Genomic DNA, 144179 nt, shown 5'->3' on the forward strand with positions numbered 1-144179 from the left:
GACTTACCTCCCTGGGCAACAAATATTTATCCTCGGAGCTGCCAACGTGCATTAAGCTTTAGCCGTTACAAGGGCACGGCAAACGCCAACCTCGAACTCAGCTACAAGAACGACTCCTAACGCCAATCTTGAACTCAGCTCCAAAAACAACTCGAAATTTAGGCCAATAGGTCAGCAGCAATTCCTCTTCGGGTTAAATGTACCAAATTTATACGAATAATTATAATTTGAACACTCGATCAAAAATCCGAATCATAGATCAGAATGGTTTATATTCAGAATAAACTTGTAACCGCCACTGGATAAACAAATAAGCGGCTCTCGCGTAACAGGTCTTGCTCAATCATAAGACAAAACATTACAAATGTTAATTTGGTCCAAACTAACCAACTTGGCAATTCAAAAACTAGTCTGTAATAGATCGTAAATCATATTCCATTATTAGAATTTGAGTTAAAATGTTCACTCATTCACTTCTATCGAACAAACACACCTTATTACATTTAAGATTATTAACTCAGATAATAATTTTTTTTTTAAATACACAAGTATCCAAACAATTCAAATTATAAGCAATCTTCAAAATTCAGGTGTGTAACTAAACAGTGACGTCACCGATCCAGTCAAAAGAAACCAATCTCTGATATTTAAGTGCATTCAGGTAATTGCGTAAGATTTAATCAATTACAAAATTGTATCACTCTTTAATCCTTTATAAAATATATGTGACCTTCACTGGCGGATGCTGAATGAGAACTGAAAAAAAAACTATTCCAGACTAGTACGTTGCGATGTTTTGTTTTCTGTCAAGGCACTGAAAAGATTCATATGACCATGGTTAATAAGTGTATATAGATTTGTCGGTCTTTAAAAAGACATTTGGGTAGTCATGGGGGTTACGGGTGTTATAAAAATTCATCATCGTTCATCATCCACTTGGTGTGATCCCAAACTATATCACGGATATTGTTGTTCTTATTCTTCCTGGGATATCTTATACATATATTCCGAGAAGGAATATTTATCGGCACCCATGTGCTAAAAACTCGAACCTCGTCCTCTGGGTTGTGTATTTTACTCGAAAATACCTCACAATTCAAATCTTCCAAGTTGAATATTGGTATATCGGATTTGCATTTGTCGATTAAAAGTTTATCGGTGGGTACATTCCATTTCGTGTATAGTGCTGTTACACCAGAAAAACTACATATTTCTTTAACTTTCTCTTGTACCATGGATAGATCCATCCCTCCATCATAGAATGGGGGTATCACTCTATCATATAAACCTAGTTTGTTTATAACACATAATGTATTGCGCCACATGTCTCTATTGTAAGCATACATATTGTAGTTGATATGCCAGTGATAACAAGAGACTTCTCTACGATCTGCAGTCAGCAATAAAACGCACATTCAAAATTCACCCCACATGATGACTTCTTCAAGCCAATGAATTCATAATCGAAAACACCATACATCCTTGAAGTTAGATTTTCAAACTATACAAAATTGTAATTTGAACCTGTATTTTATACTCAAAGACTGAATATATTAACCTCTAACCCGGAGATCTCAATCTCGCATATCCATATCGAGTACGATTGGTATAGCCGTAGGCATTTTTCATGTCATTTTAAGATATGTAAAAAAAAGTTGAATAATTTCGAAGTCCCAAAAAAAAATAATTCAATTAAAAAAAAGTGCTACTACAAACATTATTTTTCCAATAGTAAAAGTCACGACTAACATTTCTTTATTATTCTCATTTTGAATTTTGATAATATTAAATTTGATTTTTTATGTTTTAAGTATGTTCCATGTCATTCCAAGAGATGTAAAAAAAGGGTTGAAAAAATACCATGTTAAAAAAAAAGTTAAAAAAAAATCTTCAAAAAAAAGTAAAAAATGGAGGTAGGAGGCCAAAAAGTTGGGGGAGGGGCCCCTTGGAGGTTGGGGGTATGGGGAGGCTTCTGAAGTTGAGGTCCTTGGTTGTTAGGGTTAATGGTGCTTACGGACCATAATGGTTCATACTCATAATCACCTCACTACTTGATTTCCAAGAATTTCTAAGGATTGTTCTGAATTTCTTTATTAAAATTCTTTTCTTGGCATCTACACCTCTACTAGCATAAACTTTTTAGTATACTATAATGTTAGAGCATATTTTATATTGACAACACTGTTCAAACGGTAATTTTGTATTATACTGAACACATCGGAGAAGTAAAGCTAGGTCAACTCACAAGGTCATCTTGTCATCGTTGACTATTTCCATAGATTGATGCTATAGCTTTTTCGCAAATTGAGTTAGTTATGTAAGTGCTATACCTTTTTTCGCAAATTGAGTTAATTTACGCGAATCTTACAACTTTCAACTTAAATTAATTCTGAGTGTAGCATCCTATTCTTTAATTAGCATTGACGTATTCTTAAGCAAATTGAGTTAGTTTACGCAAATGCTATAATTTTCAACTTAACCAATTCTGAGTGTAGTATAACATTCTTTAATTAGCAGCGACGCATTCCTAAGCAAACCAGTCTTGACTAAAGGCAATTATCCAGAAAATAGGTGTTGCCTTAGAAACCAGTCTAGTTGCATCACACAATTTCGCCCTTAGTTCCAAATATAACGTGTTTGATCACTTTATAGCTCCAAAATATGGAGGGATTGGTCGCTTTATACCATCTAGTTTTTTATCTTTATATAGATTACTACTGGCGCCTATAAGCTGGATTCCAGGGGGGGCAAATCTGGTCTAATAGGCACTTTTAATGCTGTATAATAGAAATCTCAGAACAAAAATATAAAAATAAGGTAGCATCATTCCGCCAGGGGGGCGGGAGCCCCCCTTCCCCCCCCCCCATATGGGCGCCCATATTTGCCAGTTTTAAAACACTAATTGGGTGGTCTTTAAATAAAGGATAAGCTGCTTACAAAGAATTCTGGCAAATTTTAAAGCAATTAATTTAGGATTTTTTAAAACTAATTTTTTCTGAATTTTCTCTCGTTCGTATTCAAGGGAATCCAAAACCAATACAATCTATGTCACTTCAAAACAGAAATGACGTAATCGGCCACCGGTTTAGTGGTAGAATTATGTAAATTAAAAAGTGCACCTCAAATTGGACGAGGGCTACCAAGAAAAAGAAAACTTATATAACATACGATAATTAGTTTACATAAAAATAATATTGTGTCAGTAGTCTTCATGTCAGGCAAATTATACAAACTGAAAAATAAGAAGAAAAATATGTAGTCACAATTATAAAAAAGTCACACTTAATAGGCTTTAATCGTTCTTGGCCCCATTCGAATTTAAAGTGTCAACTAGTGTCGAATTCTGACTGAAAGGATCTACATGTTTCCATGTCTTGATAGCCCGAGTCAAATCGCAAGGGATCACCCAGTCATGTTCTCGACATGACGACCTGAGAATAAGTTGCTTCGTTTTTATCAGGGACGAAACATTCGAGACCTTTAGCCTATTCCAGTTTTTAGTTTTGATGACCGAAAAAATCAAGAACTGTCTCTTTGCTCCAGCTCTTGAATGGGACAAGCTGCAGATAGTCAGAAAGAACTTGGGCATGCACGGAAAAAGTTCGTTTCCAGCAGCGTCTTGAAAAAGAGACAAGGCTAACTAACAAACGTAGCAGCTGTTATGAAAGTCTGGGAAAATTTTCTGAGAAACCTAACCTAACCAGTCCTGATTTTAAATAGTTTGCGTTTCAAATTAAGTATCAAGAAGAAGCCTAGAGAAAAGTAAAGATTTTTTTGCGCTAGGGTTGACGTGAAATCGCAAAAATGAGAGCAATAGTAGCAATAATATCTAACATAATTGAAATCAGATTTTGTAATGAATAAACCCTAATTTTTTTTCCCTGGAATTCATGGAAAATAACAAAAGTTTTTGTTGACTACAAATCATGACTTTTTACTAGATTTCGGGAAATTTACTAGATCCTCTAAATTAACTAGATTTTTTTATTTATTTTACTAGATCTAGTAAAATCTTACCGACCGTGGCAACCCTGCCAGTGACTAAAGAAGAAAAGCCGAGTTTGTACTTTCTGATACTGATTTCTCACTTGTCGTATCCACTGTTAAAATGAATACAATCAATTTGGTGGTTTTCTTTGAATTTTAATACAATTAGTTTTTTTGTTTCTAGAATTTATCAGGATGCAATTATGGGTATATATTAGCACATTAGGGGGTGGGGGTATATACTCTGTTAGTAGGCTATATAGGTTCTAAGAAATTCACGAATTTCTTAGAAAAAAACAGGGAAAGAAGTGAAGATACAGGTCTCTGCCTGAAAAATATGTTAACTAGGATTATTCTGCATTTTTTGAAGTAAGAATTGTTTTCTTAACATGTTTCCCTATGTAGAGAACCAGTAAATTTTTACCAAATCATATTATTCACTTACAACTAAAGTGAACATACCACTCATAATGTTTTGGAATTATTTAGCTCCAATCCAAGAAGATTAATGGGTATTTATTTAGCCTTGTGACACCTGATAAGGAGACATGTCAAGAAAACAATTCTTACTTTAAAATATGTATAATGATCCTAGTTCTTATATTATCCAATGGGAGAACCTTTATCATCAACTCTTTCCTCTAAAAATCCTTCTTTTTCCAGCTTAAAAGAAAATGTTTCCAAAACCCATGCTAAAAGTACCATGTTGCTTAAGTCTTTTTAAATTGCCCCTATAAATTGCCACCAAATAAGTTGTTTTATAGAGAGCATTTATGCCGGTCTTAAGCGTTCATATTTTGATTTTGGCCCATCGCCACTGCTCTTTAAAAAAAAAATTTTTAAAAAGACTGGCATGAATACTCTCTATAAAATAACTTATTAGGTGGCAATTTAAAAAGACTTAAGCAACCTGGTACTTTTAACGTGAGTTTTGGAAACATTTTCTTTTAAGCTTGAAAAAGAAGGATTTTTAGAGGAAAGACTTGGTGATAAAGGTTCTCCCATTGGATAATATAAGAACTAGGATCATTATGCATATTTTAAAGTAAGAATTGTTTTCTTAGCATGTCTCCTTATCAGGTGTCACAAGGCTAAACAAATACCAATTAATGCTGAAGCTTATTGATGATTTATGATTTTTGGTGATTGCTTATTAATTATGATTTCATGGGTATGATAGAACTTGCTGGGGTAAAATTCTACTTTAGCTACTTTTGGCTATCTTGGAAAGGAGTTTGGTTAGGAAAATGAAACTTTCAGGGATAGATCTAAAGGCTAAAGTAGGCTATGTCCTGGGAAGGTATTTTGAAGGGTCAATATATACCAAATCATATTATTGAGTTTCAAATAAAGTGAATACACCATTTGATGCCATTTTTTATGCTGATTACGAATATAAAAAGCATTTCTATTGGAAATGAATTTCAGCCCCCCCCCCCTATCGGCTATACCTAACCTACCCCTGAATTGACATATATAGGGGGGGGGGGCTGAAATTCATCTCCAATAGAAATGCTTATTATATTCGTAATCAGCATAAAAAAAGGCATCAAATGGTGTATTCACTTTAGTCCTAACTCAATAATATGATTTGGTATATATTGACCAATTTGGCTACATGACAGGTCTATACCCATTGAAATTGTGACAAAACAACATTTTACCTTAATTTTCAGTTATCAGTTTCTTTTTCTCTGGCTTTAGCTCTGAAAATGCAATTTCAGTTATTTGAGCAGAATTTTAAGACATATAAATAGTTTATTTCCAAAATTTAAGAAATGTATTTGCATATCTTTAAAACCTTATAAATTGGAATTGAGCAAAGTAGTGCAGCAATTTTGAATACAATTTTGTTGTACTTCATTTAAGCAGAAGATCTATTTTGCAAGGTTTCACTTTTATAACTCACATATTTTTAAAGGTCAGGACCCTCTAGAGGGAGAAGGAGTAGAGATGGGTACTTCAAAATATCTTTTCAGGACATACTTTAGCCTGTAGACCCATCCCTGAAAGTTTCATTTTCTTAACCTAACCCCTTTCCAAGATAGTCCAAAGTAGCTAAAGTAGAATTTTACTGCTGTTTTTTTACAAAGGCAGCTGGTGCTCTATTTGGATGGTCCCCTGTGGATTTGCACATGACCATGGGAAAAAGAGTTCACCAGCAGATTGAAAGAATCCTGAGTGGCCTGAGTGGACCTATGCTATAATTGTGTTAAAACTGTGGAAATAAATCTGGTCCTTAATCTATAAAACAGTGGGGATCACAGAATTTTGTCTGCAAAAAGTCAGAGTTTACACCAACATCAGTATGTGTTACCTGTGATATCTGTCTCAAAGATTATTAGCATTAGCACCAAAGTGAATGTTGATACAGGCAGGATACAGGGGGGTGACCTAGGCCGATGGGTGAAAGGGCAACAACTGTATTTTTTCAAAGCTAAAATTTTCTTTTAGTGTTATAAATTCCCTTCTATGATTGTACACTCCAGTTAGAGCACATCTGACCTCTTTATGAGTAAAAAAGAAAAAGTAATTATGCTACCAAAAATGGATATTCTTATTGATTTTGTGACTACAACAATTTTAAACAGGTCAGAAGGGCTTCAATTTAATTAGGAAATAAGAAAATATGATTTAAACCATGAAAATACAATTTTCAACTTGATAAATGGCAGGCAATGATGTTTTGTCCTGACACAAAATGGAACTCTTGATTGCTTAGCTCAAAAACCAAGGCAGGAAATGACATACCAATAGATAGACCTGGACTCCAGCTATGTTCTGATCACAGAAGCAAGTACACAAAACATTTACGGAAGTTGAAAGACTTGTTTCTAGCAAGTACAGTCCTGAATGATGCTAAACTAAGGTCACCCTCCTGTACAGCATGTGGCTTCTGTGCCAAAAGTTAGGGACAGATGCTGGTGCAAACTCGGCTGCTGTCAATAAAAAAGGGATATCTGACATAAACTTGATTTTATAGGAGAACGAAAAAACAAAAAAAAGTTTGAAGCCTTAGAAAACATGATAGGAGGTGCCTGTTTTGCAAAATAATACATCAAATCTAGGTTTCAGAGGAAGACAAATTTGTTTGTTAAGGAAAAACTAGACAATTCTTTTTTGTTCTCGAGATGAGTGCAGATATTGCCTTTTAACCTACTTTTGTGTCAACAAAAGGTGGTATCTGCAAGAGCGCCACAGTAAAATTCCATAAGAAAAACAAGATTACCGTTTTACAAAACAACTTTAAATCAAAGCAAAACACAGTTTCCAATGAGTGCATTTGCTTGCCAGCAACATCAGCTATGTCATGATGTAGAATGACCTTGTTTTCAGGCTGTAGTTTGGTCTTGGTCTTCAATGGTTTCTACTGCAGGAAAAAGTGCATCTCAGAGGAATACGTCAAGATCAAGTCAAACTACAGCACAAGTGTTTCCACAACAATAAATTTGTTTATTTTATGAAGATAACAAAGATGATATTCATTTAAGTTATAAAAAAAGAAAAAAAGTCTATGTGTTTTTACTCGTCTTCTGGTTCACAGCACTCAAATTCGTCAACCAAGTCTTGCAGGTTAGCTGTATGAATGTTCTTCCAGAAAGACCTTTTCTATGTGTCTGCAATGTGGGGTACAAGTTTCATCAGGATGTTTTTTTTGCCCCTTGAAATCCCCCTTGGGACCGACAGCTTCTTAGGCAAACCTTTGCCTAGATCACTTTTGGCTTTCACTGTCAGAAAATCTACAGCTTTCAGTTCGTCGTCAAAATCATATTGATAATATAGTTTTGAGTCTTTCTTCATGAAACTTGCCTGTATGATCATTCCAAGTTGAATATCAACTGACTTTTTCCCAGACTTCTCATTCTTCCATTTGTAGAAAGCCCTTAATTGGAGCTTTTTAATTCTGGTATTTTGTCTGGAGTGCTGCATAACCTTTTTCAACTCGGGAAAGTCCTCAACAACCTGCTTTGCGGGGATTTTCTTCTCTATCACGCCATGCAAGCTGTCAGTTGCCATGTGTGTGTGTCCCTTTGTCAGGAACTTGATGGAGATCTTCTCTGGACCCCATACTTCGTTTACAATGCGCACAAATATGGAAAAGATTATCCAGTTCTTGTTCTGTGATGAGTAGTTATCGGCCCAGAATGTAAATTCTTCTGCATCCCGTAACTCATCCACAAGACCAAAAAAGCAGAGGGGACAGCACCCCCGGTTCTACCATATGTTGCTTTGTGCCATACTACACAGTATGCCACTTCTGGTGACGAGCCGGTGCGAGCACTAGAAACTGGTGGAACAAAAGTTTCATTGAACCACACTAGCCTGCTTGTGAAATGTGATTCTTTAACTGCTGGCTGTATTGGAAGAATTAGGACTTTTTGTATATCAACTGTAAACACTGCCTTCTCCTTGCAGTGTGGGTGCTCAGTATCTTTGTCAAGTTCTCGCCTAGCTTTTTCTGCCTGGTTTCTATGCTCCTGTACTTTTCCCTTTCTTTGTCTGACACACCTTGCCTGGATTCCTTTATTTTGAACAAGTCACAGATTTCACATACATGTGACCTTTGCTTGATATGTTATCTTGTTTGATATGTTCATTTCTTGCAAAACTCAAAGGTAAGAACTCTGACTACAACACTGCTCGGGAAACTTTTCTTGAAAGTCAGCAAACATAGCTTCAAACGTAATATCTCTTGGGATATATCTCACATATGGACTGTTATACCTCCTGTAGTGGAGCTGACATGGCTTGAACGATTCTATATGCATATGTATAGCTTCGCGGTCCACATCCACCTTTCTAGCCCCTCCTCTTTTTTCTGAAGGGGAAAATCCAACGCCCTCGGTCCTTATCTTTCTTGATATTACCTTGATGACTTTCGGACTGGTGTAACCCAAAGTTGAAAGAAACGTCTTTTGGCACACTACCAACGTGAGTTCTCCAGCAGCTACAGGTAGGCAATACACGAAACTGTAGTCTCTACATTTTGTATGTTTCAAATCTCTCATGGTTATTCTTTTTTTGCATGTCACTAACAAAAACGACTTGATTGTCTATGAATGGATGTTTTTGCTTTTTCTTTTCAATCTGCTTTCTCCTTTTTTCTAAGACTTTTGTCTTCTATTTTGTCACAAAAGCAGGTTCTTCAACATCTAGTATTTCTTGTCATTCAACACTGGCAATAGAGACTGCACTCACAGGTAATAATGAGATAAGCTTGCCTTGTACATCAGTACTTTGTCTTGCTACTCTTCAAACACTAGCACCTGTAGAATCAAAATCTTCTGATTCTTCATCTGGGTGATACTCACTTACTGAGTTGGTCTCCAATTCTTTGTCTGAATCAAGTAAATTTTTATGTAGGCTTTGTCTGATATCTTTGTTACTAGCTGCATGATGGTTAGATTGGGTGGACAAGTCTAAAACTATTTCACCGTCTCTGTCACTAAACTCACTCATATCCGCATACATATCTTCTGTAGTGGTCTCATTGTTTTCTGCATGCATTTCTGTCCCCATGTCATAGTTTACTCCAATGTTCTCAGTCTCAACTTTTTCCAGCCAGTATTTGATAAACTGTATGCTCTCTAATTCAGGTGGAGCATCTGTTTGGTTCACTGAAACTTTTTGTGGTGATGGATGGCTTGAGAATATTCCACTGATGTGTATTTCTTTTGGTGTCACTGTTTCTTTGGGAACAATTCTGATGATTCTTTGTTTTTGGGACACAACAACAGGAGCTGCCTGCCTGTTATCCGCATGAATATCTGCTGTCACCATTTCACTGCTGTAAGCATGCATCTTTGTTGCCATCTCATTGTTTGTGTCTGTTTTGAGCTAATTTGAGCATTGTTTTGAGCTATTTCCCTGAAAAAAAAGACAAGGTTATCAGCAGAAAATACAAAGAATAAACAGCATAAAGCAGAGGGGTCCCGAAACCTTTTGGACCATGGGTCGGATTTCGGAAGGGAAGGGATTGCATACCGGATTAATGCCTAGTCGAGCAACCATCAGCCAGATCTCAGCACAGCCATGGAACCGCGAGAGCTTCTTGAAGGTACAAATTGCAAAAACGGTGGATTCGAATGGCTCTCCCAACTGAAGGCTAGTTTTGTCTGGTTTCTAATGATTCAATTATTTGACCTGGATGGATACAATGTCAGATTTTATTTGCGAGTGCAGAGTTCTGACAGGAGACAGATCATCAAATATATAGATACTGCCTGAGTACTGCAGACATGCATTGATTGCTTCTAGTGTGGACAGGGGTTGGCAATGTAAAAAAAAATGTAACATAACGTTTACATGTAAAAAATGATTTTTATATATGTGAAAAAAACATTTTTTACATTAAAATTTTACCTTTAAAGTAGATACCTCAGTCATAAATGTTTTCGAGGCCAAAACTGGATAAAGCGCTTTTGTTATTTGTTACATTTTAACACGTAAAAGAAAAAAAAAGTCAATTTAAAGTGCCAACCCTGACTGTGGGCATGCACAGAACATGCATCCCTGGAGTACCCCAAAATAGTGGGTACTCTACCCCATAAACAGATAGTGGCCCTGACTGTCCTAATACACAGTCCTAATAAGCCAATTACCCTTACCCTTCTCTCGCCATCTTAAGGGCCTCTTTCAACAAGAAATTGCCATGGCTCATGATTCTGCTCTTCAGTTTTACGGAATCTTTTCTTCTACATAACCTTGAATGTGATGAAAGGTTGGTCTTATTTGGCGATATCTGCTCTTTGCACTGGAAGTAAAAGCAAAGATCTAAAAGGCGATATCTGCATGTGTAGGTATCGCATTTTGAGTCACAAGAGAATGAAAGTTTTCAAGATAACGCCAAATAAAACTACCATATACTTTGGCGATTTATGCAGATATGGCGTTTTTGACTCGACCAATTGATAGAGCAAGTGTCTTTACTTGGATCAAAACCAGTCTATTTCTATAATTACTTGTACAAGGATAAAAAATAACTAGATCTTGCTAAACTATGCTCACAGGCATTAACGTACATATCCTCAATTAACTTAAATTACCTCATGCATAATTTGGGTTTGCAGTATAGAGGGCCGAAAGTTTGCAATGGGTGCATTGCAAAAGTTTGCAAAATCAAAACGAAGTATGCCTAGCTTGATGAATGATAATCCTCAGATTTGGAATGCCACTTTAGTCTGGCAGTGGCAGCATTGAAAAACTTCTGACTGTAGGCAGTCATTCCAAAGAAATTGAACAGCGGATCTGTATATTTTTGGCAGAACATAATCTGCCATTACATCTTGCAGACAGCTTGATCCCTCTCCTGAGAAATTTATTTCCCAAAGACCAGGCCCTGACAGGGGTCACTTTGGGTAAACAGAAAGCTACAAATATTTTGGGACAGAATTTTTCGTTGGTGTTACAGAACCAGTTAGTCAAGATGCTCAAAACCACTTTTTTCTCTGTGATAATTGACAAAACCACTGATCGTACTGTTGATAAGCAGCTAGCTTTCATTGTAGTATTTTTTTTTAGCGAGAAAGATCTAAAACTTCATGTTGAAGTATTGGACATGGTTAAGTGTAGTGATGGATCAGCTGAGGGTCTGACTAACCTCATCAAACAAGTCATTGAAAAAACTCGATTCCCTGGCAAATATTGTTGGATTTTGTGCAGATACAACTAACGTCATGTTTGGAGCCAACAGATCTGCTTCAACACTTATGAAAGCCATATCTTGAATGTGAAATGCTCATGCGATCTTATTCACTTATGTTCATCCTATGCTTGCTTGTTACTTCCCAAGACACTAGAAGACTTGGCACGAAATATCTATGCCCACTTTTCCAGAAGCGCTTCCAGGCGAGATAAGTATGCCGAATTTCAGGAATTCTTTCTATGCAAAGCACACTGAATTCTTGCTCTGGGACAGACCCGTTGGTTATCCCTTCAGGCCTGTGTAAAGAGGCTTATTGAGCAATGGGTTGCTCTTATTCAGTATTTCGTGGAAACCACGTTTGATGACCCAACTTCAACAAATGACCTTATGTTGTCAACATTACAAAGCAAGTTGACAAAGCCATGCCTTGAATTCATGGACTATTCTCTTGGCCTCTCCAACGAATTCAATACAATTTTTCAATCTGAGCTCCCACTTCTTCACTCCCTAAAGGCAAGTGTCAGCAAACTTGTGAATGATGTTGCGTCTAACTTCATGAAACTGGACTATATTCGCAGTGTCGAAGATGTCGCAAGAACTCAAAGATGCTCAAGACCCAAGTGATAACATTGATCTCTTTTACCAGTTGTGTCGAAAATACTATATCGTCCTAATCAAGCAGATCAAAGACCAGTTCAAGTTTGAAGACAAAATTTATGACATTTTGGCTTTAGTTGAACCAAGGAATGCAAGAAATTTGAAGCCAAAATCTCGTAGAGCCACTATTTGTGAGATTTCCTATTCTAACAGAAAAGTGTTCACTCCAGAAAACGGACGTAGAATGGAGGTCACAAGCAATGACTGATGTCACTGAACTTCATTTGGGAGATGCCCAAGTTGAAGACCTGTCAGTTGAGCAGTACTGGAAGAAGATACTTGGTCTGAAGACTTGAAGTGGCGAAATCAGGCACCTGGAACTGCGGAAGTGCATATTGCTGATCTTCTCGTTACCTTTTAGCAAAGTTCCAGCTGAACATTTGTTCAGGCTCCTGAAATTGATCAAAACATCCGAAATAGTCTCCATCCAACATCCTAAATAGTCTCCCAAATAGTCTCGATAATGTCACCCTAGTCTCACTTATTCGAGTCAATTACTGGTTGAAAAACGAAGATAAAACTTCTTCAACTGTCAGCATACCGAAAGCTGTTGCTAGCTTCAAGACCAAGGCAAACGGTACGTGCGATGAAGTGCTGGAGATGACACTTATTTGAAGTGTAAAAGATGTTACACTTCAAAGATGTTATACTTCACTTCTTATCATTATCTGTAGTAAAAAATAACAATTTGATGCTGTGCTGTTTGTTTTGTGTAAATTCGTAGGAAATCTAGGGCAAAATATACTTTTTTTAGGGAGAAATTAGACCTAAACACAAGGAATTTTAGGGAAAGTTGGTATGAAAATAGGGAAAATTGAAAAGTGGAAGCACTGTTTCTCAACCTCTTCTCAAAGGGAGGATCAACCAGGCAGTGTAGGGTTGCCAACTGCCGACGTCAAAAGAGTGCAAAGGTTTTCCAAATGACAGAAATGTTTGTAGATCTTTAGTTTATCCAGTCTTTTTGGGCTATTTGCCACATATGCAATCTTAGCTACATATGCAGAACAGAGAGCAAGGGAACGGCTAGTGCAGCCTAGCACAAACAAGTCTGGCACATATTCTTTTACCAGTAAACCAAGACCTTTTTGATGTTCAGTGTTAGCACTGGCATTGTCAAAGCCAATCATCGTGAAATTTTGCAATGGTATTCATAGGCTTTCCGAATTTTCTAGCATTAAACGTTTTTGCTCTTCTGAACTAGAATCACCTACTGTGAAAATCCTCAGAAAGCCTTCTCACACTTCATCTTTAAAGTCTGTACTTTGCGATAGGGATCAAGAGCTTCTGGCAAGATTTATCGGAAGATTTGCCAAGTATTAAAGATATATAAACTTTTTTCAGTTCAAATCTCTTTCTGCTGGGGCAATGACGTATAATTAGTACTATCAAAATTTTTTTATTTCTTTCAAGTTACTAAAAAAAATTCTATTTGTTCATGCTATGTAGGAAAAGAAGTATGAAATGTTTTTTGTGCAGTATGTTTTGTTACAACCTAATTATATACGTATTTCTAATTGTGTAGGGTATTTTGTTTGTCTCCCTTCACTGTTCAATTTTTGTGTACTAGAATAAATTATTTTAGCACAATTTTATTAGCCCTCTTTAAATTTTGTGTTGAAATGATGAAATTCTTGGCAATTTTCAATAGAAATTTCTGAAACGCAATATAAGGAAAGAGCAATAAGGTTTCAATTTATTAATCATTTTGGGCAAGGAAGGAGTTGTTGTAGACACTTTGGAAGGTGCTCATTCAGCTGAAAATTGAAAGTTATAGTGCTTTTTATAAGAGTTAAAGGGATTGATGCCAACCAGATTCCCTTCCAAGCCCTTTTTCGCTACAATTCTTCTAAAGACATATGATCAAAATTAGCCATTTTGTTCAAAATGGTCAAAACGTCATGAAGTTTCACTGTAATATCCTCATCTGTTTTTTTGCTATTTTTTTTATAAAAATTCTTGAATTCCTTTACAAAAAATTGCCCTGGTTGAAACATACCAACGACCAAAAATATTAAGAAAGGAGACATGGCTCTCAAATTACTCATAAAAAGGAGAGTTATGTTGTGGATATTCTTATCAATTCTTCAACTCTAAATTATGGAAACCGTAAGTACTGAGATGTAAGAATGATTACTTCTCTGGAAAATATGAAGTACAAATTCTTTAGTAAAATGACTAATATGGCGATTTATTTTCAGGCCTTCAAGACTGCCTTAATACAGCCTCATACTTGACAACTGCCTCAAAAACATACTGCTTGAATATTGCCTCAAAAACGAGATGTTGAATGACGTCATTGCAAATGAGTCTTCCCTGACTGTAAACCAGGCAGAATAAATGACGTCACATCATGCACATAAATGACGTCGCTGAATATATATAATGAGGGTTCCAAGGGATTATTACCATTCATATTTTAGTTATCAAGAAGAACCAATATACAATTTCAACTGAAGTTCTATTAAAAATGGACAACTTTGTGAAAACTGAAGACATGCTATTTTACGAAGGAATTTGTACAGCAGTGAATACACTGGAAAATCAACTGAAGCTTGATTCAACATCCGTGACCCATCTTGCCGTTGTAAAACTTATCAAGGATACAACCAATATTTTAGATTCTGAAAGGTTATCGTGGAAAAGGTACAGAAGTTTTGAAGAACATCAAATAGCACAATATCAGATTCGTCCAGCTCAAATAATAAAAAAGATCATTCAGCTGTTTTTCGAATGCTGTTGAATCTGTAGTTGTGATACGAAGGCGATTAATGCCAATCCAGACCATAACATAATTCTCTATAGAGACATCGTATAGTTTAAGTATGCTCCCCTGATAATTAGTGTCCTCAATGTCTTCATTGAGGTTTTTGAAGGACAATATGGATATTATGAACAAGTAATTGAAAAATTTATTGAAGCCAAGGACAATTCCATTTTTGCTTCATTTTTAACGATTGGATTCACAGACCCAGAAGAACCAATGATCCAGAGATCTGAAGACCCAGAAAACCCAGAGAGATGGCCTTGGATCTTTCGATTGAATTTTCTATCCAGGGCTACAAGATTTCTCAACGTTTTACATGATCAGAAGGGAGAAAAGGCCACTGAATGGATTTTTAGTGCCATAGAACCCAATATAATGATGGTAGCACTGTAAAGAGCCTTTATTGCTTCCACTAAACCTGAAGGCACTGGCATGAAAGATTCATTAAGTCTGCTGATAAAAAGCTCCAAGCATAGGAAAAACTTCATTAAGTATCGTAAAATGATGAACCTATATTGCGACGATTTAAATGAATTGATAAGCAAACTATCGAAATTTAACAAAACTTGGATATTGAGTTCAAAGATCAGCATAAAGAAAAACAATTTATAACGAAATTGGCTTCTCGTAAAGCAGAGATTTCAGTTAAAATGAAGGACGGCCCACAAAAAAATCTCGTGTTCTTGTTGCCAAGAGAAAACAGCAACCATTTTCCAAAGAAGAGGAAAAGTGCTACAGTAAAAACGTATTTTGATGGTAATGCCGAAAAAGGAGAGAAACTTTTGGGTTTCATTGGTTATGCTAAGAAATTCCAGGATGAAGCAAGAGCACAAAAAGGCTTCCCGACTTGGGCGAAATACTCAGAAGATGTTGCTCTAGCATTGACAGTTTTAATTTTTGTTTTGTCTCTTATAATTAACTTAATAATTTTCTTTACAAGCCCATTGACTAATACTTCTGCATCTGAAACACTTGCTCCATCAACTTCAGATTGCTACTATTATTACTATTACGATTATCAAGGAGGCACACTTGTGCCTCTATAAAGAGGCGACCCACCACAATGTTAAGCGATTTCCGGTCCTAGCGGTCGCAGAGCGACAGCGGTAATCGAATTTTGTAGCCCAAGCTCAAACTAAGAAACGAGCAAAATTTCACCCCCCTCCGACTTTATCTTCATGGGTAAAAGTGGGCCGAAAGTTTTGACCCTCCGACCACAGCCCCCCTTTAACGTCGTCCGATTGGGTTGAAATTTAGAGGTTAAGCTTTCCTAGGGCCCGGGAGCTTATCCTCGAAATTTCAGCTCAATCCGATCACTCCTTCCCTGTTTTCCAAAAACCAAATATAGCCACTTAAAATTCATTTCTCTTTTTTTTTGTTATAGACGCCTGCAGGCCACAGTTGGCAACTGATCCGGGTGAATGAGGACTCATTCCAAGCAGAATTCGACCTGTTAGGGCCTTTTGATATTTTCAGACCGAAAAAATTATCCCCCGAATTTACATTTACGAAAAACCTCGTTTTCCTATAAGAGCCCATGTTAATTTTTTCCACCACAGCCCCCCTTTAAAGTTGTCTGATCGGGCTGAAATTTAGAGGATAAGCTTTCCTGGGGCCTGGGAGCTTATCCTCGTAATTTCAGCTCAATCTGATCACTCCTTTCCTGTTTTCCAAAAACCAAATATCCAGTTGTGTGGGGATTTTCTTGCATCAAAAATAGAGTCCACTTACTTAAAAAAAGAGTATGATTTTGCCCCTTTAGTAAACTAATCGATAATCCAGACTGGCAGGTGAAAGATCGGGGTTCGATTCACAGTCAAAACAAATTTTTTATGTACTGAATTTAAAGTTTAAAAAAGAAACTCAGTTTCTTTTTTAAATTATTTGAAAAAAAATACGTTTTCTAAAGAGTTAAGGAGGCTGAGTTACAAGGTCGACCCTTAAAACTTGCAGGGATTAGGAGGCACAGTTGGGGGGCTGTTAAAGAGGCTGAGTCACAAGTTCGAACCTTAAAACGTACAGGGATTAGGAGGTGCAGTTGGGGGGCTGCCGCCCCCCAAACTCCCGCTTCTGTATATGAAAGGGGCTGTGCCCTCCACCACGCCTCGCTCTTTACGCTAAAGTTTGAGTTTCTCACAACTCTTTTTTTTAAAAAGTAAAAACTTTAGCGTAAAGAGTTAGGCTTTGAGTTTATATTGAATTTAAAGTTTGTACGTTTTAAGGTTCGACCTTGTAACTCAGCCTCTTTACCTCTTTAGAAAACATAGTTTCTTTAAAATAATACTTACAAAATAATAAGCGTCTGATTGCACAAACTAAACGCCATCTAGGTTTCTTAGAAAAAAACAAAAACAAATCAGTGTAGACAGAGTTCTGACTGCAAATCCTGAAGACAAAGCTCCCAGAGAGAACACTGAGAAGACAATAGTCTTGAAGCTAAGTTTAGGCTAGACTAACACAAGCACTTTTCTTTAGTTGTGATACTTACAAAAGAATAAACAAATGAAATAACAGGTCTTTTCCCAAATAATCTGACACAGCTCTCTCTTCAAAGAGAAGATTTGGAAGGACTTCTGAAGCTCAGTATCTGACTTGGCCAACACAATAAGTTGTAACACGTTTTTTCCCAAATAATCTGGAATACAAACCTCTCTCTTGAGAGAGAAGATTTAGAGGTAGCCTACTTTTGAAACTAAGTTTCTGAATAGTTTTGACATAGGCTAGAAAGTTTTAACAGGTCTTTCTAAAAATACCAGGTAAAGCCAAACTAATAAGGCAAAAGAAGAAAAGCAGGTATGAGGAGAATGTGGAACAAAATAGAGAAGAACGAAGGAGGTACTACAAAAAAAGAGAGACAAGAAAGGAGGATATTAACAAAAAATTTCAGGAGGATAAGTTGGCAAAGGAACGAAATCGTACTAAAGCATACTTGCGTATGTCTCAGAAATTTGCATCAGATGAAAGTTTTCGGCAAAAGAATTTACAGGCTGTGAAATCTCGTTATCATGCCAATGAGTCAGTAAAGCAAAAAGATAAAAAGATGAAGATGGAAATGTACAAGACATCACAAGAATATTGCTCCAAAAAAATTAAGCACTATTATAATCATCGGGACAAGTTTGCAAAATTGTTTGGAGACTACTACAAACGAAAACAGGATATTTTGACTGCCAAATTGTGGGTGAGAAGGCAAATGAACAGTGGTACACCATCCTCTCAGTTGAAACGGAAAAATGGAAAGAAGAGTAACCATGCACCAAAGGAAGCAAAAGCTGATAGCCTCTCAACATCCTCATGCCACTGCCCATATACCAGCCCATATTCAGGAGCATTCAAGAAAGCAGTACAACATATAATGACAAATGATGCAAATTTGTCACAGAGAATGCGCACAAAGAAAAAGCGACACAGAGAGTTTTACATTGCAAAATAGAGGAAAGTTCAGAAAATGCAAGTTGACTTAGAGGAGCTAAAACAAGTACTGGATATATACTATCGAAACCCAGAAGAGTCAAAAGAAGATATCAAACTGGAATTTGCACGTGCAAACAATGTCATAGAAATGGCAACAAATTCTCTTGCAAAGCGACATGCACTCAATGCAACCAAATGCGAAAAGTTTCTCGACCACTTGCCAGAAAGTGAGCCAGCAACACTTGAAGACTTTACGTCAGCCATGGGAAATTTAAGACAACACAGCAAGTACACCGAAGCATATTTTTTTAGACAGCCTACACCAACTATGGAACTAATACTTGTCGTATTTGTAAATCTTTTTCAGATGATGTTTACACCACCATACCCATCGATGCAGAAGGATGTGCAAGATTTTTCCAGCACAGTGAACACGAAGATCAAGTACAACTCAAACAAAAATGTTCATGCTCTCCCAAAAGTTTTACCCCAAACCCCGTTTCTCAAGATCAACCAGCTCCAGTTAATGATGACTGGCACCAATTTCCCACTTCTACCTTAGATTCCCAGTTCCAAAAGGCTTCCCAGACCTACAGTTTGCCAGACTTGAATCTGCTGCCCTCTTTTCTCTTACACGACAGTCAGCATTCCGGACCACATGAACAAGACAATGACTCCACAAGTGATGAAAATAGTGACGGATATCAATGCTCACCTAAACAAAAGAAAATGGCAGCTAGTTAAGAGGATCAAGGACCTACTGAAAAAAATATTAGATGGGAATGTCACAACCAGTTATGTAAGTTCAATTTAGATGATATTCATGCATGTCAACATTTCTTTTCCAGAATGGAGCAGACTAAGAAAGACCCACTTCACACTAATTCATTAATCCCCTTTTATTTAGAGTCTCTAGATGCATGCAAGAACCCGCTGCGTCGCACAGATAAACTCGGTCACTCCCCCTTTTGTTCCCTCGAAACAGGTTGCTACAGCTTTTTCAGACCGATGAGGGCACGTAAACCACACTTCCCTGTTCTAACGCGTTTTGTTAACGACGTTTACAAGGCAGTGGTAAAATGCAAGATCATTGTTCAACTAAACACACTCAAACGCGAAGCCTCTCTGAAGCAACTGAAAAACGCTATAAAAAAAGCAATCAAAAGCCTACACGAAGTTGGCAAAGCCAATGAGTTTATGTTCGAACCCCAACAACGCTTGCCCATTGATGATAAATCGATTAAAGAGGTGTATGGTTTAAATATCCAAAAAGTAGCTACACTTCGCGACGAATACCCCACTGTACCCTGCGACTGTTGTGAAATGCTTAAAATGAATAAGGATTTGAAAACACTTCGTACGTACGCAAATCGTAAGGGATTCGAAAATATGCTGACTTTGGTGCTTGAGAAATATCAGCAGGATCTACCAGTAGAGGAAAGAGAATTTGCAAATGACCCAGGATGGGTAAACGACATTAAAGACAACTTTCAAGTTTGCACCTATTGCGCCGGGAAAATGACAGAGAGTAAAGAGAATGCTCGATGTGTGTTCAATAACCTCCAGGCAAAACCCACTCCCGATTGTATAAAGGTGCTCAACCGCTTTGAACTAGCCATGATAAAATTTGTAATGAATTGTGTGACCATTGTTCGCTTAGGACAAGTAACTGCATTCAAAAGACCAAGGAACGAGTTAACAGATGCACTGAAAGGACGAATTGTATATCTGCCTGTAGACGTTCAAGCTAATGCAGAAGTCTTGCCTGAAAATTTGCTCAATGTAGACAGCTTCGTAATTCTCGTTGGAGGTCAGTCAACGTACAGTAAGATCGTCTGGACCACTATGATAGACTTGAGAAAGGTCCATGAGGCACTACTCTGGCTCCGGGAAAACAATAGACTCTATGCCAACATACAAGCGTACACACTTCAAGAGTTGGAGGAAATTCTCGACAGTCGATTGGCAGAAAAAGAGAAAGGTATAGAAAATCCCCAACCCATCCCTGAAGAAGCAATTCTCAAACGCTTGACAGACAACGCAAAATCAGAGCTCCTCGAGCATTTCTCGGTTCAAGCAATAGATTCGACAGTTCCAAAAGACTTTATCGAAGACTTTAAAAACAACAAACAGAGTGACGTTGACGAATTTCAGTTTAAAAAAATTCAAGGAGACGCGGAAAACATTTTCGACAAAGATTTAGATCTGAAAGCATTTCCACACTTGTTCCCCGACGGTACCAACGGCCTACAGGAGACTGTCCGTACATTTAAAATGAGAAATGCAGAATACATCAAATGTCGCCTTCTCAGTCGACATCCTCAGTTCCGACTTGACAAGAACTATTTGTTCCACAATTTCCAGTTTCAGGAGGTGGCACACATGTGTAATAGCGTCTGTCACATGCTTCGAACCGTCAAACCCCAGAAAAATATTGGTGTTTTTTTGCAGAGACTGCAACAACGAGACGGAGAAATGGAGGGAAGCCTGTTCTCAGTTCAGTCATAGCTAAGGGGCTCGTGTCAATACTTCCAAGCCCTATCGTCAAAAGTAAAATCCATGATCCAACAAGACGGTCCTCCAGCTCTTTTTGTAACGCTCTCTTGCGCTGAGTGGTACTCAACTGAATTCAGAGACTGTCTGAGAACAATAAATAGACATGTACCTGGTGTTGAAAAAATGACACCTGCCGAGCTCACAGCAATGGATCCCGTAAGTGTCTCGAATCATTTTCATAAAAAATGGCATGCAATATTCAACGAACTCATCAACGCCAAAGAAAAACCAATTTTTGGAAAACTTGCGAACCACTTTTGGCGCATAGAATATCAGACCCGCGGAGCACCACATGTACACTGCCTATTATGGATCGAGGGAGCACCAATTATCGGCAAAGATTCTCCTGAAAAAGTCGTAGAGTATATCAACACGATTGCCACGTGCGAGATGCCAGATAAGCTAAAGAGTCCCGTGCTACACAAGCTCGTGAACGATCATCAGAAACATCGGTGCAACACCTACTGCCGCCGAAAGTACAAGAAAGGCCAGAATTGGGTAACCTATTGTCGATTTGGTTTTACAATACCGAAACACCATCGCACTATTATCCACGACATACATGACTGTCTTGCAACAGGACGCGACAAAAAAAAAACACGCCGACCAAACTATGATATGAGACGCGAAGAACACGAACGATACATTAATGACTATCACCCTGCACTTCTCTTGACAAATCTCTCTAACGTTGACGTCCAGTACATTGGCCACCTGGGCTCTAAATTGCCGTACTATGTCACTGACTATATGACAAAAGCAGAGTCTGCAGAAGTTGACGCAATGTGGGAAGAAGTGAACAATGCATTCGCAAGTCTTGGCCAAATGGCAATGTCATTTCTTCTCAAACCGGTCAAAACTCGACAAGTTGGCACTGTAGAGTCAGCAGATCGACTCCTAGGCACAAAAATCTACAGCATATCACGACAGTTTCGTTTCGTTGACCTCTCACGACACAGTGAGCTAAAGAGAACTTTAAAAAAATACTAAGAGCTAGAAGAACTCGCCAAAAACACTCCAAACAGTGAAGACTTATATATGGCACATTGGGTGGCAGATGTCTATCCCAACAGACCTGACAACATGGAAGACACAAGTTTATTCGACCTGCTAGCCTGGTATGAACGCGAGCGAAAAGGCACAGACGACAAGCTTATGCTAAGAGATGGGTCATTTTTTTGCGTAAACGCAAGGAAAAGCCCTACGTCATCCAGCACAAACGTGTAAATCCAGTTGAATCAGACGAAAAACGCAAAGAATACTATGGCATGCTTCTGAAACTTTTCAAACCCTGGCGCGAAGAGGCGGACATTTGTTTGAACGGTAAATCAAACTGAAACATATTGCATCGAGAGCGAAAAATATTCTACCATGGTCGCGTATCACGAACGTTCAGTAGCGAAAGCAAAGGAAGAAGAAGAGTTTGAAAGAAAAGTACGAGAACGACCTAAAGAACTCCAAGAGAAAGAGGTAGAAAAAGCACGAGAACAGAATATGGATGACCCACAGAATGCAATGCAAGGCGCCGCCATAGATAGAGCAGCAGACGCAATGGAAGACCTTATAAATGCAAATAGAAAGCTGCTCGATGCAAACACGGAACAACAAGTAGCAAAGGACTATTCGTCTCTGAATATCGACCAAAACGTGTTGTTGACAAAGTCACGAGTACATTAAAATCCAACTCTAAAACGCCACCACTCCGTATGCTTGTGTCCGGGTTCGGCGGAACAGGCAAATCAGTTGTAATCAAAGTAATTCGCAATATTATCTGCCGCTATTTCAGCAAGGATGCATGCCCTGTCATTGTGATGGCACCCACAGGACTTTCAGCCCATAGCATCAAAGGAGAAATAATACACAGGTGCTTTAGTTTGCCGGTTGATCAAGCAGGGACCGCCAAGTACTCAGAACTCCACACAGAGCAGCTGCTTACCCTCAGGGCAACTCTACAAAGAACGCGTCTCTTCATCATCGATGAAATAAGTATGGTTTCCGCCCTTACCTTCATGTACATTCATCTCAGACTTACGGAGATCATAAGCATAAATTCTGTAATGGGAAACGCAAACATGCTAGTCTTTGGAGACTTTTTACAGCTCAGGCCAGTCTCTGCTAATCCACCGTTTAAGCAGCTAACCCGAATGGAAATAAAGAACCGTATTGGCTCAATGGGAACATTTGATCTGTGGGGCCACTTTGATTACGATGAGCTAACAATTAACATGCGTCAAAAAACGGACACAAACACACACTATGCCGATCTTCTGGCCAACATTCGCATAGGAATTTGCACAGATGACAATTATTTACAGTTACAGCAGCGCAAAATCGCATCGAATCGAAGAGCAACAAACGAGGAGATTGCCGACAAGTACATAGAACTATCAGCATTGGGAAAAACTCCAGTCATTTTAATGCCCCGCAACGTAGACTGTAGATTAGTGAATGAAACGCTTCTTACCAAAACTTCCGACAATATTGCTACCTTTACTGCCATCGATCGACTATCTACCGTCCTCCGTGACAAGCGCATTGAATCAGAGGCAGCTGAAAACGTAAAGAACTTTGAAAACGACAGCAAACGTACGGCTGGCTCTATTTCTCACCTCAGACTGGCTCTTGGCGTCTGCGTCATACTACAAAGAAATTTAAACGTAAAACAAGGTCTTGTCAATTACTCCATGGGGTATGTCAAAGGTTTCAAGATGTCAGCAGCCAATATGGCTGTCTGCGTTCAAGCGCAATTTGATGGTCAAGACAGAATAGTAGAGATTGATCACAAAATATTTAGATTTAAAGCACTGGTAGAAGTGTACTACACTAGTCAACAATCTCCTCTCAATCTGGCCTACGCCATCACCATCCACAAATCCCAAGGGCTAAGTCTCCGAACTGCACTAGTTGACGCAGGCGATCGCTGCTTTGGACCAGGCATGATCTATGTAGCTCTCGCGAGTCACAATGAGCGAAGGTCTTCACCTGATCGATCTTGACAAAACCAAAATTTGTGCAGACACAGAAGCTCTAGTCGAGTACAATAGACTTCGACAAAAATACCGTCCCCATCTTCCTCAATTCACAATTGTTGAACCCTTCAAAGTTCCCAAAGTTCCCGAGGCAAAAAAGCAACCATTAAAATGGGATCCGACCACAACTATTGGCAAAGATAAAACGCCTAAAAAGTCCAAATCATCTGCACCCAAAAATAATTGAAGGTCTGGCTCAGCTTCCGGTGTGAAAGCGGAACCCACAAACGCTGACAGTAAGAAAAAAGCCAACACCAAGAGACTAAACACTGAAAAAGTCAAAAGCTTGATACCCCCCCCAAAAAACACGTATTGAAACAGCTGTCAATCAAGAATATCGCAGTGGCAATAGGCCCAGGTCGACGAGGCCTCATAAACACAGACGGCTCAGCGTGTTATGCAAATGCAGCAATGCAGTGCCTTTTTGCCATACAACACAATCCTTTGGACGTATTCTATTTAATGCATAGTCCCCTTGCAGAAGAACTGAAACTCTTGGCACCCAGTTCACTGAGAACGTACGAAACAATAAACGCTGTTCCTGGACTCCTACAGCCGCCCTACAACTACCAAAGCAGAGATCAACAATCATTGTGCGAATTTTGGTTTCATCTATTCCAACAGCTTGATGCAGAAAATCGATCCAATGACGCGAGTGCCTTGCAATGTCTCTACCAATACAAAATCCATCGATTCAGTGTATGTACCACATGTCACTGGTCTAGAACCTCAGTACATCTCGAAGGCACTCCCGACTGTCCCTTCCTAATCCCAGGTGTACTCAATCCAAACGAGCTCGCAATCAACGAAGTTATTGACAACAATGATATATCTTTCCATTCGGTTCTAATCCCAGAATAGCTGGGTGAAACAAGTCCCAACGGTCATATCACCAAACTGAGAACATTTTTCACTCAAACTCCCGAATTTTTAGCTCTAAATTTGGACAGGCGAAAACTCAGACACAAGATCACGCGCCGCGTTGTTGACTTTGATCCGGAAAAAATTATTCTGCATCGAACAGAAGACGTGGGCCTCACGCATGACAACATCTACAACCTCGGTACAATGTCGTAAATACATTATCGTGCATTCGCGGTTAATATAAATTCCGGCGCCTGATTTGGAAATCACGCCCACTGATAGGTGTCCCACATATACGAGTAAGGTGATTGGTTTAATTGCAACGACTCTGAAGATTGAGTAATTGAAAATGCTTCGGAAATACACTTTTCAGGTATATCATTCATGGTGCTCAAAAAATTATATTTCAGTAATTAACGTCACTTTTAGTCTCGTTTAAGGCTCTATTGGTCTCCAAAAGCAACAAACTTGTAAAACAATCTGTTTTTCTGAAAACAATTGCCCACATTTGTTTTTCTAAAGACAACAAAAACAATCGTCCATGATCTGCCGCGGTTAGGCAGGGAGACTACCATTTCTTCCCCGTATTCTGTTGTCTGTCGTCGGTCATATATTCCATATTTAAAAACCAGACTCAACCTAGAAAGAGCAGTTAGCCAAAAAACGGTCCAAACACACAACAGAGTACAAACAGTGGCGCCTCAACGTGGCGGGGAAGTGGCAACGGGTTGCAATTACGCTAAATATAATCGTAAATGCAAGCCGGCTAAGATCACTGTTTCCATATTCCTTTCCTAGTTTTACAGATTGGTAAGACACACCCAGATAAGGGACATCTTGCGTGTTGCACTTGAAACTGATTGTGCACCACGTTTTGGAAGTCTTCTCTTCATGCATAAATTATTTGAAAAAAACTACGTTTTCTAAAGAGTTAAAGAGGCTGAGTTACAAAGTCGACCCTTAAAACGTACAGGGATTAGGAGGCACTGTTGGGGGGCTGTTAAAGAGGCTGAGTCACAAGTTCGAACCTTAAAACGTACAGGGATTAGGAGGCACCCTGTACGACGTGATTTGAGTATTCAGGAATTAAAAGCCTTAACACAAGAATGTTCAAGAGCGGGGGGTTGGGGGGCGGCAGCCCCCCAACTTTAACTCCTGAAACGATCAGCTAACAGTTAGTCGAGCAATAATAAGTAATAAACTGTACAAAAATGTCAGAAATTATTTGAAAAAAACTACGTTTTCTAAAGAGTTAAAGAGGCTGAGTACCCTGTACCTTAAAACGTACAGGGATTAGGAGGCACAGTTGGGGGCTGCCGCCCCCAAACCCCCCGCTTTCGCAGCCTTTAAATAAAAAAAAGTTTTAAACTGAAAGTAAGGAGCGACATTAAATCTTAAAACAAACAGAAATTATTCCGTATATGAAAGGGGCTGTGCCCTCCTCAACGCCTCGCTCTTTACGCTAAAGTTTTTATTGTTAAAAAAAAGAGTTGTGAGAAAGTCAAACTTTAGCGTAAAGAGCGAGGCGTTGAGGAGGGCACAGCCCCTTTCATATAAGGAATAATTTCTGTTTGTTTTAAGTTTTAATGTCGCTCCTTAATTCCAGTTTAAAAAACTTTTTTTTTTATTTAAAGGCTGCGAAAGCGGGGGGTTTGGGGGGCGGCAGCCCCCCAACTGTGCCTCCTAATCCCTGTATGTTTTAAGGTTCAACCTTGTAACTCAGCCTCTTTAACTCTTTAGAAAACGTAGTTTTTTTTTCAAATAATTACTATTAAGGTCAAATTTCAGGGAATATATAGAGGATCTAAATCAAAACGCAATATGTGCATTAGGGTTCTCAAAACAGCTTATTAGCCACAATCCCAGCTAAACCTTTAGTAAAAGCTGGTAAAAATCTAAAACTTTTAAGGTTACTACTTCTACTGTTGCTACAATTACTGCTACTACTACTACAGCTACTATTGAACTACGACCAGTCACAATACATGCAAGTAGGTTGTCAAAAGAGTGAATCAGCAATATGTCAGAGCCAGTTAAGGATATTAAATTTGGAAATCTCGGCTACTACAACAGCTACTATTGCGACTACAACTATTTCTATTTATGCCCCTACTGCTACTGTGCTACGACTACTTATGACGGCAACTGTGACTATTTACAATCGTGGCTTCTTGTGACTATGACTAATTGCGGCTGCGACTACTCAGAACTGCAACTGCGACTACATGTGACTGCAATAACTACTTTCATCTTCAGGTACTTACGACTGTAACGGCATCTACTAGTGACTATGACTATTTGTCACTGTAACCGTGACTGCAAATACTTGTGACTGCGACTGCAAATATTTGTGACTGCAACTACTTTGAACTGTGACTAAATGCAAATGCGACTACTTTCAACTGCAACTGGGACTAATTGTAACTACTGCTACTGTAACTATGACTATCTCTACTACAACTGAATTAAATCAAAAGACTTTAAGTCCGTCCTGGTTGTCAAATTAACATAGATGCAATATCCCATGAACGCAATATCGTTTTAAGTTAAAATTTTAATTAGAAGTCGAGGGCGATGTAAATCTAAATTCAAAGGCATTATGTGTATCCATGTTGTCAAAAGGATGGATATGCAATATCTCAGGAAAAGCTAAGGTTATTACGCTGTGAGTTTAAGGGACTGTTGCTGGGATTCTTGAACTAAATCAAAAGAAACTATGGGCATTCACTGTTGTCTAAAGGGCGTACCTGCGATATTTCAGTAAAAGTGAAGAGGATTTAGTGTAGACTTGTTGATTAATATTCGCCTTTACCATGATGGGGATCAGAATTCAGTCAGTCCAATAGAACCCAGAAAGTTATGTAGATTTTGTAGCCCATTTATTTGAACATTATTCTCCTTAATCCAAAAACTGTAGTAAAACTATTGTTAAAATTTATCTAGCATATAAAAATTAAGCCAAATCTCGATTCTTGATTCCCATGGAAGAAAACCGAAAAGATTTAAAAACATTCTTTTATGAACCAATAAAAAAGACCGTGTCAATGACACACGAACAGAGATTAATTAAATTACTTTTGCCAAAAAAAACTTTTTTTCAAATAAAAGTAAAGAGCTACCGCACATTAAACCAAAGCCAAGCAGTGTTAAGTAAAACAATCTTGCAAGCGTAAAATGACCATAAATAACTATCAATAACTAAATGAAACTCAAATTATCAGAAATTACAATAAATAGCCAAGACAAAGTTTAAACGAGTACAAGCTACTACAAAAGGAGTACGGTTCTTGTGTCCTTTAAAGACCTGAACGTAACTTTCACTTTAATGAAAACAAAGTACATTTTGAATGTTATCTCTTTTAAATTAAAAAAATACAAAATTATTTAGACTTGCAGGATTGAATATCACTATATTCAACTTTCAATTCAGATTCATTTGTTTGCAGGCACAGGGGCGTTAGCCCTACTCCTGTTTGTGGTAGTATTTCTTGTTTTAAGTTTGACTTGAAATATTATTTGAATTTATTTCTGCTCGTGTGTGGTTTAATCAAGCTCTTTCCCTTATATCGAAAAACTTCTTATGTAGGCAACAGATACATATTTCAGAACAAAATTAGTGAAAAGTCAATGTTCTTATCTCGATGGTAAAGCCAATTATAATCATTTTTAATAGCCATATGCTTCCTTAATCATATCTAACTAGTTACCAATTTTCAAGCTGATCCTAGTACTTTTATGGAAGGTGCACGGAGTTTAGAAGTGGCTAGGAGACAGTGGTGATGTAAACAGGGTATCGGGTGGGCTATGGGCAAATTTAATGCCTCCAATCAAACAGATTGGCTCTCCACGTTTGTTTGTAATTTAAAGAACCTGTGATTCATTCCCTGAAAATATGATTTGAGTGGTCCTCCCTAGATGAAACTCCAAAATCTTAATATAATATATTTAAATCTCAATATATTGAGATTTTCCAAGCAAAAGCCTCCTATATTAATCCCGAAATGACGGCCTGAAAGCATAACACGCAGGTTTTTTTTATGCCATTCAGAGTATTACCCGATGCCACTCGATCGATAAATCCCATAAATAATAATATTTACGGAATATTTGACTGGAACTTAAAACGCTTTTATACAGCCTCACCCATTAAGTCAAAGCTCAAGTCTTTTAACCAACATTTCCTCGATTTGCCATAATTCGATATGACTGAAAATTTGCACACGTTTTGATTAAAGATGACTATGTATGATTCAATTATACCCAATTAATAATTATTTTAGTTTACACTATTTATACAGGCTAACACTCTATTTAGAAGTTACTGCATTAGCTCTGATTATCTGTTTATGCCAATGAAATGACCATATTTTATTTGAAGGAGGTAATGGCGGGGTTTCATTGTGTCATAAAGGGATTTATTGAACAAAAAGTGTTGGAGTTGAATGGTTTAATGTCTTGAAATTACATGAAAATCAGTAAAATTGTATGATAAATTCGTATAAGGGACTTCCGTTGTTTTTAACGATTTAAATCAAGAGCTCTTGAGAATATCAAATGCCATCTATTATTTCTTCAAAAAGCGTTGCTGATTCATTATATACTTGAGTCCTAAGTTTGAACGAAGCAAACGAACTTTTACGAAAACTGCTCGGATTTAAATGACAAAAAATTTATTTGCTTATTTTCGAGCAACCTTGCGTCTTAACAAAATTTAGTTATGCCTGGACTGGAATACTTCAGAGACTTTTTGGCTAGTCTCCATTAGAGGATTGAAACAAATATAAAATGAAAGCTATAAAAACCCATATAAAAGTTATGACCGTAATAGTATAGGACACTCTTCAAAGCTCATGGGAATCCGACTTAGGTTTTCTTCTCCATATTTTGTGTAAATTTCCTCTTCAGTTCGTTTCATTGTTTGGATGTCGTCTTCCAATTTCTTGTTGAAAACCAAGTTGACAAAATCAACATATCGCCAAATGTCATATTCTTGGTTGACGTGGCGCTTAAATTCTGTTTTACTGCACCTTGTTTTCTTCAATCCACAAAAAAAGCAAGAAGAGATTTTTTTTTGTCTCTTGCCTTTTTTCCCCATAGACGGCGGATAGCCCTCCATAGACGGCGGAGCCAATGACACTGAAGCTTAACATTGTGGTGAAAAATCGCAGGCCTACGTCAAATGCTACATACCAGTAGTATTTGGGATTATTTTTACTAATAGGCATAAAAATTGCCAAGGATCCATCTCCATTTCCAAGGAGCTGATGGAATACCCCAATGAAACAATCAGGAATTGAATTACATCTATATTCCCAACTTTGGGCACTTGCCTCTTGATATATTTCTCTTTGGAAATGTTCTTTAAAAAAAGAAAATGCTGCTACAGCAAAAAAGTTTAAAGATGCCACTCCAAAAGAACATAGGGAGAATACCGCAACACTAACCGAATATCTTTTTATAAATAGTAGTTTAGAAGTTCGTAAATGTAGAAGACCTCCGGTCCAACAAAAATGATTATATATTCCAAGTAAAGAGATGATGATACTGGCTAAACTCACTAGTATCTTGCTCAACTACTTCCTCAATAACGATAGATGGCATATAATTTCCAGAACGAGTAGAATCAAGATTACATTGGCAAAGCCAAAAATCAATTTCCCTACAATATACTGTTCGTCACGGGGCTCTGACACACTTGATGCAAGAGTAGAACTTTCTGATGTAGGAGCTTCAGTGGAATTACTGAAAGACAATCTTGGACCACAGGTTAAACCTGAAGTTGATGGAGCAAGTGTTTCAGATGCAGAAGTATTAGTCAATGGGCTTGTAAAGAAGATTATTAAGTTAATTATAAGAGACAAAACAAAAATTAAAACTGTCAATGCTAGAGCAACATTTTCTGAGTATTTCGCCCAAGTCGGGAAGCTCTTTTGTGCTCTTGCTTCATCCTGAAATTTCTTAGCATAACCAATGAAACCCAAAAGTTTCTCTCCTTTTTCGGCATTACCATCAAAATACGTTTTTACTGTAGCACTTTTCCTCTTCTTTGGAAAATCGTTGCTGTTTTCTTTTGGCAACAAGAACACGAGATTTTTTTGTGGGCCGTCAACAGCAACCTTATAAGAAAATCAAAATATATTTTCTTGTGAATTATTATCGCTTCTAATCAGCAGTTGTACCAAACCAATCCTGCTCAACTCATCCTCAGGGCTATACTGTGGTGTTTATCCTCCCCATAGTATAGTGCAGACGGTTTGATATCATTCTATTTTCCCTTCTTGTTTTAGTTTTATTTTTGTGATTAAAGCTTTTTCCAATAGGCAATGTTTTGAAGTCCTCCAAAAAAAAAAGTCCCCAGATCCCAAATCAAATTCCAGTGAAAGTACCATAGTGAAAGATACCCATCCTGGCTGGTCAAGCACACTATCTCAAAGTTCTAATGATAGCTCCAATTTGAAGAATAGGACAATGATAAGTGTAGGGGCTAATGTAACCATAAATGATGATAATGTGTTTCAAGAGGTCCTCTCTAGAAGCTCTAAAAAAAGGAAAAAAAACTCCCCAATTAAAAGCATTTCCCCTCTCCCTGCCCAAAATCCTCCCTCCAAAAACTTAGGAACTTACCTTAAAATTATTCCCACTACCTTTGAAATAAAAATGATCACTGCAATAAGAGTTGCAATTTTTAAATTGCTAAAATCAATGTTCCCTCTTAACATTAACCGTGATGGATCTCTGCTAATAGCTGTAAAAGATCAGAAATCAGCAGATACAATAATTAACCTAAAATTCCTTCTGAATACCCCAATTACTGCATCTAATTGGAACCCAAAACAATCACAAAAAAAATATTAGTTTATAATGTTCCCACAGAGATATCTACTCAGGAGTTAAAAGAAGGCCTCTCAGATAGGGCTGGAAACACAATCCCAGTTGAGGATGTTACCCAGCTTGCAAAACCTAACTCTAATGGCCTAAAAACTAGTAGATCCTTCTTATTCACACTGAAGGATAAAATTGATATCCCAGAAAAATTATTCCTATTTGGGCAAATCAAACCACACATGGAATACAAACCTAAGCCTATCCAGTGTCAGAAGTGTTTCAAACTGGGACACACGACAAACAAATGCAATGAAATTCTCCAAGAGTGTAGTAATTGTAAATCTTTCCATCCTAAAGAGCTGACAACTTGCAACAACACTCAGCCTACATGCATCAATTGCAAAGGCCCACATGAATCTACAAATAAATCATTATGCCCTGCATACAAGAAAAGAGCTCTAACACTCCAAATATCAACAGAGAAGGCCAGCCCATACCCTTTTGCAGCAATGGAAGCAAATGCTGCCCAACAATACCAAATAAAGCCTGTAATGAAACCAACCAAAACCCCCAAGTCAAATGCCCCCAATGCATCAAGCACCCCATATAAAACACCATCTTCTAAGCCCCCTAGCTCAAATCCCTATCAGAAGGAATCATCAAGCCAACAAGCCTCCTTGTCCGGTGAGATGAGGTCAGCCTGGCCCCCCCTCCAAAGAAGAAACAAACCGGAAACACTACCAGGAATCAATCCCTTAACCAACAAACAGGGTAGACAACCAAAAATGCAATCCCCAAATATATGCTTATTCATTCTAAACTGTAATGCAGTTCAGGCCATGAAGATCTATCAAATACAGAAAACAAAAATCATTGCAGACTTGGCAAAAATCTACATCCCAGATGATATGCTCATTCAAACAAAAAAAGATCTTGCTTTACTTTTAATAAAGCTGAACATTGATACAGAGCCATATGAAGAATAAATCAACAACACAACATATATCAATACTCCAATGGAATTTAAGATCACTCACAGAAAATAAGCTAAATAAACTAATATCATTTATGAATAATATTTCCATTAATATTGCTTGCCTCCAGGAAACTCATTTAACCCAAAATCAACAAATTAAGTCTCCGGGATATACTGCCCACAGCCCACAGCCTTTTGTGGGGGAATAAACCAGCAAATAAAGCTGGTAAATTCATTGAGCATATGACTTCAAATAATAATGAATTAGCTGTTGCTACCCCTCCAAACCTGAACACATATTTCAACCCCAAAAGTGGCAGATTCTCCACAATTGACCTACAAATTGTGTAATTAAATTTTTTGAATGAAATTTACATAAATAAAATAGATAGTCTATGTACAGACCACTTTGCTATAGTTTGCTCCCTAAATAAACCTGCTGAAACTTTATCTCACACTTCCAAATATATCAACACTAAAGCAAATTGGTCTATGTTCTAAAATAAGCTAAATGATGAAATTACAAGTTTCACCCAAAGTTCATGCATTTCTAACACAACAGTTGACACACCTGCTGAAGCCTTGACATCTTTACTAATAAATTCAGCTAATCATGCTATCCCCAAGACAACACCTAAGAAAACATTCCCTAAAAAAATTCCTAAAGCATGGTGGACAAATGAGTGCCTAAATAAATGGAGGATAAAAAAGGCAGCTAGGACAGAATTCATAAAAAAACCATCACCTACTACATCTTTTAAAAAATTACAAGCAGAATCTAATCTAAAAAGGACTATAATAGAGGCTAAATATAAATACTGGAATAATTTTGCAAATAATCTCTCCAGAGAAACGAATGAGCCAATTATACTTAAAGTCATAAGCCACATCTGTTGGAAAAAGACTCCCCCCAACCCACTCCTGTATGAGCTTATACATAATAATACCAATTATGACAATGATAATGGAAAAGCTAACCTATTTGCAACTCTTTTTGTTAATAAGCTAACATCAAATAATCAAAGAAAACTGTCCACAAATCCTATGAACCCAAGTTACCAACCACGCCCAGGATCCGAGTACATAACCAATCCATTTTCAATCCAGGAATTGAATAATGCAATACATCATATTAGGACCAAAACTAGCAGCAGCTATGACAATATACACCCTACATGGATAAAGAATCTCACACCTTCATACAAACAAGAACTGCTAAATTGTTATAATCACGCTTGGGCAGCTTCTAGGTTCCCCAATATATGGAAATGTTCGTCCCTCCTACCAATCCTAAAGAAAAATAAACCAAAAGATAACCTTGAGTCTTATAGGCCCATAATGATTACTCCTGTGATGGGGAAAATAATGGAGAAAATGATCGATCAAAGACTCTTCTGGTTTGTTGAAAAAAAATAATATGATCCCACACACTCAAACTGGATTCAGGAAACACCACTCCTGAACAGATGCTTTCATTTTGCTAACAAATGCAATAAATGAATCTTTCTCAAAAAATAATGTCCTAGTGGCAGCTTTCCTATATTTTGAAGGGGCATATGACAATTTGAACCAACAAATCCTTTTTAAATAAACTTGCAAACCTGGGAGTACCCCCTAAGTTAGTATCCTTTATTAAATCCTTCATACAAGTGCAGAGTGTCATCGTTTGTGTTGGTTCAGCCTCTTCATCCCAAAAGACAATAACCAAAGGCCTTCCTCAGGGAGCAATCCTCAGTTGCCTCCTATTTGCCCTATATCTCTGGGACATGAACCTACCCCACACGAATCTACAATATGCTGATGATCTGGTGCTATGGTCATCTGGCAACACCTTTTAGATAGCACAGTCAAATCTGCAAAAGTCACTTTTCCAGTTTGAAAAATTATCTCAACATTCAGATTTACCCATTGCACCAACCAAGTCAAAAATAATCCAATTCCACCGGAAGCGAAACCATGTTAATGCAAAACTAACTCTAAATAAAACAACTATTCCAGAAGATAATCATATTAATTACCTAGGTCTCATGCTTGACCAAAAACTTAATATCCACCTCCACATTTCAAACACAATAAAAAATGCTATAGAAAAACAAATATACTAAAAAGACTTCTTTCTACACCATGGGGTTGTAAGGAGAAAACCTTACTCCAGTTTTATAAATCACATATAAGACCCCATATTGACTATGGACTCATCGTCTATGGTGGATGTGCAAAGACCCAGATGCAAAAAATTGAAACACGACAAAATGATATGATACGCCTCATACTTGGTCCTAGGAAACAAACAAGCACCAAGTTTATGCTTATGGATAGTGGATTAACAACAATAAGGGAGAGACGTAGTTTTCTCTTGAAAAAACATCTCACGAAAATTGAATCAAATTGCTCACACACACTACATAATTGGCTAAGAAATCCAGCCATGTATAGAGGTATTGCAGATGAGTATGCCAATATTCAAAAGAAGTTCCCTGTACCAGCAAAGTCTATTGCACCTACTTTCCCCCAATCCCCTCCATGGAATTGGTCATTTCCCATAATAAATACTGAATTTTCAAAATGGAATAAAGATTTAACCCCCATTGCTTTTGCCCAGAAAAAAATTTGCAGAACTTAATACAATTACCTCTAAAAATCACTTCCAAATATTTGTTGATGGGTCAATAATGAATGAGAAGGTTGCAAGTGGTGTTTTCCTTCCTCAGCTGAAAATTGCAATGGGCGAGAGATTATTTAATAATTTATCTATAATGTTTGCTGAGAATCATGGCATTAGAACACCTTAAGCAAAACCAACCTTTGATTGCAAATTCGAATAATATTATCATCTATTCTGACTCTTTATCAAGCCTTGTGTTGCTGGCTTCAGCTCCTCAATATAAGTTGGACATTGACACTTATCATTGTCTCAGTATTATTGATAATCTTGCTTCAAGTGGCATAAAAACTTATTTTCAGTACATTCCTAGCCACTCTGGCATAAGTGGTAATTATCAGGTTGATGAAATAGCTAAAAATGCTATAAATATTGACCAGCCAAGTGGGAGACCAATTCCAATTAGAGATATTTACCGATGGAGGCTATCAGATATTAATTTTAATAAGATTAATCCTATCCTTTCCCCCTTTCCCAATAAGCATCTTTCTAAAATTTATCATAGAATTCGTTCTGGAAAAAATGGACTAAATTTTCTTGCATTTTCATATAAGCTTTCTAATTCAAGTGGTTCAATTCCCCTGTCCCCTCTTTGCAGGCATTCTAATATGAATAATGAAACAATTGACCTTTGCCTATTTGAATGTAATATGATGACGTCTGCACAACATACCATGCTTTGTAAACTGTTAAAATACTTCAAACACCACAAAATCTCACTATCAGCCAAGAGCCTAGCCAACTATACCTGCACACAGAGCACAGAAATCGATAACTATCATCTTATATCTGAACTCCTTGAGTCAAAAGATCTACTGAAAGATATCTGAGAATATCTAATAAATAAGAGACAACCAAGACAGTAGCTCTGTAGCCCACAGAGTGAAGCAAAAAGAAGAGGGCTAAATAGTACCAACTGAATACCGCCTGCTGTGAATTAGAAGAAGAAGGTTCATCATTTTACGACAATTAATGAAGTCTTTCTTATACTTGGAGCTTTTTATCAGCAGTCTTAAAGAATCTTTCATGCCAGTGCCTTCAGTTTTAGTGGAAGCAATAAAGGCTCTTTGCAGTGCTACCATCATGGGTTCTATGGCACTAAAAATCCATTCAGTGGCCTTTTCTCCCTTCTGATCTTGTAAAACGTTGAGAAATCTTGTAGCCCTGGATAGAAAATTCAATCGAAAGATCCAAGGGCATCTCTCTGGGTGTTCTGGGTCTTCGGATCTTTGGATCATTGGTTCTTCTGGGTCTATGAATCCAATCGTTAAAAATGAAGCAAAAATGGAATTGTCCTTGGCTTCAATAAATTTTTCAATTACTTGTTCATAATATCCATATCGTCCTTCAAAAACCTCAATGAAGACATTGAGGACACTAATTATCAGGGGAGCATACTTAAACTATACGATGTCTCTATAGAGAATTATGTTATGGTCTGGATTGGCATTAATTGCCTTCGTATCACAACTACAGATTCTACAGCATTCGAAAAACAGCTGAATGATCTTTTTTATTATTTGACCTGGACGAATCTGATGTTGTGCTATTTGATGTTCTTCAAAACTTCTGCACCTTTTCCACGATAACCTTTCAGAATCTAAAATATTGGTTGTATTCTTGATAAGTTTTACAACGGCAGGATGGGTCACGGATGTTGAATCAAGCTTCAGTTGATTTTCCAGTGTATTCGCTGCTGTACAAATTCCTTCGTAAAATTGCATGTCTTCAGTTTTCTCAAAGTTTCTCACAGTTGAAATTGTATATTGGTTCTTCTTGATAACTAAAATATGAATGGTAATAATCCCTTGGAACCCTCATTATATGTATTCAGCGACGTCATTTATGTGCATGATGTGACGTTATTTATTCTGCCTGGTTTACAGTCAGGGAAGACTCATTTGCAATGACGTCATTCAACATCTCGTTTTTGAGGCAATATTCAAGCAGTATGTTTTTGAGGCAGTTGTCAAGTATGAGGCTGTATTAAGGCAGTCTTGAAGGCCTGAAAATAAATCGCCATTTTAGTCATTTTGCTAAAGAATTTGTACTTCATATTTTCCAGAGAAATAATCATTCTTACATCTCAGTACTTGCGGTTTCCATAATTTAGAGTTGAAGAATTGATAAGAATATCCACAACATAACTCTCCTTTTTATGAGTAATTTGAGAGCCATGTCTCCTTTCTTAATATTTTTGGTCGTTGGTATGTTTCAACCGGGGCAATTTTTTATAAAGGAATTCAAGAATTTTTATAAAAGAATAGCAAAAAAACAGATGAGGATATTACAGTGAAACTTCATGACGTTTTGACCATTTTGAACAAAATGGCTAATTTTGATCAAATGTCTTTAGAAGAAGGGTAGCGATAAAGGGCTTGGAAGGGAATATGGTTGGTATCAATCTCTTTAACTCTTATAAAAAGCACTATAACTTTCAATTTTCAGCTGAATGAGCACCTTCCAAAGTGTCTACAACAACTCCTTCCTTGCCCAAAATGATTAATAAATTGAAACCTTATTGCTCTTTCCTTATATTGCGTTTCAGAAATTTCTATTGAAAATTGCCACGAATTTCATCATTTCAACACAAAATTTAAAGAGGGTTAGTTAAATTGTGATAAAATAATTTATTCTAGTACATAAAAATTTAACAGTGAAGGGAGACAAACAAAACACCCTACACAATTAGAAATACGTATATAATTAGGTTGTAACAAAACATACTGCACAAAACACATTTCATACTTCTTTTCCTACATAGCATGAACAAATAGAATTTTTTTTAGTAACTTGAAAGAAATAAAAATATTTTGATAGTACTAATTATACGTCATTGCCCCTGCAGAAAGAGATGTGAACTGAAGAAAGTTCATATCTCTTTAATAGTTGGCAAATCTACCGATAAATCTTGGCAGAAGCTCTTGATCCCAAGGGTAAAGTACAGACTCCAAAGATACAGTTTAAGACGACTTTCTGAAGCTTTTCCCATTAGGTGATTCCAGTTCCGAAGAGAAAAAACGTGTAGTATTTAAACATTCGGTAAAACTATGAATACCATTACAAAATTTAATGTTGATTGGTTTTGACAATGCCAATGCTAACACAGGACATCAAAAAGGTCTTGTTCTACTGTTAAAAGAATATGTGCCAGACTTGTTTTTGCTAGGCAGCACTAGCCGTTCCCTTGCTCTCTGTTCTGCACATGCAGCTAAGTAGTCCAAAAAGACAGGATGAACTAAAGATCTACAAACATTTCTGTCATTTGGAAAACCTTTGCACTCTTTTGACGTCGGCAGTTGGCAACCCTACACTGCCTGGTTGATCCTCCCTTTGAGAAGAGGTTGAGAAACAGTGCTTCCACTTTTTGATTTCAATTTTCCATATTTTCATACCAATTTTCCCTAAAATTCCTTGTCTTTAGGTCTAATTTCTCCCTATTTTTCTCCCTAAAAAAAAATATATTTTGCCCTAGATTTCCAACGAAATTAAACAAAACGAACAGCACAGCATCAAATTGTGATTTTTTACTACAGATAATGATAAGAAGTGAAGTATAACATCTTTGAAGTGTAACATTTTTAACACTTCAAATAAGTGTCATCTCCAGCACTTCATCGCATGTACCGTTTGCCTTGGTCTTGAAGCCAGCGACAGCTTTCGGTATGCTGACAGTTGAAGAAATTTTATCTTCGTTTTTCAACCAGTAATTGACTCGAATAAGTGAGACTAGGGTGACATTATCGAGACTATTTAGGATGTCGGATGGAGACTAATTCGGATGTTTTGATCAATTTCAAGAGGCTGAACAAATGTTCAGCTGGAACTTTGCTAAAAGGTAACGAGAAGATCAGCAATATGCACTTCCGCAGTTCCGGGTACCTGATTTCGCCACTACAAGTCTTCAGACCAAGTATCTCCTTCCAGTACTGCTCAACTGACAGGTCTTCAACTTGGGCATCTCCAAAATGAAGTTCAGTAACATCAGTCATTGCTTGTGACCTCCATTCTACATCCGTTTTCTGGAGCGAACACTTTTCTGTTAGAATAGGAAATCTTACAAATAGTGGCCTTAGAGATTTTGGCTTCAAATTTCTTGCATTCCTTGGTTCAACTAAAGCCAAAATGTCATAAATTTTGTCTTCAAACTTGAACTGGTCTTTGATCTGCTTGATAAGGACAATATAGTATTTTCAACACGACTGGTAAAAGACATCAATGTTATCACTTGGCTCTTGAGCATCTTCGAGTTCTTGCGACATCTTCGACACTGCGAATATAGTCCAGTTTCTTGAAGTTAGACGCAACATCATTCACAAGTTTGCTGACACTTGCCTTTAGGAAGTGAAGAAGTGAGAGCTCGTATTGAAAAACTGTATTGAATTCGTTGGAGAGGCCAAGAGAGTAGTCCATGAATTCAAGGTATTGCTTTGTCAACTTGCTTTGTAATGTTGACAAGATAAGGTCATTTGTTGCAGTTGGGTCATCAAACGTGGTTTCCACGAAATACTGAATAAGAGCAACCCGTTGCTCAATAAGCCTCTTTACACAGGCCTGGAGGGATAAACAACGGGTTTGTCCCAGAGCAAGAATTCGGTGTGCTTTGCATCGAAAGAATTCCTGAAATTCGGCATACTTATCTCGCCTGGAAGCGCTTCTGGAAAAGTGGGCATAGATATTTCGCGCCAAGTCTTCTAGTGTCTTAGGAAGTGACAAGCAAGCATATGATGAACATAAGTGAATAAGATGGCATGAGCATTTCACATTCAAGATATGGGGCACCATGGCTTTCATAAGTGTTGAAGCAGATCTGTTGGCTCCAAACATGACGTTAGTTGTATCTGCACAAAATCCAACAATATTTGCCAGGGAATCGAGTTTTTTCAATGACTTGTTTGATGAGGTTAGTCAAACCCTCAGCCGATCCATCACTACACTTAACCATGTCCAATACTTCAACATGAAGTTTTAGATCTTTCACGCTAAAAAAAAATACTACAATGATAGCTAGCTGCTTATCAACAGTACGATCAGTGGTTTTGTCAATTATCACAGAGAAAAAAGTGGTTTTGAGCATCTCGACTAACTGGTTCTGTAGCACCAACGAAAAATTCTGTCCCAAAATATTTGTAGCTTTCTGTTTACCCAAAGTGACCCCTGTCAGGGCCTGGTCTTTGGGAAATAATTTTCTCAGGAGAGGGATCAAGCTGTCTGCAAGATGTAATGGCAGATTATGTTCTGCCAAAAATATGCAGATGCGGTGTTCAATTTCTTTGGAATGACTGCCTACAGTCAGAAGTTTTTCAATGCTGCCACTGCCAGACTAAAGTGGCATTCCAAATCTGAAGATTATCATTTATCAAGCTAGGCATACTTCGTTTTGATTTTGCAAACTTTTGCAATGCAACCATTGCAAACTTTCGGTCCTCCATACTGCAAACCCAAATTATTCATGAGGTAATTTAAGTTAATTGAGGATATGTACGTTAATGCCCATGAGCATAGTTTAGCATGATCTACTTATTTTTTATCCTTGTACAAGTAATTATAGAAATAGACTGGTTTTGATCCAAGTAAAGACACTCGCTCTATCGATTGGTCGAGTCAAAAACGCCATATCTGCAAAAATTGCCAAAGTATATGGTAGTTTTATTTGGCGTTATCTTGAAAACTTTCATTCTCTTGTGACTCAAAATGCGATATCTAGGCTACACATACAGATATCGCGTTTTAGACCTTTGCTTTTACTTCCAGTGCAAAGAGCATATATCGCTAAATAAGACCAACCTTTCATCACATTCATGGTTATGTAGAAGAAAAGATTCTGTAAAACCGAAAAGCTGAATCATGAGCCATGGCAATTTCTTGTTGAAAGAGGCCCTTAAGATGGCAAGAGAAGGGTAAGGGTAATTGGCTTGTTAGGACTGTGTACCTGCAAAGGAAATTCTTTTGAAATTTGCAGAGATTTGAGCCCAGCAAGGGAATCAGCTAGTAGGATAAGTCATTTTAAGTTTCAAGTTTGCAATTCTGATGCAGGTTGTTCGTCACAGCTGTTCAGGGGGTTCGTTTTGCAGATGGTTTGCTGTTGTCAGACCACATTATTGCTTGTTTGGCAAATATTTTGGTTCTTTTTATTTCTTCAGCAGTGTAAGGTACCACACATTTTGAGGCTATTTAAGAAAAACCTGAACTCTGTTAAAATCTGACGAAAACAGGATCTTTCCCAGTCAGGGCCACTAGCTTTTTATGGGGTAGAGTACCCACTATTTTGGGGTACTCCAGGGATGCATGTTCTGTGCATGTCCACAGTCAGGGTTGGCACTTTAAATTGATTTTTTTTTTTTTACGTGTTAAAATGTAACAAATAACAAAAGCGCTTTATCCAGTTTTGGCCTCGAAAACATTTATGACTGAGGTATCTACTTTACATGTAAAAATTTAATGTAAAAAATATTTTTTCCACTGATATAAAAAATCATATTTTACATGTAAACTTTACGTTACATTTTTTTTACATTGCCAACCCCTGTCCACACTAGAAGCAATCAATGCATGTCTACAGTACTCAGGCAGTATCTATATATTTGAGGATCTGTCTCCTGTCAGAACTCTGCACTCTCAAATAAAATCTGACATTGTATCCATCCGGGTCAAACAATTGAATCGTTAGAAACCAGACAAAACTAGCCTTCAGTCGGGAAAGCCATTCGAATCCACCGTTTTTGCAATTTGTACCTTCATAAGCTCTCGCGGTTCCATGGCTGAGCTGAGATCTGGCTGATGGTTGCTCGACTAGGTATTAATCTGGTATGCAATCCCTTCCCTTCCAAAATCTGACCCGTGGTCCAAAAGGTTTCGGGACCCCTCTGCTCTACGCTGTTTATTCTTTTTTTTTTCTGTTGATAACCTTGTCTCTTTTTTCAAGAAAACAGCTCAAAACAATGCTCAGATTAGCTCAAAACAGACACAAACACTAAGATGGCATCAAAGATGCATGCTTATAGTAGTGAAATGGTGACAGCAGATATTCATGCGGATAACAGGGAAGCAGCTCCTGTTGTTGTGTCCCAAAAACAAAGAATCATCAGAATTGTTCCCAAAGAAACAGTGACACCAAAAAAAATACACATCAGTGGAATATTCTCAAGCCATCCATCACCACAAAAAGTTTCAGTGGACCAAACAGATGCTCCACCTGAATTAGAGAGCATACAGTTTATCAAATACTGGCTGGAAAAAGTCGAGACTGAGAACATTGGAGTAAACTATGACATGGGGACAGAAATGCGTGCAGAAAACAATGAGACCACTACAGAAGATATGTATGCGGATACGAGTGAGTTTAGTGACAGAGACGGTGAAATAGTTTTAGACTTGTCCACCCAATCTAACCGTCATGCAGCTAGTAACAAAGATACCAGACAAAGCCTACATCAAAATTTACTTGATTCAGACAAAGAATTGGAGACCAACTCAGTAAGTGAGTATCATCCAGATGGAGAATCAGAAGATTTTGATTCTACTGGTGCTAGTGTTTGAAGAGTAGCAAGACAAAGTACTGATGTACAAGGCGAGCTTATCTCATTATTAACTGTGAGTGAAGTCTCTATCGCCAGTGTTGAACGCCAAGAAATACTAGATGTTGAAGAACCTGCTTTTGTGACAAAATAGAAGACAAAAGTCTTAGAAAAAAGGAGAAAGCAGATTGAAAAGAAAAAGCAAAAACATCCATTCATAGACAATGGGTGCAACCTCGAAAAGTGTAAGAAAAAGTGCAAAGAACTTGCAATTGGTCAGAAGAGACAGATCTATGACAAGTTCCAAAAATTAAGCCAGGGATAAAGCCAGGGAGGAGGTGCTAGAAAGGTGGATGTGGACCGCGAAGCTATACGTATGCATATAGAATCGTTCAAGCCATGTCAGCTCCACTACAGGAGGTATAACAGTCCGTATGTGAGATATATCCCAAGAGATATTACGTTTGAAGCTATGTTTGCTGACTTTCAAGAAAAGTTTCCTGAGCAGTGTTGTAGTTGGAGTTCTTACCTTTGAGTTTTGCAAAAAATGAACATATCAAACAAGATGCGAAGGTCAGATGTATGTGAAATCTGTGACTTGTTCAAAATAAAGGAATCCAGGCAGGGTGTGTCAGACAAAGAAAGGGAAAAGTACAGGAGCATAGAAACCAGGCAGAAAAAGCTAGGCGAGAACTTGACAAAGATACTGAGCACCCACACGGTGAGGAGAAGGCAGTGTTTACAGTTGATATACAAAAAGTCCTAATTCTTCCAATACAGCCCGCAGTTAAAGAATCACATTACACAAGCAGGCTAGTGTGTTTCAATGAAACTGTTGTTCCACCAGTTTCTAGTGCTCGCACCGACTTGTCACCAGAAGTGGCATACTGTGTAGTATGGCACAAAGCAACATATGGTAGAACCGGGGATGCTGTCCCCTCTGCTTTTTTGGTCTTGTGGATGAGTTACGGGATGCAAAAGAATTTACATTCTGGGCCGATAACTGCTTGTCACACAACAAGAACTGGATTATCTTTTCCATATTTGTGCGCATTGTAAACAAAGTATGGGGTCCAGAGAAGATCTCCATCAAGTTCCTGACAAAGGGACACACACACATGGCAACTGACAGCTTGCATGGCTTGATAGAGAAGAAAATCCCCGCAAAGCAGGTTGTTGAGGACTTTCCCAAGTTAAAAAAGGTTATGCAGGATTCAAGACAAAATACCCGAATTAAAGAGCTCCAATTAAGGGCTTTCTACAAATGGAAGAATGAGAAGTCTGGGAAAAAGTCAGTTGATATTCAACTTGGAAAGATTGTACAGGCAAGTTTCATGAAGAAAGACTCAAAACTATATTATCAATATGATTTTGATGATGAACTGAAAGCTGTAGATTTTCTGACAGTGAAAGCCAAAACTGCTCTAGGCGAAGGTTTGCCTAAGAAGCTGTCGGTCCCAAGGGGGATTACAAGGGACAAAAAAAAACATCCTGATGAAACTTGTACCCCACATTGCAGACACAAGGAAAAGGTCTTTCTGGAAGAACATTCATACAGCCAACGTGCAAGACTTGGTTGACGAATTTGAGTGCTGTGAACCAGAAGACGAGTAAAAACACATAGACTTTTTTCTTTTTTTATAACTTAAATGAATATCATCTTTGTTACCTTCATAAAATAAACGAATTTAATGTTGTGGAAACACTTGTGCTGTAGTTTACTTGATCTTGACGTATTCCTCTGAGATGCACTTTTTCCCACAGTAGAAACCATTGAAGACCAAGACCAAACTACAGCCTGAAAACAAGGTTATTCTACATCATGACATAGCTGACGTTGCTGGCAAGCAAATGCGCTCATTAGAAACTGTGTTTTGCTTTGATTTAAAGTCGTTTTGTAAAACGGTAATCTTGTTTTCTTATGGAATTTTACTGTGGCGCTCTTGCAGATACCACCTTTTGCTGACACAAAAGTAGGTTAAAAGGCAATATCTGCATTCATCTCGAGAACGAAAAAGAATTGTCTAATTTTACCTTAACAAACAAATTTGTCTTGCTCTGAAACCTAGATTTGATGTATTTTTTTGCAAAACAGGCACCTCCTATCATGTTTTCTAAGGCTTCAAACTTTTTTTTGTTCTTCTATAAAATCAAGTTTATGTCAGATATTCCTTTTTGATTGACAGCAGCCGAGATTGCACCAGCATCTGTCCCTAACTTTTGGCACAGAAGCCACATGCTGTACAGGAGGGTGACCTTAGTTTAGCATCATTCAGGACTGTACTTGCTAGAAATGAAGTCTTTCAACTTCTGTAAATGTTTTGTGTACTTGCTTCTGTGATCAGAACATAGCTGGAGTCCAGGTCTATCTATTGGTATGTCATTTCCTGCCTTGGTTTTTGAGCTAAGCAATCAAGAGTTCCATTTTGTGTCAGGACAAAACATCACTGCCTGCCATTTATCAAATTGAAAATTGTATTTTCATGGTTTAAATCATATTTTCTTATTTCCTAATTAAATTGAAGCCCTTCTGACCTGTTTAAAATTGCTGCAGTCACAAAATCAATAAGAATATCCATTTTTTGTAGCATAATTACTTATTCTTTTTTACTCCTAAAGAGGTCAGATGTGCTCTAACTGGAGTGCACAATCATAGAAGGGAATTTATAACACTGAAACAAAATTTTAGCATTGAAAAATTACAGTTGTTGCCCTTTCACCCATCGACCTAGGTCACCCCTCTGTATCCTGCCTGTATCAACATCCACTTTGGTGCTAATGTTAATAATCTTTGAGACAGATATCACAGGTAACACATACTGATGTTGGTGTAAACTCTGACTTTTTGCAGACAAAATTCTGTGATCCCCACTGTTTTATAGATTAAGGTCCAGATTTATTTCCACAGTTTTAACACAATTATAGCATAGGTCCACTCAGGCCATTCAGGATTCTTTCAATCTGCTGGTGACCTCTTTTTCCCATGGTCATGTGCAAATCCACAGGGGACCATCCAAATAGAGCACCAGCTGCCTTTGTAAAAAAACAGCAGTAAAATTCTACTTTGGCTACTTTTGACTATCTTGGAAAGGGGTTAGATTAGGAAAATGACACTTTCAGGGATGGGTCTACAGGCTAAAGTATGTCCTAGGAAGCTATTCTAAAGTATCCACCTCCACTCCTACTCCCTCTAGAGGGTCCTGACCTTTAAAAATATATGGGTTATAGAAGTGAAACCTTGCAAAACAGATCTTCTGCTCAAATGAAGTACAACAAAATTATTTTTAGCTTCATAACTTTGTTCAATCACAATTTATAAGGTTTTAAAGATATGCAAATACATTTCCTAAATTTTGGAAATAAACTATTTATATGTCTTAAAATTCTGTTCAAATAACTGAAATTGCATTTTCAGAGCTAAAGCCAGAGAAAAAGAAACTGATAACTGAAAATTAAGGTAAAATGTTGTTTTGTCAAAATTTCAATGGGTATAGACCTGTCATGTAGGCAAATTTCATGACCCTCTAGAGGGAGAAGAAGTGGAGTAGGTACTTCAAAATACCTTCCACGGGACATGCTTTAGCCAGTAGACCCATCCCTGAAAGTCTCATTTTCCTAACCTAACCCCTTCCCAAGATAGCCAAAAGTAGCTAAAGTAGAATTTAACCAAAACAGCTCATCATGGAACACATTTAGCCTACTGGTGACCCCACTCCGGTCCAGCTCAGGTCAATGCAAGACCCCACTCAGGTCACCAGTGAATGAATTACATGAGCTGTTTTTTACAAAGGCAGCTGGAGCTCTATTTGGATAGTCCCCTGCGGATTTGCAGATGAACACAGGAGAAAGAGATCACCAGCAGATTGAAAGAATCCCTAATGGTAAGTACATAGGTTGCATGCTCCTATTCTACAATTGCTGCATAGCCTAACCAATACTCCCTTATGTCGGCAGTTTACACCAATCAAAGACAGTGCTAAAAAATAATCTAAATACTATGCTACTGCTACCTAAACTACTAAATACCTAATGAGTAATGAATATCAGCAGCAGCAGCAGCAGCAGGATTTCGGACCTTTCTTGACAGTAAATGTCACTTAGGTCCTCATTCAATGGTTTCTCAAAATATCACTTTATAAAGTTGAAAAGGGAAGTAAGGGGTGAATTGTCACTATAATTTTACACTGCACTTATATTCAAGATGCACCAAATTTAAGTAACAAACTGGACTATATCTTCTTATCTGCTCCTATGTCTTGTAAAAACTGCACTACAAGTCTACAAATTTGCATATTAAATTTGTTCATCAAAATTGTCATCCACATTCTTATATGTGGTTGTAGCCAAGTTTCCTGGATACAGGTTATATCAATAGTATTTTCCTGGCAGTGGTCAAGAATAATATGACATTATTTTAGGGACAATGATGCATATCTAATGAAGCATTATTAAGCAGACAAACACTTGAAATCTTTTGTTGATTAAGGGAGCCTATATTTAATTCTTCTACCAACTTACAGAGCTTTTCAATACGAACTGGTAGGCTTAGGCTTGATAAATTCATAAGATCTGGGCTGCATAATAGGCCAATTACTAACTTTTCAGCTGCTTCTATTTTGGATGATTTTACAAGTCTGTCAGTGATCTGGCATTGCGAGGTCTGATTGATCTGATTGTGATGTAGCCTCCTCTTGTTTAGCACATCAGCGTAGCTTTTATAAGCTACCTGTGCCATACGGAACCCAATTTGATATTTTTCAGCTACTTGGAGGATTCCTTGGTTTTGCTGCCTTACTGGGCACCAATTGGATGTTGATGAGTGACTTCCATTACAATTAGCACACATGTATGCTTTTGGTCTGATTTCAGGGTCTATTGTTTTAAGTGGGCACTGGTTTGACAGGTGTTTCTCTGAGCACCTCAAACATATTGACTCTTTAGCTCTACATTCTTTTTGAGTGTGTCCATATTTCTGGCACTTGTGACACTGGAGGACTCTTCGATAATATTGGTATACCTCCTTTTTTCTTCCAAAGCACCGGATATTTGGTGGTAGGGTCCTACCCTCAAAAATAATTAATACTGCAAGGCTATCTTCAAGTTTTTTAGATTCCTTATTGTATCTTTTCTGTCTTATAGCATCTTTCACAGTAGTTGGGGTTTGTAAGCTCTCCTTGATTTCCTCTATGGATAAGTTAAGAGGGATACCTTTAATTATTCCTCTTACTATAGGTTTAATTCTTTTTGTCTTTACGGTGATGTTGCAGAGTGTGCTGGTAGATAAAATCTTTTCAGCCTCATCTTCACCTTGTAGATATAAAAGCATGTTCCTTCTGTCTTTCTTAACTTCAAGCTCAAATTTGGAATTCTTCAATATTGTTTGGATTGATTTTGCAATTTCATAATCAGGAGGGAAGTTTTTTCCACTTTCCTCTATGATAATTTCTAATAACACTTTATAATGTTCTTGTTCTGGGATGATGCTCTGTGTATCTTTGTTGATGTAATTTGCTTGAGGTGTTGCAGATTTCCTTTGCTTACACTTTGCAGCTAGACCTGTTTCACTGTCTGGGGACAAGTCTCTCCTTTTTGTGCCAATGTTGGGATTCTGCCCTAGTCATGGTAATACTAATCTATTTTCGTGCACAGCAATTTCTTATATTTCTAATGGATTTCCAGCTGTTCTGAGCTCTTCATCACTGTCATAAGAGGGTAAAGCTGGATAGCACTCTTCATTGAGCACAGAATATTTGTTTGTTGTTGGGATGGTGTAGTTAGGATAACTATGAGGGGCAGAGCTAGGGATATGACTTGTACTTACACTTGTTTGAGTTGAGCTCCATTGAACATCAGCTGGATTAAAAATTCTTATTCTTTGTCCATCGAGGAGGATACCAATTGTAGGTTGAGTGTAAGGGGGGTGGAAATTTTGGGTGGGACCAGGTAAAACCTGGTCAGGTAGCTGAAACATTCAGCTAAAATCACAAATGTCAATTTTTATTTATTAAATAGTCAAAAATTTTTTAAGAAAATCCAAACAATCACCAATACTCACAATAAAATTGTAACTTGAAGAACAAGATCTTTTATCCAACCTGGTTAATCTTTTCTTCCGTAATGAATATCATTTCAAGCTTTTAGCTTTGTTTGAAATTTCCCGCTGATCTCCGCAACATACACCAGTGTTGCGACATAAGAATTTTCAAAAAGACTGAGCATATGCAATCTATGAGAATGTTTCAGCCTTCACTTGAAAAAATACAGCTTTCCCTGAATATCCCTAAGAACCCTTAATTTACCCCAGATTCCCCTGAATCCCAGATTCAAAATAAGTGTCCCTAAAAGAAGTGATTTCCTCCTAAAATAGGGTAATCTCCCTAGAAGTGGAAGCCCTGATTACAACTACGCCTAAGGGCAGGAAGGTAAAATTTTCCAGAAATTTTGAGTGGAGAAGATGAACTGAATCAGAACACACCCATTCTATGCAGGTTGTCAAAAGGATGTAACAGCACCCTTAGTAGCAGTTTGGTGTGTAAAGTTGAAACTAACAGGGCTTGTTGTAACGGATATTGAACTAATCAAAAGAAAATATTTGCATCCTAATGCTACTGCTTTTACTCATACTACTGTTAATGTTACTATTATTATTGCTTCTATTACTTCTATTGCCACTAAAGCTTAGGATACTACAATTAATTCTACAGCTACTACTATTACTACTTCTATTAAAACTAAGGAGTTTGAATTAAAGAAAAAAAAACTGTATGCATGCAGGTTTTCAGAAGAGCATATAAGCACCACTCTATAATAGCTAGAAATATCATTGAAACTTTTAAAGGAGCTAATTCAATTCAAAATTAGAAGTCCCGTTGCCTGTTTAAGAGTAACAAGAGATTGGAGGGCAAGCAGCCCTTATCTCAAGCCTATTCATTTTCCAAGCGCATCCAGTCAAAATTTTTAGACATCCATTTTGTCTAGCATAGTAGAATTGTCATGCAACTATGTCATTAGGTAGATAAGACATGTCAACCCCCCACAACTATGGAATTGGTTCATTATGCTTTAAAACTAAATGCTGCTTTAAAATAAGTCAAAAGGAATTGAATTTATGGTTGCCAATAAAACACGTTATTAATATATCAACCACGACTGGGGTTACTAAGTTAAATCTTTCGGGGATACTTCTATTACTATTTCTGTTCTTACAAGTTGAAGGGATGATCGTATCTACCCAGTGGTCCTACGATATCGCACGAGGGCTCGTTTGAACGGAAATTAAAAGTTATGGTGCCCTTTTTAAGTGACCAAAAAAAGACGGGCAACTAGGCCACCTTCCAAGCTGATTTGTTTCCCAAAGTCACCCAATCAAAATTTTTAGATAGCCATTTTGTTCAACATAGTCAAAAAATTTAATAACTATGTCTTTGAGGATGACTCAATCCCCCAAACTCCCAGGAGGAAGGGCTGCAAGTTAACTTTACCCATTGTTTAGACTGCATATATGCTAGTATTGGTTATTGGGAAGTATACTTACGTTTTCAGGGGGATTTTTTCCTATGGGGAGGGTCGAGAGTTACGTGGGAGGATCTTCCATGAATTTTTCATGGTGGAAGGGAATTTTCCATGAAGGGGCGCAAGATTTCCCAGCATTACTTTAAAAACGAGCAGAAATTAAATAAAAAAACAAAGTTTCTTCATTTAAAAGTAAAGAGCAACATTAAAACTTAAAACCAACAGAAATAATTACGTATATGAGGGGTGTCACCCCATCGCCAATACTTCACTGAAATTACAGTGAAAGTACTTTTTAGTACTTTCAACTGAGATATTTGTATTGTTTTACTAATTAAGCGGCCTTTGTCATTCAGGGGTTATTCTTAAAGAATTGGATCAAAATTTGAACTTTAGTTTAAAGAGCAAGGTATTGACGAGAGTGAGAGCCCCCTCATATATGTATTAATTTCTTTTCGTTTTATGTTTTATTGTTGCTCCTTACTATCAGTTGAAAAAACTTGTTTCTTTTATTTAATTTTAACAAAATGGCTATCCCAAAAATTCGATCGGATGGATTTGCGGTAAAAATGGCAGGGTGGCTAATTACCCTCCGGTCCCGTATAACTCTTAAAAGGGATCTATAACTTTCAATTGCCAATGGAATGAGCACCTTCCGAAGTTTATACAATCATTCCTTCCAAAAGAACCTTATATGCCCCCGGGCACAGTTTACAACACTTGCCCCCGGGTGCTGGGTGGTTGTGTAATCCCGGAAGTTATTAGTATATGACCTTTGGTCTATTTAGGACAAAATTTTACCAGACACATTTTGGGAAAAGACTATTGGTGAGGGGGGGGGGGGGAGGGTTAGTTGCCATCACATCACTTTTGACTTTCGAAAAGGGAACTGGAACTTTCAATTTATAGTCATTTGAATTCTCTCCAAAGTTTACCCCTTCCATGAAAACCTTATATGTCCCCAGGCAAAGTTCAAACCATTCCAGTGGGCGCTACGGCGGGGGGGGTATGTTGACCCCAAAGGTTTGTTATCTGATCACTGGAATTTTTAAAACAAAATGGTTATCGCAAAATTTTGATTGAATGAGTTTGGGAAAAAGAGGGTTTGTGTAGGAGGAAGGGGGGGGGTAGATGCCCACCGTTCAGTCTGAACTCTTAAAAAGATAACAAGAACTTTCAATCTCCAATCAAATGAGCCGCTTCTGAAGTTTATATGACCATCCCTTACATAAAAACGTTATATGTCCCGGGTGAATAACTTAAAACACTTACCCCCAGGCTCTGGGAGGGGTGCCAACCCCGGAGTTTTTGCTATTTTATCTTGAAATTATTTTGACAAAAATGGCTATATCAAAATTTCGTTTGAATGCCTTTGGGGACAAAGGGCCTTTGGGGGGGGGGGGGGCTAGTTGCCCGTATATCAGTTTTGACTCTAAAAAGGGCACTAGAAATTCTGATTTACAATGGAATTATCCCTTTCCAAAGTTTATGCTACCATCTCTTCCATAAGAAAGTTATACACCTTGGGGGCACAATTTAAAACACTTGACCCCGGGTTCTGTGAGCAGTGTTATCCCTGGTGTTTTGTTCTATGATTTTTGGTCTATTTGAACAAAACACCTATATAAAAAATTGGATCAGATGCCCTTGGAGAAAAGAGGGTTAGTGGAGGGAAGCTAGTTGCCATCAGATCACTTATGACTCTTAAAAAGGGGTTGGAACTTTGAATTTCTAACTTGATTAAAGTAAAGTCTGATGTGTGGTTCAGCTGCCGTCCTAACCTAAACTATAGCAACAATTTGGACTTTTCATAAAAAATAAAATTCTGACAAAAGTAAAGCAAAAAGTTGAAAATAAAAAGCAACAAAAATTACTGTTCCGCAGTTTATGCAACATTTATCTGGAAATATTAGTTCAGATAATCCGGCTTGTGATATTTCCGTATATTCGTAGTTCTGAAAAACTGGCGCTTTTCTGAAAACAAAAAAAAAACGAGTAAACAAAACAGGATATGGAGCCAAAAAATTCTTAAGTGGCCTACAGAAAATATAAAAATAATTTATAAAGCTATTAATAACTTTAACGGGATATGAAACAATAGATATTACTAAACAATTTAAATTTTTCATATAGTACAGGCAAATGGAGGTTTGACCCGAAATAAATTGCAACAGAAATGATTCTTACACCATCTTGTAGAAAAAAAAACTGAACAATATATCCATTTTCGCAAAATATCCAGTCGACGCAAAATAAACGTTTTTTGGCTTTTAATGCGATTTTTTTTACGTTTTCCGAAAAAAAATATAATTTTAGTATCCGACCTTTTTTCTTAAAATAAAGTAGGAATCTGATGCAGAATGACAAGCTGAGACAGAAAATGAAGTCAGATTGGGTGTCTGGTGCAAAACAAAAAAGTTTCACTACCATCAATATGCGTTGCGGTAATTTTTGTAAAGACAATCAATCGGCACTTGTTGTTCAACAAGTTCGTAAAAATACCTGAACTTGGCACTAGTATAAGACGCTTCGAAGGCTACGTAATGCAATAACAATGAAAATCGTCACATTCATCAGTCAGTGTTTTAAAGATTTCAAAGTTTATTCCCAAGATTTGACTGAGAAATCAATTAGACGAAGACCTCAAGTAATGCCAGAATGTCGAGTAGAAAACTAGTTCCGGTCAGTGATAGTCATATTCTTGATTTAAATTCGCCTTCTACCCCGAGAAAAAATTGTATTCGAAATTCCGCCATCTAACAGTCGAGTAATACTTTCCAGTGAATCTGCTAGCGTTCTGATGAATGATTAGCGCAGGTAAGAAGTCGGTTTTTATAATGGTGGTTCGGAACTGAATACTTTAAAAGATTAAAGGATAAATTATTGTACTTTACTGCTTTGCGTCAAATTCTTTGACGTTTCATGTCAGTTTAAGTTTTTTGTTTTTTTGTTTTGCTTTACAAAGAAATCTATTGAGAAGACAATCGTCCCCTGAAATACACCTTGTACCAACAGGTGACCTCATCATCACGACAGGTTACCTTGTATTATGAGCCTGTGGTATTCTTCAGAGCTGTGAGGGACCAAACGATTGACGGATTAGGTACATAGGGCTGCCACAAAGTCCCTAAAGTCTCTAAAATCAAGTGAAGGTCCCTATCGGTCCCTTAAATTGATAAAGGTCCCTAAAGTCCCTTTTCTTGCTTTGGTTAAAGCTCCGTATCCTTCCTGTTGGGAACCTCTAGTTACCGTACCCTAATCTCTTTCATCATATTTATGTATCTGATTTTTTTTTCGAAAGTAAAGCATTCAGGAAAAAGAAGATAAAAGCTCCTCCCACGACATGATCATTCTCAGGTGGTCTGTTTCTTAAATATCACTTGGTCTCTGATCATGGAGAGATGTCTGCAAATGATCATTTCCATTTTTTTCCTTTGTCAAGCTTTATTTGTTTTTGTGTCACTGCTTTTTCTTTCAAAGATTTCTGAAATCCGAGCTTTAGGGTCCATTTTGCATCCGGTTTAGTCCCCAGAGAAGTCGATCTTTTAACTAAAATGTATACCCAAGTCCCTAATTTTTATCAATTGATCTTGTGGCAGTTCCGGGCACGGTACTCGATTGAACTCTTTTTTTTTATAGCGAGATGTCTACTCAGTTGGAGCACTGCCGAATATGCAAAAGAAATGTCGAAGACGACTCAAACTGAAAACTGAAGACGTAAAACTGAAAAAGGACTTTTATTGTTAAGTTGGACCTTTCAACGTAAGTTGTGGCGGATTTTGAACTAGGCAGAAGGCACTATGGGATGAGTTTTCTATTAATGCTAATGCTACGAATGCTGTAACTAATGACGCTAAGGGTATTAAGGTTAATCTTTTAAGAAAGATTTAGCGGGAGCTTTCATTAAACAAAAATAAACTGTTGGCATGCTGGTTTTAAAAAGGGTATATATGCAATATTAAATACTACACAGCGCTATCATAGATAAGAATAACATAAAAACTTATAAGGAAATTAATCTGATTGGGAATAAAAAGTTCTAGTGCCCTTTTTAAGGATCAAAAGTGATTGGAGGGTAAGCACCACCATTCCTAAGCCCATTAGCTTTTCAAACACATTCAATCAAAATTGTGAGATTGGCATTTTGTTCAGCATAGTTGAAAGGACGAGCAACAGAATTTCTAGGGATATTGGCAATTTTAACGCCACCTACAGTTAAATTATTTACCTATTATGCCTTAGAACTAAATGTTACTTTAAAATTTAATCAAAAGGAACTGAGTGTAGAATAGTAGGTAATGAGGCATCTGAGTATTTAGTTGAAACTTTCAGGGTTAGTAATGTTCTGTTATAGCTATAACACTCAAGTTCTTCATCTAAGTAAAACCGGCTTCTCTGACAATCAATCCTAATGAAATGAAAAATACCGAAAACATGATGAAAATAATTAGGTTTGGCAGGTTAAGTTAATTGCCTCTATTTTAGCCCTTGGCAAATCCCATATTTTCATTTTAAGATACCTAAACAAAATCTAACCTTTTGAAGTAAACATCACAAGAGACAAAAAAAAAAACACTAAGTCAAACAAACCAGAATAAATGGAAGATCAATCACCAAATGGATTTTGCAAAAATCTTTGCTTAGTTATAGATTTAGCTTGTCTACAGACTCGATTTTCATCAAAAATGCAGACAGGTGGTTTTACTTAAAACTGAGGAAAAATTTTATTTGAATCTTTTAATATTAAGTTATTATAAATTTTACTCAAAGAAATATCTCCAGTATCTCTATATATAGCAAGGTCTCTATTTATATATCTTTTAATCTAATTTGCCTCTCTTAAAATCTTTGCTTAGTTATAGATTTAGCTTGTCTACAGACTCGATTTTCTGTGGTAAGCCATTTAAGTTAGATATTAAAATTATCTCATCAAGAAGAACTTAATGATATGGATTTTCAAAAATGTGGAGGGCCTAAGCACAATAAAAATTTTCATTTTTATTTTTATTTTCACATCTCAGGGATTTGTCTATTGAAACCTTGTATTTTGCACAATCCAATTCGTGAATTATCTTTCATTTATTCAAGTTTGTTTGATACAGTGTGTATTTATCTTCAATGGAAAAAGTTGAAAATTGATAGCTCTAGTTCTCTTTAAAGAGTCGAAAAGCTATCAAAGGACAAATATGCCCTCCCCCACATACGCCCTATTTTCTGTAAATGCATCCGATCGAAATTTTGAGACAGTGTTTGTTTTGTTTTAAAGATCCAAAGATAATATAACAGTGCCTCCAGGGTTGACACAACCCCCCATATCCCATGGGCAAGGGTTGTATGTTATACCCCGTGGGTATATAAGATTCTTATGGAAGGGTTTGCGGTATAAACTTTGGAGGAGGGTTGTTTAATTGGAAATTGAAAGTTCTAGTTCCTTTTTTAAGAATCCAAAGTGATCAGAGGGTAACTAGAAACCCCTATACCCCCTTTTTTCCCCAAATGCATCCGATCGAAATTTTTATATTGCCATTTTGTTTAAAAGACTTCAAAGATCATATAACAATGCCTCCAAAGTTGAAAAAATCCCCTAGAGCCCGTGGGCAACCTCTAGAGGGTTGTAAGTTATGCCCCAGGCGAATATAATTTTTGTACGAAAGGGGTGGCCATAAAGACTTCGGAGGAGGCTCATTTAATTAGAAGTTAAAATTTAAAGTCCCTTCTTTAAGAGTCAAAAGTGGTCAGAGGGCAACTAGCCCTTCCTCAACGACCGCCTTCCCAAATGCAGCCGATCGAAATTTAAGATAATAATTTTGTGCAAAATAGTCCAAAGATCATATAACAATGCTTCCTGGTATGACAAAACCCCCCTGAATCCGAGGACAAGGGTTTTAAGCTATGCCTTGGGGCATAGATGGTTTTTAAGGAAGGGGTGTTGGTATAAAATTTGAAGGAGGCTCATTCGATTGGAAATCCAATGCCCCACAGCCCCCGGGGCAAGGATTATAATTTATCCAACTTTTCCATTTTTAACGTGCAGGATTTATCATAAAGAAAGGAGGAAATATTTGATCATGGGTGCTTCCGAAAACTCTAAGAGTATTAAGATGAAGTTTCGTAAAATATTGAGGGGTTTAGTTAGCTAAATAAAAAGATACTGTCTTCATCCACGTTATCAAAAACGCATATTTTCAATATTTCTGGAACAGTTTAGGTATTAACTTAAAATTTTCAGGGCCACTACTGCTTCTACTATGGCTGCAAATGCGACTAGTTGTGACTGCAACAGTGACTAATTCGGAACGCGACAACTTGTGACTGTGACTGTGACTGCTTGTACCTGGTACAAAATTTAACTGTGACTACATTCAGAGAATGTTAGGGCATGCCGATTGTCATAACGGCGCATTAGCAATAGATTAGGAACGGTTGTGGCATCAAGGCCTCAGTTTCAAGGATCAAGTTTAAACTTTCAGGGTATATTGAATAGTAATTGAACCTTCAGGGAATTCGTAGGGGGTTTTAAACAAAAAAAGGTACTCCGTGAATCAATGTTATCAACAGTGTATATCCGCAATATCTTAGGAGCAGCTAAGGGTCAGAATTTTCGATCAAAAGATAGCATGCACATCTAGGTTGTCAGAAGAGTGTATATGAAATATCCAGAAAAGGCTTATGCCATTTATCTAAAGCTTGCAGGAAATGTTAAGGTGGTATAGAAATAAATAACTTTGTCAATCAAAAAGTAACAAAAATTACTTTTTAAAAAACTTTCCGAAAAAAAAAATTTTCAAATAAAAGAAAAAACCATATTAAACTTAATATTTGAAATTGATTCCTATAATAATACAAAAACAAAACGACCCTAACATACTTTTAAAGAATAAATGGAGCCAAAAACTAACAAAAATTAAATAAACAATCATAGCAAACAAACATACAACAGGTACTAATATAAATGAATAAATAAATCTTAAAACGGGTAAAACTTAAATTGAATATGAAAATCAAGCTTAGAACAAACAAAGATCACAATAAACAAGAGTTTGGCTAGTGTCCCCTTTCCTAACTTTAATAGTCTGAAGCCTACTGCGTCATTTGCGCTTTACTGAAAACGGAATATATCACAAATATCTTCTTTTGTACTTACAATATTGAAAATAAAAATAAAAATCATATTTGAATAAAATCTTGAACAGCTGAGCTCTTAGCAATTACTTTCACTATATATCAAATATTCAGTTTCATTATATAAGTTGTTTCAGCGGACTGTACAAGACACATACAGTTTTCAAACATATTTTATCACAAAAAATCTTTTGTACTTAATAAAATATTAAAATTAAAATAAAAATTTCATTGAAATAAAATGTTTAACTAATGAGCTTTCCGCAATTAATATAATTATACATCAAATATTCAGTTTAATTCATTAGTTATTTCCAAGACTGTTCAAAACAGGTATGGTTTTCTGTAAAGCACCAATGATAGTCAGAGCGCCAGATTCTGTATCTCACTTATTTCTATTAGTACCCATACCGGAAGGTACAAAAATATTACGGGTAGAACCTAGGTTAGTTGACCATTCTAAAACGAATATCGTAGGGCGCATGTTCACCGTTGGGGCGTTTCTGAGATATAGGTAAAAAACACCAAATTTGGCCTATAATGGGGTTCGACGATTCTAAATTTTGTTTACAAAAAAGATTAATCAAATCCAACTTACTTTTTCATCAATCGTAAGAAGAGACTTGAGGCTACACGAATATGATTTTTGTTTGTAAAAAACAAAAAAAACAGTACATTTATCACTGCAGTTTAAAAAGTAAAATTTTTGTCAACAAATTTCTAACAGAAAAGTTAAAAACACGAAATATTTTCAAGATAAAGTAATTTTGTACTAAAAAAGAAATCCAGTTTAATTCCGAACACATTGAGCTGAGAAAAAAAAGTTTAAATTATTGTGTCTGAGGTGTCTGCAACTTTTTTAGCGAGTGGACCCGATAATGGGAATTTTCTTTAGGAACATGCTACCTGGCGGGAAGTCTTTTTTTTCATCACATGACAGCAAGAAGAATTAATCATTCCTGGACAGATAGAAAGTCATTGTCCCTGAAGTGATGATGTAATACTGTCAAAGTAAAGGTAAAAACCAGCTAATTAGCGTTATTTAGGCAGATAAACAGTTATTTTATGGGACATGATCGGAACTTTTCTTTACCTGGTTTCAGTTATGCTTGTTTAACCTGGGCATACGTAGCATTTTTTATATAAATATATTCTTTCATTTTGATAGATTTTATTAAAAAACCAGCAACGAACCGTGTCCTGCTGTCCCTTAGTTGTGAAATACCTTGAAAACAGTAGAGTTTTTTGCAATTTTGTTTGATTAGTTGCTATTTGCATTGGTGAACATTAGTCACAAAGGACATTATTCATATGTGAGTTCTTTTTACTTTTCGTTTGTGTTTTTTTTTTAATTTATTTACATGTTCCGAAGAATTTAGTTCCATTTTTTGTTTGTATTTTTTTCTGTAGATATAGAATTCCGGACGTTAAGTTCAGAACGATGTACATAGTGTGTTTTGGTATAGTACAACATCACTGTCAATGTTTCCGTAAGTGTTTTAACTTTATATTGTATGACATGATCTTTATTTGCTTAAAATAACCAAGCCGGCAAATGGGAAACAGCATTAGTAGAATATAATTTTCCAAAAGCCAAACAAACCACCCCTTATCACCTTTCTTCTGCACCAAGCATTTGCAATCAGCCAAAATATTGAATGAATCCTTATCATTCTCTCGACACATCAGACAAAAATAATGACAATCTTTAACCCCACCCTCTACAAATACTTTCGTCTACCGCCAAGCGGCAAAAATTCTCCTTAATGAAATTATCTCCTTAATATCCAATGCCCCCAAACCCACTTTTAAATATAATTAATTAAAAGAAACTCTCAAAAAAAGAAGTTTTTAAAGAAAAGTAAAGGCCATATTAAACTTAAGATCAGCAGAAATAAATTTGTATAATAATTCGCACTCAAACGAACAGAAATTACTATTAAAGGCTAAATAAAACCCAAAAGGAACAGAAACTGAATAAACGATCATAGCAAACAAACATACAACAGGTACAAATATAAATCAATGAATAAATCTTAAAAAGAGCGAAACTGAAATTGAATATGCAAATCAAGCTTAGAACTAACAAAGATTACTAAAAACAAAAGTTTGGCTACTGTCCCCTTCCCTAACTGTAAAAGCCGAAAACCTACTGCGTCATAGAGCGCCAGATTCTGTATCGTGCACCCACCCATTCCGGAAGGTACAAAAATGCTGAGGATAGATCTTAAGGTAGTCGACCATGCTGAAAACGAATATCGTAGGGTGCATGTTTGCTGTTGGGTGTTTCTGAGATATAGGCCAAAAATGCCAAATTTAGTCTATATCTAAGTGTGACGATTCAGGATTTTTTTGCGAGTTATTGGGTTGAAGAATCCTGCGTAATGTTATGTCAATCGAAAAATAAGATCTGGATCTACAAAAATATGATTTTTAAACTGAAAAAAAAAACACAATTTTTTTCTCTATTTACTGCAGTTTCAAAATGAACACTGTAAAAGAATCGACCAATATCTCAAAGAAAAGGCTAAAAACTCGAAATTTCGTCATCTCAAAAACTAATATCTCAAAGAAAAGGCTAAAAACTCGAAATTTCGTCGAGGTAAAAAACTTTTTTTTCACATTAGAAAAGAAAGTTCATTCAATTCCGTACAAATTGAGCTAAAAAAATATAAACTATTATTATTTTTAAAAGGTCTGCGATTTTTTTTTGTAGTGTCGCTGAAATGATCACTAGCGGTATCGTGAAAATGGGCATAGTTTATTTTTTCTTCAAAGAGTAGGAATACTTCAAATTTTCTAACTGATTAAAAATTTTAACTTTTACTTAAAAATAAAAACAGATTAAAAAAAATGTTGACTAAAAAAAGTGTTTTTTAGGAAGGACGAACATGTTTTCTGGTGCATTAAGGGGTCTGCAATTATCTTTTTCGGACCTGATTTGCCACTGATACGACTGAAATATTTACTACATGAGAGAATTCTGTTTCACAGATGGATTCAGTTGGCGCACTGGAGTCGTCTTACTTGACTGGCCAGTAAAATTGGGTACTAGTAACTGATTAGGGACCTTTTGTAATTAAAAGTAAAAGGTATCAAATAAAACTTTCAAAAATATTCCTTGTTCAGTAATCTTTTATTGACAAAAAACATGACAAATAAATTTCTAAACTGGTCGACGGAGAGCAGGGCTCGATGTGTCGTCCATAAACAAATATAAGAAAATGCCGAAATCACAAATACAGGATATATAAAAAACATACAAGGTGAGAGATAACAGAGGAGACCACCCCAGCGCCAAAACACTACAACACAAATCATACTAATATCAATTATTCATCAATCCCAACATCCAGACAAAGAACCATTTTTGAAATATGTTTTTTCAAAGAAGATCTGATCTTGAAACTTAGGAACATTTCTACTAAATTAAGTTTATTTACAATATGAGGAATCTGATATCTGATTGATAATCTAGCTCTTTTTTATTTAATTGGAGGAAGGTGATACTTCGTGGAGCGGACGTGGTGGGCAGGAGAAATCAGAGTCTCAATTATACCCAAATTATGGAAATAATTTGTGGAAGATTGAATATCATAATACCACATTCCTGTATGCAGGTCCTTCAGTTCTTTAAGATTAAGAATATTGAGAAAAACATGTAAAGATTGGGTTTCCGAAAGATTTGGAAGCCTCATTGAGCGAGAAACAAAAGTAACCAGAATTATAAATGCCTTATTTTTAATTATCTGAAGAGGTTGCAGATCGACCATAATTGTGTTGAGATAGATTATAGGGCAATAATTTAGATATGATTCAATTAGAGAGTGGCATAAAATTTTAAGGATGGAAAAAGGAAACACATGTTTCAATCTATGAAGACAACCAAAGTTATGGTCAAGTTTCATACTCAGTTAACTAGAATGTCTGTGCAAGGATAAAAGCTCATCCAGAGTGATCCCAAAGTAACGAAATAAATTTACTCTTTTGGACCTTCTTTGTTTTACAATTAACCCTTATGTGGTAATTATACCCATTCCCCGCCGCGATCACATAAACACCACGAATTCTGTTTTAGAAAAATTTTGAGCTAGGTAGTTACAAGCAAACCATTTATTCAAAGATTTCATTGCTATCACCATTTTCTCAACAAATAAAGATGGGATTTTAGCTTTTACTGTTACCACAGTATCATCTGCAAAAATTACTACGAAGCTACTATCTTGGGGTAAGCACCTCAGAAGATCCTTTATGTAAATATAAAATAATAATAGGTCAAATATTAACGCCCGGAGTACTCCAATACCATCAATAGCAATCAATATCATCAATAGCAATATGGCTTGACAGGTTCCCATTTATTTCTACCTAAATTTTTCGACCATGCAGGTAAGATTTTATCTAGATTTTATCTAAGATTTTAGATCTAGGCCTTTACCTCTAATACCTGTGTTATAAATTTTCTCCACCAACATTTCTTGGTTTAGCGTATCAAATGCCTATTTTATATCATAGAAAAGAGTAGACACATGATTATCATCATTTAGTGAATCATTAATCTCTAATATTAGTGCAGCAATAGCTTGTTCAGTAGAATGACCCGACCTGAATCTAAACTGATTTTTAGTAAATAAATTCCTTTTATCAAAATACAAAACAATTCTTTTTTGAATAATTTTTTCTAGAACCTTAGATATTGGAGGAAGAATAGCTATTGGTCAATAGTTGCCTATAGCTGTCTTATCACCTTTCTTATGAATTGGAATAACTCGTGCAGATTTCCAAACTTCTGGAAAGATCTCTGATGATATAGATGCACTTAAAATGTGAAGCAATGGAACATGTATTACAGAAGCAATTTCTTTAAGAATATTTGTGGAGAGTCCATCTAGACGTAGGGAATTATCACTTTTTAAATTTGTAATCACTTTCTGGAACTCACTGAAAGTAACAGGGGCCAGGAACATACTAGAATTTTCAGATGGCGGGAGATAATCTTTATATGAATAAAACGGAGATTCCGGGGAATTCGGTTCAACATTAGTGTTAATATGAGAAAAATAATTACAAAAATAATCTGCAACAATATCCTTCCCTGTCAATTCAACTCTATTTTCATTTATGATCACTTCAGGGTGTGGCGTCTTAGTATTATTTCCAATTTTTTCCTTGATTAAATTCCATGTAGTCCGAGGTGAATCAGATTTTTTAAATGAATTTTCATAATAAATTTGTTCACTTGTTCTAAGAATTTTAACCACCAAGTTCTTATAATTTTTAAATCGTTGTACATTATGAGCCGAAGGGTATTTCATTTTATCTTATACAGTCGGTTTTTTTCCTTGATAGATTTTAAAATTGATACACTTATCCAAGGTTTTTTGGGCGAGGTTCTTTTCCAATATGTAGTTTTAAATGGGCAGTGAACGTCCAGTTTTCCATTCAAGATTCGATAAAACATATCTAGGGAATTATTTGGGTCATTCTCATTAGTAACTTCACTCCAATCTAAATTGCTAAGATTAAATTTCAGTTCCTTCATATTTACTTGTGAGAAGTTTCTCCTCTTCATAGGATTTTCTTTATTGAGTATCTTTTGCGCTTTGAAATCAGACACTAAAATACAGTTATCAGATGTATCTTCCATAACCACGAATGTAGCCTCACATGGATAAGATGCAAAAATGTTATCAATCAGAGAAAAAGAAGAATTTATTATTCGTGTTGGAATAAAACATACTGGGTTCATACAATCAGAAAGGTTACACTCTTAAAATTGAAAGAAATGTCGATCAATTCCTTGCTGGCTTGATGGGAGACATCCCATCAAGTCAATTTTGAAGTCCCCAAGGATGAAAAATGGCATTCGAAGATTTGATATAACGCTTAACATATCTTCAAATTTATCAATAAAGTCTGCCATGCTAAACGAGGGAGGGCGATAAATTACAGCAATTAAAAATTTTTCATTATTTGGTCAAAAACATTCAACAATACAGCTGTCAAAAATCCTCTCAGTATTTGGATATAGAAATTCTTCTTTCATCTGTGTCGGAATATAATTTTTAACCAGTATTGCTAAGCCACCTTGCTTTTTTCGATTCCTGCTTACATGAAAAGATTGGAAATCGCTAATATTAGTTTTATTTGCCGAACTTTCATCTAAAAATCTTTTGCAAACTCCAAGAATATCTGTACTCGATTCAAATAAAAAAATTTCAATTGCACCTTGCCCGCTCTTCCATCCACAACAGTTCCAAAAAGATATTCTCCTCATTTTTGGTTTTTTATGAACTATTTCATGAGAAAACAAGTATTTATTAGGGCGAACTAAAAAAGAGTTTCAAATTTCATTACTATCATGGGCTAGGGGTCTTCGTGACAATCAGTCGACGACGACGCGATTACAACTTTTGTGAGATAGAGTTCGAGACATTTTCACTACATGTGGCAATCCGTTCAGCAGAGTGTACTTTGACTTAGTGAATATTGTGACGTCAGAAGTTGTGGACGATGAGAAGGTTCTTTCTGATATTACTTGCGTAGCCTCAAAAGGAAAAGAGGTGGTTGAGGACTTTCTGTGCAACAGGAAAGTCTGTAGACAAGCTAAATCTATAACTAAGCAAAGATTTTTGCACAATCCATTTGGTGATTGATCTTCCATTTATTCTGGTTTGTTTGACTTAGTGTTTTTTTTATCTCTTGTGATGTTTACTTCAAAAGGTTAGATTTTGTTTAGGTATCTTAAAATGAAAATATGGGATTTGCCAAGGGCTAAAATAGAGGCAATTAACTTAACCTGCCAAACCTAATTATTTTCATCATGTTTTCGGTATTTTTCATTTCATTAGGATTGATTGTCAGAGAAGACGGTTTTACTTAGATGAAGAACTTGAGTGTTATAGCTATAACAGATATGTATCTTTGTTTCTTATTTATTTTGTCTTAGCACTGAGGATGACTTGGCGTCCTTGTCGAACTAATTGCTTATTTTTGCTTCATATTGTTCCATTGGCCGACACTAGCCTCGTTTTCTCGTCTATTTGATTTGATTATTTTTTCTTCTTTTTTTTATAAATCATGCATAGCCAATTTGGCCTTAGAATTTAAAAACCTTAAGGCAAAACGCTTTCAATAAAACCTTACATGCCCCAGGTTAGTAGTAAGCAAGTACGCAATACTAATCCTACGCCTGAGGCATGGATATGTGTGCAGTTTCACACCTAAACACCTTACCAGAGGCAGTCGCCTATTACTACAGACGGTACATGTCTTACCAGACGGGTTTCTGAGGTAACACCCAATTTTTGAGGGCCAATAAGAGAGAGCGAAGGCTACTCGATATACAATAACTCAATTACTAATTGGATTCAAATAAAAGGAGTGATTTTTATTGTAGTTCATATTAGTAAGAGAATTGAATTCAGAGAATAGTTTATTTGAGACGATATTAGTAAAGAAAATGAGTGGAAAATTTGCACTATTGGAGCTTGATGGTGGAGCAGGTAGCAGCAGCAATGATACAAGAGTACCAAACGTGGCTGTGGAAATAACACGAGGATGTAGACTAAGCCTTGAATGGGATGATATGTACGCAAGATACCTGATATCATTGAGTCAATTTAAAATGGAGGAGCAATTATGCTTTGCTGCGAAACTGAACATTGTGCATATAAATCAACATTTATATGCACAATGTTCACAAATGAACATGGACTTCAGGCAGCATTAGATGCACTAGTGAAATATATTGATGAAAACAAATTGAATCAGTGAATATTATTCTTGTAATTATACTCAATAAAACTGTTTCTAAATCAGATATTTTTTCTTTCTATAGCAGACTAGCGTATATTTTTTAGAGTAGAAAAAAGAATCCTTGTCAGTCTGTAATTGGTTGTGAGAGTGTTAGGACTCTAAAAAATGTATAGATTTGAGAAAGAATGAATCATGAGGAATCTTGTGCTTATGGAAAAACGTTTGATTCTAGATGATGATTTTCTAGAGTTATCTATTCAAAGGAAGATATTTTCTCAGGGAATGCTTGTCGATATAATGAAAACTGATTCTCCATCATTAGACTATTGCATGAAGTTTTTACGTCGTGGTCCAAAGGCATTTACATAATTTATTGACATATTAATCACGAAACAGCGAAATAATATTGTGGATATACTTTTTAACACTAGCTTATAAATTTAGGACTTTTTTCACGAGAAAAATGCTGTTCAAGTATGATTTACTCCTCTCTTTCTCTCTCTCTATCCCACTCAATTTGTTGTTGGTAGCTCAGTTTTATTTTGGCGGTGAGAGTGTCAACACATGAAAAAACGTTCAATACATGTCCATTATGCATGTAAACACTGGGCAGCTGGTCATCATGTGAGAATTGTACAATGATTGATGAGTATGATGAAAAGTGCAGATTATGCAACCCGTGTAAATTGCATAGAGGATATGCGGTACAAATTAAAGGTTGTAATTCTAGTCTTGAAGGGGTGTGTGACTCTCATCCTAGAGGACACCTATGCTCTAATTGCTACAACGATAAATGTAATCAGTGGGAGACTACATATCCTGGTATGATTTGAAATCATCCTAAGCATGATTTTAGTTTATTGCTAAGAGATTGGTATCTTCGTGGCTTTAGATTGTTCTGGGAGGAGGAACCAGGCCAGCGATTCAACTGTTGGAGCAGTAAAAGAATTTGGTTTCTACGTCATCGTTGTGAAGACAATAGCTACTATGAATATAAGCCCACTTATTTTTATTTGGCGGTGACGGAATGGGATTTGCCACTTGAGGACACTGTTTGTGACATTTCTTCAAATAAGCAAATTGAAACATGTGAATTCTGCAAAATGAATGAGAATAGTATCATTGACAATACAACGAGATATGATAAGAGTGAAGTTACACTCTACTGTAGAAAATGTGACCCTGACATTGCAGCACATCAGGATCAGTATACAGTGAATTAAGATGATCTACCTGCTTTAGTTGTTCTCGACAAATACCTATACTTAGTAAAGAAGAAATCAAAAGAGTAGAAAAGTCGTTTTGATCATGTATATCCATTATCTTTATTAATAAACAATTTCACATACATTCTTAGAACATTTTATTCGTAGGGCACTTAAATCAATATTAGACACGATTGTAAGTATATTTTCCACTAGAAAGTCGTTCAATCGAGGAAAGTCAACGTAAATGTTGCGAAACTGCTTGTAGGTATAGCCACGACATCTGAACATGGAAAAGAGTAGAGCATGAAAGCCACATGTTTTAGACATTAAATCCTGTACTTTTCCGTCATCTTATATAATAGATTTCCCGCATATCTCAATAAAGTTGCTGTTGTGTGGAGTGTAGAATTTATATGAGAGGCCAAGAGGATCAAAAAATTTAATATTGTTCATAGCTTGAAAGATGCACAGTTTTCGTAGGAAAGACCATCGGCAGCAGTTGGAGTTGTATTATCTGACTTTTTCTTCAACGCAACATTTAAATCAATAAATGTTGATGACAAATCAATGAAATAGTTTTCATTGGAAAATATTTGAAAGTGTATATTTTTCGAGAGGGGTTGCTGGGGGTGAAATTGTTCATAGTAGCCATACTTGACACTGACATCAACATTTTCAGCATTGAACAGATTCAATGAGGAACTGATTGATGGATGTGATTCCTTGTGGAGGAGATAAGTCATCTTAATAGAAGAAATCCTTCTTTGATCTAACAATATTTTTCTTTTTCTACTTATTGGTCTTCTTCGTTTTATTCCTCAAAGTCCTTGTTGATGTCCTTCGCTTCCTGCCTGGATAGAGACTGATGAGTGAATGACACGCACGCATCCTTTTCAATCCCTTCCCATTTTGCTGAGATTTTAATTGCTCACCAACGGCTGTTGCTGAAGATCTAATACTTTCCTTAACACTCTCATTGAAATTTTACCCTACCCCAGTCCTGTAGTGTTGAGGCAGTCAAACTCGATTCAGCAGGTACAAGATATTTTCTGGCAAGGGGTAGTGCAGAACGAAATAACCTAGCAAACCAGCTACCAAGACCATAGCCAAACATTGTAGTGCGCCCCTTGTAGTAGTCTAATCCATGACCTATTTGACGTGGACTCAGAGCACCAACATAGCAATTGATATCGGGACAGACAATTGGAAATCTTCCATTGTTAATTTTAGGTGGTGCTGTCGACGTCGATGGGTCTAAAATGACATGTAATCACTGCTAAACCTTTTGCTATTGTTAGAGGATCACCCGATTCACTTCTAAGTGTTAACTGACAGAGTTCCAAATATGAAATGTTTACAGGAAAATACTGAAGATGCTTTATATTATAGTGATGAACAAGTTCATGAGATGTTTTTCGTTCAAGAACACTTAGGAGCGGGACATTTGAATTACCAACTCTCGATGTTTCCACAGAGGATGCATACAGAAATATGCAAGAGTCCGAGGTGAAACCAGGCGGATAATCAGCAAAAATAACTTGATCCATCCCGTTAACAGTGTCAGCGTTTTTTCCATTGATCATATTCTGTTTAAAACCAAGAACGTCTCTCAGATTATCATTGAGATGAATCATTTCAGTGTCAACAGGTCAAGTAATGTAAATTCTATCGTGTTCCTTAGCATATTAAAAATGGAATTCACCGATCGCAAGATATAAGATTTTTCTTTTGATTATGCAGCACAAACCCGTATTACTCTCATTTTCCATATATCTCAATGTGACATGTAGATATTTAGTGGATTAAAGTACTTCAATCCATTCACAAACAAAAAAGAGTGACGAATCGAATGGTATAACTTTTATATCATACACACGATCCTTTCTCAGGATGTCGTAGGTATTTTTGAAAATACAGTCGATAAAAGCCACTTCATAGTTTCTGTCATAGAATTTAATGGCGGGGGAGAGTTTCGTCCAAAAATCACTTGTTTTAATGAACTCAGTGTGTAGACGATCAGACACGTTGGAAATAAATTTTACATAGTAATCATTGGGCATTGTCAATATCTTCAACACCGATCCAAGAATCAAAATCAGAGTTGTATCCTAGCCACCGAACAAGTAACTGTTTCTTACCCCTGCGAGTACGAGTCTTTAATATCTTTTCAATTTGGTAGATTTCACTATTATTTTTAACTTTTGTAGTTCAAAGTCATAAAAGCCGCCGAGAATTTCTTCATCTTTGGTATCGCGCAATCGATAAGTTATGGGTTTGGTGTCTAGGATTTTTGCCACTTTGAAAAGTTCACTGGACCACAAGTAATTACTCTTTTCAAATACATTAGTTGTTATATTAATTCGAACAGTATCACCATCATTGAATTTTTTCTTCTTCCTGACAATCATTTCATTGTAATATTGTTTAAGAAAAGTATCCATTGTATCATGATCCGAATGATGAACTTCCATTGGGGTTGAGTTAGACAATGATCAATGAGGTTGTTGATTATAAATCAACATGATTTTATCTAAATAATGAATAAAAGCATATGTATTTTTCAATGTAAAATATCGTGAAATTAAAAGTCGAATAGCTCTTATCAATCGTTCGGCTATTGCAGCCTTTATAGGACTATGACTATGATAGAACAGTGTATTATATTTCATTAGTACATTTGCAACATAAGGATTAACAAATTCACTACCGCGATCCATTTAAACTCTTTTTTTTATACGAATCCTGTTTGAGAATACTTTCAATAGCCTGAGCGACTTCAACACCTCTCTTTGACAGCAATGGAATGGCAGTTGCATAACGACTATAAATACTGATTGCAAATAGAATGTACTTGGACGGTGTATTGTGAAGTCTTTGAATCTGATCTAGAGTTAAGAGATCTGCTTGCATTATATACAGGGGGAAAAAGGCATTAGTTTTCGATAATGATTAACACGAAGCCTATGATTTCTGTGTAGAGTGTATCTTGTTTCATTCTGTAGATAGTCTTGTTCATTTTTAGTGTGAACACCAGTGACTTTGTAAAGAGTGGTGGGGGAACTTAAACTTCCCACTTCACCAATATTTTCATAAACACGTTTCAGAACTTCAACCATTTTGAACGTAAACACGTAGTGTAATATTCGCTATCCTTTGATATACTAGTGGTTGATGATGGTGGTGGTGACGCTGACTTGATACGTCTTCGTTTTTGTCTAGCTATCAGTGGTGTGCTCATCCTCCTCCGCATTGTCAAATCAATGTTCCCACTAGGTTTGCTCTTCGTAATTCCTTTCAAAAAACTGCATCGCTTTTATGAAAGCATCCGTTTTCACCTTGTCCTCTGGTCTGCCTGACCTTCTTCTCTTTTTCTCAGGCTCACATTTCATGTTCTCGTATTTGAATGGAATCCCTCGGCTTGTCCGAAAGTTATTGCTGCAAAGCTGATGGTACACGGCATCAGTGGCATGAAGGTCTGGGACGGTGCATATCCTTTGGAAAACACTAACTGCCCAGTCATCATTTCTCAGTTCGCATGTTTCTTTAATTGTTTTGTCAAAGTCTATGGTCCGAACGCAGAAAACATCTGAGCCTTTCCGATGTGAAGCGGAAAGGTCAACAGGGCAGCCACAAAACAAGCAACACTCGTTAAACCTGAACTGTGAAGTACTCGACCGCAACTCGTACTTGGCAGTGGAAATTTTAGCTAGCCACTCATCCTTTCACCTTTGAGTGTCATTGTCAAGTTTACGCCTGTGTGTACAATTTTTTCTGCATAGCTCATGGACCTTTTGACTGGCAGTGACCACAACGGTATCCCTTCGCATCTGACTAGATTGGTTAATTCCGGCAGCTCCTTTCAGTGTAATAATCGTGTAATGTGAGTCGTCTTCGACATTTCTTTTGCAGATTCGGCAGTGCTCCAACTGAGTAGACATCTCGCTATAAAAAAAAGAGTTCAATAGAGTACTGTACCCAGGGCTGCCACAGGTTCAAGTGGTAAAAATAAGGACTTAGGGACCTCTTTTCAGTCGAAAAAGGGACCTCTCTAGGGACCAATCCGGACGCAAAATGGACCCCAAAACTCAGTTTTCAGAAAGTTTTTGAAAGAAAAAGCAGTTACACAACAGCAAATGACACTTGACAAAGGAAAAAAAAATGGAAATGACTATTTGCAGACATCTCTCCATGATCAGAGACCAAGTGATATTTAAGAAACAGACCACCTGAGAATCATCATGTCATGGGAGGAGCCTTTATCTTTCTTTTTCTGAACGCTTTACTTTCGAATAAAAAAATCAGATACATAAATATGATGAAAGAGATTAGGGTACGGTAACTAGAGGTTCCCAACAGGAAGGATACGGAGCTTTAATCAAAGCAAGAAAAGGGAATTTAGGGACCTTTATCAATTTAAGGGCCCAATAGGGACCTTCACTTGATTTTAGGGACTTTTAGGGACTTTGTGGCAGCCCTGTGTACCTAATCCGTCAATCGTTTGGTCCCTCACAGCTCTGAAGAATACCAAAGGCTCATAATACAAGGTAACCTGTCGTGATGATGAGGTCACCTGTTGGTACAAGGTGTATTTCAGGGGACGATTGTCTTCTCAATAGATTTCTTTGTAAAGCAAAACAAAAAAACAAAAAACTTAAACTGACATGAAACGTCAAAGAATTTGACGCAAAGCAGTAAAGTACAATAATTTATCCTTTAATCTTTAAAAAGTATTCAGTTCCGAACCACCATTATAAAAACTGACTTCTTACCTGCGCTAATCATTCATCAGAACACTAGCAGATTCACCGGAAAGTATTACTCGACTGTTAGATGGCGGAATTTCGAATACAATTTTTTCTCGGGGTAGATGGCGAATTTAAATCAAGAATATGACTGTCACTGACCGGAACTTGTTTTCTACTCGACATTCTGGCATTACTTGAGGTCTTCGTCTAATTAAATTCTCAGTCAAATTTTGGGAATAAACTTTGGAATCTTTAAAAAACTGAGTGAGGAATGTGACGATTTTAATTTTATTGCATTACGTAGCCTTCGAAACGCCTTATACTAGTGCCTAGTTCAGGTATTTTTACGAACTTGTTGAACAACAAGTGCCGATTGATTATCTTCACAAAAATTACCGCAACGCATATTGATGGTAGTGAAACTTTTTTGTTTTGCACCAGACACCCAATCTGACTTCATTTTCTGTCTCAGCTTGTCATTCTGCATCAGAATCATACTTCATTTTAAGAAAAAAGGTCGGATACTAAAATTATATTTTTTTTCGGAAAACGTAAAAAAAAGTCGCATTAAAAGCCAAAAAACGGTTATTTTGCGTCGACTGGATATTTTGCGAAAATGAATATATTGTTCAGTTTTTTTTCTCTACAAGATGGTGTAAGAATCATATCTGTTGCAATTTTTTCGGGTCAAACCTCCATTTGCCTGTACTATATGAAGAATTTAAATTGTATAGTAATATCTATTGTTTCATATCCCGTTAAAGTTATTAATAGCTTTATAAATTATTTTTATATTTTCTGTAGGCCACTTAAGAATTTTTGGCTCCATATCCTGTTTTGTTTACTCGTTTTTTTTTTGTTTTCAGAAAAGCGCCAGTTTTTCAGAACTCTACGAATATACGGAAATATCACAAGCCGGATTATCTGAACCAATATTTCCAGATAAATATTGCATAAACTGCGGAACAGTAATTTTGTTGCTTTTTATTTTCAACTTTTTGCTTTACTTTTGTCAGAATTTTTTTTTATAATTTATATGAAAAGTCCAAATTGTTGCTATAATTTAGGTTAGGAGTCCTAACCTAAATTATAGCAACAATTTGGACTTTTCATACCAATTTTCCATAAAATTCCTCGTGTTTAGGTCTAATTTATCCCTATTTTTCTCCCTAAAAAAAGTACATTTTGCACTAGATTTCCAACGAATTTACACGAAACAAACAGCACAGCGTCAAATTGTTATTTTTTACTACAGATAATGATAAGAAGTGAAGTATAACATCTTTGAAGTATAACATCTTTTACACTTCAAATAAGTGCCATCTCCAGCACTTCATCGCACGTACCGTTTGCCTTGGTCTTGAAGCCAGTAACAGCTTGTGGTGTTCTGACAGTTGTTGAAGTTTTATCTTCGTTTTTCAGCCAGTAATTGACTTGAATAAGTGAGACTAGGGTGACATTATCGAGACTATTTGGGAGACTATTTAGGATGTCGGATGGAGACTATTTCGGATGTTTTCATCAATTTCAGGAGGCTGAACAAATTTTCAGCTGGAACTTTGCTAAAAGGTAACGAGAAGATCAGCAATATGCACTTCCGCAGTTCCGGGTACCTGATTTCGCCACTACAAGTCTTCAGACCAAGTATCTTCTTCCAGTACTGCTCAACTGACAGGTCTTTAACTTGGGCATCTCCCAAATGAAGTTCAGTAACATCAGTCATTGCTTGTGACCTCCACTCTACGTCCGTTTTCTGGAGCGAACACTTTTCTGTTAGAATTAGAAATCTCACAGATAGTGGCCTTAGAGATTTTGGCTTCAAATTTCTTGCATTCGTTGGTTCAACTATAGCCAAAATGTCATAAATTTTGTCTTCAAACTTGAACTGGTCTTTCATCTGCTTGATAAGGACAATATAGTATTTTCGACACGACTGGTAAAAGAGATCAATGTTATCACTTGGCTCTTGAGCATCTTCGAGTTCTTGCGACATCTTCGACACTGCGGATATAGTCCAGTTTCATGAAGTTAGACGCAACATCATTCACAAGTTTGCTGGAACTTGCCTTTAGGGAGTGAAGAAGTGGGAGCTCGGATTGAAAAACATTATTGAATTCGTTGGAGAGGCCAAGAGAGTAGTCCATAAATTCAAGGTATGGCTTTGTCAACTTGCTTTGTAATGTCGACAAGATAAGGTCATTTGTTGCAGTTGGGTCGTCAAACGTGGTTTCCACGAAATACTGAATAAGAGCAACCCGTTGCTCAATAAGCCTCTTTGCACAGGCCTGAAGGATAACCAACGGGTCTGTCCCAGAGCAAGAATTCGGTGTGCTTTGCATCGAAAGAATTCCTGAAATTCGGCATACTTATCTCGCCTGGAAGCGCTTCTGGAAAAGTGGGCATATATATTTCGCGCCAAGTCTTCTGGTGTCTTGGGAAGTGACAAGCAAGCATAGGATGAACATAAGTGAATAAGATGGAATGAGCATTTCACATTCAAGATATGGGGCACCATGGCTTTCATAAGTGTTGAAGCAGATCTGTTGGCTCCAAACATGACGTTAGTTGTATCTGCACAAAATCCAACAATATTTGCCAGGGAATCGAGTTTTTTCAATGACTTGTTTGATGAGGTTAGTCAGACCCTCAGTCGATCCATCACTACACTTAACCATGTCCAATACTTCAAACTTCAACATGAAGTTTTAGATCTTTCTCGCTAAAAAAAAATACTACAATGATAGCTAGCTGCTTATCAACAGTACGACCAGTGGTTTTGTCAATTTTAACAGAGAAAAAAGCGGTTTTGAGCATTTCGACTAACTGGTTCGGTAGCACCAACGAAAAATTCTGTCCCAAAATATTTGTAGCTTTCTGTTTACCCAAAGTGACCCTTGTCAGGGCCTGGTCTTTGGGAAATAATTTTCTCAGGAGAGGGATCAAGCTGTCTGCAAGATGTATTGGCAGATTATGTTCTGCCAAAAATATGCAGATGCGCTGTTCAATTTCTTTGGAATGACTGGGTGGAATGTCAGAAGTTTTTCAATGTTGCCACTGCCAGACTAAAGTGGCATTCCAAATCTGAAGATTATCATTTATCAAGCTAGGCATACTTCGTTTTGATTTTGCAAACTTTTGCAATGCAACCATTGCAAATTTTCGGTCCTCCATACTGCAAACCCAAATTATACATGAGGTAATTAAAGTTAATTGAGGATATGTACGTTAATGCCCGTGAGCATAGTTTAGCATGATCTAGTTATTTTTTATCCTTGTACAAGTAATTATAGAAATAGACTGGTTTTGATCCAAGTAAAGACACTCCGCTCTATCGATTGGTCGAGTCAAAAACGCCATATCTGCAAAAATCTCCAAAGTATATGGTAGTTTTATTTGGGGTTATCTTGAAAACTTTCATTCTGTTGTGACTCAAAATGCGATATCTACACATGCAGATATCGCCTTTTAGATCTTTGCTTTTACTTCCAGTGCAAAGAGCAGATATAGCCAAATAAGACCAATCTTTCATCACATTCATGGTTATGTAGAAGGAAAGATTCCGTAAAACCGAAGAGCAGAATCATGAGCCGTGGCAATTTCTTGTTGAAACAGGCCCTTAAGATGGCGAGAGAAGGGTAAGGGTAATTGGCTTGTTAGGACTGTGTACCTGTAAAAGAAATTCTTTTGAAATTTGCAGAGATTTGACCCCAGCAAGGGAATCAGCTAGTAGGATAAGTCAGTTTAAGTTTCTAGTTTGCAATTCTGATGCAGGTTTTTCGTCATAGCTGTTCTGGGGGTTGGTTTTGCAGATGGTTTTCTGTTGTCAGACCACATTATTGCTTGTTTGGCAAATGTTTTGTTTATTTTTATTTTTTCAGCAGTGTAAGGTACCATACATTTTGAGGCTATTTAAGAAAAACCTGAACTCTGTTAAAATCTGACGAAAACAGGATCTTTCCCAGTCAGGGCCACTATCTGTTTATGGGGTAGAGTACCCACTATTTTGGGCTACTCTAGGTATGCATGTTCTGTGCATGCCCACAGTCAGGGTTGGCACTTTAAATTGACTTTTTTTTTCTTTTACGTGTTAAAATGTAACAAATAACAAAAGCGCTTTATCCAGTTTTGGCCTCGAAAACATTTATGACTGAGGTATCTACTTTACATGTAAAAATTTAATGTAAAAAATGTTTTTTTCACAGATGTAAAAAATCATATTTTACATGTAAACGTTACGTTACATTTTTTTTACATTGCCAACCCCTGTCCACACTAGAAGCAATCAATGCATGTCTGCAGTACTCAGGCAGTATCTATATATTTGAGGATCTATCTCCTGTCAGAACTTTGCACTCTCAAATAAAGTATGATATTGTATCCGTCCGGGTCAAATAATTGAATCATTAGAAACCAGACAAAACTAGCCTTCAGTCGGGAAAGCCATTCCGAATCAACTGTTTTTGCAATTTGTACCTTCAAAAGCTCTCGCGGTTCCATGGCTATGCTGAGATCTGGCTGATGGTTGCTCGACTAGGTATTAATCCGGTATGCAATCCCTTCCCTTCCGAAATCCGACCCATGGTCCAAAAAGTTTCGGGACCCCTCTGCTTTACAATGTTTATTCTTTGTATTTTCTGCTGATAACCTTGTCTTTTTTTTCAGGGAAATAGCTCAAAACAATGCTCAAATTAGCTCAAAACAGACACAAACAATGAGATGGCAACAAAGATGCATGCTTACAGCAGTGAAATGGTGACAGCAGATATTCATGCGGATAACAGGGAAGCAGCTCCTGTTGTTGTGTCCCAAAAACAAAGAATCATCAGAATTGTTCCCAAAGAAACAGTGACACCAAAAGAAATACCCATCAGTGGAATATTCTCAAGCCATCCATCACCACAAAAAGTTTCAGTGGACCAAACACATGCTCCACCTGAATTAGAGAGCATACAGTTTATCAAATACTGGATGGAAAAAGTTGAGACTGGGAACATTGGAGTAAACTATGACATGGGGACAGAAATGCGCGCAGAAATCAATGAGACCGCTACAGAAGATATGTATGCGGATACGAGTGAGTTTAGTGACAGAGCCGGTGAAATAGTTTTAGACTTTTCCACCCAATCTAACCGTCATGCAGCTAGTAACAAAGATACCAGACAAAGCCTACATCAAAATTTACTTGATTCAGACTAAGAATTGGAGACCAACTCAGCAAGTGAGTATCATCCAGATGTAGAATCAGAAGATTTTGATTCTACAGGTGCTAGTGTTTGAAGAGTAGCAAGACAAAGTACTGATGTACAAGGCGAGCTTATCTTATTATTACCTATGAGTGAAGTCTCTTTCGCCAGTGTTGAACCACAAGAAATACTAGATGTTGAAGAACCTGCTTTTGTGACAAAATAGAAGACAAAAGTCTTAGAAAAAAGGAGAAAGCAGATTGAATAGAAAAAGCAAAAACATCCATTCATAGACAATGGGTGCAACATCGAAAAGTGTAAGAAAAAGTGCAAAGAACTTGCAATTGATCAGAAGAGACAGATCTATGACAAGTTCCAAAAATTAAGCCAGGGATAAAGAATTGCATACATCAAGTCGTTTTTGTTAGTGACACGCAAAAAAAGAATCACCGTGAAAGATTCGAAACATACAAAATCTAGAGACTACAGTTTAGTGTATTGCCTACCTGTAGCTGCTGGAGAACTCACGTTGGTAGTGTGCCAAAAGACGTTTCTTTCAACTTTGGGTTACACCAGTCCGAAAGTCATCGAGGTAATATCGAGAAAGCTAAAGACCGAGGGCGTTGGATTTTTCCCTTCAGAAAAAAGAGGAAGTGCTAGAAAAGTGGATGTGGACCGCGAAGCTATACGTATGCATATAGAATCGTTCAAGCCATGTCAGCTCCCCTACAGGAGGTATAACAGTCCGTATGTGAGATATATCCCAAGAGATATTACGTTTGAAGCTATGTTTGCTGACTTTCAAGAAAAGTTTCCCGAGCAGTGTTGTAGTCAGAGTTCTTACCTTTGAGTTTTGCCAGAAATGAACATATCAAACAAGATGCCAAGGTCAGATGTATGTGAAATCTGTGACTTGTTCAAAATAAAGGAATCAAGGCAAGGTGTGTCAGACAAAGAAAGGGAAAAGTACAGGAGCATAGAAACCAGGCAGAAAAAGCTAGGCGAGAACTTGACAAAGATACTGAGCACCCACACGGCGAGGAGAAGGCAGTGTTTACAGTTGATATACAAAAAGTCCTAATTCTTCCGATACAGCCCGCAGTTAAAGAATCGCATTTCACAAGCAGGCTAGTGTGTTTCAATGAAACTTTTGTTCCACTAGTTTCTAGTGCTCGCACCGGCTCGTCACCAGAAGTGGCATACTGTGTAGTATGGCACAAAGCAACGTATGGTAGAACCGGGAAAGCTGTCCCCTCTGCTTTTTTGGTCTTGTGGATAGGTTACGGGATACAAAAGAATTTACATTCTGGGCCGATAACTGCTCGTCACAGAACAAGAACTGGATAATCTTTTCCATATTTGTGCGCATTGTAAACGAAGTATGGGGTCCAGAGAAGATCTCCATCAAGTTCCTGGCAAAGGGACACACACACATGGCAACTGACAGCTTGCATGGCGTGATAGAGAAGAAAATCCCTGCAAAGCAGGTTGTTGAGGACTTTCCTGAGTTTAAAAAGGTTATGCAGGATTCCAGACAAAATACCCAAATTAAAGAGCACCAATTAAGGGCTTTCTACAAATGGAAGAATGAGAAGTCTGGGAAAAAGTCAGTTGACATTCAACTTGGAAAGATCGTACAGGCAAGTTTCATGAAGAAAGACTCAAAACTATATTATCGATATGATTTTGATGACGAACTGAAAGCTGTAGATTTTCTGACAGTGAAAGCTAAAAGTGCTCTAGGCAAAGGTTTGCCTAAGAAGCTGTCGTTCCCAAGGGGGATTTCAAGAGACAAAAAAAAAACATCCTGATGAAACTTGTACTCCACATTGCAGACACACGGAAAAGGTCTTTCTGGAAGAACATTCATACAGCCAACATGCAAGACTTGGTTGACGAATTTGAGTGCTGTGAGCCAGAAGACGAGTAAAAACCCATTGACTTTTTTTCTTTTTTTATAACTTAAATGAATATCATCTTTGTTACCTTCATAAAATAAACGAATTTAATGTTTTGGAAACACTTGTGCTGTAGTTTGACTTGATCTTGACGTATTCCTCTGAGATGCACTTTTTCCCACAGTAGAAACCATTGAAGACCAAGACCAAACTACAGCCTGAAAACAAGGTTATTCTACATCATGACATAGCTGATGTTGCTGGCAAGCAAATGCGCTCATTGGAAACTGTGTTTTGCTTTGATTTAAAGTCGTTTTGTAAAACAGTAATCTTGTTTTTCTTATGGAATTTTACTGTTGCGCTCTTGCAGATACCGCCTTTTGTTGACACAAAAGTAGGTTAAAAGGCAATATCTGCACTCATCTCGAGAACAAAAAAGAATTGTCTAGTTTTTCCTTAACAAACAAATTTGTCTTCCTCTGAAACCTAGATTTGATGTATTTTTTTTTGCAAAACAGGCACCTCCTATCATGTTTTCTAAGGCTTCAAACTTTTTTTTGTTTTTTCGTTCTCCTATAAAATCAAGTTTATGTCAGATATCGCTTTTTGATTGACGGCAGCCGAGTTTGCACCAGCACCAGCATCTGTCCCTAACTTTTGACACAGAAGCCACATGCTGTACAGGAGGGTGACCTTAGTTTAGCATCATTCAGGACTATACTTGCTAGAAACAAGTCTTTCAACTTCCGTAAATGTTTTGTGTACTTGCTTCTGTGATCAGAACATAGCTGGAGTCCAGGTCTATCTATTGGTACGTCATTTCCTGCCTTGGTTTTTGAGCTAAGCAATCAAGAGTTTCATTTTGTGTCAGGACAAAACATCACTGCCTGCCATTTATCAAGTTGAAAATTGTATTTTCATGGTTTAAATCATATTTTCTTATTTCCTAATTAAATTGAAGCCCTTCTGACCTGTTTAAAATTGTTGTAGTCACAAAATCAATAAGAATATCCATTTTTGGTAGCATAATTACTTTTTCTTTTTTACTTCTAAAGAGGTCTGATGTGCTCTAACTGGAGTGTACATTCATAGAAGGGAATTTATAACACTGAAAGAAAATTTTAGCATTGAAAAATTACAGTTGTTGCCCTTTCACCCATTGACCTAGGTAACCCCCCTGTATCCTGCCTGTATCAACATCCACTTTGGTGCTAATGCTAATAATCTTTGAAACAGATATCACAGGTAACACATACTGATGTTGGTGTAAACTCTGACTTTTTGCAGACAAAATTCTGTGATCCCCACTGTTTTATAGATTAAGGACCAGATTTATTTCCACAGTTTTAACACAATTCTAGCATAGGTCTACTCAGGCCACTCAGGATTCTTTCAATCTGCTGGTGACCTCTTTTTCCCATGGTCATGTGCAAATCCGCAGGGGACCATCCAAATATAGCACCAGCTGCCTTTGTAAAAAAAACAGCAGTAAAATTCTACTTTAGCTACTTTTGACTATCTTGGAAAGGGGTTAGGTTAAGAATTTGACACTTTCAGGGATGGGTCTACAGGCTAAAGTATGTCCTGGGAAGGTATTTTGAAATACCTACCTCTACTACTTCTCTTTCTAGAGTGGCCTGGCCTTTGAAGACCTTTAAAAATCTGTTAATTATAGATGTGAAACCTTGCAAAATAGATCTTCTGCTTAAATGAAGTACAAAAAAATTGTTTTCAGCTTCACAACTTTGGTAAATCCCAATTTATAAGGTTTTAAAGATATGCAAATACATTTTCTAAATTTTGGAAATAAACTATTTATATGTCTTAAAATTCTGCTCAAATAACTGAAATTGCATTTTCAGAGCTAAAGTCAGAGAAAAAGAAACTGATAAATGATAATTAAGGTAAAATGTTGTTTTGTCAAAATTTCAATGGGTATAGACCTGTCATGTAGGCAGATTTTATGACCCTCCTGAGGGAGAAGAAGTGGAGTAGGTACTTCAAAATACCTTCCCGGGACATGCTTTAGCCTGTAGACCCATCCCTGAAAGTCTCATTGGTCAATATAAACCAAATCATATTATTGAATTTCAAATAAAGTAAATGCACCATTCGATGCCTTTTTTTATGCTGATTACGAATATAATAAGCACTTCTATCGGAAATGAATTTCAGCACCCCCCCCTCCCCTATATAGGCTATACCTAACCCAACCTAACCTAACCCTAAATTGGCATATATAGGGGGGGGGGGGGGCGGAAGCTATTTTTCGAAATAAATTATTATTATATTCATAATCAGCATTAAAAAAGGCATCGAATGGTGTATTCACTTTAGTCCTAACTCAATAATATGATTTTGTATATATTGACCGTCTCATTTTCCTAACCTAACCCCTTCCCAAGATAGCCAAAAGTAGCTAAAGTAGAATTTAACCAAAACAGCTCATCATGGAACACACTTACTGGTGACCCCACTCCGGTCCAGCTCAGGTCAATGCAAGACCCCACTCAGGTCACCAGTAAATGAATTACATGAACTGTTTTATACAAAGGCAGCTGGTGCTCTATTTGGATAGTCCCCTGCGGATTTGCAGATGAACACAGGAGAAAGAGATCACCAGCAGATTGAAAGAATCCCTAATGGTAAGTGCATAGTTTGCATACTCCTATTCTACAATTGCTGCATAGCCTAACCAATACTCCCTTATGTCGGCAGTTTACACCAATCAAAGACAGTGCTTAAAAATAGTCTAAATACTATGCTACCTAAACTACTAAATGTCATGATCATGATGATGAACGAATTAAAGACACCTCTTGACTGCTCGGTCGCTTGGGTCTTCTTTCAATAAATCTGGATCCCCCTTTAGTTAGTCAATCATCAATAATCTGCTCTGTCACATTAATTAATCATAGTTATTCTTCCCTTCACATCGTCCTATCTCTCCCAATGGCAGTTATAAACTGTACGACCAGCTTTAGCATTTGTATATTGTCACTATCATTTGCAAATCCTCCCAAAATCAAATTTACACTCAACTGTTTTTTCTTTCATGAAAAAAGGCCTTGATATGCTGTCTTTGGAGAGCGTACTTGTCACAATCTATAAGAAGATGTACCAGACTTTCTTCTTTGTCACAAAACTCACAGTTACTTGACTCTCCATAAAACTTTGCCCTGTATAATTTTGTATCTGCATGGCCTGATCTAAGACGAAACGCTAATCTTCCCTCTTTCCTACTTAATCCTTGGTACACATGTCTCTCAAACTTTCTTGCTACTTTTCGGGTAACGAACCAATTTCCGGATTGATTTCTGCTATCCTCAAAATCATACGTTCTTACTGATTGTATCAATTGATCTAATTGCATTGCAGATCTAGGAGTTGAACCACTTTTAGTTGATCTTTTGTTGCTGCTTCAATTATGCTGTCCTGGAAAACCTTCACTTTGCCATCAACATGTTGCTCCCTTTCTACTACAGCCAAAATGTCTTTTTGTTCAAGAAGTTCTTTAAACTTTCTCCAATCTGCCTTCTTGATTTGAAACTTAGTAATCTTGTTTGTCTCAAATTTATCAGAAATCTCAAACTGACCATCACAAACATTTAATAAAATTGGGGCATGGTCACTAAACAAAGATGTATTTACTAAAGTTAACACAGTTGCTGATGCCACTAGATCTGGGCTAGTGAAAGTCAAGTCTATAGTGGTGGAAACTCCTGTGATAGGATTTTTTCGGGTTGGAAGCCCTTTTGGTGTAATTAAGCATATATTATTTTCCAGTAACATATCTTCAAGGCTTTTACCTGAAGCTTTAATAAAATTACAATTACACCAGACTTTGCTATGGGCATTAAAATCCCCTATTAAAACCACCTGTTCTGCATTTGGTATTTTATCAAGTAGTTCATTTATAATGCCACCAATGTCTTTAGTTTTCCCATTCGAGTTGTAAACATTTATAACATTGAGGATTTTACCATTTCCCAAATGGAGCTTGCATCCAACTATTTCAACATACTCTTCATAATTGTCACCTACTTCAGTATGCACGTCGGTGTAGTGGTATTTTTTGCTAATACCTATCAACACCCTGCCTCTTCCCGTTTCAATTCTGTCTTTCCTCAAAATATTGTAGCCCTGGAAACTCATCTTTATATAGGATTTTAGCCAGGTTTCTTGGACATCTATACAGTTTACATAAGACATCTACACAGTTTTACAGGACATAAGACATCTATACAGTTTTTATGGCAAAATTCAACAACAAGATCTTTCTTCTCATTCCTCACTGATTGTGAGTTCCATGATAATATCTTAAGGTCCATATTGTTGTGCTGCTGTCTCATTAATTAAACAAACACTTCTAATTTCATCTTTGTTTAGCTGTCCAAGCTGCAATTCATGCACAAGGGTACATAATTTATTTATACATTCTATTAATGATAGTTCACTTAATTTAAGCATTTCTGGTCTTAGAAGTAATCCAATTATTAGGGATTTTACTGCATTCTGTTCAAATTCTTGCTTCATATTTATTGTAATTTCATTATGACGTTGATTGAAATAAGGGGTACTCACAGTAAGTTTTTTGTTTTCCACATCTGCATAGCTTCTATAGGTTACTTGGGCTCTCTTAAAACCCATGTGATATTTCTCTGCCACTTGTAGGATTTCTCTATTCTGGATTCTAACAGGGCAAGCAAATGATGTAGAAGAATGATTGCCTTTGCAATTGGCACATATATATGATTTGGGCCTTGAGGTACTATCAGTGTTTTTGAGATGGCACATATCAGATGAATGATTTCCTGAGCATCTTAGGCGTGTATGAACTTGACTTAAACAACCATCCTGTTTATGGCGATATTTTTTACACTTATGGTACTGCAATAATCTCCTGTTTTACACCTGGACTTCTCTTTTTCTTCCACAAAACCACACACTTGGGGGAAGACAATTATCTTCAAAAACCACCATTATTGCCTAACTGTCAGCTAGCTTTTTCGTTTCTTTGTTGTACCATTTTTGCCGGTGAACTTTTTTTACTTTAATTGGTGACTCCATACACTCTAGAATCTCTTCATCTGTCATGCTTAGTTGGACTCCTTTTATGATCCCTCGGCTTAATCTCTGCTTAACACTTCCAGCAACATTCACTCCAGCAACAATGTTCATTTGTTGGACAATTTTTGATGATTCTTCATCCATGAGGTATACTGTCATTTTGTCTCTTACTCTGTTTACTTCAAATTCAAATTTTCTAGATTTCAGTACTTCTTTCAGAGATTTCACTATTTGGTAGTCATGAGGCAGTTGTTTATTTTCATCACTTACTGTAACATCAATCATTGAAGATAATAATTCGGTCTGTGGTATCTCAATCGTTTGATTTTTAAAGGACACTTTCTGAGATGGTATTGATTGGTTTTGGTGTGCTAAAAACCACTTCCCACTAACTGAACTGGTGCTCTTTGCACCTGCTGGACAATTTGTTGTTGACCATAAAATGCATTTGGGTTATATGAACTTGGTTGCCAGCTTACTGGCACATCATGGGACCATGGAACTATCATTTGGTTCTGACTTGCAATATTATTAGCTCCATAAAACTGTGGGGTCATTTGCAAAAATGATTGTCCTTGACCTGTACCACTTCCACCTGCACCATGACCCCCTTGGGGGCCAGGTTGAATGTTCATTTCTTCTAGAGCACAAAATCTATTTTCAAAATTTATCCTTCAAAACTTATGAAATGTCATTTTAGTCACCTGCCTCACAAAAACATTGAAAACTTGAAGCAAAAGCGCCCAGTCGCCCAACTGCCGTGCTTATTGACTAAATGTCTTTCCAAGCTTTTAGCTTTGTTTGAAATTTCCCGCTGATCTCCGCAACATACACCAGTGTTGCGACATAAGAATTTTCAAAAAGACTGAGCATATGCAATCTATGAGAATGTTTCAGCCTTCACTTGAAAAAATACAGCTTTCCCTGAATATCCCTAAGAACCCTTAATTTACCCCAGATTGTTGCCATGGCGACACAACAAACTCCAATAACACTCTAAGAAAGTTACTATCTACGTATTATGTTCTTTTTTAAACAGCTAACTCTTGGACTTTCAGGTTTCTTGGGTAATATTTTCGATGTTGTCTCTATTAAGTATTTAAAATAATATTTTTGTTGGTAGCAACAATAATGATATAAAAACAATTAGGAGACGTAGATAAAATTTAATTACTGAGGGAGGAAGGGGCAAGGTGCTAAGTATGGGAAAGGGCAAGAGGGGACACTTTTAAATTATTTATATGCCCAGCCCGTGAAAGCACTAAATCGGTAAAATTGCAGAGCTCCCTTTGAGGGCAATTCTATCCACTTTAAAGTTATTTATTAAGCTAATCCTGCTATTACAGTGATTTTATTAATTGTCATTTGGGTTGATGAAACTGACACAAGAAGTTTCTACACAAAGAATGGAGCGCATATTTTTTGGTCTCCTCAAAGTTTGCAGAGCGTTTAACCGGCCAGTGTATATCAGAGGCAACAATATAGCGTTGCCTATAGTAAAGCTCAAGGTCATATGACTCCAATGTTTTATTATTATTTTTATCCCAGAGGCACTTCAAATAGAATGGGTGGTCGTATAAACTTCGGCGGGGGCTCATTTGATTGGAAATCGGAATTTCTAGTGCCCTTTCATCGGAGGACATATAATCCCCCCCCCCCACACAAACACACACAGAAAAATACCCTCTTTTCCCCAAATGCATCCGATAAACATTTTTAGATTGCCAGTTGGTTTGAAATAGTGTAACGATGAAATAACAAAAACTTCAGGGTCAACATACCCCCCCCCCAAGAGATCAGGGGAAGGGTTGTAACTTATGAGGCATATGAGGGAGCATATGAGGTTCTTATGGAAGAAGTGGTCATATAAACCTCGGAGGGGACTCAAATGATTAGAAATTCGAAGTTCTAATTCTGTTTTTAAGAGTCAAAAGTAATCCGATGGCAGCTAGTCCCCCCCAACCCTCTTTCTCCAAATGCGTCCAATCGAATTTTGTATATAGCCATTTTGTTCAAAATGTTATATGACCTAAGATCATTTAACAAAAACTCAAGGGATACCACTGCCCCCCCCCCCTCCCCCCAGGGCTTCACTAAATATATCCGACCAAAGTTTTGAGATATCCATTTTGTTCAAAATAGTTTAAAGATCAAATAACAAATACTCTGGGGTCGAAAGAACCCCCCAGAGCCCGGGGGAGCGATGCAAGTTATGTCCCGGGGTCAGATAAGATTTTATGTAAGGAGTGGTCGAATACAAATCAGAGGTGGCTCATTTGATTAAAAATGGAAAATTTTAGTTACCTTTTTAAGAGTGATCAAAATTGATTGGCGGGCACGTCCTCCCCCTTACCCTCTTTTTCCCTAACGTATCCAATAAAAATTTTGAGATTGCCATTTTTTTTTAAATAGTTCTTTTCAAAGTTTCTACGACAACAAACGGCCATCTCAAAATTTCTATCAGATGCAATTCGGGAAAATACGAGGTATGGGGCGGGTATCCAACCTCGGATCCCTCTGAATCTTAAAAAGGTACTAGAACGTCTTATTACCAATACAATGAGCCTCCTCAGAAGTTTTATAATCAGCTCTTCTATATATACCCTATATGCCCCCAGGGCATAACTTACAACCCTTGCCCTGAGGGGTCTTGGGGGAGGGCTTGTCATCCTTGAAGATAGCATTTCCGGAGTTTTCACTTATTTTGAACAAAATGGATATTTTAAAATTTTGATTGGGTGTGTTTGGGGAAATGATTGGTGTGGGAGCGGGGTTAATTGCCCTCCAATCACTTTGGACTATCAAAAGGGGCACTAGCCCCTTTTGAATCGAATTCAATTTTCAATCGAATGAGCCTATTTCGAAGTTCCTACGACAACAAACAGCCAGCTCAAAATTTCTATCTAATGCATTTCGGGAACCCTTGATCTGGGGGTTCTGGAGGGGTTGTTATCCTTAAAAACAAAATTTTCCGAACTTTCATTTTCGTTCAACAAAACAGCTATCTCAAGATTTTGATTGGATGTGTTTGGGAAAATGGTTGACAGGGAGGTTACTTTTCCTCCAATCACTTTCGACTGTTAAAGAGGGCGGTAGCCCTTTCAATTTCCAACCGAATGAGCTTTTTTCGAAGTTTCAATGACAGATCAGATGCATTTTAGGAAAATACAAGGTGTGTGTGTGGGGGGGGGGGGTATTAAACCTCTGATCACTCTAAATCTTAAAAAAGGCACCAAGACTTCTGATTACCAATCCAACGAGCCCCTCCGAAGTTTATATGATCACCCTTTATATATATACCTTATATACCCCCAGAGCATAACTTAAAAAGTAGTAATCAATGTTATACTTTGCTTGCAGATATAGCAATCTCCATGTTATTTGCTTGCAGTTATAGGAATTTCTATACTATTTGCCGGGACGTATACACCTTTTCAAAGAGAGTGAGTATCCTCTCACATGGCCTTATACTTCTGGTCCATCTTGTGCTAGTTGGGAATTGCGTAATATGTTATGAAGGACAAGTTTCAGGTTTCTGGGCCAACCAGACAGGTTTCTGGGCCAACCAGACAGGTTTCTGGGCTAATAGGTGTATGGAAATACTGTGGGTACACCATATACGGCAACATAAATGGAATTTGAGGGTCAATAAAGTAAAATGATTTCACTATTATAGTTTTTCTAAACCAGTATTGCCTATAACTTAATATATTCAAATATTTTTCGATAACTTGATTGGTGATTGGATTTGAATAAAAGGAATTCAAATATTTTGCCTATGAAATAAACTGTCGTGTTGTAGCATTTCACAGTTTGAATAACTCGTTCAAGGAGTAAAATAGATTATTTGCTCTGGATATTCAAATATGGAGAATTTTAAGAGAGTACATGTGAGTATATTTTTTTTTATGTTATATTAATTTGTCTATAAAATAGACTGTCGTGTTGTAGCATTAGGTTGATGGCAGAAGGATCTCTTAGAGTAGTTATAGTGTGATAGTGGGGGGTGAGTTGCTAGAGAAAAACCCGTGTGGTTGAATAAAAGGAATTCAAATATTTTACCTATGAAATAGACTGTCGTGTTATAGCATTAGGTTGATGGCAGAAGGATCTCTTAGAGTAGTTATAGTGTTATAGTGGAGGGGCGAGTTGCTAGCGAATGTGCATTGACTTACCATACAGGTTTCTGGGCCAACCAGACAGGTTTCTGGGCTAACCAGAAAGGTTTCCGGGCTAATAGGTGTATGGAAATACTGTGGGTACACCTAAATGGAAATACCTGTCTTGGCCAACCAGACAGGTTTCTGGGCCAACCAGTCATGTTTCTGGGCCAACCAGACAGGTTTCTGGGCTAATAGGTGCATGAAAATACTGTGGGTACACCATATACGGCAACCTAAATGGAATTTGAGGTTCGATAAAGTAAAATTAAGTCACTATTCTAGTTTTTCTAAACCATTATTGCCTATAACTTAATATGTTCAAATAATTTTGATACCTTGATTGGTGATTGGATTTGAATAAAAGGAATTCAAATATTTTGCCTATAAAATAGACTGTCGTGTTGTAGCATTTCACAGTTTGAGAATATTTACTAAAATTGAAACACATGAACTGTTTGAACACATGAATTTCCCTGGGAAATCCAGAGCCCCCTCCATGGAAAGATCCTCCCACCTAACCCCCCACCCCCCACCCGGGCCGTGGGAAGCCCTAGGGGTTTTGCCCTCCACGTATGTTAATTTCTGCTCGTTTTGAGTTTGACTCGATTATTTATTGTAATTTCTTTTCGGTTTGGGTTTCATTTATTTATAGATGCTGATTAGTGGTAGTTTCACGCTTGGTAGATTATTTGATTTTATTTTTGCTCAATTTTTGTTTAATGGAATTTTTTACTTTTCTTTGAAAAACTTATTTTGTAGAAAAAGTTTTTTGAATTAATTACATATAGTATTGGTTATTGGGAAGCATACAGACGTTTTCAGGGGGTATTTTTCTAGTGTGGGGGGGGGGGTATTCAAATTATTCCTTGAGTAGCTACCACTGTGAGGGATCTAAGCCTTTTTTGGCCCTTGATGCAATAGGTAATGGGATATCATAGTGAACATAGCTATAAATTTAATAAGAACAAGGTATTTCTTATTGCGTCTTTCTGAGTTTTCTCTAAAAGGCGGAGTTAAGTATTTACTTTAAATAATTATAGGAGAAATTTAGTTTTGCGATTGGTGTGGAAAAATAATAGGTATTGAATATTTGAATAAAAATACAACTAATAAACGCTTCACTATAAGTGAGGCTATTGTGTTTTTCTGAACATTCTATGGCGGGAGTAACTATTTAGTTTAAATAATTCTAGGAGGAATTCAGTTTTATGGATGGTATGGAAAAATGGTATGTGTTAAATATTCGGGTAAACATTCGACTATAAATAAGGCTATTGTGTCTTTCTGAACTTTCTGTGAGAGGCGAGGGTAAGTATTTAGTTTAAATAATTATAGGAGGAATTGAGTTTTGTGGCTGGATGGTATGGATGGTCTGGATGGTATGGACCAATGGTATGTGTTAAATATTCTGAAAAACATTCGACTATAAATAAGGCTATTGTGTCCTTCTGAACTTTCTGTGAGAGGCGAGGGTAAGTATTTAGTTTAAATAATTCTAGGAGGAATTGAGTTTTGTGGCTGGTACGGAAAAATGGTACGTGTGGGGTAAATTAGGTTTTTAGGGGGGTAAAAATGGTAGTTATTTAGTACCCAGTAAACAGGTGACTTGAAATGCTTCATTAGAAATAGTTTATTGCTAATGATACTTCCTCGACAGATATTTGTTTTATTGTATTTTATAGCTATTAGCCAAACGTTGCTCTGTGTTTGTAATACCAACTAGTAAATTTTGATCGGGGTTTTTTTTTTTCTTTTAAATTATTTTTAGTGTTAGTCTATATAATTACCTCATTCTTTTATTCTAACTTAACCTGCAGAAATAGGACTTCTAGAATAAGGATTCATTCCCTCGACTAAATCATTTTATTCATGTATAATTGTGAACAAAAGACTATTCATTATCAATATTCTTCTTATCTAGCTAAACGTTGTGCTGTGTTTGTCACACCAACTAGTAAATATTTATCGGACTTTTATTTTTTCCGTTCAATTATTTTCAGTGTAAGCCAATATAATGCTAGGGGGAGTGAAAATGGTAGTCATTTAGTACCCGGTAAACAGGTGACTTGATATGCTTCATTAGAAATAGTTTATTGCTAATGTTACCTCCTCGACAGATATTTTTATGGCTCTAACAATTGTGCTCTATGATTGGCAAGAGACACGATGTGGCTTTCCCACTGGTATTCTATGACCAGTTATCGACACTACCTAGTCTATTGCATGTATTAAATCAGTATTTTGTACGCAGTGGAACGATAAACACATAAGTCATATCTTTTAAAAAAGTGAAGAGGGAGCATTTTAATAAAGTGTGTTCACATGTCAATGTTATTGTAGCATTGAATGCCGACAAGGAGAAGTATTTAAACTATGAAACAAGTACAAATGGTAGCACTATCGGAAATGTATGCGTGCATTGTCATGACAGTAAGGAATTTAATTTCTTTGGAGTATCAAAAAAATTCAACTCTTCTTATGGTGGATATGCAAGAGTGAGATGTCCAGAGATGATAGCACTCAAAGAAAATGCCAACATAAAAATAATAGTTGATGAAGAGGGACATCTTCTTGCCAGTGCTTGTGGGAATATGGGGGTTGTAATAAATGAGATGTATCTTAACCGTGAGTGCTCTTGTTTGTCAAAACTGACATTCAAGTTTCTTAAATGCTCAAATATTATGTATAAATTAGATGTATCTTAACCGTGTGTGCTTTTATTTGTAAAAACTAAACCCAAGTTTCTTAAATGATCAAATATTTTTAATAAATCAGATGTATCTTAACCGTTTGTATATTCTTATTTGTCAAAACTAAAACCAAAGTTTCTTAAATGATCACATATTTTTTATAAATCAGATATATCTAAACCGTGTGTGTTATTATTTGTCAAAACTAAAACCCAAATTTTTTAAATTATGAAATATTTTTAATAAATCAGATGTATCTTAACCGTGTGCGATCTCATTTGTCAAAACTAAAACCCCAGTTTCTTAAATGATCAAATTAAATCAGATTTATATTAACTTGATTCTTATAAATAAGATATATCTTAAGCGTGATTGTTCTTATTTCTGAAAACAACCCAACTCTCTAAAATGATCAAATAATTTTTTTTATCAATCAGATGTATCTTAACCGTATGTGTTCTTATTCGTCAAAACTAAAAACCCCAGTTTCTTAAATGATCAAATATTTTTAATAAATCAGCTGTATCTTAACCAGGTGTGTTCTTATTTTTGACCTTATTTGTCAAAACTAAAACCCAACTTTCTTATATGATCAAATATTTTTAATAAATCAGATGTTTCTTAACCGTATGTGTTCTCATTTGTCAAAACTAAAACCCGAGTTTCTTAAATGATCAAATATGTTTAAGAAATCAGCTGTATCTTAACCGTATGTGTTCTTGTTTGTCAAAACTAAAAACCCCAATTTCTTAAATGATCAAATATTTTTATTAAAACAGATGTATCTTAACCAGGAGTGTTCTTATTTTGACCTTATTTGTCAAATCTAAAACCCAACTTTCTTACATTATCAAATGTTTTTAATAAATCAAATGTATCTGAACCATGAGAGTGTCTGTATTTGTCAAACTTAAGACCCAAGTTTCTTAAATGATTAATTATTTTTAATAAATCAGATGTATCGTCACCTTGTATGTGTTCTTATTTGTAAAAACTAAAACCCAAGTTTCTTAAATGCTCAAATATTTTTTTATAAATCAGATGTATCTTAGCCGTGTAAGTTCTTATTTGTCAAAACTAAAACCTAAATTTCTTAAATGATGAAATAATTTTAATGAAGTATATTAATTTTTACCTTGTGTAATCTTATTTGTAAAAACTAAAACCCAAGTTTCTTATACGATCCAATATTTTTAATAAATCAGAGGCACCTTAACCGGGCGTGTTCTTATTTGTCAAAACTAAAACCCAAATTTCTTAAATGATCAAGTATTTTTATTAAATCAGATGTTTATGAACAATATCGATTCAGAGCTCAAAGTGAATGTATCTTTCATAAATTGGATATTTTATTAACATTATCAAACCAGGCTTGCGACCTGTCCCCGTAAAATTCCAAATTGCAAAAGTTCACACATTGAGAGTTCATACTGAAAACACCTCTTTTTGGATATAATCTCATTCATGGAGTAAAACTGTTAGTACAGTAAGACATTTGTGATTCCCTATGGTTTTTATTGAATTAATTTCATAATCGGATTTGGACTTGAAAATAGTTCACCTTGAACTTGGATTATGTTATTTGACCAACATATTAGATTAACCTACTACATATAAATTTTGACTGGAATACTGGACTGTCCCCGCCTATGATAATTAGATTGCGCAATGACCCATCAAAATAGGAAGATTATTTTAAATCCATTACTGAACTTTGTCACGAGATCTATGCTTGATGGTGCGAAAATTGATCTGATTATCGGAAAAGCTGTAAGTTTTTTTGATCATGGTACTATCATCAGTGCTAAGGAGTTTCTGTATAAGGAGCTGAATATTCAGAGCCGATGTGTGAAAAATGCAAAGGATGAAGATAATGTATTTGACATTTGTAAACATTTAAATCAGGCGGCAAAGGATAATTTGCCTGTTCCCACTTTTGTTATATTCTCGCCTTCTGAAACCCCAACAATCGGGGAGGCAGTCTCGGCTACTTTAGTCTCAAAAGTTAATGAACTCTCTCGGAAAATTGACGGCTTTTTAGAGAATGCGACGCAATCAGGCCCTGTTTGGCCAGCTAGAATTGATACCAACGTAACAATTAACCCTGCACCAGCTCCTACGTTTGCCGTTATACTAAAAAACTGTCCTACAAACCTGACCTCACCTAATGCTCGTAAGGATTTCGTCGATAAACTTTGCCCTGAGGCCTCAGGTGAAATAAGTGAACTTAAAAAATCGGCTTCGGAATGGAAACTTTTTGTTAAATCAAAGCGTGCACCGAATAAAATAGCCGAGAATGCTGAAAACAGTACCTCAGGTATCTCAATGAGTGTAAAATCCCCACTGTTTACATGGATCCTGAAAGGCGTACCGATCAAATACGATGAGAATCAAGTAAAATCTCTTGAACCAAATTGCGTGAAAGTTTCACAGTGCGGAAAGTCCCGAGCGTTCAAGGTCTACTTTGAGTCAAAACAAAACCTGAATCAGTTCTTAAAAGTTTATGTGAAAGTTGGCTACGGAAAGCTTTCTGCGCAAGCATTTGTATACGTCCCAAAGTGTTGTTTCTCATGTCCTAAAACTGGGTATCTGGCCTCACAGTGCTCTAATCGGGCCCTCTGCTCTCGCTGTGGATCATGCGATCACACCTCTAGCAGTGCCTCTCCGTGTTCGGAAACAATGTTCTGTCTAGAATGTGAAGTTACCGGCCATACTTGTTACAGTGTAAAGTGTCCTAATAACAACAGTCAACTAGCAAAGCCCATGGTATGACATGGATGTGTCTACTACTACGCAAGCTGCACTTTCGTGGAAAATTAATGGTGGGCTTTTAGTCAAAATTCCTGTGATAAAAGGTTTGCTTTCGAATTGTGACGTATTGTGCTTGCAAGAGCATTTTTTGACGAGTCATAGTTTAGGCCTTCTGAAAATTGACAATAATTTTACTAGCTATTCGGTGCCCGCTAAACGATCTGCTTCTAGTGACCGCCCCTTGGGTGGTATTGCGATGCTTGTTAGGACCTCGTGCCGGTCGAGTATTTTTGATTCATGTGATTTTTTTCTTGCTGTCCGTGTGAAAGAGTATGTTATTGTAAACGTCTATCTCCCAACAGATTATCGCAATGACCAATCGGAATTTTTATTTACTTCTGCGTTTGAGAAACTAGGGTCTTGCCTTTCAAAGATTCGCCTGTTAGGTAAGTGTTGTATTATTATAGGAGATTTTTACTTTAAGTTATCTGACGCCTCGTTATTGCGTACTTCTATTTTGTCTGGTATTTTTGACGATTGGCTTAGGACGTTGTCGGAATATGTTGATTACACCTAAACAAACCATTTAAGTTACGTGTCAAACCTTGACCATCGAGTTTCTTCTATAAATCTCCAAGTGTCACCTATTCACGTCGTTAGTGATTTCCAACTATCAGACCACCCTCCAATATCTTAATCTATTTATTGTTCCTCTGCTCAGTCTACTCTCACTACAAAACCACATCAGCCCCACGCCCGATTTTACAGGGATTGGGAAAATATCCAAGATGACCTTTTTGCTGCAGTAACTAATTCTGTCCTACATAAAATTCATGTTCCGTTCCAGCTGCTCATGGAAAATCCGCAAGTTGATGCAAATGAAATACGGATGTTGCTAGATATCTATCTTGCACAAATTTGCCATGCTCTGCGATGCGCAGAAAAAGCTAGTATGCCTCTTAAACGTATACGTCGGGGTGTCACAAATCACTGGTCCAGTAATCCGAGCCTAGTTGAAGCTTGGAGAAAATCCAAATTTTGGTACCATTTGTGGCTCCAGTGTGACCGTCCTCGCTCTGGCTTGGTTTCTGGCATTTGTCTTTCTACCAAAACGAATTCTGCAAGAAAACTATTTTTCCAGACGAACTAAGTACTTAAAGAGACATCCCAGCAACCCTCTCTGTCCCAACCTTCCTTCTGGAGAAATGTATCAAGAGATCCTCCTAGGGCCTACCTATCTGCTCAAGTTATTCCTGATTCTGAATGGAATTCATACTTCTCTGCTGAATTCTCCCAACCAGATGCCACCCTACAGTCCGAATATGAAGATAAGCTTGATAAATTTCTGTCTAGGTGCCCAACCGACAATTTTGTTGCTTCAGTTGATTCTGTACTGTGAGCAATCCAACACCTAAAGCGTAAGAAATCTTCTGGCATCGATAAAATAAGCGCTCGTCACATTCTGCATGGAAGCGAGCTGCTGATAAACCATATTGCTCTTTTGATGCAGATGATTATTACCCAAGGAATTGTCTTCTTTCTCAATCGGAGATCTCACTCCAATTCCAAAGACAGGTAAACTCGCAACCCAGTGCTCGTCCTTCCGCCCTATAACAGTGGCTACTACCTTCTGTAAGCTTTTTGAACTTCTGTTCATTGACCAACTGAACACAAAATGCTATGTTCCACCTAACCAATTTGGATTCCAGCCACGTTTCGGTTGTGCCCTCGCTTTGTCAGTTGTCGCGAAGGCATTAATCGATGCTGATGCATCAGGTGAAACTCTCGTGTTGGCTGGGAATGATGTTCGTAAAGCGTTCGAATCTCTCATTCACGCCACTATGCTACTCCATGCAGCAAAACGTGGAGTGAGCCCCTCATATATCAGAGCCCTTCGAGACATATATTATTGTCTTAAAGTTCGCCTAATACTTCACCCATTAGCTAAAGTTGACAGCTCTCACGTCTATGCATCAACCCCTAATATTTTTGTCAATGTTGAAAAAGGTACTCGTCAGGTTGCTGTTTCTTCCCCTTCATTCTTCAATAATGGAGTTCTTGATGCACAGTCAGCTGTTCCCACATCTTTCATCTTTGCCGGTCTTGATTTATCTCTCGTATGTTATGCAAACGACATTCTGAATGTGAGCCGCACTATCCAGCGCATAAGCGAGATTTTCGCAACGCTACAATCTGAGTATGCAAAACTAGATCTTCAGTTCAATGCTGAAAAGTCCGAAGTTGTATTCTTCAATTGGAAGCAAGCGTCGCCTAGGGATATTCCTCTCGGAAAGAGTAGGATTAAGCCAGTAGATCATATCACCTACCTCGGTCTTCCCATTGATTTGTCAGTAATACACACGCGACAATTATTAATTGCTCACATGAGCGTAGAGTTGTGTTATCATATGCTTCTTTTGTAACTAATAAGTTATGGTTCAACCGCCATCTTCTCTCAAAACTTTTTAACTCTGTCGCTCTACCACATTATTTGTACATATCGCCGTTTTGGAAAATGCTCACAAATTCTGACAAGTCAAAAATTTGTTCAGTTTTCTTCTGGTTCGCAAAATATCTTTTACATTTTCCCTCTTGGACGCGCAATTCTTATCTGATTAGAAAATTCAGCATTGCTGACCCCATTCTAGCTGTGGAAAAGCAAATTCGTGCTTATAATTCCCGTTTAATGAAGTTGAATCATCCCTGGTCGTCAGTATTGGCCCATTAGTTAAGATGTATTTGTTGTGTTTTTTTTATTTTTTTATTTTTTTTACTTTTTTTTAAGTGTTTGTTTTCGCGCTTAGTGTAATTGTTGCAGTTTTTAAACTGACTGATGATTTAGTCTCTTTTCGTATGAGTCCAATTTAAGTGACGCTGGTTATTCTCAATTTTGGTGTCAATTTTTTTTTTTTTTAATATATTGCGTATATTACTAATAATAGAGTTGTTTATTAATTATCGGTTCTTTTAAGAAAATTGCTTTAAGTAAAGTTTTAAAAGGATACGTGATTGAATAATTTCCTTGTTTCTGTTATTTATGTATATCTGCGTAAATGAATCATTTGTTGAGAGTGACCCGAGTTAAAGACCACTGGGTGAAAGTGTCGTTTAACTGTTTTTAACGTTTTTTGTCATATTTACATTAGTTGATATGATTTTACACATTATTTCTTTTTTAAGTAACTGATGTTTATTTGGGTACTTTTTTTTACAAGTAGCAGCTTGATGCAACGATGCTCATATTATTTATGTTTGTTGAGTATTTAGGAGCCTAAAAAAAGAAGAAAAGAAACATGTGGCTTACCTACAGAGCAGTGTATAATTGTGTTTTTCTTTTTCGTTTTGTGTAATTTGATCTAAGTGCTGATTTAGCTCCAGTGTTCGTCACTAAAAACCACATGTATAACTCCTAAGTTTATGTGTATTGCTTTTTTTTGTTTTGCTTATTTGCTCCGTCTTTTCCTTTTTTGTATGACGGGTTTTCCAATAAATAATAATAATAATAATATATGATCTTATTTGTCAAACTAAAGTCCTAGTTCTTTAAATGGTCTAATATTTGTAAAAGATATATGTATCTGAACCGTGTGTGTGTCTGTATTTATCAAACCTAAAACCCCAGTTTCTTAAAAGATCAATTTTTTATAATAAATCAGATTTATCTTCACCGTGTATGTGTTCTTATTTGTCAAAACTAAAACCCAAGTTTCTTGAGTGACAAAATATATTTTTAATAAATCAGATGTTTCTGAACAATATTTGATCTCATATGTCAAAACTAAAACCCCATTTTTAAATGATCTAATATTTTTTTTATAAATCAGATGTACCTGAACCGTGTGTATTCTTATTTGTCAAAACTAGAACCCTAGTTTCTTAAATGCTCAAATATTTTTATTTATAAAACAGATGTTTCTTTAACGTTTGTGTTTTTTTTGTCAAAACTAAAATCCAAGTTTTCTAAATGCTATCTTTTAATAAATCAGATGTTCCTGAACAATATATGATCTTATTTGTCAAAACTAAAACATCCAGTTTTTTAAATGATCAAATATTTTTTTATAAATGAGATGTATCTCAAACATGTATGTTCTTATTTTTCAAAACTAAAACTTAAATTTTTTTAATAATAAAATATTTCTAACAAATCTGATGTATCTTTACCTTGTGTATTCTTATTTGTCAAAACTGAAACCCAAGTTTCTTAAATATTTTCTTATAAATCACATGTATCTTAACCGTGTGTATTCTTATTTTTCAAATCTAAAACTTAAATTTCTTAAATGATCAAATATTTTTAATAAATCAAATGTATCTTAACCGTGTTTGATCTTATTTGTCAAAACTAAAACCCGAGTTTCTTAAATGTATAAATCAAATGTATCTTAACCGTGTGGGATCTTGTTTGTCAAAAGTAAAACCCCAGTTTCTTAAATCATCAAATATATTTCATTAGCCAGATGTATCTTAACCATGTGTGTTCTTATTTGTCAAAATTAAAACCTGAGTTTCTAAAATTATCCAATATTTTTAGTAAATCAAATGTATCTTAACTGTGTGTTCTTAGTAGTCAAAACTAAAACCCAAATTTCGTAAATGATCAAATATTTTTTATATATCAGATGGATCTTAACCATGTGTATGTTCTAAATTGTCAAAACTAAAACCCGAGTTTCTAAGATGATCAAATATTTTTAATAAAACAAATGTATCTTGACCGTGTGTATTTTTCTTTGTCAAAACTAAAACCCAGGTTTCTTAAATTATCAAATAATTTTTTAATAATCAGATTTATCTTAACAGTGTGTATGTTCTATATTGTCAAAACTAAAACCCAAGTTTTTTAAATAATCCAATATTTTTAATACATCAGATGCATCTCTACCGTATGTGTCTTTATTTGTCAAAACTAAAATCCAAGTTTCTGGAATGATCCAATATTATTAATAAAATCCGATTTATTTTAACCGTGAGTGTTATTATTTTTGAAAAGGTTAGGTTAGCGTGGTCGGCTACGCTAACCTAACCTAAACGAACCTATCTTAAAAGAGGATAAATTAATGTAACCTAACCTAGACATTTATGCTGCTATCTACAACTATAGTGAAATAGATAGCAATAGTTTGGGTGTTATTCACGCTCATTTGTCTCTGGCTTTGAAAGAAATCCAAAGTACGAAGACTTTACAAGATTTTTATCCGATTTATTAATTTTAAATTTACTCTCATGCTACTGATTTCAAACTAATTAACACATAAAAAATAATCTGTTCACCTTCAACAACGAAAAAAAAATATTGACCGGGATACATATAACACTTTCATTTTCTCATTCCGAAGTGAAAAAAGACGTTATCAAAAATATTTGAGTAGTTAAGAAACTTGGGTTTTAGTTTTGATCCTTAAGGTTGCATATGGTTAAAATACATTTGATTCTATTAAAAGGTTTGATCATTTAAGAAACTAAGGTTTTAGTTTTCATAAAAATGCAACGCATACACTTAAAATACACATGATTTCATTAAGAATATTTGATTATTTAAGAAACTTGGGTTTTAGTTTTGACAAATAAGGACGCATATGGTTAAAGTATATTTGATTCTATTGAAAATATTTGGATATTTATGAAACTTGGGTTTTAGTTTTCAGAAATATGAACACACAGATTTAAAATAAATCTGATTTTATTATCAATTTTTGATCATTTAAGAATCTTGGGTTTTAGTTTTCAGAACTAAGGACACATGCGGTTAAACTACATCTGATTTTTTCAATGATATTTGATGATTTGAGGTACTTGGGTTTTAGTTCTCATACAAAAAAGATCTCACACGGTTAAAATTCATCTCATTTTATTCAAAATATTCGTGTATTTAAGAAACTTGGGATTTCAGTTCTCAGAAATAATAACACGCACCCTTAAAATACATCGTATCTTTACTAATAATATTTGATCTTTTAAGAAACTTTAGTTGTTTTGAGAAATAAGAACACTCGCGGTTAAAATAATGTGATTTCTTAATAATATTTGATCATTTCAGAAAATTGGGGTTTAGTTTTCATAAAAAAAGATCGCAAACAGTTAAAATTTGTCTTACTTTATTAAAAATACTTGTACATTTAAGAAACTTGGATTTTAGACTTCAGAAAAAAAACACGGTTAAAATAGATCTTGTTTTAATAAAAGTATTTGATTATTTAAGAAACTAAGGTTTTAGTTTTCATTAAAAGGAATCTATACGGCTAAAAACATCTAATTTTATTTTTTTTTAAATACTATTTAAGAAATTCGTGTTTCAGCTCTGACAAATAAGAACACACACGGTTAAGACACATCTGATTTATTAAAAATATTTGATCATTTAAGACTTAAGTTTTAGTTTTGACAAATAAGAACACACATGATTAAGATACATCTGATTTATTACAAATATTTTATCATTCAAGAAACTTGAGTTTTAGTTTTGAAAAATAAGAACACACACATACTGTTAAGATACGTCTGATTTATTTAAAATACTTAGTCATTTAAGAAACCTTTGGGTTTTAGTTTTGACGAATAAGAACACACATACGGTCAATATACCTCTGATTTATTAAAAAATATTTGATCATTTAAGAAACCAGGGTTTTAGTTTTGATCAATAAGAACACACACGGTTAAGATACATCTGATGTACTAAGAAATGTTTGTTCCTTTAATAACCTTGGGTTTTAGTTTTGACAAATAAGAAAACACAGACGGTTAAAAAAAATTTCACCAGGGAAATTTGTCCATAGGATAAATTCTACAAGAGGAAATTGCCCCGGAGCAACTTAAAACGGAGGCGGAGATCTTCAGGAAAATTTTTATTCGGATACAACTTTATTTTTGGTCAGACTAATATGAAATACGTTAAAATACATAATTTGATTTAATTTTGTCTAAACTTTTAGACGTGCAATTGCTATTAAAAAAAGACAAAATATCCAAACCCAAGAGGAATCAAACCGTTCCTTATAACAAACTTTAAGTAAAAAGTTACTCCATCTAAACAAAAAAAAATCAGAGAAAGTAATCTATAACAATATACAAATCAACGGATATCGGCGGGAAAAATTCTCACCGAACTGAAACGCTGAAACGGTTAAGATACATTTGATTTATTAAAAAGATTTGATCATTTAAGAAACTCGGGTTTTAGTTTTGACAAATAAGAACGCACACGGTAAAGATACATTTGATTTATTAAATATATTTGATCGTTTAATAAACTGGGATTTTATTTTTGACAAATAAGATCAGTTTTGACAAATAAGATGACACACGGTTAAGATACATCTGATTTATTAAAAATGTTTGATCATTTAAGAAACTTGGTTTTTACTTTGCAAAAATAAGGTACATCTGATTTTAAAAAAAAAATATATAAGAAACTTATGTTTTAGTTTTGATAAATAAGAGCCCACATGATTAAGATACATCTGATTTATTAAAAATATTTGATTATTTTAGGAACTTGGGTTTTAGTTTTGACAAATAAGAACACGTACGGTTAAGATACATCTGATTTATAAAAAAATATTTAAGTATTTAAGGAACTTGAGTTTTAGTTTCAAAAAATAAGAACACAAGCGATTAAGATATATCCGATTTAACCAAAAAAACATTTGAGCATTGAAGAAACTTGGTTTCTATTTTTGAAAAATGAGGATACACACGGTTCAAATACATCTGATTGATAAACAAAATTGTAACATTTAAGAAACTGGGATTTTAGTTTTGACAAATAAGATCACACATGGTTAAGATCTGTCTGATTTATTAAAAATATTTTTTTGTCATTTAAGAAACCTGGGTTTTAGTTTTGACAAATAAGAACACACACGGTTGAGATACATCTGGTTTATTAAAAATATTTGATCATTTCAGTAACTTGGGTTTTAGTTTTGACAAACAAGGTTTCACATGGTTAAGACACGTCTGATTTTTTAAAAATATTTGATCATTTAAGAAACTTGGTTTTTAGTTTTGACAAATAAAAATAAAAACGGTTAAGATACATTCGATTAATTGAAAATATTTGATCAGTTAAGAAACTTGGGTTTTAGTTTTGACAAATAAAAATTAAAACGGTTAAGATACATTCGATTAATTGAAAATATTTGATCAGTTAAGAAACTTGGGTTTTAGTTTTGACAAATAAGAACACAAACGGTTAAGATATATCTTATTTATTAAAAATAGCTGATCATTTAAGAAACTTGGTTTTTAGTTTTGACAAATAAAAATAAAAAACGGTTAAGATACATTCGATTGATTAAAAATATTTGATCAGTTAAGAAACTTGGGTTTTAGTTGTGACAAATAAAAATAAAAAACGGTTAAGATACATTCGATTGATTAAAAATATTTGATCAGTTAAGAAACTTGGGTTTTAGTTTTGACAAATAAAAATAAAAACGGTTAAGATACATTTGATTAATTGAAAATATTTGATCAGTTAAGAAACTTGGTTTTTAGTTTTGACAAATAAAAATAAAAACGGTTAAGATACATTCGATTAATTGAAAATATTTGATCAGTTAAGAAACTTGGGTTTTAGTTTTGACAAATAAGAACACAAACGGTTAAGATATATCTTATTTATTAAAAATAGCTGATCATTTAAGAAACTTGGTTTTTAGTTTTGACAAATAAAAATAAAAAACGGTTAAGATACATTCGATTAATTAAAAATATTTGATCAGTTAAGAAACTTGGGTTTACGTTTTGACAAAAAAGAGCAAACATTGCTAAAATACATTTGATTAAATTAATAATATTTGAGCATTTAAGAAACTGGGGATTTAGTTTTAATAAAAAGGAACACACGTATCATCACTTCAAATATATACGACTTTATTAATTTCGACTTTATGCATACCCCAATACTAAGCAATAATTTTCAATAGGCTTTATTCTATCATTTACCTAATAGGGCTGTCACATCATGGCTTAAAATATATACTACTTTATTAATTTCAACTTTATGCATACCCCAATACTAATCAATACTTTAACGAAAAATTCGAAGTCCCAAAAAACGAAAAAAAAATTCACAACAAATATTACTTTTCTAATAGGAAAATTACGACTAAATTATTCGTATCATCTTCATTTCGTATTTTGTATATATCGCAAGTGATTTTTTGTTTTAAGTATATTTTATGTCATTTTAGGATATGAAAAAAAGTTGAAAAATTTCTAAGTAAAAAAACATAAAGTTAACAAAAATTTAAAATAAAATTAAATACAAAAAAGGGGGCTAGGGTGAAAAGTTTGGGTAGGAGCATTGCTGTTCTTGGAGGTTGGCAAATGGATGACCATAAGGTCCCTCTATAAGAAGTGTTGATTTAAGCACTCATTATCACGAATATGATGATACACGCAGATACACTATGCCTGTGTTATAGATGCTGTCAAGTAAAGTTCAATACTATATAATAAATTCTATCAGTCCAATTTGAAATCAAATAAAATGGTTTACTGTAATGATTTTTTCATTACATATGTCAATATGCGATGATTACTTCACTACATATGTCAAATATTTAGTTTAATTTTATTAGTTCTTTCCAAGACTGTTCAAGACAAACATAGCTTCACTACAAACAAGAATTCGGATCCACTGGCCTCGTGTCAAGAATATTTCTTGCTGAAATTAATTATGGTAAAGTATCTGATTGTAAGGTATTTGATCCAGTATACATTTTGAGGATGTTTTGTAATTGCTCACTTAAATTGGTGATGTATTTTACTTAAATCATAGAAATATGATAGTTTTCAACCAAGCACCAACGCAGGATTTCAAATCGGCAACTAAAAGAAAAACTAGGTCTTCGGAAAGGGGAGGTAGACCCTAAGCCCGCATATCCTGTGCACGTCCCTGATTTTACCCTCTTCTAAAGTGTGGGGGTTATTTCAGGACTAGGGACTGATCAATAGGAGGAGGTTTGACACCTCCTCCGGAAATATAAAAATCCGAAGGAGGATTGTGATCGGACAGCAATGTCAACAAAGACACGTTATTAAGACTCCATTCCATAAAACATTTGTTGCTCGAGATATTTATTAGAAAATCCTCCCTTTTTCCCTCTCCCTTAGACCACGGTCTACTTTCCGATCCTTCTCCTATTGACCATACCCATCCTTATTGATCAGGTCATACAAAAAATACCAATGCCACTATCGAAAATCCCCCCCCCCCTCCAATCGGCACTGTTGTTGAAAGGTATATTCTTAGGCTGGCTTATTTATGCTTTGGTACCATATCTCATAATTTTTTAGTCCTTCCTGGGAATCGTATAATTCGTTAATCCTGTCACCTGAATACAAACTAAAATGTTTAGTTGCCTATCCAACGGTGATCTGAACTAAATTCCCCACAAACCAAATCATCATAACTATCAAGTTGATTGTATTTTAGTATTAAATTTTTCTTAATCTTGGATATCTGAAAGCAAACGCATTAAAATTGATAGGAATATTGGACCTTCCAAATATCCTAATTAGTATAAGAAAATAAGATTGTACTATTGAAGGACTAACAGCAAACCTTCATTTTTGGTTTAGTACAATGTGGAATGAAAAATCTGTATTGTATATTAAAGAATAAAAATCACGAGGGAAAAATAAGAGGTAGTGAATTAACTTAAAAATTTACTTTAATTTAAATAATACATTCCCCCTCCCTAAAGTCTCCGTAAATCGATCCCACTACTTCAAAAATTCCAAAGTGGCTATGAAATTTTGGTTAATCTTGAAGAAAAATCATAGCATCTAGCATTCCTCTAGCATTTTAAAGCTATATTAGGCTACCTCTAATTTAGCAATATGATAGTTTTCTTTATAAAATGGCGAAATTTCCTTCAATAACATAATAAACAATTTATGAAGTCGGAATTCATTACCATTGGGAATTTTCTAAGAATATTCCAGCTCAATGTAACTACGGTTAACAATCCACTCTTAGTCATTACACAAACACAATTACTAAATGAGTAAGCCAATTACTTATAAACTTGTGAAATGTTCGTTGACCTGTCTGCCTTTGTGGGATCCTTAAAGAACCCCTGTATATGTACTAGACTGTCATGTGTACCCCTCTTCTGAAGGCGACGGGGCTTAGCCTTTTAATTTTTATTTAGAGAGCCTCTTAAATATGTTCGTTTTATGTTGACATAGTCTTTTTCAGGGAAAAAGAATGAGCCTCTTCTTAATTTAATCAAACATCCCTTCCATAAAAACCTTAAATACCCTCTGGACATAACTCACAATCCTTGCTCCTAATCTCTGGGGTTTGTTTCAGCCCCGAAAGCCTTTTAATATGATATTTAGACTATTTTGAATGGAATGGCTATCTCAAAATTTCTATTAGATGCATTTCGGGACAATACTAAGTGTGTGTGTGTGTGTGGATGGGAGGGTAGTTGCCCTCCCATCAATCTGACTCTTAAAAAGAGCACTAGAGCGTCTGATTACCAATCCAATGAGCCCCACCCAAAATTTATATGACCATGCTTTCTATAAAAACCTTATAGGCCCCCAGAGCATAACTTACTGCCCTTCCTCTGAGGGCTGGGGGATTTGTAATACTCTAAGACATAATTTCCAGACGATCCAATACGTTTAACAAAAAGGGTATCTCAAGATTTTGATTGGAAGTATTTGGGAAAATGGTGGGCGTGGGGGGGGGTGCATTTGCCCTCCGATCACTATTGACTAATAAGAAAGGCATTAGTCCCCTCAATTTTCAATCGAACGAGCCCTTTTAAAGTTTCTAGAACAAAATCAAACAGTTCGTGGTAACGAACTGTAAGTAAGGAGTGAACCGGCTCAATGGTCACCGGAAGTCTAAAAAACGGAATTTTGATACCTATAGATAAATCAAAAGAATCAAATTTTAATTGTGATTTCAAATATAAAAGTTTCATCAAGTTTAATCTTACCCATCAAAAGTTACGTGCCTGATAAAATTTGGCTTATTTTCGAAAAAAGGGGAAAAGACCCACTAAAAGTTATAGAACCTTAATGAAAGTCACACCATCATATTCAGCGTATCAGAGAACCCTACCGTAGAGGTTTCAAGCTCCTATCTACAAAAATGTGGAATTTTTCATTTTTTGCCAGAAAAAAGATCACGGATGCGTGTTTATTTGTTTTTTTTTCTTTCCCAGGGGTAATCGTATTGACTAAGTAGTCCTAGAATATCGTGAGAGGGCTCATTCGAACTAAAATTAAAAGTTCTAGTGCCCATTTTAAGTGACCAAAATAATTGGAGGGCAACTTGACCCCCTCCCATGCTCATTTTTTTCCCAAAGTCACCCGATCAAAATTTTGAGATAGCCATTTTGTTCAGCATAGTCGAAAATCTAATTAATTTGTCTTTGAGGATGACTTAATCCCCCACTGTTCCCGGGGGAAGGGCTGCAAGTTATAAGCTTTGCCCATTGTTTACATAAAGTGTTGGTTAATGGCAAGTATACAGGCGTTTTCAGGAGGATTTTTTTTTTTAGTGGGGGGTGGGGTTTAGAGTAGGGAATAAGTTGGAGGATCTTTCCATGGAGGATATTTCCTTGGGGGAAGGGAAAGTTCTATGAAGGGGGTACCGGATTTCCCAGCAAAATTAAGAAAACGATCAGAAATTAAATAAAAAACAATTTTCTCTCAACTGAAATTAAGGACCACCATTAAAACTCGCAACGAACAGAAATTATTACGTATAGAAGGGGGTTCGCCCTCTAGTCAATACCTCGTTCTTTACGCTACACTTTTTTTAGTACTTTCAAAAGAGTCATCTATTCTAATTAACCGGCCATTGGGATTCAGGGGTTTGTGATTCGGACAAAAATTGAACCTTAGCGTAAAGAGCGAGGTATTGACTTGGGAGCGAACTCCCTAATGTACGTAATAAAAACATACGAATATAGAAATTTATTACGTAAGTTAATTCGTAAGTTACGTCAGAACAAAATTTCGAGAAAGCCAATTAGCCAAAAAAAGGAAAATTAATATGCGAATTTCGTGAGCCAAAATCAAAGCTGTATTAATTCAAAAACGTTCAGAAATTAACTAAAAAAAAAACAAGTTTTTTTAACTGAAAGTAAGGAGCGACATTAAAACTTAAAACGAACAGAAATTATTCAATATATGAAAGGGGCTTTCCCCTCCTTCAATACCTCGCTCTTTACTCTAAAGTTTTTATTGTTTTAAAAAATAAAGTTGTGAGACAGAGTCAAAGCTGTATTAATTCCAAAACGTTCAGAAATTAACAAAAAAAACAATTTTTTTTAACTGAAAGTAAGGAGCGACACTAAAACTAAAAATGAACAGAAATTATCCCGTTTATGAAAGGGGCTTTCCCCTCCTCAACACCTCGCTCTTAACGCTAAAGTTTGACTCTGTCTCACAACTTTACTTTTTAAAACAATAAAAACTTTAGCATACAGAGTGAGGTGTTGAGGAGGGAAAAACCCCTTTCATATACGGAATAGTTTCTGTTCGTTTTAAGTTTTAATGTCGCTCCTAACTTTCAGTTAAAAAAACTTGTTTTTTTTTAGTTAATTTTCTATAAGAACCTTATATGCACCAAGGGCATAACTTACGACTCTTGTCCTAAGGTCTAGGGGGGAGGGTTGTCGTCCTCCAAGACATAATTTCCAGACCTTTCAACTACGTTGACCAAAATGGCCATATCAAAATGTTGATCGGTAATGCTTGAGAATGGTGGGCGGGGGGGGGGGGTTATTCTCCCTCCGATGACTTTCAACTATTAAAAAGGGCAAGAGCCCTCTTAATTTTCAATCGAATGAGTCCTTTTTGAAGTTTTTACGACAGGGCTGTCTATAAGAACCTTATATGCCCCCAGGGCATAACTTATAACCTTAGCCTTGAGGACTCTGGGGTTGGGGGTTGTCGAACTCAAAGGCATCATTTTCATGCCCTTCAACTATTTTCAACAAAATGGCTGTATCAAAATATTGATTGGAAGTGTATGGAGAAACGATGGGCGTGGGGAGGGGTATTCGCCCTCCAATCGCTTTTACCTATTAATATGGGCACTAGCCCTCAAAATTCCCAATTCAATGAACCCTTTTTGAAGTTTATACGACAACACTTTCTATAAAAACCTAATATGCCCCAAGGGGATAACTTATAACCTTTGCCCTGGGAGCTGCGGGGGGTTTGTCTTTCTCAAAGACATACTTTCCAGACCTTTCAACTTCGTTGAACAAAATGGCTATCTCAAAATTTTGATTGGATGTTTTGAGGGAGATGGTGGGTGGAAGAGGGGGGTTAGTTGCACTCCAATTACTTTCGACTATTAAAAAGGGCCTTTCAATTTCCAATCAAATGAGGCCTTCTTGAAGTTTCTACAACAACCCCATCTATAAAAACTTTATATACCCCCAGGTAATAACTTACAACCTCACCTTGAGGGCGGGGGGGGGGTTCATCCTCAAAGACATAATTCCCAGAATTTTCAACTACGTTGAACAAAATGGCCATCTCAAAATTTTGATTGGATGTATTTGAGGAAATGGTGGGCGTCAAATAGGGTTTAGTTGCCCTCCAATTACTTTTGACTATTAAAAAGGGCACTAGCCCTTTGAAGTTCAAATCGAATGAGCTCTTTCTGAAATTTCTACGACAAAGCTTTCTATAAAAACGTTGTTTGCCCCCAAGGCATAAATTACAACCCTCTGCCCTGAGGGTTGTGGGGGAGTGTCCTCCTCAAAGACATAATTTCCAGATCTTTAAACTACGTTGAACCAAATGAATATCTAAAAATTTTAATTGGATGTGTTTGGGGAAAGGGTGAGCTTGGAAGGGGTGTTATTTGCCTTCCAATCACTTTTCAATTGAATGAGCCTTGGAAATTTCAATTTCCAATTGAATGAGCCCTTTTTCAAGTTCATCACTTACGGAAATATTGACAGTGATGTTGTACTATACCAAAACACACTATGTACATCGTTCTGAACTTAACGTCCGGAATTCTATATCTACAGAAAAAAATACAAACAAAAAATGGAACTAAATTCATCGGAACATGTAAAGAAATTAAAAAAAAAACACAAACGAAAAGTAAAAAGAACTCACATATGAATAATGTCCTTTGTGACTAATGTTCACCAATGCAAATAGCAACTAATCAAACAAAATTGCAAAAAACTATACTGTTTTCAAGGTATTTCACAACTAAGGGACAGCAGGACACGGTTCGTTGCTGGTTTTTTAATAAAATCTATCAAAATGAAAGAATATATTTACATAAAAAATAATACGTATGCCAAGGTTAAACAAGCATAACTGAAACCAGGTAAAGAAAAGTTTAATATTTTGGATAAATTACATAAATTTTTCTGTTTGCTAATTAAGGAGAAGCATATTGACTCTAGTAGTACACCTACTCTGCTTTCAAATGTACAGGTAGGGAAATTAACATAGGGAAAATAGCATTGGATTTTAAACGGAGCCTTCTGACGTCACAACCTCGCACCTGTCCCCAGCTGGCAAGATTACCATTTTAGGCAAGAATTCAATGTCCTAGGCAAGAGTTCAATGGTTAGGTTAGGTGTTTTCTATGACACACCCACTTGTTTTTCTACGGCATGCCCTCTGACGTCACGAGACACACCCTCGCATCTGTACAATGCGGTCAGCTGTTTCTACCGGAGCTCTGTTTCTGGGCAAGAGTTCAAGTGCATGTTTCGCCATGTGAAAAGCCCCTTTGTTTTTCTGTGACAGTCCTCTGACGTCACGGTACACACCCTCGTTTCAAGTGCATGTCACACCACGCGAAACACCCTCACCTTTAAAGGGTCAGATAAGTGGATCTACCAGCCCCTCAAGCCGTCAAACCTGCACTACGTAGTCACCTGTTTTATTAGAGGGGACACAGTTGCCAAGACTCCACGCCACGCCCCTTTTGACTCCGATTACGTTATACGCCTTACCTTGTTTTAAACGGATAGATTCTAAAAATAATCTATTGCATGACAGCTAAGATTCCCCAAGGTCATTTTATAATCGTTAACTATTTTCATAAATGGATGCTATTACAAACTTATGGTAAATTGCCTATTAGCTAACAACCGCTTCGGGTTTACCTTAACTGGTAATCAGTTTAACCGTTTTTTACCCCCTTCATACAATCTAATCACCAATAAAGATCAATCTCACTCCTATTATTCAATCATCAATTAAGATCATTCATACACACCAATTCGCAAATGCTATGCATTTTTCGCAAATTGAGTTAGTTTTTACGCAAAATGATATAAAAAAACATGATTATTTTCCCATACGACTGAAACCCGCATTTTTTGTTGACGTCAGAGGGTGGCATGCCCTCTGACGTCACGAGACACACCCTCGCACCTGTACAATACGGTCACCTGTTTCCACCGGAGCTCTGATTCTAGGCAAGTGCATGTTTTTTCATTTGACAAGCCCCTTCGTTTTTCTGTGACAGTCCTCTGACGCCACTGTATATACTCCCTTTTCAAGTACATGTTACACCACGTGAAACACCCTCGCCTTTAAAGGGTCAGATAATTGGAGCTACCAACCCCTCAAGCCGTCACACCTATACAACGCAGTCACCTGTTCTATTAAAGGGAACACAGTTGCCAAGACTCCACGCCCCGCCCCTCTGGACTCCAATTACGTCATACGACTTACCCTGTTTCAAACGGACAGATATGTACTTTGCGAAAGGAACCCATGGGGAGGGAATCCCCGCTTTTAATGTAATGACAGTTCACAACTTACGTAATTATTGTGCAACACTGTCACGTAATACTTTTTTTTGCCCGAAACCCCCAAAGCGTTTTTTTTTTCATTAACTTGATGGCGGTAAGCACTTTATGTAAGGTCAGCGCATCTTACGCATGAGCAGCGCATCCATCACTGCTAGATAGTGCCATTTTGACATTCTTCGCCCAATAGCCCCCAAGATATTTCCTTTTCTGGCGTTTCATTTTTCGCTCGAAACACCTTTCATATTTTTTCTTTTTTCTAGAGTTCTTGACCCCGCCAGGACTTGAAAGGTCATTCCCTTCCAATGGTATAGTGGACCAAGCAAGTCGTCCATGAAACTGTTTCCAGTATTTTGTATCAGGAACCATATTCTAAAAATAATCTATTACATGACAGTTAAGAATCCCCATTTTTTGGCACTCGTTAGAATGATGCGTTACTCTCCCGATTTGATACACTCCAGGGGACATTTGCTCTCAAGATATTAATAACGATAAAACGAAAACGTATCGTTTCTTTCCGTGGGATATTAGATTTCACACTATCACGACAAGACGCCCCCCTCCCTTCTAGCCTGCAATACCGGAGGAACAAGGTTGATATTAGATTCAAATTTAAGACACATTAAGAGCTTTTAAGGAAAATATCCATTTCTTTTACTACCTGTTGGATTTTCAAGTCTTCCATGGGAAATATCCCTTAATGTCTCCGCCCTAACTTTTAAGCTGTACTTCACTCCCAGAATGCCATTACATGACCCCCCCCCCCCCACCCTGACAAGACATTATCTCCACCAAGACATTTTTCAGGCATTCCATATTAAAAATTATGCCTTTAAATCCCGTGATTCATGTTATTTTTGAAACCCAAGCCGATTATAAAGTCCCACAAAATACTCCACACCACCATAGAATTTCACCCATGTGACACTCCCCCCCCCCACCTCACCCCATCATAAGACTTTATGCTTTTGAATCCCGTGAAACAAGAATTTGCAACACAGCCCTATCATGAGGCCCCACAAAACACTCCACACCGCCATGGCATCACCTCCGTCCATTACCATATGACACCAGACCCCCCCCCCCTGGATGAAATAATGTTAGTGGTATATTAAAACCATATTAAGAGGCATTATTGAAAGATTTTTAAGGAAATACCCTTTTTTCACTGAGATAAACTTATAGATATTTCATATTATCCTAACAATAGAATCCACCCTTCACCTAGCATTCATTTTCAGAGGGTGTCTTGATAATAGATGCAATTTTTAGGCATTATTGTGGCTTATAAAAAGATAAAATATAAGCAATAACATGCATAATTTAAGGAAAGACGAGGGGAGAGGACTCCAGGGGAGGGGGGCGTCTGTGGAGGGAGGAAATCTGTTTTTTTTCGTCGCCATCTCAACACTATTATATTTATAATTTTTCTGTTACAAAAAGCGGTAATTTTCATGTGTTTTATAAATGTTTTCTTATTTATTGTAAGCCTGTACTGGGCCTCCATACAGTAGGGTGCCAGACCGCTCACTTGCACCCTCCGAGGGCTTGTGCAGTCCCCCGAGCGGTGTGTCTCAGCCCTGATACAACCCAGGACACATTTTTTTCAGCAAAAATATCAAAACACACAAAGAAAATTCTATTTCGAGAAATTCTTGTTCCCACCCATCCTGCGTACTACGGGGGAGTTTGGTCAGTGTCTACTCATTTCGGGGATGGACTCCAGACATCAGCTAGGCGATAAAGGAGGTTAGAAAATTGTACTGATCGAGATACCTTAAAATGTAGTAATAATAGAGAAATTATTATTGAGTTTCTACGACAACCCTTTAACGTCACATCATCCCTGTTTCTAGAACTCAGCTAGCAAGATTCACACCCCTGGCAACCCGCCCAAGGTTCCAGGCGTTCTAATATTTCTTCTTTATTGGCATGATTCCTAGCGATTTTGGTGCATTGTTTTTCTGAAAGATTCCCAGGATTTCCGTGACCAAGTCTAATTTGAATGATGCCAGTCTATCTCGCAAGCTAGACTAAAAGGACCCCTTGGGGCACCAGCACGGCACACACACACACGGGTGCTGTGTTTTGACGGCGATGTATATCTTTAGAAAAGATACCTAATGGGAGGACTTGGAAGATCGTCTTGCGAGAAGGGTAGATACCCGAACCATAAAAAGTATACTTATGGCCCAGAGCGTAATGGCGCTACGACACTGTTTTAAAACTAGCACTAGCTTTCCACATGACACCAGCCCTCACCCCTAGGACATTTTCAAACTTTTTCGCTCCGAAAATAAACTAAAATATCCCATTTAACACTATAATTTTGAAAACAGAGAAGCCCCCCTTTCGTTGCTAGTGTTTGATACTCCAAGCATTTCACCTCAGAATGTTACACTATTACTGCCCCTGAAACACCCCTCTGTCATCCCTCACCACCCCCACCCCCCCCCCCCACCAAAAAAAACACTTCAGATATTTCATGTTAAAAATTTTAATTCAACTCAATCATTCGGATCTTCGCAAGCAGTTCACGCCACAGTACCGTACTATAACTGTCCCCTATTTCATCGCCCTATCTCCCCCAAAACACTTTTCAGACATTTCTTGCTAAAATTTTTACTTAAACTCATTGATTAGGGTTTTTGCAAGCAATTAACACCACAGTCCCGCACTATAACTACTCTCTAGCAACCATATATCATCGCGCCATCTCCCCCAAAACACTTTTCAGACATTTCTGAAATATATATATATATATATATATATATATATATATATATATATATATATATATATATATATATATATATATATATATATATATATATATATATATATATATATATATATATATATATATATATACACGTAGAAGATAGAAAAAATCGCTACTTCGATTCTGCAGTTCCACCGGAGTTGATATATATATATATATATATATATATATATATATATATATATACTAAATTTACTAAAATATATATATATACTAAATAAAAGATCTTAAGCCGAACTGGCCAGCCATGACAAAAAAAACCAACAAAGAGAAAAATCTCTAAAAAAAAACAAACAAACGAGACTGTGGCCAGTGGAGAGAAAAGAAAAACAACAGAAACAAAACAACGCGGATATTTCGCATTTATGAAAAAAAGGCTTATTAAGAACGAAAGACACAAAAAAAAACACAAAAAAAAAAATCAACAATAAAACCACCACCAAAAAAAAACAAAAATGTACAAACAGTGCAAACAAAACAAAGTATGGACTAGATCCTAAAATTTAGTTACTTCAGTGAGGACACCAGAGTAACTGAGAAAAAATAAAAAAAAACTGTACATTACTTTATTTATTCAGTTGCGAAATAATCCTTTTGTTAGCTATTACTGAAGCAAATAGTTTTGGTCTAACAGGTAAAATATAACAGGTATATATATATATATATATATATATATATATATATATATATATATATATATATATATATATATATATATATATATATATATATATATATATATATATATATATATATATATATATATATATATATATATATATATATATATATATATATATATATATATATATATATATATCTAAATTTACTAAAATATATATATACTAAATATAAAAATACTAAATATAAAAATATATACATATATAAATATATACAAAATATACTATATATACTAAATTTTTCATACTAATAAAGATGAAGATGCCAAGAAAAGAATTTTAATAAAGAAATTCTGAACAATCCTTAGTAATCCTTAGAAATCAATTAGTGAGATGATTATGGGTTTGAACCATCAAGGACCGCAACCACCAATGACCCTAACCAGCAAAGACCTCAACATCCAAGGGTCCCCTATTCCCAACCTCCAATAGGCCCCCTTCCCTCGAACTTTTCAGACCCATCCCCCCATTTTTATACTTTTTTTTGAAGTTTTTTTTTAACTTTTTTAAACATGATATTTTTTTCAACTTTTTTTCACATGTCTTAGAATCGCATTAAACATACTTAAAACATAAAAAATATTCACATTTAAAATTTTCCAAATTCAAAATGAGAATGATATAGATATTTTAGTCGTGACTTTTACTGTTAGCAAAATAATGTTTTTAGTAGCACTTTTTTTTGGACTGAATTTTTTTGGACTTTGGACTTTTTTGACGAATCTTAAGATGACATGAAATATGCTTGCAGTTGTACCAATTGTACTCTATGCTTATTCTTAGACACGACTTGGATTTCCCAGTGGTACTCTATGGGTACTGATCGAGACTATCTTGTTTATTATACGTATTTAATCAGTACTTTTCTCACGTTGTAAGGATAAACACTTGCATCACATCTAAAAATAAAAGTGAAAATTAATTATTCTAAGAAAGTGTGTAAACATAATAGAGTTGTCGCAGCAATGAATGCTGAGAAATAACAATATTTGAACTACGAAATAAGGTCTAGAGGTAACACTAAAGGGAATGTATGTGTGTATTGTAATGACAGTGAGAGATTACATTTGTTTTTAGCACCGAAACCATTCAACATCACTCGTGGATGCTAGAGAATCAATTCCGGAGATGATAGTTTTGGAAGAGAATCCATGCTTGAAATTAATAGTTGATGAAGAGGGGCAACTTCTTGCCCATACTGCGGGTAAAATGTTACCTGTTGATAGATCCTTTCACCACTGTTCTGGTATCAGCATTCAAATGAAATCAAAGACAAAAAGAAAGGCATACTGCTCCACCAATATCATAAATCATATCTTATATGTATGCCAAAACTGTCAGCTATGCAAAAATAATCTGGTAATAGACAATAAAAATGTCGTTGGTAGATACTATCAATAATGAATATAAAGATGAATTGATAAAAAATAAAGCGCGAGTGAACGTTATTACTCATATTGATCATATAGTCAATGAGCCTAATAATAGCAAAGATGACACGCATATTGAACATATAGGTGACACCTGAGTAAAAATAGTACATGACTCAAAATTAATCAATAATTATTCTACTGGTTATAAACTAAGACGAGGGATTAACTATAGTATCAAGAGAGAATAAGATGAATTATTTTAGTGAACAGATTCAAAATGTCCAGATTCAAAAAGTTGTTCAATGATGTTAATAGTGTATGAAACATATATGTATGTATGAAACATATGTATGAAACATATAAATAATGTATGAAACATATTTTTATATTAACATCCTCCATGTCATTATTTCATTAAAAATATATAGTACGTTACTTTGTTACGTGATCATTATTTTTAGGGTATGCCAGAACATGATACGTTTAGAATATCTATTAAAAAGCTGGAGATGTAAGAAATGGAATTTATGGAAATATAGATACTACTACTAGCAGACTCATAGAGGGTATCAAGGCCGTATCCACGGGGGGGGGGAGGGATAACCGATTCTCCCCCCCCCCCCAAAAAAAAAATTGACCGAGTTGAAAATTAGTCTAAAAAATACCTGTAAAGACAAAACCTTACCAGAATAAAAATATGATCCCACACTAAATCCTATTGGATTTTGTGGGTAAACGGCTCTGATTAGCTTACGCAAATAGGTCACCGTAGGTAACCCCATGTTCACCTGACCTTGCATAGTAAATTAGGGTTAATATGCGCTATTATCCTATTGCATTTTGTAGCATACAAAAAACATATTGCAATTTTGTAGATAAACGGCTGTGATCAGCTTACGCGATTAGGTAACCCCATGTTCGCCTTATTATGCAAGGTCAGACCTTGCATAGTAAATTAGGATTAATGGGGGCTCGAGGTAAATATTCTAAGAGAGCGCAAGATTGTTAGTTCAGTTCAGTTCAATTCCAGACGTGGATAAGAGAATAGCGAGTTTCAACATGAAGAGGAAGTGTGACATTACGTCGTTTTTCCCGCCCAAGCGGACCAGGGATGTTTCTGACAGTGGCGTTAGCGGGACGTCTACGGAGCATTCATCTGCACCTGTGGATCTGGAGGGCATTGAAGCTATCGTCGAAGCTTCTGAATAACGCACACTGGAACCAACCACGACGCAACACGCACCTTCACCATCCCAGTCTTTGTCGTCGTTTGCAAGTGACATCGGTCGTTTTTTTCAATAAATCATCCAGTCTCGATGCAAATTCTAAACTTCGTTTGCTGAAGAGCCCTTGGACTCCAGATATCTCCTACATTTTGCTAGTATCCGAAAAACGGAAGCTGAAGTTTCAGTTAACTTGGCTTGCTCGTTTCATTCGGTTGTCCCACTCTCCGTCTGAGGACGCTGCTTTTTGCAGATTTTGCGATCTGTTCTCGTTAAAGATAGCTGGCAAAGGCTGCCATCATCGCTTGAGGAATCTAGTCACCAAACCATTCAGGAACTGGAAGGATGCGATAGAGCGATTCACAGCTCACCAACAAGCAGAGTTTCATATAAACTGCATCGTATCGGCTGAAAACTTCATTTCTGTCTCGGAGAAAAGTCAGGACAATATCGTGCACCAACTAGACGCGGCGAGGAAAGCGCAGGTTCAAGAAAATCGCCAGAAGTTGAAACCAATTGTTGAGACGGTGATATTTTTTGGGCGGCAAAAGCTTACCCTTCGTGGTACCAACAATTCCGGCCCCATTTCGGTCTCAGATCCAGAACCTTCTCACAATAATGGCAACTTCCAAGCACTACTGCGGCTGAAGAAAAGACACGGTGACGATGTTCGGAAGAACCATCTTCTTTCTGCGGCCGGAAATGTCACATAAGTTTCTCCCATCATCCAGAATGGTATTATCGCCGCATCGGGGAAGCTTCTTCAGCAGTCTATTGTGGAAACAGTAAACGCAAGTCCATGCTTTTCGGTGCTTGCCGATGAAACTGCGGACGTTTCGAATACCGAGCAGCCGTCTGTTTGCGTCCGCTACACTTTCAAAGGGAACCTGAATGAGGACTTCCTTAGTTTTACTCCAGTTTCTGATTTAACTGGGCAAGGTCTGGCTTCATCAATCCTTCAATTTCTCGAAAGCCGTGGTCTTAATCTGAACAAGATGGTTGGTCAGGGATATGACGGTGCAGCAGCGATGAGTGGGCATCTTAGGGGTGTCCAGGCTGTTATACGTGAAAAGTATCCGAAGGCGCTTTACGTCCATTGTAGTGTGCACAGTCTCAACTTGGTCCTCTCTTCTGTATGCTCTATTCTGGCGTTTAAGGCTGTCTTCGGTGTCTTGTCACAAGTCTGCAGTTTTTACCATACTTCCCCGCTCAGGACACAGAATTTAAAAGAGAAGATCAATGAAATACTACCGGATTCGAGAAAACCTACTTTAACCGGACTCTGTGAAACAAGAGGGGTGGAGCGTAATGATTCATTCTTGCGTTTTCTTGAGCTGTACCGACCAATCCTGCGATACCTGGAAGCTCTTGAAGAGAACGGAAATGCAGAAACTTCTGCAAAAGCGGCGCAGTTGATGGATACGATGAACCAGTCGCAATTTTTTGTGTGTCTCCATGTGGTCAAAGAGCTTTTCTGCCTTACACTTCCACTCTCCAATACTCTTCAGTCAGTTGACTATGATTTGGCAGCTGCATGCAGGCACGTGGAAACTGTCCTTTCAAAAACAAAGGAAATGCGAGGATTTCTGCTAATGCTTTCACGTCTATTTTCGACGAAGCTCAGCGTTTTGCCAGTGACTTAGGACTGGAGATGAGTCGTCCAAGGACGAGAGGTGGCCGGAATATGCAAGCAGACGATCCAGACCTTCTCAACCACTATAGATCCTTGCTCTTTATTCCTTTCCTGGACCACTTCACTTCCGAGCTGAAACAACGATTTTTGCTTCACCAGAAACTGCTGTTAAATCTCAGCGTCCTTTCTCCTGCCAATCGATCTGAAGGCATTAAACCTTGAGTCATTGGTTCAATTGTATGGCGATATTTATCCGGAGCCAGACTGTCTAAAGCAAGAAATTGAACTATGGGGCATCAAGTGGGAGAATGTTCCGGTATTAGAGAGGCCTACTTGTGCTCTGTCTTCGCTTCAGGCATGCGACGCCACCTTTTTTCCAAATGTTTTTCTTGTTCTGGCTGTTCTTGCGACGTTACCTGTTAGCACTGCTACTCCGGAAAGAAGTTTCTCAACGCTCAGAAGGCTCAAAACCTGGCTGAGAAATTCAACAGGAAAAGAACGATTGAGTGGCTTAGCTCTCCTTGCAGTCCATAGGGATGTTGCCATCTGCCCTGACAAGGTCATTGACATTTTTGCAGGGAAAAAAACCTTCGCCTGGATTTCGTTTTATAGATATTCGCCCTTACTTTTAGCAAAAAAAAACTAAAAAATATATACACTACTTCTACTATTTGGCTTCTTTTTGCGTTAACTGTTTTTGATCTCTCCAAAAATAAAATTAGCCTGTAGTATTTAACTGTATCTAAATACTTGTCTTGTTTTTGTGTTACTAAAAAAAAAAAAAAAAAAAAAAAATGCCCCTTAAAGATACGAAAGTATGCCTAGTGGACGCGTCCTCGTTCGCAAGGGGCGGACTAACGGTCACGAGCTAAAGTAATGCTGCTCGAGGATGTTAGACAAAGACCACGGGAAAAAATCGGGTAACCCCCCCTCCCCTCCCCAAACAAAAATCCTGGATACGGCCCAAGAGGATATATTAGGAACTTAGATAGTTTAAAAGAACTTTTACCAAAGTCTGAGAGAGATGAACTGAATTTTTTTTTTCTCAAAAATCTCCACAGACAAGCAAACACCCGTCCAGACACATAGACGGAGAGAGTTTTCAGTTTTTAGAAACAGGGACATCCATCTTTAAAATACATCTGATTCTATTAATAATATTTAATTTTTAATAAAGCCGTAACAAACTCTTTCTTGAATTCGCCTCTTGGATACTCAAAATAGACATTTCATTCAAAAAATTATGAAACAAATTACATGAAATATGCTTTCGGCTATGCCAATCGTACTCTATGCTTGTTCTTAGACACGACGTGGCTTTCCCAGTGGTACTCTATGGGTACTTATCGAGACTACCTAGTTTATTATACATATTTAATCAGTGATTTTCTCACATTGGAAGGATAAACACTTGCATCACATTTTAAAAAAAGTGAAAATAAATTATTCCAAGAAAGTGTGTACACATAATAGAGTTGTTGTAGCAATGAATGCTGACAAGGAAATATATCTTAACTACGAAACAAGCTCTAGTGGTAACACTATTGGGAATGTATGTGTGTATTGTAATGACAGTGAGAGATATTTCTTTGGAGTACCCAAAGCATTCAACTATGCTGGTGGTGGATATGCGAGAGTATCATTCCCGGAGATGATGGTGTTCAAAGAGAATGCGAGCCTGAAACTGATAGTTGATGAAGAGGGGCACGTTCTCGCTCATAGTGCGGGTAACACGTTACCTGTTGTTAGAGCTTATCACCACCGTTCTGGTAACAGCATTCAAATGAAAGCAACGAGAAAAAAAAGGCATACTGCTGCACCAATATCATAAACCATATTTTATCTATATGCCAAAACTGTCAGCTATGTAAAAATAATGTGGTAATAGACAATGAAATCGAAAGTAAAAAAAATGTCATTGGTAAATATTATCACTAATGAATATAAAGATGAATTAGTGGAAAATAAAGCGCAAGTGAAAGTTATTACTACTATTAATCATGTAGTCAATGAACCTAATAATACCAAAGATGAAATGAATATTGAACCTGTAGATGACACTCCAGTAAAAAATAGTACATGATTCAAAATGGAATAATGATTATTCAACTGGTTACGAACTAAGGAAATAGAGTAACTATAGTATCAAGAGAGACCATGGTGAATTATTTTATGGAATAGATTCAAAATCTCCAAAGTAGTTCAATGATGTTAATAACATATAATAATGTATGAAACGTATTTTTACATTACTATTCTACATGTTATTACTTCATTAAAAACATATTATACATTGCTTTGTTATATTTCCATTACTTTTAGGGTACGCTACCACCACAAACGCTTAGAATATCTATTAAAAAGTTGGAGAAGTAAGAAAAGGAATTTTAGAAATATAGATACTACTACTAGCAGGCTCATAGAGGATATATTAGAAAATGAGATAGGTTAAAAGAACTTTTACCAAAGTCTGAGAGAGATGACCTGAATTTTTTTTTCCTCAAAAATCTCCACAGACAAGCTAACACCTGTCCAGACACAAGGCCAGAGAGACTTTTCAGTTTTCAGAAACAGGGATATCCACCTGTAAAATACATATTATTCTATTAATAATATTTGATTTTTAATAAAGTCGTAAAAAACTCTTTCTCGAATTCGCCTCTTGGATACTCAATACTGTTATGCAATACTGCTATGCAGTGTGCTGTCTCCATATATTTTTAAAACTGTGCGTGCGGACTGTTTGCGAATGCCGTCTCCTACTGTGTTTTTAGAAAATTACTGCTGTTAGTCACATTGCCTATGCTGATGATGTTTTGCTAGTTAGTCATACTAGGTCAGGCCTCACAAAAACTCTAAATGTTCTGATTAATTCTTTGAGTATGATTGGGCTTTCTGTAAATGCTTCAAAATCCGAGTTTTTGTGTTTTAATATTTCTAAGCCAGCTCCTCCTTTACATGTGGGTACAATGCTACTGAAGTGTGTCTCAAAGTTGAAATGGCTTTGGATTACTTTTTCTGATACACTTTCGACTACATACTCCTCTCTGGTTGCTAGTGCTCTGCAGTTTATTCGCTTCTCATATGGTAAAATCTCGCCTAATAGAGGGAGGTATAGCCGCCTAGGCTTTTGTAAACTTTACCCTATTTTTGTTCTCCTACAATTCTTTTTATTTCAGGTTTGCAGCCTTTAATGGGCAAAATTGACCGTCTTCAGTTAAGGAGAGGTTATTTTAAATATTGTAATTTCCTGCTATATTTACCAAGGTGGTACAGAAATCACAAGATTATTTCTCATTTTGGACTTATCGACCCTATAGTGCTACTTCACAACACCGCTAAGGACCTGAGGATCATAAACTCCAAGGAAGATATTTGCCAGTGACCCCCTAACTTATTTTATTCCAGAATAGCGATTTATAAATATTGTTATGTTATTTATGTTGTGTTTTTCTTATTATTTCCTTGTGGATAATATTATCTTTTTTTACTCAGCGTTTATTTTATATTGCGGGTTATAAATAAACTTACTTACTTACTTACTTACTAATGCAGACATTTCATTAAAAAATTATTGAAAATATGACATGAAATATGCTTGCAGTAGTACCAATGGTACTCTATGCTTGTCCATAGACACGACGCAACTGAAAACATGTCAAAAGTTGTGTATGACCCGGAAACGCAATAAGTGTCATGTCAAGAGAGAAGATGATGAATCATTTCAAGGAACGAATTCAAAACATTCAATTTCTTATGATGATATTAACAAACATGTAATATTTTACAAGCTAAGTTAAGTAACAATTTCCACGCTCCATTTGCAAGCAATAGATACAGAGAGTTTTATGACTCCTCCCCACAATGAATTCTACGGGTTTTATGACTCCTCCCCTCAATGAATTCAGATGGTTTTAGGACTCCTCCCCTTTCCATAATTCTTTCTAACCTTGAGCAAAGGTATAAAAGTTTGATTAAGTACTTCTTTGCTTAAATATTACATTAATAGCTACCATGATGATAGGACTATATGCCACACAATTTATTGGTTGTAAAAAATACTCTTGTGGTGTTATATTTGAATACGCATTTTTATTATTGTCTATGGAACTCGAAGAAATTGACTGTTATCACTGGATAGTGAACTATAATATGTTTGAGTATGATAAAAGCTTGTGGAGTAGTAAATTACGCCGTATAAACAGACTCGGATTCTACGATACACTGATTACACCACATAAGGTGCAAGGTGCAAGAGAAAAACGAGCAAAAAGGGGGTTTTTATAGGCCAAATGAAGATACTGAAAAAACGAAGCGAATGCGAGTTTGTCCTCTCGAAATATTCGCTTCGTTTTTTCAGTATCTTCATTTGGCCTATAAAAACCCCATTTTTGCTCGTTTTTCTTTCTTTATGTGATGTCAGGCCAATGTGGTTTAAGAAATTATCAAGGTGCAAGAGATTTTGTTTTACGTATGTTAGCTAGTTTTTTGTCAGGCCGTGAGCAATGTGTAGTCCTCCCTAACAGGGATTCATCAGATTTTTCTTTGATTTCCTGTGGAGAACCTCAAGGAATAAGTTAGGTCCTTTAACTTTTTTAATAGTTTTTAACAGTGTTTTACCAAGTTTTGACAACTCTTTTAAATTTGCGGATGATTTGACATTACTGAACCTTGTGTCAAACATCTAATACTTTGAATGTTAGACTCGATTCACTAATTAACAATTTAAAGAATGATCTTGACAATGTCAAACTCAACTTAAGCATACCCAAAAGCAGTTTCATGTTATTCTCTTTTTTAAAAAATATACCCCCTATCAATAATTACCTTTGCATACCAAATTTAAATACTGTTAAACTGCTTAGTGTGCAGTTGGACAACGACCTTAACTGGAATTCCCACATTTCCCACTTATTTAAGTCAGGTTGTTTTCTCCTTAAATCTTTCCCTCTTCTCAAACGGGTCTCCATATCAATCCAAAACCTTAAAATAATTTATTGTTCTTATATAAGACCCTGTCTGGAATATGCTTGCCCTGTCTGGCACCCTAGGTTGACCAAAGACCAATGTTCTAAAATTGAAAGTATTCAAAAAAGAGCAGTAAAAATTATTCTGGAGACGGCCTATACTACATACAATGAAGGTTTGACTAGACTTGAACTTATTACATTGGAATCACGACGTCACATCCTTACCATGAACTTTGGTCTCAAGTGCCTTAATTCTGACTATCATCGACGTTTTCTCCCTCCCTTTAAAGAAAATCCCCCAACCCTTCCTAATACAAGGCGCAATGCTCTTAGAGCTCCAAATACCCAACTGGACCTGTATCCCCAAATGTTGACCATGAGATACAAAAAATCTTTTGTCCCCTATTTTGTTTCCTATTTTAATAATTGATATAACTTTTCCCCTGACATCTGTTTTATTATTGATTCAATTTTTTGTTTTATGTTTATCCCATAGCATTTGTTTTGTTATGGTAATTTTGACGTGCTTATGCTAGATTTTTTAGCCAATAAATCATATTCTATTCTATTCTATAATAAAAGTGGTCAAGAACTGAGAAATGTTCAGGAAGAAGTCAGTGAAATTTGCATATTTGTTAGGGTTGATCCACTATACGTAAAGGGTAACATACCTAAAGATAAAGTTTTAATTCGAAAATGTGACCCTAGGATTCCACTTTTCAATTTAAGAGAATTTAAGTGTCCTAAATTCAAAGGGACTTATCAACGTCCTAAAGACGAGATGAGGTTCTTGGCAAAGTGGTTACCTAGGGACATACCTGATCGTGATAAGTGCAAAAGAAACAGTAAAAACTAGTCTATATCATGGGATCCTCGTTTGTGGATGTTTAACAGTGAACTTCAAGTATTATATTTATGTAAATATGTGTTTTTTCAAAAAAATCTCTTTTAATATGTTTAAGCAATAAATATATTTAAGCTTAACCCGTCTTTATTCTTTAGAATATTTCTATTCATTCAAAAAATTATTAAAAAAATTGCAAGCAATTAACAAACTCATTCTTGAATTCACCTCTTGGATACACAATAAGGAAATTTCGTTCAAGAAATTATGAAAAAATTGTAAGTAAGCAACAAACTCTTTCTTGAATTCACCTCTTGGATACAAAATACGGAAATTTCATTCAAGAAATTATGAAAAAATTGTAAGTATGTCCAAAAATGCCCTCTCTCGACTTTCTAGAATTATACCAAATTCCACATTTTTGCAGAGGGGAGCTTGAAACCTCTACAGTAAGGTTCTCTGATACACTAAAACTGATGGTGTGATTTTCATTAACATTCTATGACTTTTTATGCACCCAAAAATGTCCTCTCTCGACTTTCCAGAATTTTACCAAATTCCACATTTTTGCAGATAGGAGCTTGAAACCTCTACAGTAAGGTTCTCTGATACACTGAAACTGATGATGTGATTTTCATTCAGATTCTATGACTTTTGATGCCTAAAAATGCCCCCTCTCTAAACTTTCTAGAATTATACCAAATTCCACATTTTTGCATATAGGAGCTTGAAATCTCTACAGCAAGGTTCTCTGATACATTGAAACTGATGCTTTGATTTTCGTTCAGATTCTATTACTTTTGATGCCCAAAAATGTCCCCTTTCTCGACTTTCTAGAATTATACCAAATTCCATATTTTTGCAGATAGGGGCTTGAAATCTCTACAATAAGGTTCTCTGATATATTGAAACTGATAATGTGATTTTCACTAAGATTCTATGAATTTGATGCCCAAACATGTCCCCTATTTCGAATTTCTAGAAGTATACCAAATTCCACAGTTTTGCAGATGGGAGCTTGAAACCTCTACAGTAAGGTTCTCTGATACATTGAAACTGATGGTGTGATTTTCATTAACATTCTATGACTTTTGATGCACTCAAAAATGCCCTCTCTCGACTTTCTAGAATTTTACCAAATTCCATATTTTTGCAGATAGGAGATTGAAACCTCTACAGTAAGGTTCTCTAATACACTGAAACTGATGATGTGATTTTTATTCAGATTCTATGACTTTTGATGCCCGAAAATTCCCCCTCTCTCAACTTTCTAGAATTATACCAAATTCCACATTTTTGTATATAGGAACTTGAAATCTCTACAGCAAGGTTCTCTGATACATTGAAACTGATGCTTTGATTTTCGTTCAGATTCTATTACTTTTGATGCACAAAAATGTCCCCTTTCTCGACTTTCTACTTGACTTACTTGACTTAATGCTCCTGCTGGTGCTCCAGCGTAGAGAGACACGTGACTCTTCGCCTCCATTCGGAACGGTCTTGTGCAAGCGTGACTGCTTCTTGTATATCAGTGCCAATCATTGAGAGGTACTGGATGAGGCTGTCCCTCCATCTGAACCGGGGCCTCCAACGGGGGCGCTTCCAGCCATGCACCGGGGGGGGGATCAAAATTGAAGAGAGTGCTGGCGGGTGTTTCTGCTGGCATGCGGACCAAATGGCCGAACCATCGTAGGGTTCGTGCAGCGACCTGACGAGAGTTGGGGGTCTGATCTGTTAGTGCCAGCAATCGGGTGTTCGAGACGAATTCGTCCCATCTGATCCCTTCAATACGTCTCAAGAACTGTGTTTGGGCCACCTCTATGGCATCACGAGCAGAAGCAGCAGCCGGCCAGGTCTGAGCACCGTAGAGAAGGACTTGGGTTACGGTGGTGTTGTAGATCCGTTGTTTTGTTTTTCGGCTGATGTTGGGCTTTGACCACACTGAACGGCATAGTCGTGCCATAATTGATGCGGCTTTCTGATGCGTGACTGAACTTCAGTTTCGACTGAGCCGTTTTCCGTGATGACAGATCCAAGGTAGGTGAAAGACTTGACAACCTCGACGGTGTGCCTTGATACGTTGAATGCTGGTGAGTTGGCGGTGTTACCTGCGGAGTCAACGATCATTATTTTTGTTTTCTGCCAGGTAATATGTAGTCCCACTTTCAGGGCTTCTTCCGACAGTGTGTTGAGGGCTTCTTCGAGTCCAGCTGCAGAAGTGCATATCAGAGCAATATCATCAGCGAAGTCGCAATCGGCTGAAACTCTGTCGCAATACCTTAGTCCGAAGGGGAGCCGGTTCGTGGTTCGATTCATGACATAATCAATCACCGCGTTGAACAGTTCAGGAGCAGCAGCACAACCTTGCCGTACAATGGTATTTATTTCGAACAGTGAGCTTCGACGACCATTAACCTGGACGGAGCTTTTTGTACCAGTGTAGAGCGCCTTGAACAGGCAACAATATTTGTCCGGGAGACCCGTTCGTTCTAGTATCAGCCAGAGATACTCACGGTCGACCGAGTCGAAGGCTGCTTTAAAGTCAACCAAGGAGAGGTTTGCTGTATGCTGGAACTCACGAGCTTTCTCGATGACCTGGCGTACGGTGAATATCTGCTCGGTCGTGGATCTGTTCGGTATGAAACCTGCTTGCTGAATCCGGCGGCACTTACGGATGAACTGGGTACTTCTATCTATCAAAGTCATGGCAAATAATTTGCCGGGAACCGACAGGAGGGTGATTCCTCTGTAGTTAGAGCAATCACTTCGACTACCTTTACGCTTCCATAGAGGGAGGATTATCCATTCCTTCCATTCTTGTGGAATCAGTTCTGTTGTCAAAACGAGGGAAAACAGCATGTGCAGCCACAGTAGCATCGTCGGTCCTGTGAATTTTAGTAGCTCTACGGTGATCCCGCATGTTCCTGGTGCTTTGTTGTTTTTAATCCTCCTCAGAGCATTCTGTATCTCTTCTACAGAGGGAGGCTCAGGCTCTGGGAGATTTTCGCTTGTTGTTTGCTCAGCGGATACGACTAAGTCGGGATCGACGTCGACTCTGTCGGCGTTCAGCAGCTTTGTGAAATGCTCCTTCCATCGATCAAGCTGCGCGGTTTCATCTTCGAGCATTACGCCGGAGGTGGATTTAACTGCTCCTATCTTTGGAGGTTTCTCCTCGCTGAGGTCTCTGACATGCTTGAAAAGCGACATGGTGTCACCTTTTCGTGCTGCATCTTCTAGCTCATCAGATTTTTTGTCAAGAAATTGTTGCTTGTCTCGGTGGATAAGTTTGTTCCTGACCCCGTTTAACCGTCTGTAGGAGGGCATATCTCCAGCCAACCGCGCTTTTCTGCGTTGCTCAATGATTCGCAAAGCTTCTTGCGACAGCCAGGGCTTTTTTGAGTACATCTTTCGACCGATGGTCTCAGTGGCGACCTCTAATATATTGTTTTTATACGTCTGCCAAAACGTGTCCGAGTCAACAAGGGTATTCAGGCATTCAAATCTGTTCTGGACTTCAGCTAAATACTTTTGGCGGAATTCCTCGGTTTTTAGATTCTGAGTGTCCAACTTTGGTTGGCGTCGTTCTGTAGGCTGGGCTTTGAGTCGTAGACGGAAGTTCGCAGCAACTAATCTATGGTCAGTATTCCTGATCTCGGCGCAGCGATTGGTTCTGCAGTTTGTGACTGATGACCGCCATCTTTGGTTGACTATAATATAGTCGATCATCTTTCGCCTGCGCCCGTCATTGCTATGCCATATTGACTTATGAATGTCTTTCCTATGAAACAGGGTGTTTGTAATGACCAGTTCGTGCATGGCGCACTGCTGGAGGAGTCGGGTCCCATTTTCGTTCAAAGAATCAGGGGTAACTGGACCAATTACAGATTTAAAAGCTCCGGTGGGGTCAGATACAGTTGCATTGAAGTCACCTACCACGACAAAAACATCATGAGGGGGAATCCGAGAGAAAGAGCAGCTGTCAGAGCCAAGTAGAATTTGTCTTTCTTATCCGTTGGAGAGATATTCGTTGGTGCGTAACAAACAACAATCGTCATCTTCCCGTGTTTGTGGTTGAAGCGGGCAGTGAGTAGTCTATCTGATACTGGGTTGTGGGATATGAGGCATTTCTTTGCCTTCTTGTTTAGAAGCAGGCCTACGCCACTGCTTCTACTAGAAGTTTGGCCTGACCAAATCATCCTGCGATCAGAACTGGCAATTTCTTCATCGCCTGATCCTGTCAAGTGGGCTTCTGTCATTCCAAGTATGTCAATCCCACATCTCAACATCTCAAGCCCTAGAAGGTCTTTGGATCCGGGGTTATTCATGGTTAAAACATTCCAGGTGGCTATTCTAAGCCCACCTTGGTCAGCACGGTTCAAAAGATGTCCAGGGACGTGCCGAGGTCGTAAGGAGTTAAAACAAATAAGATCCGAGGCTTGAGTAACGTTTCTTTTCATTGTTATTGTTTTCAAGAGGAGGGTCACAAGCCCAACCGTCCCTAGGCCTGGGTTCTGATTGACACCAGGGAAATCCTGGGCACTGAGAGACCCTGGGGTGGGCTCCACCCGCACCCATTAGGTTGGAGCAGCCCTGTTCGGAGCAATTAGTTAGGGGGTTAAGCCCCATATCCAGTGGCACGTGGTCAGCAAACAAAGTTTGCATCCTTCCGGACGAACTCCTCCTCCACTTTCTAGAATTATTCCAAATTCCACATTTTTGCAGATAGGGGCTTGAAATCTCTACAGTAAGGTTCTCTGATATATTGAAACTGATAATATGATTTTCACTAAGATTCTATGAATTTGATGCCCAAACATTTCCCTTATTTCAAATTTCTAATAGTATACCAAATTCCACATTTTTGCAGATAGGAGCTTGAAATCTCTACAGTAAGTTTCTCTGATACATTGAAACTGATAGTGGGATTTTCATTAAGATTCTTTGACTTTTGATGCCCAAAAATAAACTCGAGAAACTCTCTCGAATTTCTAGAACTATATCAAATTCCACATTTTTGCAGATAGGAGCTTTGAAAGCAGGGTAGGGGTACTACTGACTCTTTCCAAAAAGTCTTTAATTTTTTCTTTTATGTGGTTGATTATGTGGAATTTCATTATTAGAAGTAACTCAGATTTTGACAGGTCACAACTTGTTTTCAAAAGTTCTGAAATTTTATAGGTTCTGAGGTTATGAGGTTGTAGACTAAATCCCGGGAGTAATAGTCTAAATAAAAGACAGGTCAAAGGCTAATCAGAGGCAACGCTTTAGCGTTGCCTATAGTAAAGGCCATACGGCTCTCCAATGTTTTATTATTTATTTTTTTCCCAGAGGCACTTCATACGGAAGGGGTCGTTTTAGAAACTTCAAAGGGGGCTCATTCGATCAGAAATCGAGAGTTCTAGTGCTCTTTTTAATAGTCGAAAATGATTGGAGGGGAACTAGCCCCCCCACGCCCATCATTCCCCCAAACACATCAAATAAAAGTTTTGAGAAAGCCATTTTGTTCAGCGTAGTTAATTTCCAGATGGAAAATATATTTTTGAGGAGGAAACTCCCCCACAACCCTCAGAGCAAGAGTTTTAAGTTATGCCCTGGAGGCATATGAGGTTTTTATAGAAGGCGTTGTCGTAGAAACTTCAAAACAGGCTCATTCTATCGGAAATTCAAAGGGCTAGTGCCCTTTTTAATAGTCGAAAGTGATTGGAGGGTAACTAGCCCCCCCCCACGCCCATCATTTCCCCAAAAACATCCAATCAAAATTTTGAGACAGCCATTTTGTTCAGCGTAGTTGCTTTCCAGATAGAAAATATATTTTTGAGGAGGACACTCCCCAACACCCCTCAGGGCAAGGGTTTTAAGTTATACCCTGGGGGCATATAAGGTTTTTATAGAAGGCGTTGTCATAGAAACTTCAAAAAAGGCTCATTCGATTGGAAATTCAAAGGGCTAGTGCCCTTTTTAATAGTTGAAAGTGATTGGAGGGAAACTAGCCCCCCCTCTCACCCATCATTCCCCCAAACACATCCAATCAAAATTTTGAGATAGCCATTTTGTTTAGCGTAGTTGATTTCCAGATAGAAAATATGTTTTTGAGGAGGACACTCCCCCATAACCCTTAGGGCAAGGATTTTAAGTTATGTTCTTGGGGCACATAAGGTTTTTATAGAAGGCGTTGTCGTAAAAACTTCAAAAAGGGCTCATTCAATTGGAAATTCACAGGCCTAGTGCCCTTTTTAATAGTCGAAAGTGATTGGAGGGCAACTAAACCCCCTCTCATGCCTACCTTTTCCCCAAACACATCCAATCAAAATTTTGAGACAGCCATTTTATTAAACGTAGTTTTAAGTTCTGGAAATTAGGTCTTTGAGGATAACACCCCCCCCCCCCCACAGCCCTCAAAGCAAGGGTTTTAAATAAAACCCAGGGGGCATGTAAGGTTTTTTATAGACAACATTATCGCATAAACTTCAGAGAGGGCTCATTTGATTGGAAATTTAAAGTTCTAGTTAACTTTTCAAGCTTCAAAAGATGTTGGAGGCTAACCAGATTTCCCCCTCCCCCCTAAACCCTATTTTCCCAAATGCATCCAATAAAAATTTTAAGATAGCTATTTTGTTAAAAATAGTTCAAAGATCCTCTAACAAAAATTCCGGTGTTGACACAACCCACCAGGGCCCGGGGGCAGGCGTTATAAGTTGTGCCCTGGAGGCATATATGGGTCTTATGGAAGGGATGCTCGTATTAACATCAAAGAGGTATCATTTGACTGGAAATTGAAAGTTCTAGTTCACGTTTTTAGAGTCAAAAGAGATCGGAGGGTTCATATCCCCCCCCCACCACACCCTTTTTTCCTCAAACCCATTCGATAAGAACTTTGAGATAGTTTTTTTTTAAATAGTTCAAAGACTATATAACGAAAACTCAGGGGTCAACACAGCCCCCCAAGGCCCGAGGGCAGGTGTTTTAAGTTATGCCCTTGGGGAATATATGGTTTTTATTGAAGGGATGCTCTTAAAAAATTCAGAGATGGCTCATTTGATTGGAAATTGAAAGTTATAGTTAAGCCTTTTCGAGTCAAAAGATATTGGAGGGCAACTACCCCCCCCCCCCCACGCCCCTTTTCCCCAAATACATCCAATAAAAATTTTGAGATAGGCATTAAGCTACAAATTTCTCAAAAGTCAGATAACAAAAACTCAGGTGTCGTTACAACCACCCAGGGCTTGGGGGCAGGCGTTGTAAGTTATGCCCAGGGGCATATATGGTTCGCCTGAAGGAGATGCTCGTATAAACTCCAGAGAAGGCTCATTTGATTGGATATTGAAATCCAGCTCTTTTTAGCGTCAAAACTGATCAGAGGGTAACTGGCCCTCCAAGCCCTTTTCCCCCAAATAAGTCTGATAAAAAATTTGAGGTAGCCATTTTGTTAAAAATAGTTCAAAGATCATATAACAAAACCGCTTTACTTATGGTCATTTCGTTAAAATAGTTCAAAGGTCAGATAAGAAAAACTCCTGTGTCGACACAACCCCCCCCAGGGCTTGGGCAGGCGTTTTTAGTACTGCTCTGGGGGCATATATGGTTCTTATGGAAGGTATACTCGTATAAACTTCAGAGAGTGTTCATTTGAATGGAGATTAAAAGTTGTAGTTCATTTTCTCAGAGTGAAAAAGATCGGAGGGGAGATAAACCCTCCGACATTCCACGCCTTTGGGCGTATCGGATGGATAGGCCCATACGATAAAAATTTCGGGTCACAATTCTATTAAAGATAGTTCGACCATCAGATATTGAAACTCCAGGGTCGACACAACCTCCCAGGACCCAGGGACAGGCGTTGTAAGTTATACTCTTGGGATTTATATGGTTTTTATAGAAGGGATACTCGTATAAACTTCGGAGAGGGCTAATTTGATTAAAAATAGAAAGTTCTAGTTAACTTTTAAAGAGTCAAAAGAGACTGAAACTTAATCTAGTCCCCCCACGCCCTTTTTCCTCAAACTCATCCGATAAAAATTTTGAGATAGCAATTTTGTTAAAAATCGTTCAAACATTAGATTATAAAAACTCCGATGTTGACACAAACACATTTTTACACTTTGATATTGCTAGTGTGATAACACTTTCTTGACTTTGAGGAATATTTGATTTTTTTTTATATTTTTATATTGAATCCATGAATTTTATTAAACATTAAATTTTTTTCGATCAAAAACGAACAAAAATTGATTTAAAAAAAAACCCTAATAGAACGTAGTTTTTAAAAGAAAAATAAAGGCAATCACAAACTTAAGATTAAAAGATACAAAAACCTTTTGAAATACAAACTCAAAACGACCAGAAATTACTATTACAGAAGAAATGAAACCCAAAACGAACAGAAATTAAATAAACAATCATAGCAAAAACATACAACAAGTAATGATATAAATGAATAAATAGATCTTAAAGCGAGTAATGCTTAGATTGAACTAAGATGAAAAAAACATTTTTCTAATGAAATATAAATGAAACGTAGCACGACCAGAAATTAAATCTAGGATCAGTTCAAGCACACACAAAATATATATTAATGTAAATAACTAAATAAATACCAAAACGAGTGAAACTTAAATTGAATATACAAATTAAGCTTGAAAAAAACAAAATTAACCACAAACAAGAGTTTGGGTATGACCTCCTTCTCTTACTGTAAAAGGTTAAAACCTACTGCGACATTGGTGGTTTACTAAAAACTATATGCGTCTTGAACAGTCTTGGAAAGTATTAACAACATCAAATTGAATATTTGATTTATAATGATATCAATTGTTGAAAGGTCCATCAGTTCAAGAATTTATTTCGCTATAATTGTATTTTTATTTTCAATGCTGTAAGAACTGGAAAAGAAAGTATTTGTAATATAATCTGTTTTTAGTTAAGCGCCAACGAGGCAGTAGGCTTTTGGTTTTTATTTACAATTAGGAAAGGAGGTAGTATCCAATCACTTGTTTGTAGGGAAACTATTTTCGTCTTTAACAACTTTAAAAATATGTAATAAATTAAACTGAATGTTTGATGTATAATGATTTTAATTGCTGAAAGCTCATCAGTTCAAAATGTTACTATAATTTTAATGTTTATTTTCAGAGATAATTACAAAAAAAAATATTTGTCACAAAATTGGTTTTCAGTAAAGCGCCAATGAAGCAGTAGTTTTAGACTTTTACAGTGAGCGAAGGAGGTCATACCCAAACTCTTGTTTGTGGTGATTTTTGTTTGTTTCAAGCTTAATTTGCATATTAAATTTAAGTTTCACTCGTTTTATGATTTATTTATGAATTTACATTAATACCTATTGCATGTTTGTTTGCATTGATTGCTTATTTAATTTCTGTTCGTTTTAAGTTTCATTTGTACTTCAATAGGAAAATATTTTTTCGTCTTAAGCTTGATTTTCATATTCAATATGATAGATCTTAAAGCATTACTCGCTTTAAGATCTATTTATTCATTTATATCATTACTTGTTGTATGTTTTTGCTATGATTGTTTATTTAATTTCTGTGCGTTTTGGGTTTCAATTTTTCTTGAATAGTAATATGTGATCGTTTTTAGTTTAAATTTCAACATCCGTTTTTATATTATGAGCTTAAGTTTAAAATGGCCTTTACTTTTCTTTGAAAAACTTATTTTTTCGGAAAGTTTTTTTTAATTAATATACTATAAATTATGACATTAAACATAATCAGCCCCAAACAGGGTTGAACCATATAAATAAAAATAAAAGTGAAATAAACTGTGAAAAGAGTCAACGTGCTTAAGCTAGATGAGAAAACGAAAAGATTCATGCAATTTACCTAATGCAGTAAAGTGTTCTTGACCTGTAGTCAACTATATTTGTTTTAATATAAGGCATGCGTAAATGTTCTGTTTAAAAACAGACTGTATCATTCTGCCATATAATAGGCAGCAAAATAGCGCTGCCTAAGTAAAGAACGATGTTGGCACAATGTATTATTAATTACTTTGTTTAGACCAGGGTGCTACGTATCGAAGGAGTTGTCGTAACAATTTCAAAAAGGGCTCATTCGATTGAAAATTGGAAGGGCTTAAGCCCTTTTCAATTGCCGAAAGTGATTTGAATGCAACTAAAACGGCTTCTATACAAATCATTTCCCCAAACATATCCAATTAAAATTTAGAGATAGCCAGTTTATTCAACTGGCTATCTGGCTAGTGGAAAGATCTGGAGAATATGTCTATGTGGATGAACCCCCCCCCCCCCACCACAGGCCTCAGGGCAAGGGTTGTAAGTTATGCCCGGGGGCGTATAAGGTTTTTATAGAAAGCATTGTCGTATAAACTTCAAAAACGGCTCATTTGATTGAAAATTGAAAGGGCTAGTACCCTTTTTAATAGTCAAAAGTGATTGGAGGGCAGCTAACCCCCTCTTACGCCCACCATTACCCCAAACACATTCAATCAAAATTTTGAGATGACCATTTTGTTCAACGTAGTTAAAAGTTATGGAAATTAGATCTTTGTGGATTATAACCCTGCTCCACCCCCCCACAACCCTCTGGGAAAATGTCTTAAGTTATACCCTTAGGGCATATAAGGTTTTTATAGATGGTGTTGTCGTAGAAACTTCAAAAATGCTCATTCCATTGGAAATTGAAAGGCTAGTGCCCTTTTTAATTATCGAAAGTGATTGAAGGGCAACTAACCCCATTCTCATGCCCACCATTTCCCCAAACACACCCAGCCAAAATTTTGAAATAGCCAATTTGTTCAACGTAGTTAAAAGTTTTGAAAAATAGGTCTGGGAGGATTTTACCCCCCCCCCCCCCCCAACGCAAACACACCCTTCAACGCAAGGGTTATAATTTATGCCTTGGTGCATATAAGGTTTTTATAGAAATGGTTTTGGTATAAACTTCAAAAAGGGCTCATTCGATTGGAAACTTAAAACTATGTCTTTGAGTATGAAAACCCCCAGCCCAAAGGGCAAGGGTTGTAAGTTATGCCCCGGTTGCATTTAAGGCTCTTATAGAAAGTTTTGTATATAGAATATAGAAAGCCTTGTCTTATAAACTTCAAAAAGGGCTCATTCGATTGGAAATGGAAAGGGCTAGTACCCTTTTTATTAGTAGAAAGTGATTGGAGGGCAACAACGCCCCTCTTACGCCCCAAATACATCCAATCTAAATTTGCAGATATCCAGTTTTTCAACGCCGTTGAAAGTTCTGGAAATTGTGTCTTTGAGGATGAACCCCCCCCCCCCACACACACACACATAGCTCTCAGGGCAAAGGTTGTAAGTTATCCCCTGGGGGCATATAAGGTTCTTATAGAAAAAGTTGTTGTAGAAACTTCAAAAAGTGATCATTCGATAGGAAATTGAAAGGGCTAGTGCCCTTTTTAATAGTCAAAAATGATTAGAGGAAACCTAAGCCCCCTCTCATGCCCACCATTTCCCAAACACATCCAATAAAAATTTTGAGATAGCTATTTTGTTCAACGTATTTGAAAGTTCTGGAAGTTTTGTCTTTGAGGATGACAAACACACCACACCTCTCAGGGCAAGGGATGTAAATTATGTCCATGGGGCATATAAGGTTTTTATAGAAAGTGTTCTCGTAGAAACTTCAAAACGGGCTTATTCAAATGGAAATTGAAAGGAATAGTACCCTTTTTAAAAGTCGAAATTGATTGGAGGGAGGGAGGTTTTTATAGAAAACACTGTCGTAGAAACTTCAGAAAAGGATTATTCAACAAAAATTGAAATAGCTAGTGCTATTTTTAATAGTTGAAAGTGATTGGAGGGCAACTAACCCCCCTCTCACGCCCAGCATTTTCCCAAACACATTCAATCAAAATTTTGAGATAGCCATTTTGTTCAACGTAGTTGAAATTCCTGGAAAAGAGGTCTTTGAGGATGACAGAGTCACAGCCCTAAGGGCTAGGATTGTAGATTATGCCTTGGGGGCATATAAGGTTTTTATAGAAAGGGTTTCCGTGGAAACTTCAAAAAGAGCTCATTCGATTGAAAGGGCAAGTGCACTTTTAAATATTAGAAAGTTATTGGAAGGCAACTAAACCCCCTCTCACACCCACCATTTCCCCAAACACATCCAATCCAAAATTTTGAGATAGCCATTTTTTCAAGTAGATGAAAGATCTGGAAATTAGGTCTTTGAGGATGACAACCCCCCACAGCCCTCAGGGTAGGGATTTCAAGTTATGCCTTGTGGTTATATAAGGTTCTTATAGAAAGCGTTGGTGTAAAAAAATCAAAGAGGGAAAAAATTCACCTTCAATTCGAATAGAAATTGAAAGGGCTAGTGCCCTTTTTAATAGTCGAAAGTGATTAAAAGGCAACTAACCTCCCCTCACGCCCACCACTTATTTCCGAATACATCCAAAAAAAGTTTTGAGGTAACCATTCTGTTCAACGTAGTTTAAAGGTCTGGAAATTAGGTATTTGAGGCTTACAATCCCCCCCTTCCCAATCTTAAGGGCAAGATTTGTATGTGATGTCCTGGGGGTATATAACTTATTTATATAACGTTTTGTCCTAGAAATTTGAAAATAGGCTAATTCGATCGGAAATTGAAAGGGCTAGCGTCCTTTTTAATTGTCAAAAGTGATTCGAGGGGAACCAACCCCCCTCTCACGCCCACTATTTCCCCGAACAAAGTCAAGCAAATTTTGAAATTTTTTAAAAAGTGATCGGAGGACGAAGGAGCCTCCCCCACCCCACCTATCATTCCTCCAAACACTTACGATCAACATTTTGATACAATCATTTTGTTGAACGTAGTTTAAGGGTCTGGAAAATATGTCTTTGAGTATGACAACCCCTCACAGCCCTCAGGGCTAAGATTTTCAGTTATGCCCTGGGGGTTTATAAGGTTTTTATAGAAAGTGTTGACGTAAAAACTTCAAAAAGAGCTCATTCGATTGAAAATCGAAAGGGCCAGTGTCCTTTTTAGCAGTCGAAAGCTATTGGACGGAAACTAACCCCCCTCTCACGCCCACTATTTCTCCAAACACATCCAATCGAAATTTTTGAGATAGATAATTCGTTCAACGTAGTTGAAGGTTCTCGAAATGAGATCTTTGAGGATAACGATCCTTCCTCCTCCCCACAGCCCTAAGGGATAGGGTTGTAGGTCATGGCCTGGGGGCATATAAGGTTTTTATAGAAAGGATGGTCCTGGAAAGTTCAAAAAGGGGTCATTCGATTTGAAATTGAAAGGGCTAGTGCATTTTTTAATAGTAGAAAGTAATTGGAGGGCATATGACCCCCCTCTCTCACCCAACATTTCCCCAAACATGTCCAATCCAAAACTTTGAGATAGCCATTTTTCAACGTCGTTGAAAGCTCTGGAAATTAGCTCTTTTAGGATGAAAACCCCCCCACAGCCCTCAGGGTAGAGGTTGTAGGTTATGCCCTTGGGTTATTTAAGGTTCTTATAGAAAGCAGTGTTGTAGAAACTTCAAAGAGAGCTCATTCGAATGGAAATTGAAACGGCTCGTGCCCTTTTTAATAGTCGAAAGTGATTGAAGGGCAACTAACCCCTTCTCACGCCCACTGTTTCCCCAAATACATCCAATCAAAATTTTAGACAACCATTTTGTTCAGCGTTGTTTAAAGCTCTGGAGATTAGGTCTTTAAGGATGACAACCTACCTCCCACAACCCTCATGGTAAGGGTTGTAAGATATGCCCTGGGGGCATATAAGGTTTTTATAGAATGGGTTGTCATAGAAACTTCAAAAAAGGGATCATTCGATTGTAAATTGAAAGAGCTAGTGCCCTTTTAATAGTTGAAAGTTCTTGGAGGGAAACTAACCCCCATCTCATGCCCACCATGTCCCAGAACACATTGAAGCAAAATTTTCAAAATTTTGCCAAAAGCGATCGGAGAACGAATGCCCCCCCCCCGCCCATTCCAATCAACATTTTGATACAGCCATTTTATTGAAGGTATTTTAAGGGTCTGGAAATTATGTCTTTGAGTATGATGACTCCTCCACGACCCTCAGGGCTAAGGTTGTAAGTTATTCCCTAGGGGTATATAAGGTTTTTATAGAAGGCGTTGTCGTAAAAACCTCAAAAAGGGTTCATTTGATTGGAAATTGAGAAAGTTGTTGCCCTTTTTAATAGTCAAAAGTAATGGGAAGGATATTACCCCCCCCCCCCATCCTTTCCCCAAAAATTTACGATCAACATTTTGATATGGTCATTTGTTCGACGTAGTCGAAAGGTCTGGAAATTATGTCTTTGAGGATGACAATCCTCCCTCATAGCCCTCAGGACAAGGGTCGTAAGATATACCCTTGGGGTATATAAGATTCTTATGGGAATTTTTGTCGTAGAAGCTTCAAAAAAGGCTAATTCAATTGGAAATTGGGAGGACTAGTACCTTTTTTATTAGTCAAGAGTGATCAGAGTGTGAATGCCCCCCCCCCCCCCGCAAGCCCATCATTTCCCAAAAACACTTCCAATCAAAATTTAAGATAGCCGTTGCGTTCAAAGTATTTGGAAGGTTTGGAAATTATTTCTTTGAGGATAACAGGTCCCCCCAGCCCTCAGGTCAAGGGTTGTTAGCTATGCCCTAGGGCATATAAGGTTCTTATAGAAAGCATGGTCATATAAACTTCGGAAGGGACTCATTGGATTGGTAATCAGACGCGCTAGTGCTCGTTTTAAGAGTCAACGTGATCGGAGGACAAATATCCCCTCTCCCACACACTCTTTTCGTATTGTCCCGAAATGTATCTAATCGAAACATTTAGATAGCCATTTTAATCAAAATAGTCTAAATATCATATAACATTGCTTTTGGGGTTGAAACAAACCCCAGATATTAGGGGCAAGGGTTGTAAGTTATTCTAAGGGGGTGTTTATGGTTTTTATGGAAGGGATGGTTGTTTAACTTTAGAAGAGGGTCGGTCTTTTTCCCAGCAGGATTGAACCACAGTTTTCGAAGGGCCTACTATTTCAACATATGTCAGTCAGCCGGGTACCCAAAAGAATCCATAGGCAATTTCTCTGAAGAACATTTAGCAAATATTACTCCGTTTTTTTTGGAGCACCAATGCTTCAGAACCATATTTGACCACTGTCATTAGTGTAGCTTCCAATATTCTAATCTTGGTTCGTAGACTTATCTTTATATTCTTCTAAAGTTTTTTTCAACTGTGAAAAAACACTCTGAGCCCTGGCTGTTCCACTTTTAACATCTTCAATGTTCCCAGCTTTTTTACTTATAATGCTACCAAGTTAAGTAAAACTCTCCACTTGATCGATCTTTTCGTTACTTGACGTCACCTTTTCACCTTCACTTATTCCTAGCCTTTGCAACTAACTATTCTTATGATTAATTTTCAAACCTATTCTAGCACTCTGAACTCATAAAATCTCTAAAAGTTAACTCATTTTACTCACATTTTCATCTAGGATACTTAAATCATCAGCATAATCTAAATCCCGAAAATTTTTCTTCCCCATTTAAATCCGTATTCTCCCACTGTCTTTCCTGTGTTCCTTAAGAAAAACGCCCATCAAAATGATCCATGTACATGAGGATAGAACACAACCCTGCTTAACTCTTGATTTAATACAAAACAAGCTAATAACCTCATTTCTTATTTTAACCATTGCATTGTTATGCTGGGACATAGCATTAATCACATTAATGTAATTGTCTGGTATACCATACAAAGGATAAGATCTTAACTAAAGCTCTTCTATCAGCTGAACTGAACACTCACTCATCCAACAGTTCGTGATAACGAACTGTAAGTAAGGAGCGACCCGGTTACTTTCGGTTACTCAATAGTAACCGAAACTCCAAAAAACGGAATTTTGATACCAATAGATACATCAAAAGAATCAAATTTTAATTCTGATTTCAAATATATAAGTTTCATCAAGTTTAGTCTTACTCATCAAAAGTTACGCACCTGAGAAAATTTGGTTGATTTTCGAACAAAGGGGGAAAGACCCCCTAAAAGTTATGAAGCCTACAGTAGAGGTTTCAAATACCTATATACAAAAGTGTGGAATTTTGCATTTCTGCCAGAAGAAAGATCGCGGATGCGTGTTTATTTATTTTTTTTTCTTTCCGGGGGTGATCGTATCGACCCAGTGGTCCTAGAATATCGTGGGAGGGCTCATTGGAACGGAAATTTAAAGTTCTAGTGCCGTTTTAGAGTGACCAAAAAAATGGAGGACAATTAGGCCCCCCACGCTAATTTTTCCCAAAGTCACCCGATCAAAATTTTGAGATAGCAATTTTGTTCAGCATGGTCAAATATATGATAACTATGTCTTTTATGATGACTTAATCCCCAAAAGTCCCCGGGGGGAGGAAGTCCCCGGAGGGAGGGCTGAAAGTTATGAACTTTCTGGTAGATTTTTCTAGTAAACGTGGGGGGGGGGGGTCGGGGGTTTTATGGGAAGATAAAAATCTTCCATGAAGGAAGTTTTCATGGGGGAAGGGACATGGCTATGAAGGGGGTGCCGGATTTCCCAGCTTTATTAAAGAAAAATATCAGAAATTAAATAAAAAAAACAAGTTTTTCAATTGAAAGTAAGGAGCAACATTAAAACTTAAAAGGAACAGAAAATATTCCGTATATGATTGGGTTCACCCCTTAGTCAGTACCTCGCCCTTTAAGCCAAATATTTTTTAGTACTTTCATAAGAGCTATTTATTCTAATTAACGGCCTTTGTGATTAAGGGGTCATTTTTAAAGAATTAGAACAAAATTCGAACTTTAGCTTTAAGAGCAAGGTATTGACTAGGGGGTGAACCCTTTAATATACGTATTAAAAATCAATAAATATAGAAGTTCGTTACGTAAGTTAATTGGTAAGTTACGTATATTTATTACTAATAAAAATGTTCGTAAATAAAATTAAACAAGTTTCGAGAAAGCCATTTAACCAAAAAAAAGTAAAATTAATATGCAAATTTTTTTTTTAGTTATTCATGTATGGTGAGCCAAAATCAAAACCTGCATTATTTCAAAAACGTTCAAAAATTAAATTAAAAAAAAAAGTTTTTTTTTAACTGAAAGTATGAAACGACGTTAAAACTTAAAACGAACAGAAACTATTCCGTATATGAAAGGGACTGTGCCCTCCTCAACGCCTCGCTCTTTACGCTTAAGTTTGGCTTTCTCACAACTCTTGTTTTTTAAATAAAAAAAAACTTTAGCGTAAAGAGCTTTAGCGTAAAATATACCTTAGTATCTTGTATTGATCTTGCCAGTCTTAGGTTTACACTAACATAATCAACAAGGCTCAGAGACGTACACAGGGGGGGGGGCCCCTCGGCCCCCCCCCCCTGAAATCTCACGATTTTTTTCATTTTCCCATAATTTTCTGATTTTTCTCACAGAATAATGGGTGTGAAGGATTTGCCCCCCTCCCCGAAATAAGTTCCTGCGTACGTGCCTGAGGCCAAGGCTAGCTGGCCTACCATTATGTGGAAACAATTTTAACTTATGGACTATTTATGGACAAACACTATGACCAAATACTGTACTCGCTCTAAGCTTTAATATAGCGATTAGTTTTTCTTGAAGACTGAAAACTGATTGAAAACTCATTTTACGAAAGGTTTTTAAAACTAATTTAGGATCTGTCACCATTATGTTTGATGTGATTGTTTATTTGATTTCTTTTTGTTGCGTTTTTATTTACTCTTTAATTATATTTTCCTGCCATTTTAAGTTTGAATTTTTGGGCTATTTAATTTTTTTGAAGAACTTTTTTTTCCGAAAGGTTTTTAAAAAACTAATGTAAAGATGATGAATACTGCTATGGCTGAATAAATAAATCTTAAAACAAGCATAAATTAAAGCGAATAATCAATTCAAACTACATATGAACAGAACTTACCACAAACAGGAATTGGATCACCACCCACTAATCTTTTTAAAAGTCAGAGCTTCATTTCTTCTTCACAGAAGATTAGCATCAAAAGTATTCTGCTGAAACTCAAAAATCATATTGCATTTTAATTTTATTTTAGTCTTTTTAGCTGTTGTTGCTCAAAAATATTGAGTTGAATGATATATGTTTTACTTTCTTGTTTTTCTAATTTGAATATTTTCCATATACAAAAATAATTTGATATCAGTTTCAAAATGTTTTTTTGGCGTATATCTTAACTGAATTTCTGCATTTCTGCTACCGAGTGGAAGATTCAATAGAGACGCACCCTTAAAAGAAAACTCATTGAAAGTTTGGAAAAGTTTTTGTAGATGGTAGCATAGCCAAGCAAGTGCAAACAAATTTAAAATCTTGAACCTATCCTTCAGTATTGTCCACTATAAATGTTATAGCTTATACTCGACTTTCTTTTGTCTAGCTTTTTTTTGAAAATGAGTGATGGTTTTAAAGCAAGAGATGTTGCATTAAAAGCACAGAAGAAGCTACTCAGTAAAGTATCCAATAAAACAGTTGCCAAAGCTTTCATTGATGAGTCAACTGGATTTTTGCTGGATAACTTGTACAGGATATGTAAACTTCATGTAAGTCCGACATTTTGTTGCATGTATAACTTATGTAAATTCTTTGGTCCTTTGATTAATGGTAAATTTCTAGTGGGCTATATAATTTAGCTAAGATGATATTGAAAACATCATTTGATGTCTTTTTTATGCACTTTCATAATTCAGTAATTGCTTATGAATATAGTAATCATTTCTATTGGAAATGAATTTCAACCCCCCCCCCTATATATGCCAATTCAGGGTTAGGTTTGGTTAGGTTAGGTATAGCCTATATAGGGGGGGGGGGTGTAATTCATTTATGCTAGAAATACTTATTATATTCGTAATCAGCATAAAAAAAGGCATCAAATGGTGTATTCACTTTATTCCTAACTCAATAATATGATTTGGTAGAAATTTACCGATTTTTGTAACTGCACAAAGAAGTTATCAACCCTGGGCACCCATAAGGGGGAGGGGGCTCCAGTGCCTCCCCTCCCTTGGATGAATGATAGCCTACTGCCTTATATTTTTATTTTGAGATTTCTATTATACAACATTAGAAGCACTATTTAGACAAGGTAAGCCCCCCCCCCCTAAAATTCAGCTTTTGGGCACCCATGTTATCAACACTAGTTAAGTTATTAAAAAGTGGGGTAAATTTCTACTTTAGCTACTTTTGGCTATCTTGGAAAAGGGTTAGTTTAGGAAAATGAAACTTTCAGGGACATATCTACCAGCTAAAGTATCTCCCAGGAAGGTATTTTGAAGTACCTACCCCCACTCCTTCTCCCTCTAGAGGGTCCTGACCTTTGATGACCTTTAAAAATCTGTGTGTTGTAAAATTTAAACCTTATAAAATAGGTCTTCTGCTTAAAATGAAGTACAACAAAATTGTTTTTAGCTTCACAACTTTGCTCAATCCTGATTTATAAGATTTTAAAGATATGCCAATGTCTTTACTCACCCCTTTCCAAGATAGCCAAAAGTAGCTAAAGTAGAATTTTACCAAAAGTGGTTAAAACATATCACTAGTTTGAAATTAAGTTGTTCAAGAGTAATATATTCCAAAAATACTTATTTATAACAGTTCAAACCTCATTTATGAGACAACTCAAATATAAACCATTTTCCTGCTGTTTCAAGTTTTTTTGAATGCTGTCAACAAAAATAGTGCTGAATTTTGCAATTTGAAACTTTGTTGTTGACAATTCTGGGTATATATTTACACATTAAGGGGGTGGGGGTGGGTAAATTTCATGGTAAATTTGCAGTTGGGCATATGATTTAGCTAGGATGAAAATGAAAACATCATTTGATGCTTTTTTATGCTCTTTCATTATTCATATAAAACACCTATGGGGCCTCTTTAAGGGCTCAAGATGGAATTAGCCCCAGAAGTGATTATTGAATTATTAAAGAGCATAAAACAACATCAAATGACATTTTCACTTTCATCTTAGCTAAATTATGTAGCCCACTAGAAATTAACAGACTAATTGACTAGCTAAAAAAATGAATAGCCTGTAGCTAAGCACTAAATGTGTCTTATAGAGTAATCCTGAGTCTAAATAACATGGGCTGTAGCCTAATAGTTCCTGCTGTCATAAATGTGCCCAGTGCATGTAAGTTTTAAATTAACGGTCTATTCAGGTAGCAAAGAAATAGATGTAACTCTATAGTCAGAATTGCATCCTAAATCCAAATTTAACTTGCATTTGCATTAGAAATGAACTTTATCCCCACCCTATATATACCAATTCAGGGTACCGTATATATTTGCACATGGGGGGGGGGGGCCTGAAATTCAAACTTACCTTTACAGTTAGATTTGTATCTTGAATTCAAAATTAACATTCATTTGCATCAGAAATGAACCTTACCCCCACCTCCCTAATGTGCAAATATGTTGCCTATACCTGAACTGATATAGGCTATATAAGGGTGGGAGTAAAGTTTCATTTCTGACAAAAATGAATGTTGAATTTGGACTCAGGATTCAATTCTGACTAGAGAGGTAAGTTTGTTTCTTAGCTACCTGAATATTCTGCTAATATAAACTTTACCCCCCAGTCCCCCTAGTGGGGATGAAATAGTCATAAGCTACATAAAAAATGTGGTAAATATAGTTTTTCCATCTGGCTGCTTAGCTACATTGTAAGTGAATAAGCTACACCATTTAATGCATCTTTCCAAATACAATAGACCAAATACAATAGACATGTTCTTTCCAAATACAATAGACTAGCCTATCTGTTTCCTTTGCTGATTTTATTGTGTATTAATTAAAAAAAACTTTTTCCACAAAATAATTTTTTCAAAGAAAAGTAAAGAACTCCATTAAACAAAAAATGAGCAAAAATAAAATCAAATAATCTACCAAGCATGGAACTA

At 36.6% G+C, this 144179-nt stretch overlaps 3 protein-coding genes and 1 long non-coding RNA gene across 4 annotated transcripts in view; 3 read left to right on the forward strand and 1 right to left on the reverse strand.

Annotated features, from left to right (window-relative positions):
- The first annotated feature begins 22834 nt into the window (after positions 1-22834).
- Positions 22835-24019, forward strand: LOC148942459 (ATP-dependent DNA helicase PIF1-like). Its single transcript, XM_089102712.1, has one exon. It carries the CDS (start codon positions 22835-22837, stop codon positions 24017-24019), a length of 1185 nt encoding a protein of 394 aa, XP_088958838.1.
- Positions 24020-54063: 30044 nt separating this feature from the next.
- Positions 54064-120838, forward strand: LOC148942460 (uncharacterized). The gene is made up of 3 exons (XR_016143066.1): positions 54064-54170; positions 58941-59020; positions 120654-120838. It is a non-coding gene; the product is annotated as an uncharacterized LOC148942460 (long non-coding RNA).
- Positions 120839-127217: 6379 nt separating this feature from the next.
- On the reverse strand, positions 127218-127613 carry LOC148942461 (protein CFDP2-like). Its single transcript, XM_089102714.1, has one exon. The coding sequence runs from the start codon at positions 127611-127613 to the stop codon at positions 127218-127220; it is 396 nt and encodes a 131-aa protein (XP_088958840.1).
- Positions 127614-141599: 13986 nt separating this feature from the next.
- Positions 141600-144179, forward strand: part of sigmar (Tumor necrosis factor alpha-induced protein 8-like protein sigmar) — a 202118-nt gene continuing 199538 nt past the window's right edge. Inside the window, exon 1 of the mRNA XM_089102644.1 lies at positions 141600-141824. Coding sequence (XP_088958770.1) covers positions 141675-141824 — 150 coding nt within the window. The 5' untranslated portion in view covers positions 141600-141674. The remainder of the gene's footprint in view (positions 141825-144179) is intronic.

This window comes from Artemia sp. Qi Xiang Cuo, chromosome 16 (assembly GCF_049724085.1).
Source record: "Artemia sp. Qi Xiang Cuo chromosome 16, ASM4972408v1, whole genome shotgun sequence".
In the NCBI taxonomy this organism is placed as follows: Eukaryota; Metazoa; Arthropoda; class Branchiopoda; order Anostraca; family Artemiidae; genus Artemia; species Artemia sp. Qi Xiang Cuo.

What these genes read in the sequence shown, in the direction of transcription:
- LOC148942459 (XM_089102712.1), top strand. Translation starts at nt 22,835, where the DNA reads ATGGCACCCACAGGACTTTCAGCCCATAGCATCAAAGGAGAAATAATA.
- LOC148942461 (XM_089102714.1), bottom strand. Translation starts at nt 127,613, where the DNA reads ATGAATAACCCCGGATCCAAAGACCTTCTAGGGCTTGAGATGTTGAGA.